General features: G+C 37.1%; 3 protein-coding genes across 3 annotated transcripts; 2 read left to right on the plus strand and 1 right to left on the minus strand.

The window, feature by feature from the left end:
- Nucleotides 1–42,969: 42,969 nt before the first annotated feature.
- LOC127946012 (ganglioside-induced differentiation-associated protein 1-like) lies at nt 42,970–49,213 on the minus strand. Its single transcript, XM_052542295.1, has 6 exons — nt 48,835–49,213; nt 48,220–48,412; nt 46,806–46,979; nt 45,740–45,834; nt 45,416–45,530; nt 42,970–43,778 (listed from the first exon to the last, which is right to left on the minus strand). Exons 1-6 carry the CDS (start codon nt 49,039–49,041, stop codon nt 43,426–43,428), a joined length of 1,137 nt encoding a protein of 378 aa, XP_052398255.1. The 5' UTR covers nt 49,042–49,213; the 3' UTR covers nt 42,970–43,425.
- A 1,650-nt stretch (nt 49,214–50,863) lies between these two features.
- On the plus strand, nt 50,864–97,818 carry LOC127946493 (junctophilin-1-like). Its single transcript, XM_052543116.1, has 6 exons — nt 50,864–51,565; nt 53,069–53,831; nt 79,393–79,511; nt 92,865–93,559; nt 93,658–93,754; nt 95,354–97,818. The coding sequence occupies exons 1-5, from the start codon at nt 51,187–51,189 to the stop codon at nt 93,736–93,738; spliced, it is 2,037 nt and encodes a 678-aa protein (XP_052399076.1). The 5' UTR covers nt 50,864–51,186; the 3' UTR covers nt 93,739–93,754; nt 95,354–97,818.
- Nucleotides 97,819–108,044: 10,226 nt separating this feature from the next.
- Nucleotides 108,045–118,990, plus strand: LOC127946264 (zinc finger homeobox protein 4). The gene is made up of 5 exons (XM_052542727.1): nt 108,045–108,249; nt 110,779–110,937; nt 111,119–111,179; nt 111,978–116,008; nt 116,469–118,990. Exons 1-5 carry the CDS (start codon nt 108,244–108,246, stop codon nt 116,841–116,843), a joined length of 4,632 nt encoding a protein of 1,543 aa, XP_052398687.1. The 5' UTR covers nt 108,045–108,243; the 3' UTR covers nt 116,844–118,990.
- Nucleotides 118,991–121,742: the final 2,752 nt, after the last annotated feature.

Raw genomic sequence — 121,742 nt, forward strand, 5'->3', positions numbered from 1 at the left:
TATTTCTGTAAAGTAATGTATGTTGCTTCTTGTACATTTCACAGCAAAGTGAGTTCAAAGTGAAATGCCCAGTGAGTGGTGCTAAAAGCATGCTCAATTTTATTCTAAACATATGAATGTGAATCATGCAACTTTTTTATGTTGCTTGTAGAACATGGCAATTTGGAAATTAAATGTCCAGTGATTTGAGATGAAAGACTAAAATCCCCAATATACTTAAGGCAAAGTAATTTTTTGGTTTGCTGGTCTTTTTTGTTAGTAGTGGTATAATGTTGCTGATAGTGGTGTTTGAATACATACATAAATATGCAATTTTTTCTAAATAACAAAATAAATACACAACAAAAATTACAGCGGCGGGAAAACAGCAGTTAAGAAAGCATCTAATCATTGCCATGTGTTCATGTTTGCACCAGCTCTGCAATTCTGCACTCTAGTCCAGTCAAGCCACATTTATTTAGACAGCATTATATAGAACAGATTGCTTTAAAGTAAGCAGCTTTAGAGTATTAAACATGAAACAGTGTTAGTGCCACTTAGTGTCAACTTCAGTTTCTCTAAAACAGCTCTTCAGTGTGTACAGTGTGTATGCTTTTACTTGCAGATATCTGACCTTGATTAACTGAACAGAAGAAATGAACCAGAGAAGATTTCTACATCAAATAAGGTGGAACCACAGGGACAAACCTACCTATTACATAATCACCATGAACCAGTGGAAGTTTGAAGGTGTTTACCATCCAGAGTGGACTTTTCTGGAAAGTTTGCTTTAGTAAGATGTTTCGAACTCCCAAAACAAACTCCAAATGAACTTCATTTTGGCCTGATTTTGTTCAGTTGATGTCACACTAGTTCGTTGTTCGATTTCTCTTGAAGCATATCCGTGCTTAAGGTGTATGTCAACTATAGCAGCAAAACTCTGCTCATAGCTGCTGAAGAAGCTAGAACTCTTTGAGGTGTGTTTGTAGCAAGTGGGTTTAATATGTATTTTTTCCACAGACTAGTGTTCATTCCATGGAGATTTATTCCTCTACTGTATTTTTCATCATGCAACTTCTGCAAAAACTGTCAGGTGAACAAACTGTACAGGAATATTATCAGGTTGTTTTAAAGTTCCTGGTTTGGCTTGTACCTGAAGATCAGTTTGGATCTGGTGACCAGTGTCTGCCTAGGAATGTACCTTCATAAAAGTTTATAGTTTTGGCATTTGGTGCAGATGATTCCGTTTGAAATTGATCGTACCAGTTCAGTTTTCAGTAGGCTTTCAGAAACATTCTTCTGAGTAATGACAATTTTTTATTTATTTTTTTTTTTTATTAAATTAAATTAAATGTTGAATGTCCTGAATTATTATTTTGATTGTTAACAATTAATCATTTTCTGTTTGTTTTAATTGACCATATATCCTGTAGATTTCATATAGACAGCATATTTAAATACAATCCACCAAATAATGAAAATATTTCATAGTCACTGTGTTGTGTCAAAAACCAACACAACATTGCCTAGCATTGCAGACGTATGCTTCATTCTATTTCTGATATAAGCTACTCTAAGAGTATGTTCTACTTTTGACTACAGGACAAATGGATGAGTGAAGACTTAAGGCCAGTTCACATGATAACAATAAAGTTTAAATAATGCATCTAAACCAACAACATGTTTATTAGATCCTGTACCCACTAAATTACTGAAAGAGTTGTTACCTGTAGCCTAAGAACCGCTTCTCAATATTATTAACGTTTAAGCTGTCGGTTACTAAGCCTCTTATTGGGAAACCACAACTAGATCCTAGTGAACTGACAAATTATAGGCCTATTTCAAATCTTCCATTTATGTCTAACATTTTTGAAAATGTTGTGTCTGCTCAACTGTGCTCCTTCCTGCAAAAAAACGGATCTGTATGAAGAATTTCAGTCAGGTTTCTCAGGCCCCACCATAGCACAGAAACTGCATTTGTTAAAATTACAAATTACTTGCTTCTTGCGTCAGATCAAGGCTGCATCTCATTGCTAGTTTTATTTTATCTTAGTGCTGAGTTCGACACCATAGATCATGACATACTCATAGATCGATTACAAAACTATACAGGTATTCAAGGGCAGGCTCCAAGATGGTTTAGATCCTACATCTCCGAACACTACCATTTTGTTTATTTAAATGGGGAGTTCATCTCATTTATTACCAGTAAAACATGGAGTGCCCCAAGGATCCGTCCTAGGTCCCCTTCTATTTTCAATATACATGTTGCCCCTTGGTAATATTATTAGAAAATACAGGATTGGTTTCCACTGTTATGCTGATGATACTCAGCTGTATATCTCAACGAGACCAGATGAAACTTGTAAATGATCTTAGCTAACAGAGTGTGTTAAAAATGTCAAATATTGGATGACCAATAATTTTCTCCAATTAAATTCGGATAAGACAGAGATATTAATTATTGGACCAAAAAACAGTACACAGAATCTAGTAGACTACAGTTTGTAACTAGACGGATGTACTGATACTTCCTCTACAGTCAAAAATCTGGGTGTTATATTAGACAGCATCTTGTCTTTTGAAAACCATATTTCCTGTGTTACAAAAACTGCATTCTTACATCTTAGAAACATTGCCAAGCTATGAAACATGTTACATGTTTCTAATGCAGAAAAGCTAGTTCATGCATTCATGACCTCTAGACTGGACTATTGTAATGCACTTCTAGGTGGTTGTCCTGCACCTTCAATAAACAAGTTAAAGGTAGTCCAAAATGCAGCAGCTAGAGTCCTTACCAGGTCAAGAAAATATGATCATATTACCCCAATTTTACAGTCTCTGCACTGGCTACCTATTAAGTTCCGTATCAGTTACAAATTATCATTACTTACCTATAAGGCCCTAAATGGTTTAGCTCCTGTGTGCCTAACTAGTCTTCTACCATGTTACAATCCATCATGCTCCCTAAGGTCACAAAACGCTGGACTTTTGGTAGTTCCTAGGATAGCAAAGTCCACTAAAGGAGGTAGAGCTTTTTCTCATTTGGCTCCCAAACTCTGGAATAGCCTTTCTGACAATATTCGGGGTTCAGACACACTCGCTCTGTTTAAATCTAGATTAAAAAACACATCTCTTTCACCAAGCATTTGAATAATACATCTCATAATTTGTGACTGCAAATGCATCTGATCAAATGCGTATTCTTATTCTTTAGCTTGGGTTAAACTAATTCATTTTACTTTGTTGGAACAGCAGCTACGCTAATGATGTCTCTGTTTGTTTCTCTGTTTTGCCACGGTAACTAGGATTTACACAAACTGTGTAAAGATATGATGCTGACCCCTCAGAGGACCTCAGATGATGCTAACCCTGAAACAACATACAGAACTAACAAATATTGCTACAAGTGTGATTGCATCATATAATGATTGCTGTTAATAATGTTCTTCGTCTGGTCTGATTTTTCTGAAAAATCCTGTCATATGCACATAAACTGGCAGTCACCACTTATAAGCTACTACTAAATATTGTACAATTAAATTTTCTGTAAAGTTGCTTTGTAATGATTTGTATCATAAAAAAGCGCTATACAAATGAACTTGAATTGAATTGAATTCAGCAATGTAGCAGCACATTAGTTTAGACTGGAGATAACAAACTGTACAACTTACAACATGCTTTAGCCTCTCGCAGTCATTTTAACCTTTGTCCCAGGCCATGAGACACTTCCTGCCCAAACGCTCAAGCTCAGCCTCTGCCTCGAGTCATCCCAGGACTGCGTCGACTCAGCATCAGAGCAAGCCTGCCCTTTCTACCTCCCAGGCAGCACCCCCTAAGGAGCAGCGCCAGCCCCGCTAAGCGTGCTACCCTCCCGAGACGCCAGGACCCCCGGCCAAGGATTGTGCTGGACCCAACACCTCCAAAGTGTTCCTGACCCCTTGGGAAGAAAGAGGAAGGAGCAAAGTCATGCCACGGCCTGACCACCCCAAAAGCTCTCTCGCCTAGTTCCCCCGTCACCCCGTTCAGTTCCGGGTGATGGGGACCAAGTGTTTGTTCTGCGACCTGGGTTCACTGTTGTTGTGCCGACGCAAAACGCCATTGTTTTGCCTTTAAGCCTCCCCAGGGACGTGCTACACACCATTGCTCAGGCAAAAGCCCCATCTACGAGACGCCTCTACACCCAGAAGTGGTCAGTCTTCGTTGACTGGTGCTCAGCATGAAACAAAGAACCTGTTGAGTGTGATGTATCTCCGATACTGTAATTTCTCCAGGAGAGTCTGGACAAGGGCCTCACCTCTTCCATACTCAAGGTATACATAGCATTCCAGAATTATATGCTCCTATCGCTAGCCAATCAGTGGGTTGAAACAGCCTCATTGTGCATTTCCCCCCATTTCCTCTCACTGTTCCCCCTTGGGACCTTTCCACAGTCCTCAAAGCACTCAAAGGCCTCCCTTTGAGCTGCTTTGGTCAGCTGACCTTCGGCCCTTATTGTTCAAAACCACTCTGCTACTTGCACTAGCATTGGCAGCAGCTGTCGCTCATTACTCTCTCCCTATATATTGGCTTGTCTCACGTCTTGTGAGAACGTTGTTTCATGTCTGGTAACTGTTCTATGCTTCTGTGTTTTTCTGCGTTGGATGTCCGTGTCTTCCCCCAGAACCTCATCCACTCTTCATACCTCCACAAGCATCACCACTTACCTTCGGCTCGATTCCCCCCAGTTCCTGTGCCATCCTCTCCTGCTGCCAACTCACCATCACCATCCGGATTACTCACCGTCTCCCCACCATCTTGGATTGTCGTCTTCCCATCATTGTGTTGTACTTGTGTTTGTTTTATTTTCTTTAAATTGTTGAACTCGCACTTGTTTCCAGCTCCTCCTTCACCCAGTCGTCACAATATCGTTCTATGTTACTTCTCTATAGGCCTTGATTGCCCCATAGGAGTAAGGCCTCTTCGTGGGCCTGGTCTAGTGGTGTCTCTATAAAAAACATCTGTGAGGCAGCCGGCTGGTCCTCGCCATCCACTTTTGTCAGATTTTATAACCTGGACATTCCAACCTTACTCGGGTCCTCTCTGTATAATATGACGGCCTCTGTAGAACTCTGTCATCATGCCACTTCTAGGGCGCTAGCTCCCTCTTAGCAAGTGTAACATAAAGGGTTTGACAGGTCCGGCCTCTCACACTTGTCCCCTGCACCCCAAATGTGTCCAAGATAAGTCTAGTCGTTCCCTGTCGTTGCTCGGTGTGGTTCAATTCATTTCCCATACACAGTATGAGTGAAGTATCGAAAAGGAACATACTCTGTAATGAACGTAACCACAGTTCCCTGAGATACAGAATGAGTACTGCATTCTATACTGTGCCACAAGGCTGTGGCTTCAGTGTTGTCACTTCAGTCGAATGACCTGAAATCCTATGGCAAAATGCCCGCTTATATAGCCATACACCCTGCCCATTTTGGCGGACTTTGGCATGCTGCCATAGGCTTGCACAGCTACGCCATGCAGTCATTGGTTCAAAATGTTTTCCAGTTTGAACCAATGGCCATGCAGTTTCACTGAACTATTGAAAAAGGCTTCAGCATTGAGGGAAAAGGAGCTTTTCCCCCATACACAGTACTCGTTCCGTATTTCATGGAACCAATTTTATGTTCGTAACCGAGTACATTTTCAACAGACTTCTAACAGCTCCTCGCATTGTCAAAAAGAGTTTGCTACAACTAATAGTTTCAATAAAGAATATAGAAAATGTTCTCAATGCATCTTCCAAGGTAACAAGACAGAGCCAAAGAAACTGTACACTACAGGTCATAATGATAAATTGTGCTCAGTCCTTCAAAAGGAGGTTGATGTAAGCACTTAAAGTATGTAATTAAAAATGAATGTCCAGTGTTACACTGTGTCCCCTTAATTGACCATTTTGGCTTTTTCTATTTAGAGGCTTTTTAAGGCATGTTGGAAGCACTGATTATGATTGAAAATCCATCATAATTTCTGCACTTTGGTTTGGCTCATTCAACAAAAATCAATTCATATTTAACGGTTTCCATGTCTTTATATCTGTCACCCATCACTATGCCACATGACCTCATTGTCTCCAAAAACAGAGTATCACACTCCCAGTTTTCATGCTCGGCCCTCTAGCCTGCTGCATGTACTGTATGTGCTCAGCAGGTCTTGATTTAGAAAAAGCTTTCTGCGAGGGCGTATCAGCTTTTATCAAATGTCAGATAGGGTGGTTTGCTTTGAAGTCTTTCTCAAATTTCAAACAAATCATGCAGTAAGCCGTGTCTTGTTTAATGAGACAATGAAAACTTGGCTAGAAACTTAGCTAGCTCACCCAGAGATGACCATGAGAATGTTGTTTTAGACTAGTTTGGGGTTTATTCCCATCACTGTATACCAGACGTTGACCTCACATGATGCTGAAAAAAAAATGCATGAGTAAGCTTATTCTTTAAGAGTAAACAAGATTGTGTGTCTGTTTGTGCCTTCTATGCTCTAGTAAATCACATCTCTCTTTATCTTAAAGCTGAATTAAAAAAGTCATGCATGTTTTTTTTTTGTTTTTTTTTTAACACTGTTTATTACAATTGAACTATCGGTAAGCCCCTCCCCTCGAATGCAGACTAGCCAATGGGAGTTGAGTATCAGTTGCACGGGGAGCAGAACTCAGACAACCGTTTCAGAGTCATTGAGACACATTAGATGATCCGAAGCTTGAACTGTTTTAAAGTGGTTTATGCTTCAAAAATGGAAAAACAATATGTCTGTATAGTAACAGTAACACTTATAGTAACACTTATAGTAACACTTATTCCAGGTATCCTGAGAGGATGGGCAATGGAATTTATTTAATTCTAAATTTCTTATAAAAAATATCCATACGCATTCACCCCTTATCCCAATGAAGACAAAAAAAAAAAATTTCTGGTTGTAATACTGTCATTAAGTTAAAATTATCATCTGTTCAAGCAGAACATTAATGTCATCTTGTGCTTTAGAAAGTTATCTCTGGCCAAATCTAGCTAATGTTGAAGTTGGTGAGTCCAAACTGTTGTCGTGTCTTGTACAGTGTACGGCAAAAACACATAAACGAAGGTCTACATTTCACTGTCTCTTCATATCAAACTGGTTAAATGTCAATTAATATAATCGTACCCTGTGATACATGAAGTGTCGATCCAGGATGTTCTCATCAGCGATCATCGCAACCGTAACATGAGACTTCTCCCACTTGCATTGTGATCTGTAAAACCTTGCTTCTAAATTAATACCTACAATATTTATTTTAAAATCTTTTATATCCCTCCATGGCATATTTAAGTCCCACTTAAATGGTTGTCCTTCTGTGTCCAAAATGTATCAAAAAGATATAGGGACAAGGTTTTCACACTAACAGCTGTCATTGTAAAGCCCCTTTCACACTGTGATCCCTGGAAAATACACGAATACTGTATCCCGGCAATTGGTCGATAGATTTTGCCCCATTCACACTGCCAGTGATTGCCCAGAATATGTGCATGAGTTTACACACAATCCGTAAAGATCCCATAAAGACACGTGGCATCAGGATGTTACGTGTAATGTATGAGTCGAAAACGCTAGGCACGTTAACTTTCACTGAAGCTGGTGAACGATCTCAGCATCAGCATGGAAACTGAGGAACTAACTGATCTCTGCTTCATTACAGTTTGCACATATTTTTTTTTCATGCAAAAGTTGAAACCTTCAAAACACCTGGTGGAAGACCTGTGCGATAACGTGCGTCTACGACAAATCCTTTATGGCATTAGTTCTGGCTTTTTTTCTCACAGCGCTCGTTCCAGGACTGAATGCGGCAATGTGACTAGGTCCCCGACCTGGGATCAATCCTGAGATATGCTTGCGTTCACACAGAAGGTGACCCGGCAATGATCCGACAATTTTCCGGGTCCAATGCGCAGTGTGAAACGGGCTTAAGACAGTTAGCATCTCCACTTGTTTGTCTGAGTTCGCAACAGTACCCAAGGGGGGCAGGGATTACCCATAGGTCAATTCTTATGTAGAAGAATTACTCTTTGTTGTTTTTGGATTCATTTATTATTTTATTTTCTAGTGTGCAGTTTAATCAACACTGTGTTGAGCAGACCAAATAAACGTAGCTACTCTAAAGAATAATTGGTTAGACATTGTGCTCTAGGGATCCACTTTTCTAGTATTTGGACTCAAGCAGACACACAAATATGCATCACCTCAGTCTTTGTTTTGACTGTGGTTCTACCATTGGTCAGTTTTACCCACCATTTTTCCTTTTGCTTTCATTCCCATAGCAAGCCACTTTTTTGCAACATAGACATAAGCTTGTTTCCTGGAAATAAATTGGCTAGAAAATGTAAATAACTTTAAGCTCTCTTTCTGAATTTACACAAGGTGCGTCCAGCGGTTACAGTCCCAGATACGTTTGACTTCCAACACCCTGAAGAGTAAAACCATGACATCATGTTTTACCGCATCTGCATGGTGTTTGGGTCTCGCCAAAGCACTTAACCAGAAGATTCATTTTTCCTTACATTCGACTGAAAATCAATAGTGCGTCACTGTACTGAAAATCCTGCCAGCAAGCTTTCAGTGGTTTGCTGGGCTCATCTTTTCATCTCTTCACTTCATGTGATTTTCCACAAACAGAAGACATATGGTCACTGGTGCAAACCTCACATTGAATTTCTTCAGCAGTTTTCATTTATCAGCATTCATCTGACAATCATAATTCTGTCATATTACAGACAATTATTTCAGATAATGCCAGATGAGCTGGTTATATGTAATATTGATGATAAATAAACAAGTATTGAAAATTTTTTTTTAGTACAATTAAAACTCCACGAAAACGATTTTACCTCATATTTGTGTGTTTTTTGTATGCATATTGAAGTATTGTGCTATTAGCTTAGCAACATGCTGGTATCAGACTCTGTTAAAATCAATTGCAGATCATTCAAAGTCAGTCACTAATGAGGATACGTGACTTAAAATGCAGCTTTAAAAGGAAACTAGCTTTAGGAACAGAATTTCTGTAAGCATAATGCACACAGTTATTGCTTGTTTCAGTTTCATTATGTAAAAAAAGCATTGCCTCACTGTTAAGAACAAATGTAGAGGCACATCAAAGGGCATTTCCTGTGCAGTGTATTTCAATAGAATACCAACACCGGTCAGTCTTTAACCTAATGCATAAAATTGCATTTACACACATGTAAATGATGAGCACATGGAAGTTTGTTCTGTTTATGGCATTAAAAGAGCCACACAGATGGGAAATAAAAAATTACCTGTATTACAGTGTATGATGTAGCTGTCCATCACTGTACATCACTATAACACTTTGCATAATGATCTCCGCCTACCGTCTTGGGAGAAACAAAACTGGGACCTTGCCCACCCCCGACACAGATGCTCTGGTTGGTGTGATAGCATCATATCGAGGAGACAGTGTGTTTTTAATTGTAAAGGCAAGTTTGTTTTATTTTTCACTGCCAAAGAATGAAGATCAGAAGAACCAATGGCTAAAATAATTTTTACCACAATACCAGAGCAGTACAACAAATCCCTTTTGTTGTGTTCACAACATTTCACTGATGGATGCTTTTCTAATCTCGGTGAGTTCAAGGCGGATTTTCAAAACGTTTGGCCATAAAAGATGGTTCATTACCAGCTTTATTTGGACCAACAGGCATCTCCGAATCACAACCAGAAGTATGATTATGTGTTTGTTTTCTCCCGAGCATCTTATCAATTTGTGTGCTGTCTGCAGCCTGTCTGCGCTGATCGTCATTTACAAACACGTAATTAAAATGAAGTGTAACTCCGTGAATACTCAACGAAGAGACATGAGAGAGATATCTATAGAAAGCTTGACATGTCTACTTTAAAACTAAACTACTTTAAAACTAAACTGCTGCTAACAGATATTGTGTGATAAAGTAATTCATATGAAAACAACGCGATGTCCGTTTTTCATGTCTCCCTTCATTATATCTAATGTGATCACTCCCCCGTGCTGAATGCGCTATTCAGATTCAAACTGAAGCGCGTGGCTTGAATACACCCACACAGAAGAAAAAGCAGCGAGACTGTTCAAGTTTTTATTTTACTATTTGCTTCGCGGTGAGAGGAATAAGACATAATTCACCCCAAAAAGATGCTAACGCGTTGTTTTCCGTGAAGTTGTGTGCAGAACAACCAATCAAAACTATGTCAGTTGACCAATCAGAACACAGTATGCTACCGAAAGGTGGGGTTTAAGGAAACTGAATCTTTTGAACAGTTTCGAGTGAACCGTTTGGGGATCTCTGAGAATCCAGGTAATTTAAAAATTATATTTTGACAAAATGACAATGTTTTTTAACCTTGGATGGATTTAAACCTATTGTACAGGACTTATAAACAGTGATAGGAAGCTTAGAATTTTCATCTTACTGGCTCTTAAAGTGCATTGGAAATGCACTAAAAGTTGCTTGCACTTGTTTAAATGTTGCTAAATAGCTAATGCAGTCATATTTCTAGTCTTATAGCTGTTTTGAATACAGTGAAGAGGAACTGAGAAAAATGGTAACTACTCTGACCAGTTATCATTAAATAAATAGGTCTCTGAAGTTGGTGGTCAGGACCATATCTGAAACTTTGAAATATGACTCTGCCGAAAAATATTTTAGTATTTGGTACTATAGATCTATAACTCAACTGCTTTTTTACTACTAGTGTTACATGTTGGGTTTTAAATGTTGATGACACACTTTAGATGTCTCTGTTAGGTCACCTTTTACTCCTTGACCTTGAGGTATCCCTTTGTTCTGTTAGAATGACAAACCTTTAGCTGACCTATGACCCTGAACATCAGACACTACCATAGTGAATCCAGATGGAACCACACTAAAAGAAATACACAGAAAGTCACAGTTAATGTCTTGTTTTGCCATAAACCAGTATGTTATAATGAGGATGTTGTAGAATTTTTTTTTTTTTTTTTTTTTTGAGAAACAAAATTCACAATACTACATATGCATTAAGGACTCTAACCAGCGAGGTACCTGAGAGAAAACCTACATAACAGTGCTTTAAATGCACTGGAGAAACCATTTCCCTCAATGACATTAACATAAACAGAACAGTCTGGGGAGAAATCTCTGTGAACTCGTTCCCATCGTCAAATAAACTTCAGTAACTGTAGTAACTTGGACTCAGAGCCAGGAAAAGCAGACCCCAAAGCTACAAACATGGTAAAAAATAGTAGTAAAGCAAAATATTTCATCAGCTAACAAAAGATAAGAGAACGTCGTCATAGTTTGGGAAACCTCATCTGTGACTGAACACTTTCTGGCCTATGATTGTATTTATGAGGGTTCACATTGTGATGACAGAGTATAATGATGAACAAAACCATTTCTTAAAACCTTTACTCATTAAATAAACAAACTCAAAAAAGGACGTAAGTCACAAAGACTTTCCCGTGAAAGAAATCAGAATACACGAACAGCAATTATTGCATCAGCACCTACGTAATAGATACAGTGGGAGAGCTAAAAGGATTTGGTTAATTCACCATACAGAGCCTTAATTCACTTACACATATTCTTAAACAGGTCATTTAGAGATCAATAAATAAATGACATACATCCGAAGTGGAACGGAGTCCTTGAAACACTACATTTGCAGATGTATTTTCTTTTACCCATAATGAACAGATTCAACAACTGAAAGTGTGTTCGGGTGGTCATGTGATCTCAACATAGCAGACACCATACATTTGTAAACATATTTGTCAAAAGAACAGCTCTTTCGTAAAACTGTTCTTTAAAGCAGTTTTAAGTGAAAAGAAATAATTAGTGCACCTGTAAGTTGTTTAAAAAGACATACTACTTCATGTGGTATTGGCACCTTTGATATTTGTCTTTGCCATTGTTTTGCAGATATATTTTTCCAGGTTGTGAGCCACACAAATAAATGTAACATTAAAATACCATTTTAGTGGGATGTTTAGTTGAATTTGCAATATATCAGATATACCAATGATCACACTATATAAAGGATCAGAAAGGAAAGAAAATATCTTTAATATCTCAAATATTTCTACTGGACAGAAATGAGTTTACTTTTAGATTGAATGGAGATTTTAGCTTGAGTCTCCTGCTTCTCAAACTTGTCTCCTGAGACAAAAACTTTAACACTCTCACATTTGTCTTCTTTAAAGATTTAGAAAAGATCTCAAGAACATCACAGACTGTGCTTAAATTTTTCTCCTAAACTAATGATTTAATTTTAGAAAAGACCTCATCATCATCCCATAACTTTTTTCTGTGTTATGATAAAGGCATCAGGTACATTTCCAACAACAAAGAAGACAAATATGAGACCCCCGAAATCTTAAGCTTAAGAGAAACCTGAGCACAATGTGTGATGTTATTGAGATCTCTTCAAAACATTTGAAAATACAAGTGTGAGACATCCAGTGTCTTTAGCTAAGGAGAAAAATCTTAGCACAGTGTGTGACAATGATGTCCCTTCTAAAACTTTAAAGGAGACAAGTGTGAGAGTTTTTGTCTCAGGAGACACGTTTGAGAAGCAGGAGACTCAAGCAAAGATCTCCTTTCGATTTTCCTTTCGTAAGGGCTAGCAGACCTGCAACCTGGACCTGCAACACCTGCACCTCAGACAGCAGGAGTTTGAGTTCGCTAAAGGTACTTTCCTGCCCCTGTTCCCTTCTCACCTGTCCAGTAATTTCCTGTCTCTGCTCCTACTGTCTTTACCATTTAAAAAAAAACGTAATCAAAGAAAAAAAGAAAGATTGACCGCATTTCTATAACAGGGTCTTGAAAGAGATTATAACAAGACAATAAAGAGATCTCCCATGTTTCTCACAGTTCATTCTCACCTTGTATTCCTTTCTCTCAGATATTTCACGTCTCAGTTGTGTCTACTTATTTCTCCTAAGAAATGTTAGGACCACTTTCCACCACATTCTCAGTTTTGACTCCTTTTTTTTTCTCCAAATATTTCTCAAGTCTCATTTGTGTCCTTTTCCTACGGAATTTTAGTGTTTTTGACACTAAAATGAGCGATATGTGAGAATCTCACCTAAGTCTCTTGTGTAACGACAGATAAAAGAGGAGGAAGCAATTGCAGGCAATCAGATGTTGTTTATTGATAAAGAGTGTCCAGAGTGTTGGCAATGGCAAGGAAGGTCTACGGTGGCGTGAGAAGAGCGGGATGGTGAAGTCAGCGGTGCAGGTGAAGGTGGTCAATGGTTGGAACCAGGAACAGACCGGAACACTGACACGCGGACGACAACACGAATCCAAACCAGCACACAAACACGGAGGACGGTAATCCAGCTAGTGCATGGAGACATAAGAGAGGATCTGACAACAGAGAGAGAGCGAGGTGAGTATAAGTAGCAGAGGTATGATGACGATCAGCTGGAGCGAGACAATCAACACCCAGGTGATGACAATCAACTAAACGAGCACATGGAGACAACGTAAGTACAAAAACAATAACAAACATGACACGGAGGAAACACTGGATTTCCTACCGTGACATCTTGAGCTTAGGAAAAGCAAACACTGAGCAAGTCTTTTTTCCTATGGTATATCTTATTGAAAATGGCACATGACGTTGGCATAAAGTTTTGGAAAAGCTCTAATCCGTTGCATAGTTTTTGAAGAATTTCCTTTTTAAAATAACTGCTTAGATCATTTCAATTCACAATGGTGGTGTGACGGATTTTCAGGCTGCTCTTGCTGTTGATAACTTGCCATTTTGAAAAGACTGCTGTTAGGTGTTTTCTTTCATTTAGAATTTATTTTTCTTTTTTGCATGGAGGAGGACAATACATTCAATTCTCACAGTTTAAAAAAAAAACTCTCCACTTATTATTGTGGGGGGAAAAAAGACAATAAAGTGGAAGTGGAGTTGTCGGAGACCGGGGCAGAGCCCGAAGAGCAGAAAGCCAGGGTGGAGCAGTTGGAACTGGTGCCCTTCCTGGGCTTAACTGGGGAACAGGGGCCCTACCTGGGTTTAACATGGGGAACAGGAGCCCTTCCTGGGCCTAACATGGGGAACAGGAGCCCTTCCTGGGCCTGACATGGGGAACATGAGCCCTTCCTGGGCTTGACATGGGGAACATGAGCCCTTCCTGGGCCTAACATGGGGAACATGTGCTCTTCCTGGGCTTAACATGAGAACAAGAGCCTTTCCTGGGCTTAACATGGGGAACAGGAGCCCACCGTGGCAGAGTAGGTGGAGCTGGAACCCACTCCTGGGCCTGACATGGGGAACATGAGCCCTTCCTGGGCCTAACATGGGGGACATGAGCTATTCCTGGGCTTAACATGGGAAACAGGAGGCCTTCCTGGGCCTAACACGGGGAACAGGAGCCCTTCCTGGGCTTAACATGGGGAACAGGAGCTCTTCCTGAGCTTAACATGGGAAACAGGAGCCCATCCTGGGCCTAACACGGGGAACAGGAGCCCTTCCTGGGCAGAGCAGGTGGAGCTGGAACCTATTCCTGGGCCTGACATGGGAAACAGGAGCCCTTCCGGGGCCTAACATGGGGAACAGGAGCCCTTCCTGGGCTTAAAATGGGGAACAGGAGCTCTTCCTGGGCTTAACATGGGAAACAGGATTCCTTCCTGGGCCTAACACGGGGAACAGGAGCCTGTCCTGGGCTTAACATGGGGAACAGGAGCTCTTCCTGGGCTTAACATGGGAAACAGGAGCCCTTCCTGGGCCTAACACGGGGAACAGGAGCCCTTTCTGGGCTTAACATGGGGAACAGGAGCTCACCGGGGCAGAGCAAGTGGAGCTGGAACCCACCAGGGGGAGAGCTGGAGCCCACCAGGGCGGAGCAGGTGAAGCTGGAACCCACAAGGCAGGGCAGGCAGAGCTGGAGCCCACCAGGGTGGAGCAGGCGAAGCAGGCAGAGCTGGAGCCCACCAGGGCAGAGCAAGGAGCCCCCACAGCTGAGCAGATGGGATAGAAGCCAACCAGGGCAAAGCAGGTGGAGCTGGAGCCAAGCAGGGCAGAGCAGGTGGAGTTGGAGCCCACCAGGGCGGAGCAGAGAACAACCACAGCCAAGCAGACGAGACAGAAGCCCACCAGGGTGAAGCAGAGGACCACAACAGCTGAGCAGATGAGACAGAAGCCCACCAGGGCAGAGCAGAGGACCACCACAGCCGAGCAGACAAGACAGAAGCCCACCAGGGTGAAGCAGAGGACCACAACAGCTGAGCAGATGAGACAGAAGCCCACCAGGGTGAAGCAGAGGACAACAACAGCCGAGCAGACGAGACAGAAGTCTACCAGGGCAGAGCAGAGGAACACCACAACCGATCAGATGAGACAGAAGCTCACCAGGGTGAAGCAGAGGACCACAACAGCTGAGCAGACAAGACAGAAGCCCACCACGGTGAAGCAGAGGACCACAACAGCCAAACAGATGAGACAGAAGCCTACCAGGGAGGAGCGAGGACCACCACAGCGGAGTCGATGGCACAGGAGAGCCGGTCTGGTTAGGTGGGACTGGAACAGATAACACAAACAGATTAATGGTGGCCTCTGTGGCCATGAAAAGGCAGGTAGAAAGTTCACAAATGGCCTCCATAGCCATGACAGGGCAGGCAGAGAGTTCACTGATGGCCTCCATAGCCATGACAGGACAGAACAAGAGTTCATAGGCAGCATTCATGGCCATGACGGGACAGGCGGGGAGTTCATGGATGGCCTCTGCAGCTTTAACAGGACAGGCAAATAATTGTTGGATGGCCTCCGTGGCCATGACAGAATAGGACAAGAGTTCATGGATGGATATTACTGACACCTCAGAAGGTTCCACAACAGTAACAGTCTCCTTGACAGAAACACAACAGGTGGAGAGAACATTGCTGGGTGCAAGAGACATGATGTGACAAGGCTCTGGAAGTTCAGCTGAGACGGGACGAGGCTCTGGATGATCTTTTGTGGTATGGTGAAGCTCTGGAAGATCTGTTGAGATGTGATGAAGTTATGGAAGATCGGTAGTGATTTGACTGGGCTCATAAAGATCAATGGAGACTTGACTTTGTTCACGAAGATCAACGGTGACTTGACTTTGTTCACGTAGATCAACTGTGGCTTGACTTGACTCATGAAGTTTAACTGTGGCTTTACTTGACTCGTGAAGTTTAACTGTGGTTTTACTTGACTCATGGGTGTTAATGGTGATTTGACCTGACTCTGGACAGTCAGCGGTGACTTGACCTGACTCTGGACGGTCAGCGGTGACCTGACCTGACTCTGGAAGGTCAACGGGGACCTAACCTGACTCCGGAAGATCAACGGGGACCTGACTTGACTCTGGAAGATCAACTATGGCTGCCTTTTCGTGCTTGTGCAGTGGCACTGGGCTGGCGGCCATCCTGTGCAGAGGTGCTGGGCTAGCGGCCATCTTGTGCAGTGGCGCTGGACTGGTGGCCATCTTGTGCAGTGGCGCTGGACTGGCGGCCATCACAGGACGAGGCTCAGGAGTGGTGGATACTGCAAAAGTGCCGTGTTCCTCCACCACAACAGTCACGGTATATGCAGAGCTGGTCAGCTGAAGTGTCAGATCAATGTAAAACTGCAGAGTCCAGTGAGGATCATGCAAAGGCATGAGTGAGCCGAGCGGCTCAGATAGGCCACCATGAAAAAATATCATCAGGCATATCTCGTCCATGATAGACAAATGGACAAACTCAACAATGTCCCTCACATAGTCCTCAATGGGCCAAATTCCTTGACAAAGACACATAATTTGGTGTGTCTACTAGGTTCATGACTGACCTGGATGTACTCTTTAAGGCTGCTGGATTCTGGTGTGTCAAAGTCTTCTGTGAAGATGATTCAGAGATGTTCGGATCCATGTGCAGTACTTTATTAACAAAATGGTCAAAGAGGCAATGATCAGATATCAGCGTCAGGTATGCAGGGGACATCCAAAATCAGAGACAGTTCCAGGCAAAAGTCGGGGCAGGTGGCAGAGAATCAAAGTCGGTATGCACAATCCAAAGTCAAACACAGAAGGAACAAACACTAGGAAACTAGGAACTAAACAAGACTTTGCAATGTGAGTGTGGATGAGTGCAACCTTTATAGTGTCACTGATAGGAAACAGGTCAGGTTCAATAATTAGTTCCTAGGCAGGGGTTTATGGGAAATGAAGTCCAGGATGTACTATGTCGTATGAAAGTCTGAGTGGTGAATAAAGGGATGTGCAGTGACCGGATCATGACAGTATGTATATGGTGCCATATACCACTGTTTTTTGTGTTAATTAAAATGAATACTATTAAATCAATTTTGGTTACATTTTATTTTAAGGTGTCCTTGTTACAGTGTAATTATACATTTAAGTACTGAATAATATTACAGTAATTACTATATGGTAAGGGTTAGGATTAGGGTTTGGTTTAGGATTACTTGCTTGTAGTTATGCATAGTTAATTGTTAATAAAATAGTAAGTCACCTTAAAATAAAGTGTTACCTATTTTTTTAATTGAAATAAATCTGAAATGAAATATAATACATTAAAAGAAAACAAATTAAAAATTAAAGTAAGCTGAAGTACTAAATTTACTACAACTATAATAAATAAAAATGAATAAAAAGACAGTAAACTAAAGTACTCAAACAAACTAAAAATAAAATGAAAACTAAAACTATAAAAATGAACGTTAATTTCACATTTTTGTACATAATTGTGTAAGATTAGTACTTGAGATAGCACTTAAATAATTTAAGAATACACTTTTATATAAGCTATACTGGACAATGCCTAGGGCTGTCACTTTTGTGAAAAAAGCATTTTTTTTTTGTGAAAAAGACGTTTCCTTTTTCCACGTCAAATAACAGATGAATGTAAAGAGAGCGCTGGAAACACAAAAGTCAGCAATATTTCTTATTTATTGACATTAGAGCTGTAATCGGGCCTTAAAAGTTAGGCCCGAGCCCGACAAGTACATTTTGATTGACAGCTTTTTAAAAGCCAGAACCCGTTTACAGTCCGACATTCAAATATGCGCGTGCACACACAGCTCTTTTGTCAAGAATGAGTCATCTATACATGTTTTAACATAATTTATTCATAACTAACATAGACTAGGCCACTTGGAAGTTGGAAAAAAGAAACAAAATAAGTCTTCTGTGACATCGTAACGTCTCAGCACTCTAAATAGGAATAGGCTTATTTAGCCTATAAACCTTAGACCGTAGACCAACGCACCAATAAAACGAGTATTTTTTAACAAATTAAATTAAGATACATTTTGAATTAAGATGGGTATTTGGCAATAACGAAATTAAGATAAAGGCTCCGCGGAATTTGCTTCGCCACTAGCAGCTGACATTTAATGAAAGAATAATGCCAACGCGTAAATACTCTGTCCACATTATGCATTTAAGACTCAATGAATATATAGTTATCATTTGAAAAATCTTAACTCACAAAGATTAGGCGAAGCTTACATGTTTTTGTGGAGGAAAATGATTGAATCCACTGTAGATGTTTTCAGCGTGTTCCTGCGCTCACTGATGGTGCGTCATTATTCACTCATTATTCTCATTATAAACAGGTCAAAACTTTTCCAAACCTCAGACTTTGCTTTAGTTGCTGGTGCAACCAAAACATGTTCACCAGAGGCAAGCCTCCGTTACACCTACTCAGCATACATTTTCTTATCTTTCTCGCGCTAATCGAAACACATCACATGACCGCTTGTTTACCTCACAAACAGTAGCGCAAGCCCGAGCCAGGCCTGAGCCCGCGTAAGATGATATAAATAAAGCCCGAACCTGACCAAACCCAAGATCTTCAGCTCTAATTGGCATGAAGTTTCATGCAGAAACTTCATGCCAATATTTTGGCCTCACCAAAGCTCAAAATTCAAGAGGTTTGTAGCATGGATGACTTTAAACCATATTAATGGAGTTCCCCTGTTAAAATAATTTTAAATACCTTATTTATAGACCTTTTATATTGCCATTCAAACTTATTTCAGGTATTTAAGTATAAGCTTATGATATTTAGATTTTTATCATCATGAGAAGCATAAAGTTAGTCACTCAAACTGGCAGTGTACCATAAACCAGGATTATAAAAACCTATGGTAATGCCCCTCGACTTTAACTCTGATATAAATGAAGAAGAATGTGCTTCTACAGCTGTAGTGGCGTTTAACATTAGCTATATTTCCTGACAAGTCTTTATTTTTACTGGCACCTCCTGATGGAGACTTGTGCTTGTTTGATGATCTGCTCAGCAAGACTGCTATACTTCTAACAGCAATGGATATCATATGTAAAAGAGATTATCCAATAAAGATTACTTACCTTTTCCCACAATTAACAACTGAAATTGAATAGTATGGGAGGATTTATATATACCCTGGTCGTTTCATATTTCTTAATAATGGATACTTCCAACATGTGGCTTGCAATTTTATTGTGCATTGAGCACTCATCCATTAGTCTACTTCCACTGACAGAAGCAGAGAAAGAATGTAGGGCTCATCTGCAGTATAGAAAGGTCAGACTTTAGCTATGATAACATACCAATATGGTGTCCTCTTCAAGCCAATTTCAAAATAAGTCAACTACGTATGTCTACTGTACAAATGCTTATGTAACATGTTGTGCATACTTCCAAAACAATTTGTTTCCCATCTTGCCAAGTGAAACTATTACCCTTTCTAGAACGTAACTCAGAGACCATACTTTTTTTTTCTCACAGTCTTGTTATTGCAAGGCTATGCCGTTATTGCATGTCTAGTCATGTGATTTTTAGGAAGTGAGTGTCAATGAATTGACCCTTGTAATCAAGAGGCAGACAGGGAAACACTCATGTTACCCGTCCATATGTTGAGGAATACTGTGGGTGATAGTGACGTAAAACACTGAAAGAACGTTCTATTAACCTCCAAAAAAAAAAAAAAACATTCCATTCATTCAAGGCCACTTTCATGTCCAGTTTGACATGAGTGACCAACAGCTGTGGGGTGAATGACAAAGATTATTTGAAAAACATTCATTATGAATGTATACATGAGGTTATTTATTGACATTGCTTGTCTCCTGCATGGGCATCTTCTTGTCGTTATGGTAAAGTCATTGATAAAAGGATGTTTTCTCCAATACGTACCCATGAGGCTTGTTCTCACCCCACGGGGAGCCCCTCCACCTACAGATGATGAGAAAACCAGCTGTGGCCCCAAAAGGGTAGCTAAACCTGCATTAACATAACGACTGTAGACTTTAGCAGTCTTAATGTGTTTCAGGTAAATTATTAAATGGACAGAAACATAAAAATACCCCAGAAAATGAACTGAATAAAGAATGTAAAATATATTTCTTTATATTTCAGTTTTACAGTTTGTATCTTCCATGTAAATTAAATGCACTCAAGTTTGGGGGGTTTATTTTGTAAAATGCTTTTGAAAAAAGTATCTTATACTCACCAAGGGGGCATTTAATTGATCAAAAATAGAAAGCAGTAATATTGTGCAATTTGCCAAACATTTGCCAAAAAAAATACAAAAAACAATGGTACTGATTGACATCAATCCCAAAATGCAACAGATCTGTTATTCTTGGGAAGCCGGTGGCACAGTGACACAAGCTGTCACAAAGACTTAGGCTCTAAAATGAAGCATAAAATTTTGGTTTCATTCAAGCAGTTACACAAATACACATCCTCCCAGTTCAGATTATTGCTCTCTGAAGACGTTTACACGTTTCCAAAGCTCAATTAAAATGTTTGATTGTAATAAATTAGGTCAACACACCCACTGGAGATATTTGGGGAGTTTTTCTCACAAATGCAAGTAGGTCCTAATGATAAATGGACTGATGTTGTTTGATTTATGAGCTATCCTAAGTAAGAGCCAAACTAAATGGTCATCCAGGGCTTATTATTCAGGTGTACCCTCTCCTTAAAGCCTACAAACATCTCTGTTATCTGGATAACTTCAGGGCACCAAAAGCTTAAATACAGTTAAACAGTAATTGTGATCTGAATGTAGTAATATTTTTTTATGTGGAACATAAAAGAAGATATTTTGAAAAAAACTTCTTCCTAATATCGTATATAACCTACATAATAACTCTACATAAGATTTTGTCAGAAATGGGGCAGCTTTTTCATTGTGTCCTATTTTGAGGATATTAACCTAATTAATAAATGTCACAGTTGGTTTTGGTTGGTGTTCATGTTTTTTACTTAGTATCCATGCTCTTAGTCTAGTTTCCTGGTTTGTCATGTGTTTCCTGTTTCCTCATGTGTTCCTGCCATGTGCTACTCTTGTCCATGTGTCTTGTTCTCAGTGGTTGTTTTGATCATGCGGTTCTCTGTGCTGTTTTCTCATTGGTTCCTTTGTTGTATGTGTCAAGTTTTCATTGGTTGGAATATGTCAAGTGAACCCATTGTTTGATAGACAGACAGACAGACAGACAGAAAGATATCCATTATGTTTCATTGTCCATTGTTTAGCTTTGTTCATGTTCAAGTACTTGTTTAGTTAAGTCAAGCCAAGCCAAGCCTTGTCTTTGTTTATTATGCACTTGGTGCACTTGGGTGCTCATTCAACTAGCCTCCAATGGACGTTCAAACAATAAGCTTAATTTCTTTTGTTTGGATGGAACAGTACAATCCTTATAATGCCCTACAGTTATCCATTAATCTTTCCAACCCAACAGGAGCAGTAGCATGTTATTTGCTGTGGACTTTAAATACTTTTGAACTGTTCTGTTGGGGAAGAGTTTATTTTATTTTCCATTATCAAGCCATTTTGCTTGTTATGATTAATGAGATCACCAATGGAATGTCTGGATATTGTATCTTTGTCATCTAAAAAAAAGGTGATTAACAAGTCTCAATAGACAAATCTATGTGTCACATTTTTAATAGGCCAAAAGCAAATGTACTGGACAGGGGATTATAGTTAAGGTCTTGTCTTTGGATGCTTCTTTTGTTGATAAAGGCAGGGGCATTTTTAGACCACAGTAACCGTGTGGGGGGAGGGGGGGTGGTGGTTGGGGTGGCAGACAGGGGACACTTGTGCTTTTAGGGGGCACAATTTAAAAATTCATCTTAAACTACTTAATATCCTATTATTCATTCAGTAATTTTTGTCATTTTTAAGTCATGTATCGCTGCAAACTGGAAGTAATCTTTAACAATTTCAACTGAAATGAATGTTTCATCATGTTTCATTTATTTGACAAAATGTCCCTAATGGAAAAAAAATACAATAAAACCATCACAGAAGATTTGAATGGTTTCCACAACAAAAACTATTAAAAACATTATAAACAATAAACTTTTAACCATTAAAACCATTAAAAAAAATTCTGTGTTTTGGTACATATTCCATTATGATTTATTGGTTTTAACAAGCCACCTATGGAAGGCAACCTATTAACAGTAGAGATGAACAGGGTCCAATACAGTTTCCAGTAAAACCAATACAAGTCCCATAGAGGAGCAATTCCAATAGGGTCCTCACACTACAGAGCTCGGGCCCTAATTATAAACAATAAAACCATTAAAAAAATCTAATGGTTTGTATTGTTTTATTTAGCAGGGGTATAATATATTATTTTAAAAATTCCCCAAATATATCATGAAATATCTCGATTCTCAAATATGTGCAGGTAAATGCATTTTGCACCTTTGTAGTTCTCTAGTAAAGTAGCCTTATAGTGTTATAGTGTTTACTTAACACAACTGACTTTGTATTTAATGTGAATTTAATAAAAACACTGTAAGTTACTAATTAGCATAACACTTTTATTGTACAAAAAGAGAGCAAAGAAACTTTACTGTATCTTACATTTGTACATCTTCAATTTGCGTATTTCTGATTAGATAAATAGCCAGATAATTCAGTCAGCCAAAGCGTGTGGAAACAGCATGTTTCAGCGATGTCTCATATGAATGCCTCTGATTGGTCCTTGCATTCATAAACTCAACACTGTATGATATTGGTTATAATGTGCAATGCTTTAAAAACCTGAGTGTGTGTGTGTCTGGCTCTGCGCCAGCCAGCGAGCGCAGATTTGAATTTAGCAGCTTGTGATGTTTTCCCTTTTCTTATGTAGCCTATAGTTTACTGGACAAACTGTGCATTTAACACACACACACACACACACACACAAACTAATCCCCCCCACCAGAACCGCCCCTGAATAAAGGCTTTCTCAATTAGTCATGATAAACATTATGAACAAATAATTTTGCTAGTATTCCATGATAGGAGTTTAGGCTGAATTCCCAACTTCAGTTATTGTAATTTCAATAAATGTAGAATCCCTTCACAAGTGGAGAGAATGAGGCTATTCACATTTTTGGCTTTGGCTGCAAGGTCTTGAGCCAGACGCATGGCAATATGGCTGTGGTCCATCTTTTGTTTATTGGGCTTGGGAACTGTAAACACTAAAACCTTAAAGCTGTAAATAAACAAGAGGGTATTGAGTTCATGTATTTTCCCACTGTGAATTAAATTAACATAGTAATATTTTCCTTTCAAGAGTCAAAAAGCCCTTGGCATGAGAGTGGCAATTTGAGTGAAAGAGAAATTTTTTTCACTATGGGGAAAAAAGAGCTGATAGATTTGTTAATTCTATACCCAATGTTCTTTGTGAACTGATTTCCTGGAAGATATGGTATCCTATTCTAAGAGTTCAGTAACTAGATGTCCTTTAAAAGTGCACCCCCTGCGCTTTCTGTAGCTTTTTGTTTGAAACATTGAATTTTCAATCAGCAGACAGTGTTATGGCAGTGTTATGGGTGCACTGGATAGATACATTGAGATTTATACAAAACAGTGAATAGTTTGAGTTGTATAGATAATGAGCCATTTTATGCAACATTTGACACCATATTCAAATTGAGGAACTTCATAGCTTTGGTGCTGCTCTATTGCACACCATTACACACCAATCTGATTGATTTAAAAGTGAAATTTAGTCAACATTAAAATGGCTGAGATGCAATCAAATTAATGAAGGTGTGCTTTACTCAGTGCAATGTAAGATCTAGTTAAACATTTCATATTTAACAACTGTTTATGTCTGATGCTAATATCCAGTGATGCAGGTTACTTCAGTGTTTTGTCAGAATTCACCATTTTGTTGTTTAATGACAAGCAAATCTTCATGGCTTCTTATGGAACTATTTTCATTGGTCAACTTTGAAATGTTATTTAATGATTGATTTTAACTTCTTGTTTATAGAACTGCATTGAACAGAAGAATAAGGATGTGAAAACTTAAAACATCCCACTGTTAACATATCCCATACCCAATGAGGCACATTCCATGGTCAATATCTCTCTGGATTGGCTGATGATGTGTATTATGGTGCAGAATGTACTGTTTCTATGGTATATGGTGACAGTTTATATAAGCTGTCAGAGCACATACACACAATGTGCCTGGAAGAATGCATGACCACAGTATCTCACTGAGTCTGCAATTCATCCTGTCTGAATCCTTTGTGTCTTGTCATTTTATTTGCACAGGAATCCCTCAGTTCCATACCACTCCATGCCAGATGGGAGAGTGGAGACAGTATTTGTTGTGAAATATGGTTTTTCAAGAGATTGCAGCTGGAAGAGTTGAAATATAAGAGAAATGACGAGGGCACTTTAGAGTGCAAAATAAATTAGGAAAAACACTCAACTCAACCATACTAACATAAATTAAGAGAGGACTGCAGCGTATCCAAGATGTTCTGGTAAGAGGTCACCACTGTGGACATTTCTTTCTTGAGAAACCAATCTGAAGCATGTGGCTTATCTAATTTCTGAACCAAAGACAACAAACAACTGCATTCAGAGCCAGTAATATAACATAAAACTGGGTTTTCATGACCACAGTGACTGTTCACACCGACTCTGCCCAGGAGTTTATTCTCATTACGCAAACACTCGATCCAGCGGGCTGGGAGCTATCAATGGTTACGTCAGACTTTTTCTCACCTGCATTATCTAATGAACTCCAGGACACTACATACTGTACACCCAAATCAAACATCTATTAAACACCTTTGAATATTTCCCATTTTCTGCAGTGACCCATAAAGCTGATACGTCTGGCGTGATTTTGAGATAGAAAAACACTTTTTATCTCAGACTACATCCTGTCAGTGTGATTTAAATGCAAGTTTACAGCTGAGATGTCTGCAGGGTTTTATCATCGTGATGTTTACAAAGGGTTTCTTCTGCTTTTTGTGATTAAGCCAAGTTCCCTTTCATAGGTTCCCTCAATGCTGCGTATGATGCTACGGGAAACAACACCTGTATGTCTATTGTCTGAAAGCTCTATTATCATCCTGCCAATTTATTGGCCAAAAGCGCTAGGTAATACATCACATACATTTATAAGTGTGTGCTCTCACCAATTTCTTCAGATTATTCTTCCTTCAGGAAGCATTAGCTTAGAGATTTTTCTGTTAGGCCTTTGGAAAGCATTTTCTTATCTTGCACCTATCTTGTACCATCTTCAGCTCCATTGTGGAAGTCATGGACTTTGCTGCTTTCTAAACCATGTAGGGTCAAGTCCATGTTAGTCAGGAAATCCTACAGTGCATGGTCTGAGGACATGCTTTGTAAGGCTCTGTCCAGCTGCAGAGCAGCTTTTTGGCCCTGACAAATTACCTAGCGATGTGGCAACATCTTCCAGGATTGTGACAATGGGTGCTTCTGGTCCCCAAAAAGGATGGTGGTTTGAATCAAATTTTTGAGAGATTTGTGCAGAGGCTTTCATACTCTAATGTTGAAAAAAAAAAATTTTGGCGGAGTGGCAATAGATCTGTTTACATTGAGCAAGAGCGCTCATTTCCCTCTTTGGTTTTCCCTGTCTCCCTTGTCACCTCGATGACTGGATGCACTGATTTAGGAGTGGCCCAAGACCAGTCTGTATACTTTCACACAGGTTTGGCCTCTCCCGGCGGTTTTGCTCAGGGTGCGGGTGGATAGGGTAAGATTTCTGCTGCTCGTGGCCCCATTTTGGCCCTCTCAGGTATGGTTTTTGGGCGTCATCAATATGTTTGAGGGACCCCCATGGGAGATTCCCCTTAGACCCGACCCCATGCCTTAAGTGGAAACTTTTTGTTTCTCTGTGCAGTCTACTTTGTTTGCACCCAGTATACTGTGCAGTGGGTTCAGTGCTGGAATTCCTACAAAGTAATTTCTCTGTGGAGATGGCACCAACTTCTGAAAACAGCAGCGTACTTGAGAGCATCAGTCAGCTCGCCTTGGCTACTGCAATTTTCCGCACTGTATATTTGTCACGCTGTCAGTCTCTGTTTTCCTGGGTGTCCACTAATGAGCTCACTTCTCCTTAGGCACTTCACCATAGGCACTATAATTCTTCTAGTCTGGTCCTGTCTTCACAGTAATTGCACTCCAGTTAATCGCACCAGGTGCAGGCAATCTATTGTCATTAGTCTCCTTATAAATACCTGTCTTTCCCTGTTGTTTGTATGGAGTCCTTACCCTTTGTGTTAACTATGTTCTCGTCTCTCGAGATTAACCTTGCCTTCTCGTCCTCCGAGTTCCCGTTCCGTTCCTTCCGGTTTCCTCTTTTGCTTTGTTTGTCTCCTTGGACTGTTTATTTTGGATTACCCTCTTTTGTTAATAAAATTTACCTGCAATTGGATCTCTCCCTCTCCTTGTGTTTCTCTGGTGCACGAACATCACAATATTTACAATAAAATGAAATAGGATATGGAATACCACTGCCTCCTTTTGTTTTCATTTAAACGTAATAATAGCTGCAGGAATGTACTTAGTTCAGAGAAATTACAGCTATTACAGTGAAATGGAATATTATATCAATTTGCCTTTTTTATTTTCATTTTAACATATAGATAAATTGAATACAGACCAAAGATTACCTGTTAGATTTACCCCAAACTAATTATATTTTATGTTTAACCACTAAAGAGACATCAATGCCAGTGGCACATATCAGAAGGTCTAACCGAGTAGAGAGTGCTCTTGGTAGATACATGATCACTGAGCTCCCGCTGATCACGTGGAGCTGACCGTCTCCGAAATCGGCGAGAAACATTTTTAAATAGGTGCTGTCTTTATAACCATGTAGTGGTTATAAACCACTACATTCTCACCTGAATACTTTTAAAATTACATTTCATGACACAGTAACAGTAATATTTTAAAATTATCTGAATAAATGATGGTTGAAATCACAAAGCTGCGTGAACTCAACCAACCAACATGTTTAGCGCCCAAGTCACGCCCCCGAAAGATCCGGAACTTTGAAAAAGTACTACCTCACCAGCAGGGGCATTTTTTTTTACCTGGAACTTTATTTAGTTCCTGGTTCCTGCAGTGGAAACACACAGAGTACCAGGCCAAAGTCCCTAGTTCCTGGGTAAAGTCCCTGCGGTGGAAACACGGCTAAATAGGTTTCTGACTCTCAAGAGTTTCTTATTAGTGGCCTTGTCTTCTCTTAAGAGGATAGGGGATCAGCAGACACTCTCCTTCAGTCTTTCTTGCATGGACTTTGCTCCTGACCTGGTTAAGGTTTTGTTACAACCTAGGATGGGATATATTCCTAAAGTTTCTTTGGCCCCATTTCACTCTCAGGAGGTGCTGTTGGAGGATTTTTCCACTCCTAGCCTGCAAAGAATGACGGTCTGTAAGTGGCCCAGAACTGGATTAAAGACTCGGCCCACACATGGGCCATAACCAGCCTGAATCTCAGCCAGTTAATCAGCCTTAGCTGGCCCTGATCTGGGCCAAAACAGGTTTTATTATTGGTGCCAATTCTCAGCCCCAAATCTGAGCCTTATATAGTCCAGACTAAATTTCTCAATATGTAGTATAATTCCACCTATGCACTGATGACACAATTATATCTTCTTTTTAAATATAGCTATATATATAGCTTGTTTACATGAAGTGAAAATTTTGCTTACACATTACTTTCTAGCCTTAAATGAAAATAAAACCGATGTTATGCTGTTTGGTCCAAGTGATTCCTATGATTTTGGTTATTTGGACCTTGGCGACTTAAGCTCTCCATGTGTGAAAAATATAGGTGTGCTGTTTGATTCAGGTCTCAAGTTTGATAAACAAATTAATTCTGTTGTCAAGTCCTGCTTTTATCATTCACGACGTCTCGCAAAAGTCAAACCTGTTATTTCTTTAAAGAATTTTGAAAAAGGTCTCCATGCATTTATTACTTCATGCCTCGATTACTGCAGTTCATTTTATTATGGTGCAAATCAATCATCTATTGGGCGTCTTCAAATTTACAAAATGCTGCAGCAAGGCTGCTGACTAGCAGTCGAAAATTTTATTGTTTCTCTCCCATTTTAACTTCTTTGCATTGGCTACCAGTGAAACTGAGAATAGATTTAAAAATTCTAGTTTTTGTTTTTAAATCTTTACAAGGCCTAGCACCAAAGTATCTTTCTGAAATTTTACATTATCACAATCCTTCTAGGTCACTTATCAGGCAGCCTTGGACTGCTCTCTATGTGTAGGTCGAGGTTAAAACATTGTGGAGATCGAGCTTTTGTGACTGTAGACCCCAAACGAATCATTCGGGGAAGTCGTGGCCTAATGGTTAGAGGGTTGGACTCCCAATCGAAGGGTTGTGAGTTCTAGTCTCGGGCCGGACGGAATTGTGGGTGGGGGGAGTGCATGAACAGCTCTCTCTCCACCTTCAATACCACGACTTAGGTGCCCTTGAGCAAGGCATTAAACCCCCAACTGCTCCCCGGGCGCCGCAGCATAAATGGCTGCCCACTGCTCCGGGTGTGTGCTCACAGTGTGTGTGTGTGTGTTCACTGCTCTGTGTGTGTGCATTTCGGATGGGTTAAATGCAGAGCACAAATTCTGAGTATGGGTCACCATACTTGGCTGAATGTCACTTCACATTTTTTTCACAAACTCAGGAATACCCTATAGCACTAATACATGGCTAATAATCTAGTAATATGCATGCTAATAAACAACAAATAGCTGTTACCTATTCTAAAGCGATACCATATTTTTTATTTTACTTCTTTATCTGTACAGCATTTTGGACAACCCTGGGTTGTTTTTAAATGTGCTTCATAAATAATGAATGAATGAACATTTCTGATGACAGCTGAAGGCTGTAATACTAAGGGCCCTATATTAACGATCTAAACGCAAAGTTTAAAGCGCACGGCGCAGGTGCACTCAGTGCGTGTTTGGTGTAACAGAATATGTTGACATGCTTTAATGTAAAAACACATTATTTTTCAAATAGTGTACATTATTGTAGGTCCTCTGTGCTCGCCTCTCTCAAACGCATCGTTTTCTATGAAGTAAAACACACACGCACACACACGCACACACACACACACACACACATCCCATAGTGGGGACATCCCATAGGTGTAATGGTTTTTATACTGTACAAACCATATATAATTTATGGCCCTACACCTAAACCTAACCCTCACAGGAAAATTTATGCATTTTTATTTTCTCAAAAAAAAAAAATCATTCAGTATGATTTATAAGCGTTTGATATATGGGACATGGGTTATGTCCTCATAAGTCACCCTCTCCTTGTAATACCGGTGTCATACCCATGTCATTATACAATGTTGAGTCCTGATATGTCACAAAAACAAGAGCACACACACACACACACACACACATGTGACGATTGGGTTTTGGGAAAAACACAAGGAGAGGGTAGATCCAAATGCAGGTAGTCTTTAATAACAAAAAGGCTAATTCAAAACAAAACAGTACTAGGAAGACAAACAAAACAAAAGCGGGAACCGGATGAAACGGGAAACTCGGAGGAATGAGAAGGTAAGGGGAAGTCTCGGGAGACGAGAACATTCGTACACATAGGATAAGGACTCCATACAGACAACAGAGAAGGACAGCTATATATAGGGAGACTCATGATAAAGGATTGTCAGCACCTGTGCGATTTAATTGGAGTGCAATTACTGTGAAGACAGGACCAGACTAGTGGAATTAAAGTGCCTGTGGTGAAGTGCCTAAGGAGAAGTGAGCTCACTAGGGAACACCCAGGAAAACAGAGACTGACAGCGTGACAACACAAAGCTCTGCATTGGAACATTCAATAGCAAATACTTAATCTTATAACAAAACATCAGGTAGCTAATTCAGAAGTGCCAGATTGTCATAGCAAAGCAAATTCTTTATTTTAATTTTATTGACAAAAACATGCTATTCCAAATTATGCCCAATGTCCTAAAAATGTGCCACCTAAATGCTGTGAAAACACACAGTGCTTAACAATGTATTAGACCACCTGTCATAATAGAAAAAACACAAGGATTTTAGTAATAAATAAAAAAATTAAATCTAAAAATTTTATTGTCATATATTGGGCAAATAACAAATTGAAACAACTAAATAGTGTTTATTCACATAATATAAAAAATGGCATCCTTTGCCTTTGATAACAGCTTGCATGCATGCTGAAATTGTTTATGTACTTTTTGACTAATTGGGTATCTGAATAAAAAAAATAACAACAATAGTGCTTGACAGTTTTTTCTGCCTCTCTTTCATAGAGAACAGCAATAATTATATTATAGCATTAGAAATAGCCTACTACTGTAACTAATGAACTTACACATATTGAAGGACTAACCAATACAGAAGACTAAAAAATGATTTTGGTAATTGACCAACATTTGGCCAACATAGAATACTGTTAGTTAAGAGCAGCAGTGGCACAAATCTTACAAAACTGGTTATAAACCTTACGAAAATGTGTTATAATAAATTTCTTAATCACTGTAGGCAATATAGTTTAAATCTATAAATCAAACATTTAATTAATAAAGATAATTAAGATGAATAACATCACAGTAATGCTCGTTATGTGCACTTTGATCACAGTAAGTCTCCTCTGACTGTCATTTCTTATCCTGTAAAAGCGTCTGACATTTATATTCAGACTATTACAAGCTGCTGTCCCTTCAGTTTCTAGTGCTCTCATAAATGACTTGCACCGCATGTTGACTTTTAAACGTAAATTTAATTTAATGTAATTTCAGTACAATGAATGTTTTTGCGCTGAATAGTGTCTCCCTCTCTACTGTACTGTGTACTGTGTATCTGCTTGAAGCTTAAAATAAAGGTTTCTCATGTTTTGGGCAGCCTGGATCATTTTCTTTACCTGCAGGAGCTTCTTCTGTTTCCTCCATTATGTTTAGATGCATTATTAGATGCTTTATTCAGTGCTGTAATTTGATGTGACTGGCTGAAATTGTATGTATACTGTGGGAAGACCCGACTAATCAATAATTAGAATCATGGTTGATGATTTTCATTATCGGTAATAATCGATTTTATTATTAGTTGTTGCAGCCCTAAAATAATGCTAAATTTCTACATATGATGAAGAAATAAACTCACTTGGATGGCCTGAGGGTGAGTACATTTTCAGTAAATTTTCATTTTGGGGTGAACCATTCCTTTAACTTTATTTGAAATCACATCACTGTTTATGTAAAACTCTTAATTAATCATATAGTATATGTCTTTTAAAGGTCTTAATGTAGCATTAGTAATGCTAACACACTATTGCCATAATATTTATTCTGTAAAATGTTTTGATAGATATAAATAAACAGTAAAGAAAAGAAGTAAACACTACTCGTATACAGTAGAACTTCAAAAATGTAATTCTTCTGAAAAGTAAAGTAGTGCCATGATTGTTTTCATGCTGTATTATTAAGTGCACTATGTAGATTGTGCTTGATTTTTATTCATAGCTTGATTTTTATTCATAGCTTATTCATATTCATATTCACACAAAATATTCTCGTAATTCTCTTTGGTAAGAAAGCACTTGCCAAAAACATACAGTAAATGTAAAGGTAAATGACACAGACACTGTTGAGAGTGTGAAGGACAGTGGAAGTTGCTGAAACAGTCAAGTTTACATTGAGTAGACTTAAATTCGAATTAAATTAACTGAAAAATGAAATTAAACACTGAAAAATAGCTTGGCTTTGAGTTCACCAATGCAATGGTTTCAGCCCTTGCTAAGGCAATAGATATCCTCAGTGAATACTTTATGTCAATAAAACTTACTGCCATCTCATTTAATAGATGTATATTACAATGAATTATTTGTAATGCTTGTTCCCCAAAGGGATATACCAAACTGTTAAAAGCTGAAGTGGTAGGACATGAAGATGGTCCCACCCCAAATGCACACCGCTGTCTGAACCAATGTCACTGTCTTGATCAGGATCCTCAAAAAATGACTGATAGTGCCATATTTATGAACAACCTCACTAGCAAAAGAAAAATAAAATTAATCATGATTAATTGCACTCTTTTTGTGCACATTTATCTTGAAATTTAAGCATGCATCATTTCTCCATCATTGGTTTGCAATATATGCACACAGCTTTACATCATTCAGAATCAAAGTGCCATCTGATTTTATTTTAATAGAAATTTCCATCTACCATGGTTTAAAAATTTTATGTACTGTAAATGATGCCATTTTGTATGTTTGTGTAATTTGTCATAAATTATCTTGACACTTTAAGGATTTTGAATAAGTAGCACATTTTAATGCGTTTGACAGCCATTTATATATATATATATATATATATATATATATATATATATATATATATATATATATATATTCAATTGATTCAAACAAACTGTGTTTAAATGCAATCATGTATATCACGGTTAGCTCTTATTTATAAATTAAATATTTGATGGATCACTGACACTGTTTTCCCATGCCTATTTACATGACTGTGTTTGATGTGAAGCAGGCCCCCTCATGATCATTAGCGTTATTAGTGGCCCATGAAAGCCAGTGGTCTCCTGCCAAATTCAGCAGTAATCCAAGCACACAAGCACAGGTTGGCCAAGAAACCATGGCTACTGTTATATTTGGCTGTGGCCCGATCAAACTGTATTTGTCTTTTCAGACAAAAGCTCCTCAAACAGGACCAAAATCTGCAATTAACCAAAAAAATTCAGCTGGCCTTATTACCAGGTAGTGTTTACTAATTAAAATGTGTTTCTTGAAAAGCTCTGGCAGGAGGGTCACGTTTCTAAGAATACATCCAGTGGACTGCATTCATCCAAACACACAAATTTTGTGTGTATGTTTGAGAATGTTGAGTATGAATATTAAACACATTGAATGATTTCTATTCATAAATGTATTTGTTTATTTTTGTGGATGTAGGCGATTATTTTATTTATTTATGTATATATGTATATATCTATTTTTTTTTTGGGGGGGGGGGGGGTCAGAATTATTCATATATATATATATATATATATATATATATATATATATATATATATATATATATATATATATATATATATATATATATATATATAGGTTTATATGTGTAAAGCTAATAAAAAATTATTGAGGGACCTACAGGAAATATGCATAAACATCCATTCTAAGAATTTACCTTTAACATTAACTTTAATATACATTAATATAATCCCACTTCTCAAATAACACACATTTTGTACAAAATAATAATAATAATAATAATAATAATAAAGCACTTACACAAGCTGCACATTTCTCCTCCAAAACCCTCCAGAATGAATTCAATTGTAAATGCACTGTAACCAAATTTTTTTAGTTTGATTTTACATAGAGAGGAACATGTCAATTTAGACAATTTCCAAACGATTATAGGGTTTTCAGGAATCCAAAATGCTTATGTTTAAAAACCAGCAGAACGTTACCATGTTTACCACACCGCAGACACATGAGTGGCTTGTTTTAACACTAGCCTGTGTTTGAGCTTGGCTGTCATAATGCAAACACCACAGGGTCTGGCTGAATTCTACCTAGCACTGCAGCTCAACTCTTTGAGTCCCATGTTTTTAATGCTATGATTTACAGCAATGTATACTTCCCCATCTTTTGAGGCTGGACACAAGGTTATGTTCAGATGTGTATCTGTATATGAGAATGGGGATTGTGGGAACACATCTTATAAACTCTGCTTTCGTATTTGAAATTACCCTTGACCCCCAGACTTTTGTACCAGGATACACCATACTGTTATATTATCTCATGTGCAGTCCATTGACACTGAGCTTTGAATAAAAAGTCAATCCTTGTGAGAGGAATGTCATTTTACAATTCGGTCCAGCTTTGTCACGGCTCACTGCTGTATCTCTACAAACCATGAGCCCTCTGTATTACCTTCACATTCAGGACATTACATTTATGCATGTGATGGAGAGCATTATTAAAAAGGAATAATATTACACTCACAGACAGTATAAGCAGATTTTCTAAGCCAAAATTGGTTTCACAGTTCATATATTTTACCTCAAATATTTTTCCCTTTATGCATGATTTGGGTGAGAAAATCAACACTTGCAGTCTGACATGGAAACATTGGCTCAACTAGTGGCATAAGTTAAGGGTGGCACTATCTATTTGAAAGACCAGCGTTCAATAAACTGTTTGAAAACAGTCATTACTTTTGCAGTTCCGTTTGGTGCCAGTAGTGGGCCAGAAATGACCAGTATTATTATTTGCTAAAACTAAAACTATAAAACTGGTTTTCAATCATTGAAATAAAGCTGAAATCAAAAGAAAGCATAAATATTAGAATGAAACTAGATGGATGAAACTTTTTAAACTGCAATAAAAATTTGAAAGTAACAACTATACAAATAAAATTAGATGGAGGACTAAAATTACTGAAATAAAAAATAAAGCTAAATATACAAAGCACATAGCACATAACAAAATTACTAAAACTTATAATTATCAAAGAATGATAACTATAAAGATAGTTATAACGATAACTATATTCACGTCCACAGCATGGCACAGTAACGTTCTGTAAGTGCGTGCACAGTTTTGTCATCTGCTGCTTTTTTTAAAGTCGGGTAGATTTTGATTGACTTTATTGAATATCATCAATGTTTTTTTCCATTCATCATTTTCCATTCATTCCAAAAATATTGTTCCTTTGTTTAGTTTATAACAATAATAGTATATAATTATATAATAATATATATAGATAATACTATAATAACACTTTTGTGTGTATTACAATCATGAAACCTGCTTTTTAGAGGTCCTGCCCCAAATGGTTAACATTATGTGAACTCTGTCTCAGATTGAAGGTCTGGAATTCATGACAGCTTTCAACCGACATATCGAACAACCAATCACAATTCGTTTTGTTCATCGTCATGTTTCGAGGCGTGGAAATGTCACCTCAATAACAGACCGGTGTGTAAAATTCTCTGACATATTTTAAAGAATCTATGCCGTGTATTATTTAAATATTTCTCATGCTTTTGAAAATCCAACATTTAGTTGATCCTAGTCTCGCGTAGCGGTCTGGAATTCGTGACAGCTTTCACTGGCCAAGGCCCGCCCATGAGGCCGTTTGACTGACATGTCCAACAACCAATCACAGTCCGTTTCGTTCATCATCACGTTTCAAGGCGTGAAAATTTAGCCACAACAACAGACCAGTGTGTAAAACTCTTAGACATATTTTTTTTAACATGAAATGAGTTTGACTTTGACATGAGAGTGCAGAAAACATCTTATCTACAGTATATGATTTAAACTTTAAAGTCAATGCTTGTGCATTATTTTTAAAAGCCTTAATTATTGCATAGATTGGATGTTGAGTTCGCATTTGCATGTTTAAGTATCTACTCGGGCCTGAGATGGCTTGAGCCACTATAGATTAAAAGCTGTTAGACACTGATGGTCTTGGCATATTTGTGCAGCAAACACATCAGTATTCACAGGCTGGTGAGAGGAGACACAGACACCCAACTGGAGCATGAGACCAGAAGCACTGGCTTGGCTCAAAGCAGACTCACAATACACAAATATGAGAGCATTTAAAAAAAACAATGTCCATCCTAACAGACAAAAACTGGTGTATCATATGAGAGACTATATTTACACAATACAGTATTATGGTATTACACAATACAGTATTATAACTTACAAAGCCCTTGTAGTTCCTTCACAAACCCTTAGGGTCATTTTCTTGCCGCTGTTTAGTCACATGACTACATTTATGGCTCATGTGATTGGTTCAAAAACACTTTAAAAAAAAAGTGTCCATAAGATTTCTAGTAGGCCTACATTATATGTGGTTATACTCTCATTTATATGGGAAAATATGTTTTATATGTTAATGGTTTCATTTATATATATATATATATATATATATATATATATATATATATATATATATATATATATATATATATATATATCTCGACATTTAAAATATGTAGTATTTCATTATTTGTGACAGTTTGGACCAAAGCTGTCCAATTCCCAGCTGTGGTTATATTAAGAATTTTGCCTCACGTCAACAAGAAAGGACAAAAGCCTGAACAATGATATGTGGTCCCAAATATTGGCTTTATATAACCTTTCATTTTCATTATTAAAAAGAACTGGTATTTCAAAACAATGAGGTAGGATCATACAATCCAAACTGAAGCCATGCTTTTTTTGCAGTGGAGGCAACAAGTTCATTTCTGCACATTCAGAAAAGTAATTAAGGGTGTAAAATGAGTTGGTATGCTTCACTTGGCTCAGACATTCTCAGTGTGTAGGCTTTACAGTGCAGAGAGCCAGCAGCGATGCCTTGGCTCTCCGGGTATTGCTTGTATTCATGCAGTGCTTGTTTAAACATTTGAGGAGCACATGAACAGATGGATGACTGGTTTCATCAGGAAGTTACGATGTTCAAACTTGCAGGGGGGCCATTCTAACACTCGTGTCAACAGCCCAGGATCCAAGCAGACCAATCAGTCAATATCATAAAACAGACCCTGAAAGACATTTCGGGAAGGCAGGCTGTTTTCTGAGAATGGCTTTTGATGGGCCAACACATTTGAGAGAAATGGTCTTTCTCCTTGAGGATGAGGAGAATGTGTAATGACACCAAACATGACTGCAAAATATGTAAAACCATGATTATTTAATATATCGAAATATCATGTATAAATCAGTTGAGAAATTGTAAACATGTGGATAAACAGAGAAAAAGAATCACCAGTTTGATCATCAAAAAAAATCCATTAATATATAAAAAAAAACAAATTGCAACATTCAATTTAACAATAACATTGATAATTAAATTATTAATTGTACAATTACTACCCCCCCCCCCATTATATATTGGCTTTATATAAATTTGATGGAAGAGGGCGGTGCTAAACCGTCAATCATTTTCCCAGATTTTACTGTTATTATTAAACAACATGACAATCCAATACATTCAAATACAATAAAGTGCAATTAAAATATAATTATATAATTATTATATAATCACATATTAAAATATAAAAATACAATTCAATTAAACAATTATATAATCACATAGTTAACATTTTAAATACAATGAAAAATATTATTATATAATCGCATATAAAAATGTAAAAATACAATTAAAAATATTATTATAAGTATAATTTCATTTTAAACTATTTAATTGAATATTGCATTTTTAATTTATCTGTTTTTATTAATTGTATTAATTGATTTGTTTTTCTTTGATTTCTCAGCCCGATTTACTGATTTATCAAATTAGGTATTGTGTGGCTCTTAAGGCCATCATAACACACTGCAATATCAGGAGGCTTTAGTTATTAGTGCACATTAATGATGCTGCACCCATGGCACTGGCAGAAAGAATTACAAAAAAAGAGAAGCCAAGTGTTGACAAGGTCACTCTTATGACCTCAGTGTGATACTAATCACCTTTTGGTCTTGGTACATTTGCAAAAGCACTTGGGCAGAAAGTCAGTGCAGTGGTTTGGCCAAAAAGTCCGATTTCACACTAACCATATGAAAGCCGTGACTTAAACACCTGACATCATATTCTGAGAATAGAAGTGGAGAAGGGTGCTGAACGGTGAGTCTATGATTAGAGCATCAAGCATATATTCATGTGCCAGTAACAGACAACAGCCAGAGCCACATGAAGCAATATTTCTAAGGATCTTGCGAAGCACTCAGGAGTGTATATCACACGTGTCCATGGAAACTGGATTTTCTGCCCACCTCTAGAGTCTGTCTTTCTCTTGCACGACACAGAAAAAGCACCTTGGAAGTTTCCATCCACCCCACCCATTCGGAGAACGGGATTGCTGGCACTCCACGTTGAGCTGTGTGGGACGATATTTATCTTATACCCCAGGCCAAAATCCTCCCTTTCTCCTCCTCAGTTCTCTTTCGTCTTATTACAGTCTGTCTGATCAGAGTTTTTCCTTTTTGAGGGCAGGGCACGCTTTTGCTCCTCCTTTAAGATAAGCAGGAGAGATGTTTCAGACATGTCCTGGGCAGTCTATGGAATCAATGTGGCCAAATATGAACCATATTCAGAGATATTTATGAAGCCATTGCAGTCTTGATTACAAGTTTATGAGTCTGGAGTGAATAGAAACCACACACATGGTCAGTTCCATGAAAATGATGCCACTTTCAACCTGGTTTACCCGTATAAATTCAACAGTGCTCTAGTATTATGCTTACTTAAAAGCAACTGTTGTGTGAGCAACACAATAGTTCATACAAATTATATTCAAACAAGTCAAGTGTGTTGTGACACTAAAGAAGTGGTGTTGGATTTCAATGTTGCGATGAAACCAGTCTTGGAATATACACTCAGAATGGGAAATGGTTCAAACAAGCACACCACGTCAGCAAAAGTGGCATGCACAAAGCCTGGAGCTTATAAAATACTTGCTAAGACATTTTGTGTATTCATAGACGAGATTCTGCTTTTCCAGATTCATTTGTTTTATGACAACCTAATGGGCCTCGGTGTAAATGTGAACTCTATGAAGTGTGAATCATCCCGATATATCTTACATTTGGCCAGAACACATTAATATGATGACATCTGTGATATTTATAAGACAGAACCACACCCGACACAAAATGATTTTAATACCTGAAGAACTGCACTCGAAAGTCATGTTTTAAAGGGGTCATATGATGTTGCTAAAAAGAACAATATTTTGTGTATTTGGTGTAATGCAATGTGTTTATTCAGTTTAAGGTTAAAAAACATTATTTTCCACATACTGTACATTATTGTTGCTCTTCTATACCCCGCCTTTCTGAAACAAGTTGTTTTTTACAAAGCTCATTGTTCTGAAAAGCGAGGTGTGCTCTGATTGGCCGGCTATCCAGTGCGTTGTGATTGGCTGAATACCTCAAGCGTGTGATGGAAATGTTACGACCTTACCATACTGTGATGCAGTGTCTCCATGCGACGAGACAAAACCAATAAAACCCATTACAAATAAGGCATTTGTTGCGTCCACTGGGGACATTATTACTGATTATAATGACTTATACTGTCTTTTTACATGTTGCGTGATACACAGTTTTATAGTTTTAAAAGGAAACATAAAACCATGTCTGAATTTGTGATTGGAGAAACGACAAAAAAAAAAACTACTCTACACTGTTCAAAACTTGAGTTTGAATCATCAGTGGCAAATTATTTAAGTAAACATACTTACAGACTGAGTCAGAGGCGCCAGACTGTCCCTGTAAAGTTGCAGTTGCCCCACTTTATAGAAACAGCCTTTGTGCACAGATGGCATTGTAGTCTACTCTCCCAGGTTCAGGAAACAGTGCTACGAAAAAAGCGCTGCACACATCTGAATATTTGGGTTGAACTGTTCTGGAACACTGTTGTAAATACAACATAATCACTGATTTCTAGTTGTGTCCTTTTTTGAAAGGCAAAAGTAGTTTTGCTTTCAAACGAAACGCACAGTGTCTCCAAGACATGGCTGTCGGCGGCAGCAACAATTCTACAATGAGAATAAAAGTTATGCTTCTTTCTTTGTGTAAACATTTGGGCGGCGTTATGCGAATCTTCCCACACAGTGACGTAGAGATGTGGTGGCGTGTATAAATGAGCCGTTTTAGGAGGGCATGGAAGAGTCTTAAATTTCATTAAGAACATCTCTTTGGGTTTGAGATTTTAGTCTTTGCAACTTTAGGGATCTTATCTATGCACGGACAGCTTGTAACACTCCAAAGAGAAAGGAAAACTTGAAATTGCATCATATGACCCCTTTAAATTTTGGAAGACGATGAAAACTTTCATTCACTACATTCAGTAACTGAAAGACACCTGCTGAGATTTAAACAGCTGTAGCAAGATGTCGAGTCCAATCAGATGAGGAATAGCCTTGGTTTACAGTAATATATTCCTTCAGCTTTATCTCAGCCCACTAAGAGGTCACCTTTAACTTCTTATTCTTAAGTTACAGAGCAATACTGCCCCCTCATGGTGATTGTGGTTCTACACAAAATTCTAATTATGCCAATGGAGAGTCCCCACAAGGATAGCACGGGTTTTTTTTTTTTATGGGGGTTGGGGGGTTGGGAGGGTTGGGTTGGGTTGGGTTGAGATTGTAAAAATGTGTGATGGGTAAGTTTAGGTGTAAGGCGATAGATAATACAGTTGGTATGGTATAAAAACCATTACCCCTATAGCTAAGGGGGGGGTCCCAAAAAGGATAGTGAACCAGACTCTGTGGGCATGTTTTTATCAGGACACAACTCTGTATAATGACATTGGTATGACACAGGTATTACAAGGAGAGGGTGACTCATGAGGACACCCTGTATGTACCTACTTAACCATATTTCGGGGACAAATTTGTTCCCAAAAGTGAGCTAAACCTGAACAAATCTCCAAAAACCTCACTTACAGTTTTTAAACTGTAAAAATGCAGAAAGTTTTCTGTAAGGGGTAGGTTTAGGTGTAGGGTTGGTGTAAGGCAATAGCACAAACAGGTTGTACAAAATAAAAACCATTACGCCTATGGAATGTCACTTTTAGATAACTTAGTCACAGCTTGATATATAAAACAAGTTATTTAAAGTATATAAGTTGATTTAGTTTGTATTCTAATGTTCCTATAGGCCACTATAGGATAAAAAAAAAATTATGTAAAAAAAAAAAAGAGAAGTATAAAAATTGAATTAAACTAACTAAATAATAGTCTTAGACACAAATTTCTATTACTATTTCATAAAATCTATCTTAACAAACAAAAAATATAGAAATACCAAAATAATCTTTCATGATTCTGTTGAAACAATCTGATACAATACAGTTCAACATCAGTTCAAACTAATTTACTTCAACAATATGAATCTTCTGGACTGCATCATACTTCACTGTTTTGGGAAGATTATTAGCATTGCTGAGATATTTAGTTGAGAGCATCGGTGAAATTGAAACATCACAGCATATCACATGAAATAGGGGCTATTTCTTCCACAGAAAGTCTGCCTGAAAAATATAAAATACAGTCTTTAGTATATAATAAAAACAACAAGCCAGTGACCATATTGCTGTTCCCTACCAGCAGAGAGCACTTACAGCAAAAACCTTGACCGAAATATCATTCACACAGGATTCGTTTTTAGGATATGTGTATTTAAATTTATTGGCATTCCAAATGTTATCTGTAGTCTGGTCTTGTCAGGCAGAATAAGCAAAATATTGAAAAAACTGTTAAGGTTGGTGTGTGCTGCACACTGCTGACAAAGTAATTGATCCTACACAAAATGTACGTACAGTAGCCAATGTATGCAGGAAATATGTTATATCAGTTATTATAGTAAATATTACAAAACAATAAGCCTATGTTAGTATATTACACTATATTGTATTGAAATTCAAAGTTTACCGTGCAGGGTTTTGGAAATAAGCTTCATGCCCTTAGTGTATGTAGTTAGTATTATTTCTCTAAATGCATCTCTTTGTGGTTATGAAGATATGAGCAAAAATGTCAAAGTACTTATTATAGCACCATCTATTGTCCGATCGGGGTGTGCGTCTGCAACTGAGTAGAAGGGGAGATTTGGGACCATCCTGTCAAATTTTATGTTTTTAGTACCTACTGTACGATTTTGGCCAGGCAGACACATTTAGGGCAGAAAAAGAAAAAGAAAATCAGTACAAATAAAATAGGGTTTCAACACCTTTAATGCTTGGACCACTAATAAGCAGAGGAATTCCCAGCATTAAACAAATAACCATTTACACGCTAAGGACATTTGCATTCTTTCAAAGTCTGCATCCGAGAAACCTGTGACTTTTGCTGTCCATTTAATGCACAGAAGCAGGGAAGCTTTGGCACAACACTTTGGGTGGGATGTCTAGCAAAAGACTAAGAGTGCACTCTACACATTGTACAAGTTGACCACATGAAAAATGTAGACAAGGTTGCCAATTCACCCTCAAAAAAACACTTGGTATCAGGATCAGAGGTGGACAGTAACAACATTTTTCATGTCATTACTGTACCTAAGTGTAATTTTCAAGTATCTACATTTTATCTGAGTATTTTCATTTCAAGAAACTTTTACTTCACCACATTGTATTGTATTTTTTACTCCACTACATTTCTTAAAATCATGATGTTCCTTGTTATTTTGAACTGTGGAAATTATCTTCCGCTCTGAGACACGATACCGGTGTCCAATTCATAAACAAGACAGGCTGCGTTTCTCAAAAGCTCTGTAAGCTAAGCTGGTCCTTGAGACCATTAGTGGCAGTGGATCTATGATCTACTTGGGCTCATTGTGCTTTTGGGAAATCAACATCAGTCTAGGTTTTAAGTAAAAATGAAACATGACTTAAATCAAATTTGGCCTGATGGCTTCATAGACACAAATCTTTTGACAGTATGATAATCTCTACTAAGTTGTTTGTAAAATAATTTTTCCTTCCTATATTGCATGTGAACTGACTTATTAAAGTGGAATAACCTCAAGTAGGTTTTCCATTTACCCAAGAAGACCTGGCAATCTTTTTAACAAACCTGTCTGAGATTGATACCAGTTATCTAAAAGATATGAAAACACACACAACTATACTGTTATTACTTGCATTTATACAGTATTTATTACTGATGATTATACAGTAGTATTTTACATCCTTTGACTTATGCAGAATGATGCAGAACAGACAAATTCTCATCCTACATAAACACTTGTGTTTATGAACTTACGTTGGATTATACAAAATTGATGTAATGAAATCATAGAGTTTTGTTTCTGTAATTGATTTTACTGCAATTGTGATCAGCCATTAACACAGACATTTTAGCACAAGACAGACTGGCCATAAAGGACCTAGAGCATGAACTGAAGACATTTAAGTTGGTTTAATGACCTTATCAATGAAAAGATGCACTGTCGGTTTCTCAAACTGCTTTGCTTCTTATTATGAAAAAAAAGTGCTTCTTGTGCAACAATCATAAAACTGTTACAGTGTATATGAGCCAAATGTGATAATAAACATACCTTATGTTGAGACAGTCCTAACAGCTGTCTCAAGACACGAGAAGTCTCCTTTTAAAATAACTGAAAGCCAGGTAAGTGGCGCCCCCTATCAAGCCAATCAATAAAGAGGCACCAACAAAGGTTGGAGCCTTTTTCTTTGCCACCCTGAATGCGGTGGGCAGCACAGCAGATATTAGGATGTTATTGACATGTCCAAGCACTCTGCGGAAAGTCGGCCGGTTCAGGACACGCTCATAATACGTCTCCAGGTTGACCCGGGTCCCATTTCCCCAGTACCGACGGGACAAACCCAAGAACTTGAGGCGGTGAAGAGTGACAGCGAGAGAGACATCAGCAATGCTAAAGAAGTCGCCACAGAGCCAAGCCTGCTGACTGCCCTCTTCTGGAAAGACGATAAGATTCCAAAATGTTATTTTGAATAAAACCTGTTATGTTCCAACATCAAACACATTTTACTTGAAAACACTTGAAAACACTTGTACAATGCACAATAAAAAATAAAATTTAGATAAATGCTTAAATTCCAAAGCTAGTTTTAAGGTTCTCTCAAATATTGTTTTATTAATTGAACTAAGTGGCACTACTTTTTTTCGGCAATTTCAATTTGTTCGATCGTTAAATACGATATGCCTCATTCAGCCAATACGTGCGTCAACACAACTAATGATTTCTTGCTCAGTAAATTTTCATTTAGTAACACTAAATTAATTAATTTTTTGATAGTGGTTAAGGACATCCAGGATATACTTTTTAATAGTTGAACATACTGTAAGCTTCAATGGTGACTATAGACCAACGGTACTTCTGCGTCATCGAAGGGTAACGCCCCTTTTTGGGGGAAAACAAACGGATTCCTGATACAGAACTCGCTCCAGGGACCTTTTGTTTTTCATTGTTTCTGATGTGTACAGGCCTGACAGACACAATTACAAACAGATATTGTATAATATTTATATTGTTTAGTCATAGCCTGCGAATATTTCAAACTTAAAATCAGTTAACAGCCAAGGTAGCATGCCTAATGAGAGCTAACGTTAATCACGTAGCTACTAGCAGCTTCGTATTTCTAACTACAACAAAACTGTCAATAGCTTAAATCAAGTGAAATATGATCCAAGTATACCACCGACTCCTCTTGACATGGCCTCATCGTCTAGTTAATCATACTGTGAGTATGTTAATTACAAAAATAGGCTACTTGGTGATTCCACGAGATAATGGTAACGTTAGATGTCCATATTTGGCCACTGCGTGGGGTTATTAATCCAGTTTTCGACCATTTCAAAGGGAAACCTCTGTAAACACCGTATCCAGTAGCTTCTTTAAATACCTCTCACGGTCCTCGGCCGGCAAAGAGAGTGTGTATGTTTCTGCCATTTTTGCTATCAAGAAATTAGAGTGAGTTCTGTATCAGGGGAATCCGTTTGTTTTCCCCCAAAAAGGGGCGTTAACCTTCGATGACGCAAAAGTAGCGTTGGTCTATCAGCAAATGTAAAAAGATGAACTCTTTACATATACACTACACTAGTTATTTAGGCAAGTTCTGTTGGTCTGTCATGGCTGTTTATGTAGTTTCTAGAAAGTTGTCTTAGTATTTAGGTTTTGTAAATTGTAAAAAATGTAGTTGCTTTAAATATATTACACACTATACACACACACACACACACACACACACACACACAATATATATATATATATATATATATATATATATATATATATATATATATATATATATATATATATATATATATATATATATATATATATATATATATATATATATACACTGCATTTACTGTTTAACAAAAAAATTGTGATGGTCCTCACTGCAGAACACAAGATCCAGGGGGCATGGATGGTTCCAGATCCAACTCCTTCCACCTTAAATATACCTAAACCTACCCATCTTAACCCACCTGATCCCAACACCCACCCATCTCCACCCCTAGATGTGGATCCAACCACATCCTCTGGACCTTTGTTCAGCAGTAAGGGGCTACTGAAAAATTCTCCCACCTGGTGTCTCCTCAATCCTCCTCTGCAGCTCGGTCTCAACCTGATCTAGAACATTCTCCAGTTCATCCAGGAGTTTCTTCAGGTATTTCATGTTATAATGGTCAAACAATTTACTCTAGAGAGATTCAAACAAATAATGTTTTGTGAAATTTAGCAATCACTTTCTTGATAAACAAGCCTGTAACTTCTGTACTTCTAAATGAAGTGTGCACATATTCAGTAAGATCAACTGTGGCCTTACGTAATGTGCTACAAAGAGCAGATGCCCAGAAAGGGTAATCATACAAATAGCTGGAACTGAACACTGCATGAATGTTTACTTACTTTTAGACGCCTCTGTTTTGCAATATAAGCATCTTTAAGATCAGGATTCTCCGCTGCTAGTTTCTTAAGCTCAGATTCCGTGTTTAAAATCTGTGCTTTAAGACAGAAATAAGACGCTGTTAATAAAGGAATAGTTCACCCAAAATTATTATTCTGATAATTTAATCACCCTTAGGCCAGGGGTGTCCAATTCTGCTCTAGGAGGGCCACTGTCCTGCAGAGCTTAGCCCTCCAGGACTGAGTTTAGACAACCCTGTCTTTAGGCCACACAAGAATAGTTTGTTTCTTCTTCAGAACAGATTTGGAGAAATTTAGCACTGCATCACTTGCACACCAATGGATCCTCTGCAGTGAATGGGTGCCGTCTAAACAGTTGATAAAAACATCACAATAATCCACAAGACTCCAATCCATCAATTAGCCTCTTATGTGGTGAAAAGCTGCATATTTTTTATCCATAATTATATCCACAATACATCAAGACATTTTAATACGTGAATCCTCTTATCCATTATATTTCTTTCTTCAATGAAAAAAGCCTTCCCTTTTGAATTGGAAGAGAAATATACAAAAATCAATCACAGTTTACAAGCATAAACAGTCCAAAACAGTTGTAAACAAATATGTCTGTAGATTTTGAGAGGACTAAAGGAGACGTTTTCACTGGAGGAAGTGATATTATGGATTATGGACTGGCATTTAGGCCAGAAGCAATATTTTAGAGTCAAAATGCCTTCATGATTTGTTTCTCTTAAACATGCTGCTTTTTTTTACTTCACAAGATGTTAAATGATGGACTGGAGTCATGTGGATTACTTGTGGGTTTTTATCAGCTGTTTGGACTTTCATTGTGACGGCACCCATTCACTGCAAAGGATCCATTAGTGAGCAAGTGATGTAATGCTTATTTGCTTCAAATCTGTTCTAATGAAGAAAAAAACATCTTAGATGGCTTCAGGGTGAGTACATTTTAAATTTTGTTTCGAGTTAACTATTCCTTTAATTCATAGTATTCACAAAAAATGTAAGGTTCATTTTAAGTTATTTTGCTCGGTCCCCTTCTTACTGCGAATGTGGGTGGTGGCATAAGCTGGGATGTGGGAGTCTACGGTGATCTCTGGGTGGAGGATGCAGCCATGAGTGTATGCATCCATCTGCAGTGAGTCCAGCAGTTCTCTGTAATGCTGAACTCGATGATAATACGTGCTTCCCTCTTCTGGGATCAGCTTTGGGGTATGCTCTGATTCAAAGAAGGGCACAAAGCACATATACAATATGCTTTAGAACCCAAAAAAGGAAGCTGCTATCTACATGAGCTGCTCTCCAGGGCAAATATCTTATTTTGACTCACCCTTCAGTGCCTCTCATGCTATCCAAATTTCTGCACAGGCATGGAGAACGTAAAATGGTACATGCAAACACAAATGCAACAAAATGAAAAGAAGATAACATATGCACTGAAGACAGCAAAAAAATAAAAAAAGTAAAAAATAAAACGCATAAGCCTGCAGTATCAAACAATTACAGCTTTTAACACATTGGAAATCAGCTGAAATCTAATACAGACATCATGAAAATGGACTGTTGTAAATGCATTTGTTAAATGTGTATTCAGGTGCAGGAGTTAATTTATTTAGTCATGCATTTATTGAACCGTCTGATGCATAATTGTTTAATATTTTTGATAGAAGCCTCTTATACCCTCAATGCTGCATTTATTAGACCAAAAATACAGAAAAAAAAAAAAAAATATATCATGTTATTTAAGAGAACTGTTTCTTATTTTAATGTATTTTAAAATGTAATTTACTTATGTGACTGTAAAATTAGATTTTTAGCAGCCAATTCTTATTATTATCAGTTTTTGCTGCTTAATTTAATCGATTTGATGCATCCTTGCTAAATGAAACTATTATTGCAGCAAATGAGCATATTAAAATAATTTCTAAAAGATCACGTCACATAGAAGAATGGAGTAATGACTGTTGAAAATTCTGACATCAGAGGAATAAATTTTATTTTATTTTACATTATAATAATATTTTATAATATTACTGTTTACTGCATTATGATCAAATAAATACAGCCTTGGTGAGAGATTTTCACAAACATTACAAAAATCTTAATTATTTCAAACTTTTGACAGGTAGTCTAGACTCTAGAGATACTTGGTAAGCCATGTTGAACTAACTATATAAATAAACACAATGACATATACAGTTAAAGGGAAACTCATATATTATTATTATTATTATTATTATTATTATTATTATTATTATTATTATTGTACGTGACATCACACTGTGAAAGATTAAAAGGATTTGAAAGAAATGTGGTGAATGCCATGCTTTAGAGGGTTCATCAACATTATATGCCCTTCAGTACTCTTGTATTTATAGCATTTTACACTGCAGTTCATGCATTCTGTAGTGTAAATACTATTTTACACATAACATTAACCCCAAATCCTTAATGTTTACCATCACAGAAGTTCTGCTCCAAATAGTCCATGATTTGTGTGGGATCACAGATGACATTGTCATTGTGAACCAGCACAGGAACCTCTCCAGTGGGGTTCAGGCGCATAAACCAGGGCTCATTGTGTTCACTCAGAGGCAGACTCACATCATTCTCGTCACACTGAAGACCTTTCTCAGCTATTGCCAGTCTCACCTATGACAGAAACACAACGTTCATTTGTTTGGGTGTTTCTTTAGAACATTATACCAAAGAAAGACTGAGACAGCTATTTTGCACTCGTACTCTCATGTCGTTTAAGAAAACAACAGCAGGCCATGCTATGTTTTACAATTTTATTATACCGTTGTAATTAAGGCATCTGTGTTATGATTAAAGAAATTCAACACAGCCTGCACGCTTGCATAATTACGCATCATTAATAATGCATAATTTATGAATTATTAACATGCATGCTGTCAATCAGCAATTGTTTCATTGAGACTCCCATATGAAAAGGAATAATCAAAATATCGTACATGTAAATATCACAATCAAAACAACAGATCAGATGCTGCATCCACCCTGATGCTCTTGGCCTGCCTACACCAGAAATGTTGAATTATGGGATCTCTTACCTTCTGGGAGCTGAATGACTGAGTCCAGTGATACAGAATCAGTTTAGACTCTTTGTTTTTTGTTCTCTCGACAACCTCACCGCTGTCCTGTGACAGTGCATCCTTCTTAATAAGGATTTCCTTCTCATCCTGAGATTCACCGATGTTTTGCTCCGCCATTTTATCAGTCAGTGGCTGTCTCTCAAATCTAGTCACCTTCGACGACATGTCAGTGTATGTTACGCGCGTGTAGCATTCTTGCGCATCAAATGCCCTTGCAGTGTTTATTGAAATGACGGACGCGTGCCCGTGGATATCACTGCTACTTGAAACTGGTAGTTACACACGTATATGATTTCCACAAATGCTGTCTAGGTAGTCAGCGTACTAGGTTTTGATACACAGCCAGGGTGTTGTACAGCGCAGCCTCCAGTGGTGGTACCAAGGACACACATCCACATTCATAATCACGAAATGTAATATAAATACAAATTAAATATGTATGTTTATATTTTTTTTTCTATTTCAATAAAGCAAAAATCTAATTATTATTTTTTTATAATAGGCTGATATAAAAACAACAGTTTTGTTAATATTAGAAATCAGGAGCGCACTTATTAAATGAGCCAACAGATGTCTCTGTAGTCTTTCTTCTCTATCAAATTACATTAAGCCGTTGATTACAAACTGGTGTAAACTGGTGTAATAAAATTGTTTTTTTTTTTTTCTGTTGAAAATTTCGATTATTTCAAAATACCTTTTTTGCCTCATTTCATAAATGCTATAGTAATTTATTAACTATCACTACATGTTAAATGCACGTAGCCTAAATAAAAATGTTGATTTCGCAGACACGTGGTTTGATTATATTGTAAAGGCCAATAGAATGAATCCTTCAAAATCACAGAGATGTTACATAACTAAGGGATGGCAGCAAACATATCAACTAAATTTTTGAAAGTAAGCATAGACAGACATCTCTCAAAAAACAACAACAACAACAACAAAAACTAATTCAGTGTTGATTAACAAAACGGGCATATGTTTTTCAAAAACGTAATATCTATATTTTATTATGTTATGGTCTTAAAGCCCCCTGTTGTCCAATAAAATATTCAAAGCTGTTAATATATTTACCCAAAATTAGTTTTGATTAGAAACATTTATTTAAGGGGACAAATTAAAATGAGAACAACATTAAATTAACAAACACAATGTCATGTTGTACCTTATAGCAGTTTGTAGCGTTTTAATTAAACGTTAGTTTGTTGTCATTTATTATAAAGAAATCTAAATTATCTGTCAGACCCCTTAGAAGTATTCTGAGTCCCCCCAGTGTCCCATGGAGTCTCGCTGTAGAAGAACATAGCCTGATGTCACTAGTTTTAAAATTGAATGGCAGGCAAATCGTCGGAGAGTTGGGTTGTTTCAACAATCCATGCAGTATACTTTTATCACATCTGCATCCTTTTCAAACAACCTGCCAAAGCCTTCAATGCCACAAGAACAAGAGGTTTTAACACAGCGACATCATTAACAACATAGCTGCCAATAAATTATTATTATTATTATTAATAATAATAATAATAATAATCTAATAAATTAAATTAAAAAAAAAACGTTTTCAGCAGTTTTTGTTTTAAGCTTGTTCTGAAAGTTTTGTGTAAAACACAAACACGCATTTCTATCAAACAGCCATGTTTCCTTTTAATGAGTTTCAGATCCTTCCAGAATAATCAAATATAAAAACAATGATCAAACAAATGTGAAATTGTTCTTTGACTAGTCCACCAAATTCCCAACTATCCTATATAAAATTAAGTTTAAGTCTTTCCAAAACATGTTGAGCTGGGTAAATCTTAGTATTTTGTAGGACACTTCTTTTAATTTGGTTATTAATACACAATTTGTTTTGCATTTTCCATGCTTTATTTTTCAAAAAAGACAACCAAAATCCTTCTGTAAAGGAAGAGAGAATTCGAGTAACCTGTGAACTTGCGCCCTCTGTGAGGGTGAAGAAGGCGGGGCTGTGGCGATGACGCGCGACGGTTGTCAGCGTCGTTCTGTGCCGCGCCGCGGTCTGCTTGTGTCTGCTCTGCGCAGCGCAGCGCCTGCGAGCGGAGGGAGTCGGTGAAACGTAGCGGCGGTTCCAGCGGGTGCGACTTCGGTAATGATGCACTAAACCTGCCTGCTCATTCATACTCTCACAACCCAAGCAGAAATACCAAACAACAACATCTCCATTGCGATTAATTCTTCCCGGTTTAACCGTTGCGGCTGAACTCGGCTTAGAAAAGAAGGTTTAATGAAAGAGAAAGACAAGAAGAAGCGCACGGCAACGTTACGACTGTTTATATTTTCATCCCATTCTGAATGACGGGCGGACGGTTCGACTTCGACGATGGAGGCACTTTCTGTGGCGGATGGGAGGACGGGAAAGCCCACGGACACGGCATCTGCACGGGACCCAAGGGTCAAGGCGAGTACGCCGGGTCCTGGTCGCACGGTTTTGAGATAGTCGGGGTCTACACCTGGCCCAGCGGGAATACGTACCAGGGCTACTGGTCGCAGGGCAAACGCCACGGGCTGGGTGTTGAGACCAAGGGAAAATGGGTTTATCGTGGGGAGTGGAGTCACGGGTTCAAGGGTCGCTATGGAGTTCGACAGAGCACCAATACACCTGCTAGATACGACGGGACGTGGAGCAATGGACTACAGGACGGCTATGGAGTCGAAACCTATGGGGATGGTGGTGAGTGCCACTGTAAATGTCATTTGTATGTTTAGGGATGAGAATCGTAAGCAGTTTGACTCCTGTTGTCGATTCCTTAAATGTCCCATTAGTTATTATTTTATTGTTTTTGATGAAGAAATGTTTGAAATAAGAAATTATGTGATTTAGCCTACCAAATGATTATTATTACAGCCTGGTTTAACAAATCAGGAATAGGCTACATTTTATTCTGTGTTTACAAAACTGTTAGTCCTAATACTAACCATATATTGTAATTGCAAGCCTAAACATACCAAAATATGGTAACGTGTTTGGTATTCATGAATTAATTCATACATACACCAAAACTCATATCTTTGACTACAACGCTTCATATGAACAACCAGTCAGTTACGACGCTGATTTAAGCCTTAAGTACAACAACACTGTAACAGCTGTTGCTTCGTTTCGATTCGGACATGACGAAAGTAATGATTTGCGGTTCAGCGAGTCAGATTAAATTCAGTAACCGCTCCGACTGGTTCACAATCGTTTTTGATCCACTAATAAGAACCGACTCATTCGAATCATTCCTTCGGGAGTCGGACACAATTTGAAAGCACTGGATGTTTTTGATTCGCTAAAAAGAATCGGATCAAACGTGTCATTAGTCTGAACATTTGTATAAATACATCTCTGAGAACTTTCTGGACCTCTGTGACATAAACTATTCGCATGGGTTTTATTTTTATTTTCTCAAAACATTGACAACAAAAAATACTATAATAGGAAATGTGTATATATAGGTAGTTTATGGATATGTTTATTATATATTCTTTAAAAAAAGAACCTGATCATGAGAGTCATTCACTCAAGAACTGTACACACACTGGCCTCACTGCATGTTTTTGGTTCACTTATGAGAACCAGCTCATGAGAATCACTTGTTCTGGAATCAGACTGCACTGAACAATGTATGTGTAAAGTTCTTCCCACTGAATAATAGAATGCAATTCCATAAGAATTCAATTTTGAGAATCTTTAACATAATAGAATGTCATAAAAAAAAGGCCACAGGTCAGTGCCATTGGGTGTAAATAAATCCCAATCTTTTCAAAGTACACTGAAGAATTGCTGTTGGCATGAGAATGAATATTTGTATTTGAATATTTTTGTATTTTTTTGTACATAAATACACAATATATAATAATTTACGCATTATATATTTTGTCCAAGGTTGTTAATTAAAAGTTTACCACAGTTTAATCTATGCCTTATGGCATTGCAATGTGACATCCAACATTTACCTTATAGTTTACATTTTGGAGCCTACATTAGTTTCCAGATTAGTTTCAGGGTCTGTGTCATTTGTGTCAGTGGTTTTAGATTAAGCTGATTCCGATGAACATTGTGAACCTAAAACACATTTGTTATGCATCACTGAAGGGGCGAGAGAATTTAATTATCCAATGTTCATCAGTTTCACACCGTTGTTTGCTTACTTGATTTACATGAGTTTAATGTTCCTTTCTGTTTCATAAGGCACGTATCAAGGCCAGTGGATGGGGGGCATGAGGCATGGCTATGGTGTGCGTCAGAGCGTGCCTTATGGAATGGCCACCATCATCCGTTCTCCGCTTCGCACCTCCCTGGCCTCCCTAAGAAGTGTGCAAAGCAATGGCGCTGTTCTGCAGGATGCGGTACCCGACACACCAGTTGGAAGCCGTGGTGGTTTCGTGCTGAATTTTCACAGCGACACCGAAGTCGTCACCGGGAAGAAGAAGGGCCTGTTCCGCCGCGGGTCCCTCTTCGGCAGTCTCCGCCAGCTACGTAAATCTGACTCCAAAACGTCCATCTCTAGCAAACGGAGCACGGCACGTAGCGACGCCACCATGAGCCGCATCAGCTCCAGCGACGCCAACTCCACCATCAGCTATGGAGACGGAGAGGTGCCTGATGAGTACACCCCCATGGAGGACCATGTGGACGCCACCACCACGGAGTCCTATATGGGCGAGTGGAAGAATGACAAACGCAATGGGTTTGGAGTCAGTGAGCGATCCAATGGGCTGAAGTACGAAGGGGAATGGATGAACAACAAGAGGCATGGATACGGATGCACAATATTCCCAGATGGAACCAAAGAGGAGGGGAAGTATAAAAATAATGTGTTGGTGCGCGGGATAAGGAAGCAGCTTATTCCTCTTAAAAACCATAAAACGAAAGAAAAAGTGGACAGGGCTGTGGAGGGGGCTCGGAGGGCATCAGCAATCGCCAGGACTAAAGTGGAAATAGCAGTGTCAAGGTAGGGCACCTTCTTTGCTGAAGATACTTTTAGAAAGCCAAAAATTTAAATTTTTAAATTCTGATGTGGTTCCAAACTCATTTGATTTTCTTGTTCAGTGGAACATGTACATACCAAGTCTTCTGAAGCCATACAATGGTATTGTGTGACAAAGCCAATTTCAAATAACTGTAATGCAGTGTTTGCCTAAAACAAAATTTCTTTAAAAAAAACGTATGTTAATTAAATAAAACTTGTACAGTATATACACACACTCACACATAAATATGCAGTAAAAAAAAAAATGTGCCTTTGCGGCTGACTTAAATAAAATAAAAATAAATAAAAGCTAATCGTAAATAATGAAGAAAAAAAAATCACTTAAGTACATAACAAAATGACTAAAACTTAAACTAAAAAAACAAAAATAAAAGCTATTTCGAAATATTATTTAATACAACATAAATCATATTAAATTAACACTGCTCCACTGTTGCTTTTATATCTCAGTTGCTCTTCCATATTGAGATATATATATATATATATATATATATATATATATATATATATATATATATATATATATATATATATATATATATATATATATATATATATATTCAATACAGAAAGATTTTTGGTCACATTTTGGTCTGCTATCATTTGTTTTTAAAAGACTAAGACATAATGCAGTCATGACTGCTTTCATGATACTTTAATAGTGTGTTTTTGTCCATTTTGGAGTCTAACAGCATGGATCATATGGCCAGTTCATTCTTCTCCTTTTGTAATCCATGTTAAAAAAAAAAGTCAAATGTGTGTTGGAACGAAATGAAGGTGAGTAAATGATGACAGACATTACAAGAATATATGACTCACAACTGTAGAATCATCACAATTTAGTAATATCAGTCATGAGAGGTTGACTTGAAACTGCTGCGATCAAGTGCACCAGCCACATCAAGGCTTCTGTAACATTCCAGAGATTGTTACTGCTTGTGCTGTTAAGCTGTGATGTCTGCATGATTCAGTATGGCAAATGGGGGATTTATTTAGATGTCATTTATTAACCATATGTCATATTTTAAGTTGTCTTCCTCAAATAGAGTTTCAAAAGGTTGTGCAAGCAACTTTTTGAGGATTGGTGTCTATTATTTGTCCATAGCTCAGATGCACAAGGAGCAGTCATGGGGTCATGCATCTCATGTACTGTACACTATTTTGATGTTTGTTCCCGTGCCAAGAGCCATACTTGACAGACACTTTAATGGATGTGTTCTGTAAACCATTTATTCAAGGCACACAAATTCATAACATCCTTAACGGGTCTTGGGAAACTCATATGCTCATGTTCCTTCCGTTGACCAACCAAACAAATACTTTGCCCAACGTCTTAAATCTTCTTCAGTCTTCAATAGACCAAATCATGTGTGAATATAAACACACACACACTGTATGAATATAACCAGTGGACTGGAGATGTTACTTGCAGAAACTTTCAATTAGTGATTCAATGAAGGATTTTAATATAGTGAAAGCTGTTCCTACTCTTATGTTGAACCCACTGGATGAGCAAGACCAAGTTCACTTATTATTGGGCTTGCAACTTCTTAATGGGCTTTAATTAGACTTTTTGAAAACATATTTTTCAATTACATAGTAGAATTAAAAGTATAGGTTTTGCTTAGAAGCAACACTGAATAAAATGTGAAGACTTGTCATACATTTGATTGTATCTTGAATGTTAGTGTATTTTGTCTTAATGCACCCGCAGATTTTTTTTTTTCAACTTGTTTTTTACTGGTTTATGTTTTTAAAAATGGGGGTAAATCTTGCAAGCCAATATAGTATGCGATTTTGCTTATTAAGTAAATTAATTAAATGTTTGAGATATTCTAAATATTTGAAAAATACTGCAGTATTGCAGAGTATGTCCAGCTCAGGTGATCAGATACAGTGAAATGAATGAGTTTTCATGTATAATATTAAAGTTTAGGAACCATAAGATCAAAAAAAAAAAAAAAAAAAAACTTTTATTGAATAAGGACACCTAAATTGATCAAAATTGAATATAATTCCATTTCAAATAAATGCAGAAATATTCTATATAAAACAAATAAATCCTGAAAAGAAAATATATAATGTTTTTTGCAGAAATGTTACTATTTTCGACTTTGGTAATATTAAGAAATGTTTCTTGATCACCAAATCAGCATATTAGAATGATTTCTGAAGGATCATGTGACACTGAAGACTAGAGTAATGATGCTGAAAATTCAGCTTTGCATCACAGGAATAAATTACGTTTTAATATATTTAAATAGAAAATGAGTGTTTTTAATTGTAATAATATTTCATTTCACAATATTACTATTTTTACTAGCCTATTTCAAATAAATGCAACGTTGGTGAGCAATGCATAAGATACTTCTTTTCCAATAACATTAAAAATCCACCACAAATTTTTGAATGGTTCTGCAAATAATTTCTACATTTTCAGTCCGAATGGAAGACAACACAGAAACTAGGTGATCAGTATAAAGTAACAGAGCATGGATTCTTAGTTCCTGTGTCTCTCAAACTTGGGACTGAACCTGTTTGTGACCTTTAACCCTACCAGGCCCCGATTGATATATTATTTTATGGGTTAAAGACCACCAATAGAAGTGACTGATTGTTGGTATGTGTATATGTGCACGTCTGCCTCATATGTCTGATGACCCTGATGTTCTGACCTCATGTTAGTGATCAGCAAATCAATAAATAAATAACATGACACAGAATATAGGCTGCACTTTTCTGCTAGTGTTCAAAGGGGTCATACAGGTTATACAGTTGGTTTGAGTGACTCTTTCAGGCTATTTACAGTTTCTTTCTTTATTTTAACATGGAGTAAGCCACATACCACATGCTGGGCACCATTAGCCGAGTATCTGGCATTTGTCCCTCTCAGGAGTGGTCTGTCTTCTGTGGTTACCTCTCCGTCAGCGAGCAGTGGGTCAGGGTTACAAGACTTACACTCCAGGGTCATTACCAGTGCTATGAAATTAAAGTAAAGCCATTCTACTATGCATTACTTGCATTTCGTTACAGCTGAGTAAGAGTATTAGCTGGCTAGCAGTGCTTTAAAAGATTGATATGGTAATACTCCTCACTATCTTCACCCCACCCTAGAGTATATTCCCTTCAAAGGGCCGTAAATATAATCCCACAGGTCGGGGGCAGGGGCAGGACTTCTGCTGCGGTCAACAGAATCTGCTGTTTTAGGAGGTAGTGTGAAAGGTTAACTAGCGTACTTGGCCTCACTGTGAAAGGAAACATGACAGATTCAGTGTCAGGACAACTACAGAATATAGCAAGTTCACTTCAGGTGTTAGCAAAGAAAATCAATGACAAGAGTGAGCTTTAACTTAGTTTAGACCTACTATTTGATCTATCTGCAAATTTATCAGAGGCTAATGGTAATGCTAGCAGATTGTATTGCTGTTATGACCAGGTCACAATTTACCCCAAAGTCAAAGGGGGAAAAAAGTTATATTTGCATATATATATATATATATATATATATATATATATATATATATATACACATTAATAAAATTCAGCCTGTTTTGGGAGAGTAAATTGAGAAATTCCGCCACTAATAAACATTTTAGTTTATTATATCTTCATTACTGTAATTTTTACAGCAAGAATATATATTTCTTAAGCTATATTATTTATTTTTATTAGCTTCATATTCATATTATATTTATTTCATATTACATATTATAAAGTAGTTCAACATATGCTAGGGCTGGGCGATATAGCTAACGATATGATCGTGCGCATCTAATCAGTAAAGCTGCTTCCGTGATTACCGCTAAATCGCCAACACCTGCTTATAATTGGAGTGGCATTTAATAGACAGAGCCGTAGATCGCTGACAGGCTACACAATATCGCGTTAATTATCCCAAATGAATCGCCTTCAATAATGCACACGATATTTCATACATTGTCAGCGATCTACGGCTCTGTCTATTAAATGCTGCTCCATTTAAAAGCAGATGATGGCGGTTTAGTGGTAATCATGGAACCAGATTTTCTGACTAGATGTGCATGATCATATTGTTAGATATATCGCCCAGCCCTACATATGACACATGATGAATAAATACTTTAACATTTTCATTTAGGAGAATTAGGGCAGACATTCTTGAAAATGAAGTTGTTTTGTTTTTGTTTGTTTTTTAATCATAAAGATTCTAAAAACTGTTTCGTTTTCTTTAAGAATAAAAACATTTAGTTTTTTGTTTTCGGTTTTGAAATAAAATATGAACCCTAGCAATGATTTGAAAAATGTAAGGGTCTTAAGGCATTAATATTTATTAACTCTCAAAAACGTTGGGTGGCACGAACATATTAATTCATATAAATTTCTAAATGTGGCAGAATTATGTACAAGCCCTTGCTTCCTGATTTATAATGACAGCTTTGCCTCTGGTTATGCTAGTGATTTTGAATGAGAGAATGAGTGAGGTAAAAAAAAAAGAAATTCCATTTTTCCTCCCACCTTTTCTCACCCTCTTCACCCTCGGCTCCATTTGATATTAGTCATTAACCATAAAAAGGAGGGAGTAGAGGAGCGTTTAATTGTTCAGTCAACCTACAGCACTGTGCTCTCTCTCTCTCTCACGCTCACTGGTGTGTCAGCAGCACAGAACTCAAGCTGACTAAATAAGGCAAGGATGGAGTCAACTTATCAGCTCTGGACAGAAATACATAAGCCAGTAGCAGTTGATATAGTAGCCCATCACTGCCTGGATGTCATCTGCCCTATGTGCCAATAGACTTCACGAATGTTTATCGTCAGACGCAACAATGACTTAATCTGCATTTGTCTGTTACCCACATGCAAGCACACAGATATAAACACAGTGACACACACACACTTTGAGCCAGTTATTTCGCCAAGAAAAACAAAAAATGATATGAAATGAATGAAAAATAATAATTAAATAGAAAAATAATAGGTTTGGGTGATATTTCTTATAGGGATGCACCGGTTGACCGGCCATAAATCGGAAATTTTTGGTCTTCTTTAGGCCGATATTTCAGGAAGTGCGGCCGCGTGCACAGACTACATTGTAATCGTTCGCTATGTCATTTGTGTGGAAGTATTTCGAAATCTGTGCGCAGGACACGGGCAGCCGTCCAGCACTGAAAATGCAAAGCTACATGTCTGAGGCACAGATAGCAGCAGGAAGCGATCAGCCGTTGGTGTACTGGCGCACAAATAAGAGTCCCTTTTCTGCGCACACTAAAGCTGCGCGAGCTTGTTACCGGTCCGAGCCCTGAACACGAGTAGACCGTGAAGAGAGGTTCAGATCAACTCTCACGTGTTGGATGAAAAATGAAACGGACTAAACTTTTTTTTTTTTTTTTTTTGTAAAGTGGAACTTGCATACACGTTTGAAAAGCCAGAAGTAAACGACAGTTGATTATTTTTATTTTACCTTAAAATTACATCGACTTAATTTGATTTAAAAATCACCTGCTGTAGCACACTGAGAAAAAGTGTTTCATTCAGCCAATTAAAAAAATTTGAGTAATGATTCACATCTATATTTTTTTTACTTGCAGGCCTCCAAACAAAAAAATAGAGTAAGGAGCCATTGGCTCCTATAAGAAAAAAACTTTTTTTTTTTTTTTTTTTTTTTTTTAGGTGCCACAGAATAAACATGTTTTATGTGTTTTATTTAAATTATTTATTTTACATTTTAACTTTTTAATCATACTGACATGTTTATGTCTCATCTTTTCTTGACTTTATCAGCATTTTTATCCTTCTTGTAGATGACCTGGGAATGAAGGTTCACTTAAAGTGGGAGCTAAATGTTTTTTCCAACTTGAAACATACAGTCATGCGTTGTTTATTACACAAAATCTGTACCAATATCATGGACCATAAGCAACACTTGGCCCCTGAGTATAGTTTGGGGTCCTCCTCAATGCATCCTGTAAATGTTGTCATACTCTCTTAAAAATAAAGGTGCTTCATGATACCATAGAACCTTTTTTTCCTGTCTAAATGGTTTCATAAAGAACCTTTTACATTTGAAGACAATAACAGATTATGAAAAGGTCAGAAAGAGATTGTTCTTCAAAGAGCCTTTGACTGAATGGTTCTTTGTGGAACCAAAATTGTTCTGTGAAGAACCTTTTAAGCTCCTTTATTTTTAAGAGTGCATGTCTTTCACACTTTCAGTCTGTTTTTCTTAATTAGTAAAATTAAATTTTATAGGAGGAGTTGAATCATGTAGACAACAGGTTAAGTAAAATTATTAAAATTCAATAGCTCATAAATATAGCAAAATGCTCCTCTTTATAGTTATTTTTCTAGCTGACTGATGATGGACACCGAAAGGGAACTGAGGTTAATATTACGTTGCAATGTTTACAAGCTTTACACGTTTTCTGCAGTTTGTAAGTGTTGTACTGTAGAATCTCTTATAAAAAAGCCTGCCTTTTGATGTTAATTCATGTTCATTATGTACTCTAGTAGTAAAGAGCAAGGTATGATAGGTTCACGTGCTGCTTGAACTGAGGCACTACTCGCGATCGCGCCTGCCGCATTAGGGACCGTTCACAGGTCAAGTCTTTTGCGCGGTCATGTTCGTTATTTCAAATGTAGGCACGCGGTATGCGTGCGTGCTCATAATGGAAGCGACGCGCACGTTTTTTTCCAGCCGCGTCCGCACCGCATCGAGTTAAAAACATCTCAACTTTTCAGAATCCCGCAAGCGTACCGCAGGTCACGTGACAAGAACCATTTGGAATAATTTTAAAGCTGATACTTTGTAAGTTAAAAAGTAACAAAGCACAAAGCTTTTTGCGATTACTGGACGGCAAGTGCACGTCAAATAATGAAGTTCATGCATTAACAGAACACAGCATGGACTAAGATCTTGTTAAGAAGAAGCCTTATGATTATAAACGAGAACTGTTAACGATATTGCCAATATCCACACAGATGACAGCTTTACCTGTTGTAGTTTGTTCAAGTTATGAAAACACTGTTTTTCTGCACTTTCTCTTCAAGTCTCCATCATTTCTCTCTCTTGCGCGTTTATCAGGTGTGTGTCAGCGCTGCTGCGCGGCAGATGAGGACTGTTTAAAACTCTTTTTCCCACTAAAACGTCAATGCGCATACTCTCAATGCGCGAATATAACAAAAGATGTGAATGCAAAACAATCAGTAAAAAAGGCATTACATGCATTTTTTTTAACAGATAACATGTAAATACATATGCCTAGTCGCCAGTGGCGACCTCAGCAAAAACTTCACTCGCATTTTAATATTTATGGTCGCAAATGCGACCGTTTTAGACGCAGTTTGGAGCCCTGACTTGAGAGAATAGTTATTTATTTTTCATTGGCTCAAGTGAAAAAATATAGATGTGACTCATTACCCTAATTTTTTTATTATTATTTGCTTTAATTATTTTACAAAAGCACAACATTTTGTTGTTTTTCCGAGTACATGAATAAACGTAGAATCTTTACAGATACAAAAGATGCATTACTCTTATCTGTATGACCAAAAATGACTTTAAGAGCAAATGATTGCACCGTAGCCTCCATCTGTCCTGCAGTAGCCCAACATGCTGTTCAGCTTCCACACTCCGCACGTGAACAGCGCACTTTTTTATAGGCTAACACATGCGGAAATGCACGTTATTCAAAACAAAACAACGGTCACTAATTAGAAATACAAAATGAGTAGGGGTGCTCCGATCACGATCGGCCGATCATTAATGCGCATCTTGTCAGTAAAGCCGGTTATTTAATCAGTGCTTAATTCCATCAGGTGCGTGATTTCACATAGAGCAGCTGTTACTACACAGAGCCGTTGTTAACTGAGAAGATGCGCCAATAAACGCTGAAAATGAAGTGGATTTGCGCATCTTCTCTATTAACAACGGCTCTGTGTAGTAACAGCTGCTCTATGTGAAATCACGCACCTGATGGAATTAACCGCTGATTAGAGAACCGGCTTTACTGACGAGATGCCCACAACGATCGGCCGATCGTGATCGGAGCACCCCTAAAAATGAGGATTTGTAAAGAAAAATATCAGGGGATTTCGATATAAGCCAAGAGGATACTGTTTTTTTTTTCCTAAATTAAGGAAACTTTGCTTCCTTTGCTCCTGTTATCAAACGCTGGTTTTCATGAGGCTCACTGGCACATGCGCAGCGATGACATCATACATCATCAGCCCTTAGCTGCTTCCGTGTACAACAGTGAGCGCAAGCTACATTAAAGTGATTATTATGTTTTGAATATGTATATTTTTCTTACAAAAGTGCATCGATTCGCTTTGTTAACCCCCCAGAGCTGTGTGAGACAATTATTTATTTATTTATTTTTTTTTTTTATGGAGGGCCGCTTTTTATTTAACTTCTTTTGGACTGATGCATGCAACACCATTTGAGTGGCATTAAACAGCTTGAAAGATTAAAGACAATTTTTAATATAACTCAGATTGGATTTGTCTGAAAAAAGAAAGTAATATACACCTAGGATGACTTCAGGAATGTATGGGCTATTTTCTTTTTGGGGTGAAATAACCCTTTAAAGAGCCAGTAAGCACACATACTGATAAGACGCGCGGGAAAAAACAGACACATAACTTCATAATCATACCTCGCGTTGTGATTCGGAGATGCTCGTTGGTCTAAATAAAGTTGGTAATGAACCCTCTTTTATGGCCAAACACTTTGAAAATCCCGCTGTACTCACCGAGATTAAAAAAGCAGTCATCAGTGAAATGTTGTGAATACAACAAAAGGGATTTGTTGTACTGCTCTGTTATTGTGGTAAAAAAACTCTCAGATCAGAGTTCCGTTTCTCCCAAGACGGTAGGCGGAGATTATTATGCAAAGTGTTCCTAGTGACGTACATAGAGATGGGCAAAAGATTTGAAATCTATAATGACTCGTTTCAGTGATTCAGAATCGACTCCTTACTTTAGAAGCCAATAACTTCATAAATTGTGTACTTTTTGATTTAATTACTTTGCACATTGTTTACACTGATGTAGAGCTACATCATACACTGTAATACAGGTAATTTTTGATTTCCCATCTGTGTGGCTCTTTAATATCAGTTATCACATACATGACTGTGCAAATGTTTATGGACGGTAAGATTTTCTTGTGTTTTTAAAAGATGTCTCTCATGCTCACCTATGCTGCAGTTATTTGATCAAAAATACAGTAAAAACAATAATATTGTAAAATATCTGCTTTAATATATTTTAAAAATGTATTTTTTTCGTATAATACAAAGCTAAATTTTCAGCATTATTACGCCAGTCTTCAGTGTCAAGAGATTCTTCAGAAATCACCCTAATATTTTGATTTGCTTAACAAGATACATTTCTTTTTATCATCAATTTTGAAAACAGCTGGACTAGTATTTTTTTGTGGAAACCATGATATATTATTTTCAGGATTCTTTGATGAATAAAAGGTTCAAAAGAACAGCATTTTTATGAAATAGAAACATTTTGTTACATTATAAAAATATTTTCTGTGACCTTTGATCAAGTTAATGTTTCCTAATCAAAAATATTTATTGAAAAAGTCATAAGGATCCCAAGATATTGAACTGTAGTTTTACTTAACAAAAATAATCTAGATGTGTATTATAAATATATATATATATATATATATATATATATATATATATATATATATATATATATTAGGGCTGTCAAAAATAGCGCGTTAACGGCGTTAATTAGTTGTTTGTCGTTAATTACGTCAAATTTTTTAACGCATGCGCAGTGTGACAAATTATTCAGGTTAAGAAAGTCTCGTCGATCTCTGAATTCTCAAGATATTAACAAACAGCGGCGAGCGCCGCGATGAAAACACCGAAGAAGCTTAAGGTTTTACCCCATTTACTCTCAAACACATTCATGCCAAGCTCGATAAACAGAGACGACTTTGGTAGTTGATACGCTGGAGCTTCTTCTTTCTGTTATAGCAGTGATCCTCATCTGGCTCGCGAGTTTCCTGCAGAGTTTAGCGCAGACTCCAATTAAACACACCTGCCTGTGATTTACTAATGATCCTAAAGACACTGATTAGCAAACTCATGCGTGTTTGATTAGGGTTAGAGCTAAACTTCGCAGGAAAGTGGATCTCGCGAGCCAGATTTGAGGATCACTGTGTTATAGCGTCCTGTGCATGCGCAAAACGCCTACATGCAATGCAGCGAAAATTACAGCTGTTTGGGAAAGCATATGCATTTTTACTTGGTTTTACTGGCACTTGAAGCCTTCAGAACGTGAAAATATCGATCCTAAAGTATTGTGGCAGAGCAAATGAACACCTCCCAAAAACAAGAGTGCCCAGAGTGCTGCTTATGTGATTGTGGCGCATGTTTTTGTTTCTGAGTTCATTCTTTCGAGTTTCTCTATCCATAATTTCATAGATATGTGGCTATATTTAACCACTGGTTCACCTAAAACTCTTACACTATCTGTAGTTAAATGGCATGGTTTGATATAGTGCTCAGGTAAATTTGATCTAAGTAAATGTTAAACTTTTGAAATTCAGAAAAAAAGAACCACATGATGAAACAATACATGAAAATTATGTATCTGTGTCCTGTTATTTATCTTTTGGTATGCATTTCAGAAAAAAAATGGTTAGGATTCAGGTGTAGTTGCAAATAGTGATTAATCATGATTAATCCACCGAAAATTCTGATTAATTTGATTAAAAATTTTAATCATTTGACAGCCCTAATATATATATATATATATATATATATATATATATATATATATATATATATATATATATATTAGTGCTGTCAAAATTAGCGCGTTAACGCATTCGATTAATTTGAAATATTTAACGCGTTAAAAAAAAATAACGCAATTAACGCGGTTGCAGTTTTTTTATTTCCAGTTGTGGCCTATGTGTGTTCAACGTGCAAAGAAATATGGATAAGACCAAGGAAGGACTTTTAGACGGAAAGTTTCAGTATAAAACTCTGCCGGATTACTCTTCAGTCTGCCACAAGAAACAGCAACATTAAAATCATGAACTCAAATGTCATTGTTTAAAAAAAAAACAAAAAAACAATGACTGTAACAGTGCGTAAATCAGACCTTTCTGTAACGCTAACGTTAATAAGCTTAAACGAAAATAACAAAATAATTGTGTAGCGGAGTATTTTTTGTACACAGTGCCGCGAACTGTCAATCACTCCTGTACGCGTGCATCACTGTCCTCCTCAGCTGCAGCAACTTGCGCTCTCTCTCTTCATCCAGCTTTAAAACAAAAAGGGGACAAAAATATCATATTGTTTTTGTGCATAGGCTATAGATTAATTAGATAAATGAATATCTAAATTTGTGCCTTGCCGTCTACGGTATTTTTTTAGAACTTAGAAAAAAGATGCTGCAGCCAATGAACAGCCAGCGGGGGCTGCAGGACGACTCAACCTCCGCAGACAGTTTTTAATGTTTATCAGACAATAAATACTCAAGATTTTGCTTTAGTATAACTCACAACGAGTTTCACACACCTTCTCCGGCCACGTTGAGTTGTTGACACTTAACAGTGGGAAAAGCGACACATGCGCTATTCACTTGTATAACTTAAGGGTGAATGGGTAATGTAGTTTCTGCTCTGGGTGGGATGAATTAGGAAGCTTGCATTGTGAAGGGCGCTCTGAAAATCGGCAGTGCAGGTAAAAGATTAAAACCTCTATTAAAACAGATGTCCAAATGAGCATACCGGTACGCTACAAGCACGTTCTGGGCGCGCGGAGAGGTGGCGGTAAGCTCAAGAGCTATATTTGGAAGTGGCGGTACTGAGTACCGGTGCGGTACCGGCCCACTTAAAGCACTGGCAATGACTATACTTTGGAATTTTTTTGCAGTCCACTTAGAATTCAACATGGAAATCATTTTTGTTTTTTATTGGCATTGATTGTTTTGAAATTCAAATGGTACTTACATGCCTGTGTTTTTATTTCTGTAATAAATATGGCTTTCAAGCCAACAGTTAATTTGGAGGATATTGATGGTTTATTGCAGGTATGTTGTTTACATGAGAAAATCTGTGTTACAAGTTAAACAAAAATTCCAATAAACAATCATATTTTGAATTTAAATAGTTTCTTTGTCTTGAGTTTACATTAATTATTTACATTTTACATTTACATATCCAAAAAGTTTCAGTCTTTTAATTGCGATTAATCGCGATTAATCGCGATTAATTTTAAAAAATTGTGCGATTAATTAGTTAATTTTTTTTTAATCGATTGACAGCACTAATATATATATATATATATATATATTATACATAATATATATATTATGTATCGGACGCCGATATTTATTGGCCAATTTTTCCTCAACTCACAACCATCGGCATATCGGCTATACCAGGAAAAAGGCCAATATAACAAACCTATGGTTGATTAATTAACTGTGTGAAGGCATTGAGCTGTATAATATCTGTTCCATATTTGTAGCACTGCTGTCTGCAGATCAAACAACAAAAGATTGCACACTGTTATTGACTAAGTAACTTTTGTAACTTTCTTAAAGGTACAATTTGTAAGATATTTGCAGTTAAATATCAAAAAACCACTAGGCTAGTGTTATATATTTTGTCCAGCTGATTACTAACAATATCTCTAATGTTTTCAACTACTTGTAAATTATGAGAAAATTCCTAGTTGGCAGTGCAGTCGCCTGTCAATGATGTTAGTTACCCTTTGTTACCGCCTTTACTGACATAGAAACCAAATGACAAAAATGTCGTGGACAAATGCAGAAGTAGTGTCTAGCGTTATCTACTACTACTTGCACATTTTATGGTGGATTGTGTTACTTATTTATGGAACATAATTACTGTTTACAGTCTGTCGCTGGTTCTGTCGATAAGGACAGCTCCCGTAAACATAAGCATACAGGTCAACCAAACAAACCAAGAAGAGTTTGGGACAAGAGGAGAGAAAGAGCGAGGATTAATAAAATGTATGCTATTATAACGATCAACAAGATAAGTATTATGGGGCATACACGCCAAACGCGGGGGCATCGTGTCTCTAGACCCGCGCGAGGACGCGTCTGATCCATAGTCTGATCGCGTCTTTGCATTGAATTTGTTTGTAATCTACTTGCGCAATTGTTGAACTCGCGTTTTAAAATTATGACATAAAACACAAAATTTATTAAACTGTACCTCATCCATTAAATCCATGATTTATCTTTTCGTCTGATCTGTCAGCGGTTGGGTAGAAGACAACAAATCCCATCATTCCAAGCTCCTTCTTAGTAGGGATGCACCGATCATGATTTTTCATGGCTGGTTCCGATACCGATTTTTTACAAACAAACTGGCCGATTCCGATTTCATTTTTTTTTTTTTTTTTTTTTTTGTCTTTAAGCAACAAACAAGAAAGAAGGAAAGTGTGCATAAACAAGATGTTTATTTGGTATTTAATAGGCCAAACTGGCTTTTAGCTATTGAAAACAATAACTGCAACAGTCTGAAATTAACAGCTACATTACAGACATCAGCATTTAGCTTTTGTTTTTGAATTGGGTTGAAACTAAAGAGAACTGGCCTTAAATTTAAAGATTAACTGTAACCATGTTAAATTAAAGGCAATAATTGCATAGTTCTACAATCCAAACAACACACAATTCAATAAGATGTTTCTTGATCAGCATTCAGTATTTTAGTTTTTAAATTTGGTTTTAAATAAAAAAAGGTCTTTACCAGTGTCTTTATTTACAGACTAAATAAAAGTATGCTATATAAATAGATTATTCCCAAATGGTAAAATCAAATAATGTTGGTGTGAATAAAACAAAGATGCAAAGTGTTTTCATTCATCCAAAAATAAAAAAATTAGGGTAATGATTCACATCTATATTTTTTTCACTTGAGCCAATGAAAAATAAATAACTATTCTCTCAAGTAAAAAAATGTAGATGTGGATCATTACCCTAATTTTTTTTTAATAGGCTGAATGAAACACTTTTTCTCAGTGTGCAACAGCAGGTGATTTTTAAATCAAATTAAGTCGATGTAATTTTAAGGTAAAATAAAAATAATCAACTGTCGTTTACTTCTGGCTTTTCAAACGTGAAACGTCAAAAATATTTTCGTCAAAGTTTAGTCCGTTTCGTTTCTCATCCAACACGTGAAAAGTTGATCTGAACATCTCTTCATGGTCTACTCGTGTTCAGGGCTCGGGCCGGTAACAGTAAGCTCGCGCAGCTTTAGTGCGCACAGAAAAGGGACTCTTATTTGTGCGTCAGTACACCAGCGGCTGATCGCTTCCTGCTGCTATCTGTGCCTCAGACATGTAGCTCTGCATTTCCAGTACTGTTTGGCTGCCCGTGTCCTGAGGTCCTGCGCACAGATTTCGAAATACTTCCACACAAATGACATAGCGAACGATTACAATGTAGTCTGTGCACGTGGCCGAACTTCCGGAAAAATCGGCCTAAATAAGACCAAAAACCCGATTTATGGCCGACAACCGGTGCATCACTACTTCTTAGCATCATTAAACCACGCAATTTTTATTGTTTTGGTAGTGCGCCCCCTCTCGTGGCAGGTCCTACAACCTGTACCTTTAAGTGTAGTAAACCTTATCTGAATGATGACCAAAACTTTACTAATGTTTTAAGTTTATTGCGTAATTTTTTTACTCCAAAAACACTTTACTTAAAATAAACACAGCACGAGACTTGCACATTAAGCTCTCTCTCTCGATTGGATTATCATCAACATTCAGTGAATTACACAAAACACCTATTACTAACTAGTAAACAACAGTAAAAAAAACCTCTGTGTGTTTTGGGGGGTGCTTAATAAACTGACAAACTTTAAATCTGAAGAACTGCATGCTTTCATTATCCATATAGCTCTGTAGACTAGAGTCCATATCTCATACATACTTATACTTAAAATATTCAAAAATAAAATAATAATCAAATGTATACAAAAACAAATTAGAAGATTAATCATAATAAAGTCTCTCACAATAAAGGATTAATATGCATTTAATTTATACAGTGAAGTGTTATTTTACATTAGTTTACTTCATTTCTGTACCTGAAAACTGTTAAACCTAACTAAAAAGCAGTTTATTTAATATGTATCTTTATTCTGTTGTATTCATGCAAACCTGCTGAATGTTAAATGGATCCAATCCATGTTCATTAGAAATTATTTGATGATGCAGCAACAAAAAACTACTAGTATAAAATGAATTTTTAAATTTTAATTTTTACTTTGCTGATTTAAAACATGGTCAAAATACTATCTGTTATAATGCCGAAATTTTAAATAAGAGAGGAAGTGACAAATATCGGTATCGGAATGGGCCAATAAGTGTTAGAATCGATATCGGTATTGCACCCCCAAAAAATCAATTCGGTGCATCCCTAATATATAAATATATATATTGGTCAATCTTTCCAAACAAGTCTAAGAAATAAACAAGACTCAAAGTTGCATGAGCCAATGTTCCAACAATTGAATATAATGTGGACTTAGAGCATTAATGTTAGGGTGTGCTTTTGGAGAAAGCACACAACCATCTCTGAAAGTTGTTTTACAGTGTGTGAAAAATCCACTTACAGGAAAAGACAAACACTGATTGGTTCAAGAAGCTGTTCATTACCTGAGCTACCCAATCCCTCTCAAAATGCTGTGAAGGGATTACTTCATGTTGACAGGATATGAGTGAAGAGCCTTTCCACATCCAGCTCAACGCAGGCCCACGTGAGAGCCACCGTACCCTCCAGCACAGCGCGACCACTAAAATTAAATATGCTGATGCTGTACTCCAGACAAGTCTTCTGACTAGAGCTTAATATGAGCAACACATAAAAAGAATGATAGACGCAGCCATCGTATTTTTAATCAATGTGTTCTGGAATGAGGACACATAAATTAAAGCTGTGGTGAAAATGGAAAGCATGCTCAATCCCATCTCAGTTTCACTCAAAATGCTGCCATAATTAGTTTGTACAGTCGCAAAGTCCATTACAGGAAAAGTAGAATGACAGTTCTAATTTAATTTAAAAATGGAAGTGAAATGTGATTATTAAAGCACTTGCATAATTTATGTTAATATCTAATGATCCACAGCTGTAGTGATTGGTATTAGCAATTGCGTTTAAAGCCAAGATGAGTTCATCACTGTCGAGAACAACATTTGTCATTTGGCCTAACCCTTCCCTTTCAAACCATCACATGGTATTAACAACTGAAAGATTTCAGTGTACAGTAAATATTAAGAACTGACCAACCCCATGTCAAAGACCTTTGTTTTTGTTAGTATCCATGAGCCTCACAATCTCTGGCTGTTCACTAATCACAATGCATCTCTCTGTAATTCCCAGTGCTATATCTCTGGCCTTTGCTCAGTGCCACCACCATATCCTAAGCTTATTATTTAAATCAGAAGATTTTAAATCTTTCGTTCTCATCAAAGAGCTTATGGAACTCTATATGATCCAGTATGGATATAAGAATTGTTATAGTGCCATACTGCAAAAAATCAGTATCTTACTCCGTGCAAGGCAGTAAAACTATTTAAATGTCCTCAAAATGAGCTGTGTTTTTTTTTCTCTTCTTTAAAAAAAAAATAGAAATGAAAAAAAAAGTATGTTTATAGTGTACAATGTAATTTATTCCTGTGATCAGTACTTTGTTCTGCTGGAGCTGTCCGTTTTGGCCAAATGGATTTGTTTCCATGTGAATAAAAACAGTGAAGTGGGAGACGTGCCCACTTCACCTGCTTCTTTCGACCGCATGCTCGTGAATGGAAGGAGAGGAAGCAGAGGGCAGAAAACAGTTTTGCCCTAATTAAAATTGCAGCTGGAGCTCAATGCAGTCTGTTGCCAGGTGATGTGACCTTTCCTCTAACAGGGTGCCGCAAACGCTGTACAAGAGACATCTAGTGATTGTGGTTTTTCATGATTGTGTGTGTGTTTAAGCTCCCAAAGCTTTCGCTTGAATTCACAATGTGTAATATATCCCACCCTGCTGGAAGAAGCATGTTTGTATTCTCCAGTATTTGATCCTGTATGCGTGCCATAGCCGTAAAGTCCTTATTCCGCTTGGTTTGTAAAGCTCTTGTTATTTGTTAACACAGGGCCAGATGATGTGTAGAAGCACCTGCCTGAGTGCTGTAGGGTTGCCATGGCGATTGCATCCAGTCATCCTGTCAGCCATGCACTGCTTTTTTCTACAGTAGAAGTGTTACTGTGAGGGAGGCAGATGGTTCGCTTCTACTTCCTGTTTATTTATTTATCTCATTAATTTAATAAAGAGCGAGAATTAGATGGCTATGTGACCATTATGTAATGATCACAAGATTAAAAACGGGATGCAGATCTCACTGAACGGATGCAGAGATTTCAAGATCTTGCTAAAACATGGCAGATATATAAAGGGTTCGCTAAGGGATGAACACTTGGACTTCTTTGATAATCACTGATACATTCTCAACCTTAAAGATGCCATGAAATTAAAATACATTTAAAAAATCCAGTGGAGCGCTGCAGTGATGGGATGGCATATATATATATTTTAAGCCAAAAAAAAAAAAAAAAAAAAGCATCACCCTGCTTCCCTTAACAGAAACCCAATGGGACTTTGGTTTTTGGATTATTGTAAACTCTTTGACAAATAAAGGTTTATGAGTCTTATACATTTTGTTCATCAGGACAATCTTCACAAATTAACAAATACAGTCGCCGGAAGTTAAAAGATAAATGTAGGCATTAACAAATGACATCATGGTCACATGACTTCATCTGCACGACCATTGAGCCTCAGAAAACTCTTTGAGTCTTTATTTAAAAATAAATTAAATAAAAGATTTAATCTCGGCATGATGAAGTTTAATGTCCCTGAAAATCTCTGTAGTCTCATTGAGTCATTTAGCAACTGTCTTTTTCAAGACAAGTAAAAAAAACTTTTTAAAAAGCACTCCATGTACATTTTACTATACCTTGAGGCCATAGGAGAGAATTTGTGAATGGCGGTGAAGCAACTCAACTGATGTTTTTGGTTACATAACAATGACAAACGAAGTATGACCAGATTACATTTATACTAAATAGAAGGACCTTTTTAACAGTCACAAGTAAGTACTTATTTAAAAGAAGTAGGTACTCACAGAGTATGATTTTTGAAAATGGAAAATTATATTCAAAATAGAATACTTGCTGCACAATATAAACTGCATAATGAATAAGTGATTAATGTCTTGATGCAAATATCTTAAAGGGATACTCCACCTCAAAATGAAAATGTTGTCATTAATCACTTACCCCCATGTTGTTCCAAACCAATAAAAGCTTTGTTCATATTCGAACACAATTTAAGATGTTTTGGAGGCTTGAGATTGTCCCATAGACTGCCAAGTAAGTTAAACTGTCAAAGTCCAGCATCATCAGAATAGTCCATCTGCCATCAGTGGTTCAACTGTAATGTTATTAAGTGACAAGAATACTTTTTGTACACAAAGAAAACAAAAATAACGACTTTATTCATCAATTCCTCTCCTCTGTCTTCCCCCACATCACCACAGCTTCATAACATTACCGTTGATCCACTGATGGCAGATGGACTATTCTGACGATGTCTTTCATACTTTTCTGGACTTTGACAGCGTAACTTACTTGGCAGTCTATGGGACAGTCTCAAGCCTTCCAGTTTTCATCCAAAATATCTTAAATTGTTTTTCCGAAGACGAACAAAGCTTTTACGGGTTTGGAACGACATGAGGGTAAGTGACTTATGACAAAATGTTTATTTTGGGGTGGAGTATCCCTTTAACATGTGGCAGCCCGAGTAAGTGAATCAAGATGAACAAAAGATATTCATTTTGCCGTTGACATTACTTCCAGTTCGTCACATGTAAATGGAAGATCAAGTCAAGCACATTGCATGATACAATACACTATTCCACCCAGTCAGCTCTTTTTTGGCAAATATAAAAGCTCATCTGTGTTATTCTGTTCATAAAGGAAATGTGTGTACTGTGCAAAGTATACATACCATCTACTGCAGATGTAGCAAGAGCACAGACTGGTGTTATGCTTTTTCAAAGACAGCTCATGCATTATGGTTATGATGAAGCTAAAGACTATTAACTATCCATCAAGTGACTTTAAGGGCTTTTTAAGAAGATCAAATAATGCTCACTTTAGTGGATGTATTTGTGAAGTGATGTGCCGAAATGCCTCTGGACGACTCGGGAAAGCAGTCTATAGGCACAAAAGCAATACTTTTTATAGTGTAGTTTCTTTGATTTTGGCATTTGTGAATATTTTGTTCTGGGCATTATTTTCAAAGAAAACTACATGTTCTAAAGATTCTACAGATGTCAGAAAAACTATAAGCTACTTCCACTTTCTCATATTAACAAGTAGAATATCAGCTGAGGTTTGCTTTGAGTAAAATCTCAAGTAATATTCGTCTTATGTGGCCTTTTTGGGCTTTGATGTCACATTAATACTCAGACAAGCACAAGTATCCAGGATGATTGTGAGCAGGTGATATCTGGAATACTTGAAATTGTCAATGACCGCCACTCTAAGTATGTCAAAAAGAGATTAAAAACCTAATCCAGGCAGAAATGCCCATGCACTGGGTATTTTCTGTTTAATCAAAGCTGATTTTGACTATTCTCACTGCCAAGCTTCTGTCTGTGTTTTAGTAATGGATGCTGAAGTTCAGTGTTCCCTCTAAGCTGCGCACTTCTTACATCGCAACTCAGAAGAAGAATATGCGGCGCACAGGACAGACGCAAAAAAAAACAAGTTGGGAAAGCCATTTGATTGAATTCTAGTAAATGCGAAATAATTGCAGTGGTTGGGCAAACCGATATAGACTGGTGTCATAGAAAGAGAATGATGTGCGTCAAATGAAGTGTTATTAGAAATCGAATACTTCAATGGCTGCAGATCAAATAGCTTAACACGAGAGCAAATGCAATGATGTGAAATAAAACGTCATCATGTTTGAAAGAAGAATGGTTTGATTAAGTGGTGGAAATAGTGGATGATTGGCGCAGAATGGTTACAAGACATTTACAGTCACACAAGTGTAGTAGTGTGCAAACTCTACTCTAAACTTGGTAACTATATAAAAATTTTCCTTTTTTTGTTGAAAATATTTAGCAGACAGATCTCAGTTTAAATGCTTCAGTTGTTTTTTTATTCTATTCTATTCTATTCTATTCTAATCTTTTCTATCAGTTTAAATGCTTCAGTTTGTTTCTATATTATATTATATACCTAATAAATAATTTAAAAAAATTTCAATTATTAATATCTGCTTAATTTTTTTGTTTTTGTATTATATTATTTCAAAGAATTTAACTGTTCTGATTTTTTTAATGATTTTTTATTATTATTTATATATATATATATATATATATATAGAATTTATTGCAAAAAGCACCTTAAAAAGTTTTCTCAGGTAAGCTAAAATGTGCATTATTTACATCAAAGGTCAAATCAAATATAAATAGTACATTATAGTTTAAAGTAACACATTTTTTGTGTGTGCAGTACAGGTCTGGTATAATAATTTGTTTTTTTGTTTTTGCTGAAGTGGCTGAAATTAGTTGGAACATTGCTGAAGAGATGTTGCCGCCTTAGACTTTTTGGTATATCTACGCATTAAACAGCTCAGTATCCTGAGTATGAACTTGCCTGCAACTGAAAAGCAGGTTTCTTTTCTTATTTCAGCCGTGTCGGAAACTCTGAAATGTGCAAATTTATTCCGCCCCTGTATCAGAATTTGAGTGACAAGCTGGATGAGATGGAATATGTGATTCACCATTATTTAATTATTTTTTCTTATTTTTGCTCAAACCAAGAATGTTTATCTGCATAAATTATTATTGTAAACCTAGTGTATATTTCTTTGCAAATGTTGAAAGATGGTCTATATTAAAAAACCGTGGAGTGGATCAATGCAGTGATGTCAAGAGTGTGTCGCTTCTTTGGTTGTGCCAACTATCTGCTTTTTTCAAGTATAAAGCACAGCTTCATGTTTATATTGCTCGGTGCCGATGCCTTTATCACATCCTTAAAGTCTTCTCTCATTTTATACTAGAGAAATATTAGGGTCTGTTTTTGTGCTGTTTGAATATCCTCACATTTTGTTAGCTGACCTAGAATCAGTAAGATAACAGAATACCACAGCATTATCATCTTCGTGATTACAATGGCTGGCTGTATTTTTGTCATCATTGTTTTATGTACGTTGCTGCGCTTATGTTCAACATACCATTTTGTTCCTCAACTCATTTGCAGATCAACACAGCTTGGATAAATGATTATGCTTTGTTGTTAATTTTAGCAAGCCATTAATTATGTCAGCGTAATTCCACATTCCGTCATTATACATTGCATGCATATAAAAGCATAGTTATAATTGTGTACAATTTAAAGCATGCTAAACGATACCTTTAAACTGACTGATTATTTGAAGTGACTTGAAGAGGATGAATAAATATTTCAATGATTTTTATATTTGGGAACTATCCCTTTTAGGTACTGTTTATCCAATGCTCCATCAGCCCTTTTCATAGACTAAAGCATTTGTTATTCAAAGTGATGTAACCAAAACCTCCTCTTTATTAGCTATTCAAATGCACAATACTACTCGAGTCTTTGTTATGATTCATCTCTGAGACCCAGAGTTTGATTTATGTCTGTGTACTACGGAAAAATCTTAGAGGGCAGATTTTGGCTCGTTTAACAAAATGCAAATATCTCCCGTATAACTGAAGAAATGTGGGAAGGAGAAGGTCACTAAGAGAGAGAGGGAGAGAGAGAGAGGCGGGCACATATTCCACAAATAGCTCCGGGTTCAAATGGACCTTTTGCTGTGATCTGGAGGCAGCCTGTGCTACCAGAATCCTTATCTTGAGCATTATATGAAAACTTTCAAAACTGATCCCAGATAAGCCATGTTAGCTCTTCTCGATGTGGGCCAATGGCCTGAAGGGGGACCAGCCGATCCCACAGGCACGTAGACGCTCATTTGTCTCGGCCCTGGCCTGAAAGGAGGTCACAGAGAGGGGGTGAAATTCAAGTGCACCATCAAAATTAGAGGGGTGCAGAGATGCATACCGGGGTTTTAAATACCCAGAGATCTTGAACTAGGTACACACAGAAACTAATGCATTTTCATGAGGTGGAGTAGATATAGAGAGAGATTTTTAGTTGTTAGTCTCTCATTCATATTTTATAATGCTTCATATGTTATTGTATACACATTATAAACCATTGAGACAACAGAAAATCTGGGATTTAAATTAGCAAATAATACAATTAATATGATATAAATGGTAATATAAAAAATATTTGATAAAAGTAATATAAAAATAATAAACCTAAGTTTTAGGTTTTTATAAAAGGTAAAACAAAGAAGCATTAAGATTCTTAAATGTATACCAAATACTGAAACATGCAAAAAAAAAATTTCAGTTAATTTATGCTGATGTGGAAAAAAATGGAAGTTCTTCAATAAATGTGAAATAGAAGCAGTTTTAGTAGTAGTGTGAGACTTTTGGACTCCATTATAAACTACATTCAAACGTTAAGTTTGGTCATTGATGCTGCATTTATTTGATTCATTTATTTATTTTAAAACAAACAAAATACAGTAAAAATATACGGTAATACTGTGAAATATTTAACTGTGATTGTGATAAAAACTACAGCAAAAACAATAATATCGTGATATATTATCACAATTTAAATTAACTGTCTTCTATTTAAATACATTTTAAAATCAAATTTATTTCTGAAAAAAAGTGAAAGTGACATCACATGACCAAATATGGTGTCCAGTACTTGGAATTTGTGCTCTGAATTCATCCCATCCAAGTGCACACACAGAGCAGTGAGTAGTGAACACTCACACACACACACACACACACACACACACCATGAACACAGTGGGCAGCCATTTTGGTGGGGCTCGCAGGGGGGGCAGTTGGGGGTTTGGTGCCTTGCTCAAGGGTTTCAGTCGTGGTATTGAAGGTGAAAGAGTGTGCACCCCCCACCCCCCTCACCCCCACCTACAATCCCTGCTGGTAAAGAATCTGAATCTTCAGCATCTTTATTCTAGTCTGATGAGTAATAATGTCCTTCAGAAATCATTCTAATTTGCTGATTTGCTGCTCAGGAAACAGTTCTTATTATCAGTGTTGGAAAGAGTTGTTCCGTTTTTATATTTTTGTGGAAACCTTGGATCATTTATTTTTTCAGAATTCTTCAAAATTCCACAGAACAGTATTTCTTTGAAACTGAAATCTTGCTACCTTATAAATATCTTTATTGTCACTTTTGATCAATTTAAACATTATTGCTGAAAGATATTATTAATTCCTTTTAAATTAAAAAACTTAATCCATACTTTTGTAAATATACAGTATTTCAGGCACCATTAAAATGTTATTGTTAAGAGTAAAAAAAAAAAAGTTTCATGGCTCTGTTTATTGAGACTTATAGTGGGCTGTAAGGTGATACCAGGGACTGGCCTTCACAACCCCACAGTCTGTCTTGTACCCCAAATAGATGTGTCTAGAACTCACACTTCATCACTTCCTTTGCACGCTTTTGCATGAGGATTCTACATTGATTGTGATTATGTGACTATCAGAAATTGAGGCCCGTATGCGTCAGAATCTGAAGCTGGGCAGAAAGTACTTCTTTGTCCCTTAATGATGAGCTATTTTAAAACTGGCAGCCAGACTGTCCCAAAGCATCTGGCCTCTTGCATTTTAAATATGGTTAATGATTAAAACAGATGTCCACTTTGTCTAAGAAGGGTTTAACGAAGCCGTAAACATCTCGATCCATCATAGTCACAGGAAGGAACTGATTGATACTTTATAAGGAACTAAAAGCTTTCATTTCTATGCAAAGCACTTTAAGATTCCTTTCAGACATCACATTCTTCTGGTGCATCTTGATTTGACTCGTATTTAGAGGTAGCTGAAGCACCAAGCTTGGACTAATCTGAGTGTTTATCTTGTGCTTTTGATGCTAGGTTGCGTAATGGTTATAGTAATAACACTTAACTGACAGGAAAAATCCCTGACGCCTAATGCATACAGACTCAATCTGGCTGTTCCGTGAGAAGATGAAAACAGTGTGTGTTGCAGCGCGTCAGGGCTTTTGAAGGGATTTGAGAAGCAGGTCACCACCTCGATTTCTGTCCACAAGCTTGTGTTTCAGAATGATGCAGGCTTCATTAAAGCCACCCAGAGGCCAAGCTTATCATGATCCCAACACACCATAAACCTTCCTCTTTTTTTTTTTTTTTTTTTTTTTTTTTTTGTGATGTAAACTAGCACATAAAAAGTATATAAAAAGTATTATATTATATTATATTATAATATAAAGGTCATTTTTATTGAAATATTTAAATATATATTATAAAAATAATAAAATATGGTAAATATTGTGAGCAAATTATATTTTACTAGTTTAACGTAATAAAATTTTAGTATTTTAAATTAGTTTTTTTTTGTTTTTTTTTCACCAGTGATAAAAATAATAAAGCAGAGGCAGGGATACATAACCCCCAACCCCCCCACCACCCCATGCACCCACCCAACAAATTGCACTCTGGTTGTAAATATTAGTATTTTATATTATTTATATTTAAAAATATATATTTTAATAAAAACAATGTGGGTTTTTGTAAATAAAATTGATAAAATATTTCAATTAAAATTAAAATAAAGTACTGATAAATATTATTTATATATATATATATATATATATATATATATATATATATATATATATATATATATATATATATAGATATAGATAGATAAATATAACATTTATCTATATATAACATTAAAATGCAGATCTTACATTCTTTCTGAAATTAGATTCCGAAAGCCCCATTTTGCAAGCTTATGTTTTCTTAAAAGCAGCAGGAATGGGAAGTGACATTATATCTGTACATAATATGTATAATAAATTTTTCCAAAATAGCAATATATTTTTCTTTATTTATTTTTGAATACAGGTCTTAGTTTTCTCGCCATGCATGTTTTCTGCTGAGTAACAGGGATGTGCCCTCTGACCGGATTAAATGCTCTGTCCCCATCCATTTGTAAAAGCAGGATTTGGATTTGACAAAAACAGGGGATCAGCACACCCTATAGTACGATTTAGGCATCTCCTCCACCCTCCATATACACACATGCATCAAGCACACATGTGCACATACATACAGATCCCCTCTCCTCTCCTCCTCCATATACACAGCTAAAGGCAGACCACATCAATACATACGTTAATGCATCCTCATTTCAATAACTCAAGCACAAGCATTCAATGAAGCATTTAACAAAGAATTTCATGACCTTTATTAGAATGTATTTACATTATTTATATTTCAGAATTTAAAATATATACATAGCACAAGCGCTTTCACAGCAAAATGATCATGTTTGATATAACTTTCCCTGTCGTGTGTGTACAGGACGTCCCACGCAAGGACTAAGAGTGAAGCAGCAGACCAGGCCGCACTTGCAGCATGTCAAGAATCAGACTTAGCCAGAGCTGTGGCTCATGAACTATCTCCAAACTTCCATCAGCCAGGTAAGTTATAGAAGAAATAGATAGTTTTCCTTTCCCACACACAACACACACACACCCATGATGAAAGCCACCAGATTATAACCACACACCCTCATTTACATTCCTGGCAACAAGTGCCTTCTCTCCAAAAACCTAGCTCAGTGGAGTTTTGCTGAAGGTACAGGACAGAAAGACATGAATGATTTTCCCCTGGTAAATAAAGTTGATTTAGGTTTTTTCCAGGCTGTCTCTCACCCTTTGTTGATCAGGCTGTTTTGCTGCTTTACCTTAAGGTTTTCTGACCTCTGTCATTATTGTTTGACCTCTGCATGTCAGCATAATTTTTCACTTTCATTTTTGAAAATTATATGTGAAAAGTGAAAGTTGTGACATTTGCCAAGTATGGTAGCCCATACTCGGAATTGGTGCTCTGCATTTAACCCATCCAAGTGCACACACACAGAAGTGAGAAGTGAACACACCATTCAAACACACCCGGAGCAGTGGGCAGCTATAGATCCAGCGCCCGGGGAGCAACTGGGGGTTCAGCGCCTTGCTCAAGGGCACTTCAGCCATGGGTGTTGAGGGTGGAAGAGAGCACTGTTCATTCACTCCCTCCCACCTACAACTCCTGCCAGCACCGAGACTCGAACCTGTGACCTTCTGGTAACTAGTCCGGCTCTCTTACCATTAGGCCACAGCTGTCCCCCATATGTAAATATTACTAGAAGTTTTTTTAGTGTACTCATGGTCGTGAGAGTGTTGTAATGTAAAAAATAAATAAATCATATATATATATATATATATATATATATATATATATATATATATATATATATATATATATATATATATATATATATATATATATTAGTGCTGTCAAAATTAGCGCGTTAATGCATTTGATTAATTTGAAATATTTAACGCGTTAAAAAAAATAACGCAATTAACGCGGTTGCAGTTTTTTTTATTTCCAGTTGTGGCCTATGTGTGTTCAACGTGCAAAGAAATATGGATAAGACCAAGGAAGGACTTTTAGACGCAAAGTTTCAGTATAAAACTCTGCCGGATTACTCTTCAGTCTTCCACAAGAAACATTACTCTTCATTTAGTCTGCCACAAGAAACAGCAACATTAAAATAATGAACTCAAATGTCATTGTTTAAAAAAAACAAAAAAACAATGACTGTAACAGTGCGTAAATCAGACCTTTCTGTAACGCTAACGTTAATAAGCTTAAACGAAAATAACGAAATAATTGTGTAGCGGAGTATTTTTTGTACACAGTGCCGCGAACTGTCAATCACTCCTGTACGCGTGCATCACTGTCCTCCTCAGCTGCAGCAACTTGCGCTCTCTATCTTCATCAAGCTTTAAAACAAAAAGGGGACAAAAAGATGATATTGTCTTTGTGCATAGGCTATAGATTAATTAGATAAATGAATATCTAAATTTGTGCCTTGCCGTCTATGGTATTTTTTTAGAACTTAGAAAAAAGATGCTGCAGCCAATGAACAGCCAGCCGGGGCTGCAGGACGACTCAACCTCCGCAGACAGTTTTTAATGTTTATCAGACAATAAATACTCAAGATTTTGCTTTAGTATAACTCACAACGAGTTTCACACACCTTCTCCGGCCACGTTGAGTTGTTGACACTTAACAGTGGGAAAAGCGACACATGCGCTATTCACTTGTATAACTTAAGGGTGAATGGGTAATGTAGTTTCTGCTCTGGGTGGGATGAATTAGGAAGCTTGCATTGTGAAGGGCGCTCTGAAAATCGGCAGTGCAGGTAAAAGATTAAAACCTCTATTAAAACAGATGTCCAAATGAGCGTACCGGTACGCTACAAGCACGTTCTGGGCGCACGGAGAGGTGGCGGTACGCTCAAGAGCTATATTTGGAAGTGGCGGTACTGAGTACCTGTGCGTACCGGCCCACTTAAAGCACTGGCAATGACTATACTTTGGAATTTTTTTGCAGTCCACTTAGAATTCAACATGGAAATCATTTTTGTTTTTTATTGGTATTGATTGTTTTGAAATTCAAATGGTACTTACATGACTGTGTTTTTATTTCTGTAATAAATATGGCTTTCAAGCCAACATTTAATTTGGAGGATATTGATGGTTTATTGCAGGTATTTTGTTTACATGAGAAAATCTGTGTTACAAGTTAAACAAAAATTCCAATAAACAATCATATTTTGAATTTAAATAGTTTCTTTGTCTTGAGTTTACATTAATTATTTACATTTTACATTTACATATCCAAAAAGTTTCAGTCTTTTAATTGCGATTAATCGCGATTAATTAAAAAAAATTGTGCGATTAATTAGTTAATTTTTTTTAATCGATTGACAGCACTAATATATATATATATTATTTTCGTACAAACCTTGTGGATTTTTGTAATGTAAATACATAAAATATTACATAAAATATTGAAATTAAAATTTAAAACACTAGCACTCTTACTCTAATTCTATTCTTTTAAAAAATGGCCCCTTTTAGACATGCTCTCTATTAATTTACTGTTTGTTTAATTTGCACTAGCTTCTGTAATCTTTTTGTATTCTGTCTGTTTTCTTTTTATTTATTATACAATAAGCTAAAGAAAAAAAAAGGTCTCTACTAGTTTGCTCTATTTTCTTTCTATTCTATCTGTTGTCTTTTTATTTATTATATAATTAAAACAACGACAACAAAAAGCCTTGTTACGTGTACTGCGTTAAGCTAACTGACACTTGTTACAGCACTTGCATATCATTGCTCTCTTGTTGATTTTGATTGCTTTCATTGTAGAGCTGAAGATCTTTGCCCGAACCCGACGGGACCCGTCGGGACCCGACGGGTTCGGTCGGGTTCAGGCTTAATTTCTATCATTTTACGCGGGCTCGGGCTTGCGCTCCGGTTTGCGAGGTAAATGAGCGGTCATGTGATGTGTTTCGATTAGTGCGAGAAAGATGCGAAAATGAATGCTGAGCAGGTTTAACGGAGGCTTGCCTCTGGTGATTAGGCTACGTTTTGGTTGCACCAGTAACTAAAGCAAACTCTGAGGTGTGGAAAAGTTTTCACCATGCTTATAATGAGAATAACGAGTGAATAATGACGCACCATCAGTGAGCGCAGGAACGCGCAGAAGACATCTACAGTGGATTCAGTCACTTTCCTCCACAAAAACATGTAGACCTAGCCTAATCTCTGTGAGTAAGGTTTTTTCAAATGATAAATATTCATTGAGTCTTAAATGCATAATGTTGACAGAGTATTTACCCTAATGTTGGCATTATTCTTTAATTAAATATCATCTGCTAGTGCGAAGCAAATCCGGCGGAGCCTTTATCTTAATTTCGCCAAATACCCATCTTAATTTAAAATTTATCTTAATTAAAATTTGTTTAAATGACTCGTTTTTATTGGTGCGTTGGTCTATGTATAGGTTAAATGAGCCTATGTCTAGAATGCTGAGATGTTACGATGTCACAGAGGACTTATTTTATTTCTTTATTCCAACTTTCTAAGTGGTCTAGTCTATGTTATTTATGAGTAAATTATGTTAAAATATGAATAAATGACTCATTGTTGACAAAAGGCAAAAGAGCTGTGTGCATGCGCACATTTGAATAATGTCGGGCTGTAAACGGGTTCGGGCTTTTAAAAAGCTGTCAATCAAAATGCAATTGTCAGGCTCGGGCTGAAACCTTGTCGGGCTCGGGTCCTGTCGGGCCTAACTTTTAAGGCCCGATTACAGCTCTATTTCATTGTCCTCATTTGTAAGTCACTTTGGATAGAAGCGTCTGCTCAATGACTAAATGTAAATGTAAAAATAAAATAAATATAATTGTTATACTATGTATCCAATGATTCCTCTAAGCTATGCGCATGCGTGGCCATGCACTCCTTACTTTGAGTCAAAACTAATAAAATGCCGTGCACAGAACATACAAAAAAAAAAATTAGCTGGGAAAGCCATTTAATTTGAATTCTGGTAAATGCAAAATAATTGATTTGTTCAGGCAAAACATTGCAGGGCCCTATTTTAATGATTTAAGTGCATGGCCTAAAGCGCACAGTGCAAGTGCACTTAAGGTATGTCCGAATCCACTTTCGCTAGTTTAAGGACAGGAGAAATGGTTGGCTTGTCCGGCACGTAGTCTAAACGGGTTGTCCCTGTGAAAACTGAATTCTATTAAATTCTAGTGGTTGACCGATATATCACCAATGCCGATAAGTTTGTCTGCTTGGCCGATGTGTTTGAGGCAGGACTTTTATTTTGACGGCACTGAGAAAGGCTGCGCCTGAGCACACAGTGCTCACAGTCTCTCTCTTGTTGTTCGCTGTCATCAACAGTTGATCAAATAGAACGGTTTAACAAAGGAATTAATGTAAACAAAAGGTATTATAACAATTGCTTTTATATTATTAGTAATACAAAGGCAAACATTATAATACTTTATCGTTTGCTGTCACCATTGAGCAAATATATGGATTTATGTCATTTAATCAAATCTTTGAATGACTAATGAACATTTAATATCACAAACTAATCGAATCCAGCTGTGAGATCTTGTGAAGTGTGCATTTTTATGCAGCATGATCACGTGTTCTCTGTGCTACGGTCGGTGAGTGTTATTTGAATGCTTCAAACTTTAAAGTCATTTCAAATTATTCTGCGCTTTATGCATTTGACCACTGTCATATTCATGTCATTTTCTTTGTGTGCTGTATGTAAAATTACTGTAACCCTGGCTTCATTTGAAAAATATAATTCCCAATGCACACAAACTTCTCAGAATACTGAGTGCTCTGTTGATTACAGTGTTCACTTCCTTTTGAATTATTAGTATTAAATATATATTTATTTGTGAAAAATACTTTGTCATCTGAAGTATAAGTATGTTTATTTTTAAATATTATTTTACAAATATTTTTTTTTATCCGTTGTAAAATTATTTCAGATTTCTTAAATATAAATTAAAATGTAAATAAAAAATTACATCGGCTATCGGCCCCCCTGCTTTCCAAGATGTCAACATTAGCATCAGCTGTCAAAAAAATCATATCTGTCAACCACTATTCACTATTCTATTCAGTTCAAATCTATTTGAATCGATTCGATTCTATCAGTTTAAATGCTTCAGTTTGTTTTTATATTATATTATATAAATAACTGAACTGTTCTGTAATTTTTTTAAACATGATTTTTTTGAGAATTTATTGGTAGCATAACACTGTAAAAATGTTTTCTCAGGTTACCTACAATGTGCATAATTTAGTTACGTCAAGGGTCTAATCAAATATAAATAGCAAATTCAGGTTAAAAGTTACACTTTTTTTGTGTGCACCCAGTACAGGTCTGATATAAAGAATCATGTTTTGCTCAAGTGACCAAAAGCAAGAAATTTTTTTTTTTTTGCTCAGCAAGAAAATAAAAATAGAATATTGTATGTATCTATTTAAAATATTTATCTATATATAACATTTAATTATTTATATTTATTTTTAAGGGAAACAACAGTTTTGCAAGCTTAATTTTCTTAAATGCGGTGGGACTTGGAAGTGATGGTAAATATCAGAAGATCTCTACATGATACATTTAAAAAAAAACAATTATTACATTTATGCATTTGTCAGACAGTTTTATCTAAAGGAACCTCCATTTTGTTTGTTCATGTTTTAAGCTACAGGAATGTGTTTTCCTCAAAACTAACCCTTTAGACTTTGCACATGCAGATTCACATATAGTTTTAATGATGATGTTATAGCAGATTAGTAAAAAATGTTTATGTTTATAATAATTTTTATCATTAATTGTGCACAATGAGCATATTACACTCCACAAAATTACTTTCTTACTCATTTTTTTTTATTTGTTTTACACTAATATTTAAACATTTTTAAATCAAGATACATTTACTTGGGAAGTAACAGAACTTAAGTCTGGTTTTCTAAACAAATGACCAAAATTAAGTGAGTTTATAATAATACAATATATGTAAGTGGGTTAAGAAAAATTTTACGTTTGAGGCTTAATGTCATTTCATTTAAATTTATTTCTCAGAAAACAACATTATATATATTTTTAGGTAATTTTGCTTTTCAATGTATCGTGATTTTAAGAATCTTTCAATATTTTACTAAAAAACAAGACAAAAATACTTATTTTATGCAGTGTACATTGACCGTCCTTTTTAAAACAAATGAAGTTTATTGCTCAAAATTACAAAGCAGTAGTATTAGTAGTCTTTTCCTCTGTGATTGTTCCAGTTCCCTTTGGAAATACTGACAGCAGCCAAAGAATGTCGTCCATATCAAACCGAGAATGTTCTCTGGATGAGGAATTTTAGGCTTGTTGAGTGTGTTGTGCGTATGGCACATTGCTCTCAGTAAGCAGATTCAGATAAGAAGTGGGCATGTCAAGTTACAGCTCTATTGTGCTGCTCACCTCTCATGGAAAAGGTTCCAGAAACACTTCTCAGTTTTCAGAAGCAAACCCCACCCAAACTACACTCTAAACTCCTGCCAGCTGAGCACAGGGAGGTCAAGGGAGAAAGGTCGAACTCACAAGGGGCTTGGTACATAACCTTCAAAAGATCTATAACTGGAAATCACTTTCAAAAGGAGACGCTCATGTTGGACAGGATATAACTGTGCAAATGAATCATGTCTTATAGATACTTGTGAAATCTTAGTAAGAGCTGCTAGGGAGATAAAATCTTAAATAAACGAAGCTGTTACGGGAGAACTGTTGATCTGATTTTCTTAGAACTCACTTTTTTCCTACCATTTGTTTTTACTCTCTTAGTGACCTGATTTACCCTTTTGTCTAAACTCCATTATTTTTGAAATCTAATGCCATATTGTTTATTCCGGCTTGTTCAGTGATGAAGCAAAACTGGTTTTGTAAGAATTTGTAATGTAAGACTGTGCCTATTTAAGACAAACTGCACTGAAAATACAAAGAGAACACTTACATAACTGTTACGTTTGGGGTTCTTATGCTCATCAGTTCTGCATTTATAATGAAAAATACAGTCAAACAGTAATATTGTAAAAATTTAGTTACAATTTAATTTTCTATTTTTCTATATTTTAAAATGTAATTTATAGTGCCTGACCAATATGGTTTTTGGGGGGGCAGATACTGATACCGATATTAGGGTGTAAAAAAAGGCTGATACCGATATATCGGCCTATATTCTTTGTGTATATTATAGTACAGTACCATTCAAAAGTTTATACAGTATATACATAAACAGAATATATATACATAAACAAATTTTTTGCAATGATCACTCCAGTGTGGTGATCAAACACTTATAATGATGTGACAGAGATATGTAATGTAATTCAACTTCAATTCAATTCCATTCAACTTTATTCCATTGAAGTTTGTTTCATTTTGGAACATTCATTCACGGATTTGTTTTAACAAAAAAATTATTTTACCATAGTAAAATCTAAATTCTGGTATAAAAAAAATGATTATTAATTATACAAATCTGCTATTATGACATTAGTGATGTAATTTACACTATTTACCTTAATTTTCCTGAAAAACAGCTAGAAACAGGTGAATAAAGACTGAAAGTCAATGTTTAATGTTAAGAAATTATTATTTTAAGACATGTAAAGCATTTTTGTTCATTTATATGGGCCATCCCAAGCATTTGTTGTTAAACTCCAAAATCAGTTTATTTTTAATTAATAAAAAATGACATTATTTTATTTGACAAAAAATATATATATATATTAACAAAATATTTTAGTATGCCTTGTATATTTTTTTCATTTGATCAGATAAGTTTTAAGCTGTCATTAGGTCAATTTACAACGTGCCCCTCAGATGTTACAATGTGCTCCACCCACAGGGCTTGTTATCACATATAACTTCCTTTTTTTTGAGGGTAAAAGAAAAACGTATACACTGTAATTATGAAACAAAGTGACATATTTGTACTAGTCAAGTGTAAAATTAGTGTGGATAAAAAATATTCTGAACCCCATGTGGATTTACACAAACTAAGTCAAAATGTATTACTTTGTGCCTCACTCTCCCCTACGGCTGTAAATAAATACAATATAAATTCACATCTTGTTTCCCTGTGAATGTACAGAGTAAATTTTCCCTTGGAACTGGAATCATGGTGCAATTTCATGTGGAGTCCACTTCGCAGGGCACCTACGGTGGAATAAGACAACGCTTGAATGCTGCCGCCTGAATAAGAGACCGCCTTACTGAAGTGAAAGTGTTGACTGGTGTAACTGTCTTGTGAATGCACCAGCGGAGCCCTTAAGGAGCCCTCCCAAACACCACCGTACGAGCGTCGGTAGCCCCCGGGATCACTAGATCAGTCGGCGCCAGACCGTGAATTTAACCGCCTGCAACTCCTGAATCCCAGAGGCTAAAGTTGCGGGGGTGGTCTCATTCGAAAGAGGGCCTCTAGATGTACACTCAATATGCATTAAAGAGGGTTCCTCAAGCTGAAGGGAGTCACCAAAGTTGATGTGGATTCGCCACGCCGTTACGGAGATATGGTTGTTCAAAGTTTCAGTGGTTTTCCATAGACATAGCTTTAAAGCATTTCATCCAGGTCGCCAGTAGCAAGCAAAGGAGCGCATTCTGCTGGACAAACCAAGTAATTACACCATTTCAAGCATTTTATCTGCGTAATATGTTCTGTAAAAAAAATTATAATAATTCATATCGGTGACATGTCGGCATCATATTCACCGATACCGAAATATCGGCGACAGGCTCATATCGGCCGATAATATCTGCAAAACGATATATCGGTCAGGCTCTAGTAATTTGTTCCTGTGATGGAAAAGCTGAATTTTCAGCATCCATTACTCTAGTCTTCAGTGTCACATGATCTTTCAAAAAAATCATCTTAATATCCTGAGTTGGTGCTGAATAAAAAGTTTAAAAGAACAGCATTTATTTGAAATATTTTGTAACATTACAAAATGTCTTTACTGTCAAGTTTGGTAATTATGCCCCAGTGGGCATGATGTGTTATTCAAATAGACAGGTTCATTTTGATAGTAGTCCTTCTGATGGTTCAGATTAATCCAAGGGAGGATATCATTTGTTAATGAGAATATAATTAGTGCCACTAGATTTAATGACTAACACACTTGAGGTCACAATGGACATGTGATTATTTAATATGATACATTTTCAGTACATACCCTGCATACTAAAACTGGCCAGACATTCACATTTCAAGTGTAAGCACTTCTCTGTTTATTTATTTAGGCAAATTTTTTACTGGACTCACATGCAATATGCTGTCCATATGTTTCTATGTTAATTAGAAATTCCTGGTCATATCCTGGTGCCGTTTGTTCATTTGCAATGCCTAGACTTTACAGACATTGTTTAACGAAGGCAATAGCCCTCATATCATGATCTTCTTTCCAAATAGTAACAGCTGCACACAGCGTCTGTTTGAACAAACACTGCAACCAGTTAAGCAACACTTTCAGCATCATGTGACACTGAAGTCTGGAGTAGTGGCTGCTGAAAATTCAGCTTTGCCATCAGAGGAATAAATTACATTTTAAAATGTAATCAAAACAGATGTTTTTGTTTTATATAATGATTTTTTCAAAGCAGGAACAAACCTACTTCAATTTGAAGTGTCGTATGAAAACAAAGTGGCTTTCTGAAATGATCTGGCCTGATCCCCAGCGTTGCCTGGTTCTCCCACTAGCTCTCAAACATCGCGTTCAGAAAAGTAAACACTAGCACTCGTAATTGACATTTCTGGCTTATGGCAGATTAGTGCAGAGGTTAAGTATGCCTTTGTAACACATCAGGAAAAAAACGCTACACTGTCGCCATGGTTGTCTTTAGGCCCTATTTGAAATGGTCCACCCGACGAGGTTTATAGAGTGACGTTAATTGCGCTATATTTGGAGCGAGTGTGTCCTTTTACATGGAGCTAACAGAGGGATAGTTGGAATGGCAGGACAGCGAGCAGGGCTCTAACAGCAGCTGTCCATTCCTTCAGTCAGACATTTTGAGCCCTGACTGCACCTCCTCTCCCCTCCTTCCTTTAAATCACTCAGTCACTACACCTCCTCAATGCAAGGTGCACAGAGAGCAGGTGCTGTCCTGACCTTATGATCCCCAACAATTCATCTCTCCTTTTCTCCGTTTATTTAAGCCATTTCAGTACAACCTTGATGGCTCAGATTTTGACATCTATAATTATAAATAATGTGTAATGTATTCATTTATCTTACAATTGGGACTGTTTGTTTTATGTAAATAAACAAGTACACACACACACACACACACACAACTACACATTCTTAATATGTTATATTTATTTACTTTTGTGTATATACATAAACACATACATACATAGTCACAATTAAGACAATTAAATACACAAATGTATATATTTTTATTATTATAATTAATGAAGGCCAAGAACATTTATTTAGAAGTAAATAAATGATTAATATATGTATTCATTTTAATTTATTGTTTTTTTTTACTAACGCATTTTATTAAAAGTCACAATTACTTAAAATCAAAAAATTTTGAATAATTTTATTATTCTCACAGTTGCAACTGATTCTCGTAACAAACAAACAACACAAACGAAATATAGTATTTTATTTTAATATATATGAATGTAAAGGTTGATTGCACAGACCGAATGTGTATGTTCGTCATGCCTCTGGTTGGCTGTGTTGTAGCGTCTCTGAATTTGATCTGTTGCATGTTCAGACAATGGTACCGCTTCAGTGCCATCCGCCTTCATGTCATGGGAAATTGAGTTGTGTCTCTTAACTGTGGGTGAAAAGATTTCATAATCCTTCTCATGTCATAAGAGAGGCCTTTGGATCTTTGTCAAATGCCTTATGCTGACTGTGAGGTTGTGTAGCCACCACTTATATTTGGAGTTGAATTTCACATGACAACATGACAGTTCTGATTATACATCTTGATGCCTCATCATGTTGTGAGATCTTCTTTTAAGGTAACAAGTATTTTCCAATATTTTGTTATTTAATTACTAAGTAGCACTGGTTTTTGTGTTGTTACACAAAAGCAATAAAAAAAAATTCAATTTTTTTTTCTTTGTCTGTAGTTAAAAATAATTAACTTAATTTTTAAGTTTAGTTTAGTTTTATGCTTTTTAATAATTCATGTTAATGTTCGAGAACTTCATTCAACATATCTTCTCTGAAAACAAGTCTTATTTAATGATGTTTAGATTATTTAGTTTATTATTATTATTGAAAATTTGATTAAGAAAATGATTTTTTCATAGACTCGCGTAGCCAGACTGAAGGTCTGGAATTAATGGCAGCTTTCATTGGCCAAGACCCGCCCATTATGGCCGTTTGACTGACATGTCATACAACCAATCACAGTTAGTTTCGTTCACGTCACGTTTCGAGGTGTGGAAATGTCGTCACAATAACAGACGGTGTGTAAAACTCTCAGACATATTTAAAAAGTTATGTGCCGCGAGCTTTAAATATTTCACAAACTTTTGAAAATCCAGCGTTTAGTTGATCCTGATAAGCAACCTTAGAAAATGAGGCCTTTCCGTCACATCAGCTATCAAATGAATACCTCTCTCGTTATTGGTGCTCTGGTCAAATTTAAGGTCGGTGAGGGTGTAATGCTCCAGAGGACTTAAACAGAGCCACCACATAGGCCTGTCTAGTGGTGCTGGAATATGGCCAGGATTATCCATTATAACCGTCATGGATAATACAAGAACAATATTATCCTTACTAACCTGTGTAGATTTTATATTACATTTCATTACTTCATTACACAGTTTCCTACATTCTGTGCTTGTAATTCATTTGTAGTGATTTGGTGTATGCATTATCATTATGCATATAATGTTGACATAATACAATATTCCCCATTCACAGAAAATGCAGAACCCTATGCTTATGCATTCAGTATATTACTGTTGTGCCATCCCAGGGTAGCAGTCTTCCACTTGAGGATTACAGGGAGATCAAAGCAATCTTAGAGCATTATGTGGACTTTATTTTTAAGTTGCTCCGCAGCTACAAGATTAACAGTTCTTGCCATTGGTTAGAGAAGAACATTCTACACAAAGGCTTGTAACATTAGACATCATATGATCAAAATGACTTTTAAGAACAATTAACTTAGTTAATAGCAGGTCAGATAAGTATGTAAGTGTCTTCTGTAAATGATAGAACAGGCTTGGGTGTTCGGCAGTGAATTATGCCTGAGCCAGCGTGTTCCTTTTAGACCAGTAAATCACAAAAACAATGCCGGGAACTTGTGACAGGAGTTCTGTTCAGACAGAAAGAAACAGAATGAGCATGAGCTCTTATCAAGTTATTATGAGAAATTATCTTCAGAGGATACTTTAAGCCATTTGAACATTAAGAATGTCGTCGCACTGTTTGAAGTCGGTCATCATGAATGCCAGAGATGTCAAGTGAATTAAACTGCAGTTAAATTGTTTGGGCTCAAGCCAGTTGGAGCCGTATGATTTTCCCGGAAAGCTCTATTATGCAGACTCAGCATTGCGTCATTCATGGTTTCGCCATTATACCCTTTACAGAGTTTTGCTTGAGTTAATTGATCTAGATTGGACGGAGAGTTTTCATTGACCGGGCAAACCATGTTTAGAGAATTACAACAGTTTACAAAAAGTGTCTTTTATTTTACAGATTAGACTTGAGAAGGAAACACAAAGTTGCATTTAAGTAACAATATTTCTTTAAGAACCAGAGTGATATTTATTATTTTTTAAATCTTCTACATGTATACATAATTTCACTGAGTAAAATGTTTTTGTGTGTGTGTGTGTGTGTGTGAAATAAAATATGAAATATATAAATATTAAATATATAAACATAAAATAAAATTAATATAGTATAGTAATAAGTATAATTTGATAAATTTTACACAAATAATATAAAAAAAATTTTTAGATATTAATTTTTATATTAATTTATTATATATTTGAATGCATGTATATATTTGTTATATTTACCTTATATTATTTTATATTTACAACATATATAAATTGTGTTTTATAGACGAACAAAAATAATTCTCTTTTAATCTATAGCCCCGATGACCTGCGATTTGGCTACAGTGTATGAAGTTTATTGTACCTTATGAAAGATAAGATACATGTAGATAGATAGATAGATAGATAGATAGATAGATAGATAGATAGATAGATAGATAGATAGATAGATAGATAGATAGATAGATAGATAGATAGATAGATAGATAGATAGATAGATAGATTCTTTGTGTTTGGCAGACCTGTTTTGGGCTACCTTTTGTGGTTTTGTCATTTCTGTGATGTACTCCAACATTTGATCCCTTTCTTACAGGGCTTGACTACATCAAACAGAAGTTCAGCGATTCGGTGGAGGAGATTAAGGAGGAAGCACCTAAAGAGGAGGAGGAGAAGGAAAAGGAGAAGCCTTCTGGCAGCCCATTCTATCGGCGCGGCACGACTCCAAGCCACTCTCCTGTCCAAAGCCCGACCCCATCACCTCCTCTCTCCCCTCATCAGAGCCAGCCACCCAACCCCAGCGCCAGCCGGAAGATCAGCAAAGACAACAGCAGCGTAGCCCGAAAGATAAGCAAGGACAGTAGTACCGTCGCTCGAAAGATAAGCAAAGAAGAGAGAGCCACGATTGTGGCAGAGATCACCAAGGTATCCACCCCTCCTCCTGTACCGGCCATCAAGCTACAGGACGTGCCCCCACCAAAGCCCCCCAAGGCCCCTGAAGCCCAGCCCAAACCTGCCAGCACAGGTAATGGACAGCTACACACTGCTTATCACAGTTACTATGTGAAGCCGATGAGGAAGTTGCCTCCACCAGAGGAAACAGAAGATGAAGAGCCTGAGATGACACAGTCTAGTCTGGCCAGGATGCCTCTACCACCCAAACTGGTCAGGACGTCCACTCCCAAACCAGAGCCCAAGAACAGGAAACAAGAGTCTATCAGACCAAAGAGCTTCGCTGAAACCAAGAAAGCCAGCCTAGATTTGGCCAATGAAACCGTAGCCGAAGAATCTGTAAGTGCTTGGGGGCTTTAAATGTTTCGTTTATACGTTCTGATGTGTGTTTTATGGACTGTTGCTGGAATCGTTACATCATGTGTCTCTTTACCCAGGGTCCTAACTCAATTTTGGTTGCCATGGTGATGCTTTTGAATATTGGATTGGCAATTATTTTTGTCCATTTCCTTACATGAAACACTACCATCTCGGGTAAGCTTACTTATCTTTATACGTTATACTTGAGTTTTCAAAGTTGTAAATGAAAAAAAAAAAAACATTTTGAAGTAGATTTAATTAGAAAATACTATTTCAGTTTTTCGACTTCAAAATTTACTTCCTGTGTAATTGTTTGTGAAATTTACAAGCAGTTTTTGAGTGAAAATCGTTTTTAGTGTACCGTTCAAAGTTTTGAGGTCAGTACAGTTTTTTTTTTTTTTTTTTTGGGAGGGGGGGTTAATTAAATTAAATGATAAATTCGATAAAAGATACATTTATAGCAAAAGATTTCTATCTTAAATAAATGCTGTTCGTTCTTATCAAAGAATCCTGGAAAAAAAATAATGCTTTCCACAAATTATTAAGCAACACAACTGTTTTTAACGTTGATAATAATAAGAAATGTTTCTTGAGCAGCAAATCAGCATATTAGAATGGTTTCTGAAGGATCATGTGACACTGAAGACTGGAGTAATGATGCTGAAAATTCTGCTTTGCATCACAGGAATAAATAACATTTTAAAATATATTAAAATAGAAAACATTTTTGGATCAAATAAATGCAGCCTTAGTGAACATAAGAGACTTCTTTTAGAAACATTTTTAAAATCTTACTGACCTCAAACTTTCGAACAGTAAATATAGTTACAATATGTTAATAGCAACATGAATTATCACTAGAAACATGTTGCATCTCCATAAAATGAAATATTTCTGAGTGAAATAAGTATTCAACCAAGAAAAATGAGAACGGGACTGGAGTCTGATATTATCATGTTGCAGTAAATGACTCACAAAACATATAATTATTGGGTGAAATCATAGTTTTGGGTAGAATTGTTGTGCATTGGCATAAATATACTAAATAATAACTTTTTTTTTTTTGGGAGGGGGGTGTAAGTTGTCAGAGCCTGGTGTCAAAAAGCCTACTATAGACTTTTCAGCAAAAAAAGGGTTGATATAGTTTGCCTACAGCAATAAAATTAAATATGTAAAAGCAAAATAAAAATTTGATCAATTTTACCTGAAATAATCTTACCAAAAAAAACTTAATTCTAAGTTCAACCTTTGAGTTGAAATCTTCCATCATTATATAGTTATTTATTTTAATTTTTTTAGCCAACAGCTATTATGAATATTGGAAAATATATAATAAAAAAATTGTTGTATCAACTTTAAGGCAAGGTAGCCCTTGATGCCTTCAGTGTGACTACAATTTTCATGAAAATAAAGAAAACTCTTTGAATGTGTCCAAACTTTTGGTCTGTACTGTATGTATTTGCATAGCTCGTTTGCACAGATATGATACATCATCCAGTACACTATTGCAGGCCGAGCAAGAAATGAAAGGTGTTATTATTAAATTATGAACTTTGTACTGTATCTTTTTCTCACTATAACTTGACCTTAATTGTCTACTTTCTTCATTCCATAGAATTTTATTTTACAGTGGTTTACAGTTTTGTTTGAAGCCAACATCCAAAACAGCTGCTAGCTACAGCCTCCGTGACAACTAGCCCCTTCTGCATTTTTTATGGATGTACAGTAACTTTTAACGTATATGTACTACTGTATTACGTTTCTTCCTTTTAGTGTTGGATGGCGACCCACACAGTGTCAATGACCTTTCTGAAATCCACATGGCACCAGGCAGTGTCCAGAGGGCAGAGGGAGCTGAAGAATCAACATATGGGAGTTTGAGACCCAGAGCATCATCCTTGAGAATGGCGTGGTCTAATATCATGCGGCTCTGCCAAAAGAGAAGAAAATAGTAATAGAGGGGAAAAATTAAAGTACCGTTGAAATGGAAACCGAAGAAGGGAATGCAGTGTAACGTGACTCTTACCTGCTGACGGAAAGCCTTAATATCAGCCACTCCATAGGTTTCTGGCAGAGACTTAACTAGAAATGTTTGATGATGCACTTTTGCATGATGGGCAAGAGCAGCTGCCTTACTCATTTACCATCTGACGTGTAACTGGGAGATGTGCTCGCAGTGCCAGAGGAATGCGTTCAGGGGGCTTTGCTGCAGCCAGCCTGGCCCGAGGCAGCCGACCGCGCACACCAGTCTTACACCCTTTACCGAACCCACTGCAGTTCTTCTCGGAAGCTCTTGAATCGATGCTCCCCTACTGTTCTCATCACCTTTCATTTTTTGTTTTCATGTACCGTTCTTTCTTTCCTTTACATTTGTTAACTACCGTATTTTGCGGACTATAAGTCACACTTTTTTTCATAGTTTGGCTGGTCCTGCGACTTATAGTCAGGTGCGACTTATTTATAAAAATTAATTTGACATGAACCAAGAGAAATGAACCAAGCGAAAACATTACCGTCTACAGCCACCAGAGGGCGCTCTATGTTGCTCAGTGCTCCTGAGCGCCCTCTCGCGGCTGTAGACGGTAATGTTTTCTCTTGGATCTTGGTTCTAAATAAATGCGATTTATCGTCCACGTGCGACTAATGTTTTTTTCCTCATCATGGCGTATTTTTGGACTGATGCGACTTATACTCAGGTGCGACTTATAGTCCGAAAAATACGGTACATTGAAAATCGTGTTTGAATTTAATGCGAAGCAAAATCACTCCTACTTTTTTGTGAGTGTTTCTAATCCAGACGAGGGAAAATATTCTATTATTTATTGAAAATGTGCAATATGATTTATTTTTACACTTACAGAGTTGAATTGCTCATCAATCAGGGACACTGTAGTTGTGTCCCATTTATTCTAGTATTTAACGGAAGGAAAAAATTTAAAAGAATTGATGCGTTTAGAGTTACAGGGACACGTGGTTTCCCACTTGCTGATCACGTCCACTCAAATAATGGTAAAAGCAATCAAAAAGTCTTATGAAGTGTGTTGTTTATTGGCTGTTTGTCGTGTTTTGTAAATTAAGCCTATGCCATTGTGCATGTGATGTTGTGCAAGAGTTACTGTGCTCCAGATGTCAGGTTTGACATGTGACAGCAGCTAAGATGTTTTGAAAAAAAAAAAAAGGCTTGCTTGCATGTTTGTGACCTTGGATGCTTTCGGTATCAAAAGTCAGGTAGTGCCACAGTCGCGTGGTGCTAGAGGAAGTAGGACATTGCCTTTAAGAGTCTTTAACACTACTTCAGTTTACCTCAAACAACATAGAAATATAAAAAAGCCTCGTAAGAGATGAAGTCTTTGTCTTAAATCTGTAGTATGCAAATTCTGACTGACAGAGTCATTGGGAATTCATTTGAAATGTGCCACTAAAGTGCAGAATTAGTTTTTTGGTACATCCTGAAATGTACCTTTTATTTATTATTCTAATGTGCAGTTTCCCTCTTCAGAAGGTTTATTAATGATATATATATATATATATATATATATAATTCTAGATATTGTTTCTAGTGTTTGGTGAGTGTTAAAGGGCTTGGAAAACTCAGTGTCTCTCCTTTAAACCCTCATTTGCTTTTAGTTTTTGTTTGCATGTGGTCTTTAAATGCATTAACGCCTGTATATTTGATTCAAAACAACTAGTCTGAGGTCAAATATGTTTAAGGCATAAAAATGTACTCTTGAAGGACTTGTTTCATTTGGTTGGATTTCGGTTCTGTGCAACAATGCAGTGCAATGTGTACGGCTCTTTTATATGTTTTCTGGAGAGTTATGAGAACAGGGCAGGACATGGAATTATTTTTCTAAAAACAAATGTTGCACAAACAGAAAAAAAAAACATTTATATTCTATATAAGGTTTATTCTATTTATAAGCATTTTTACAGAGCACAGCCATTACGGTATGAATTCTAAGATATTTTTCTATAGAAATGCACAGTTGTATTTTGTCAGAAGTAGAATAGCTCCTTTATTTCAAGCATTGCATCTCGCACATCATCAGGTTTAAGACTCGAAACCTATATATGATTCAATGTGATTTGAAATGCTGAGGATGCAGGAATCCTTTTTGAACCCTTGAATGCAAAAAAAAAACTCCTCTCTTTCATTTCAAGCCCATAGAGCCCCACGTATTTCTGTCATTTTAAAAGTTATGGTATTTATCTGCATAATAAAATATTATGCCTTGTAAGTCTGATTTCTCCATGATTCTTTACTGATTCTAGGACTAGTTACTGATTCACTGATTCTGAATTGTCCATTCTGTTTTTCCTTTATTTAGTTGGGAAATATTGGACGATACTAATTATTTCCATGTTATGTCAGAAAACCGATAAATGGCTAATATTACATTTCTAATGAATAAAAGAAGACACTCAGACCTACAATGAAATGTTTTAAATGTGTCTTAAATTATTTTGTTTTTAAATGTTAACATTACAAATAGCCAACATAGAGAAAATTAGCATGAACAATTAAATATCCGATATCAACCGATATCCGGTATCGCAAATAAAGCCATTAGCGCTATTTTACTATACATTTATCCATTTTTGTTGGGTTATTCTGCACTAGGCAGTATAGTAATACAGTGCATGTTGCGCTGAACCCTCTGACCGTTTAAAATACTTCCAGCGTTTCACTTTTGCATGACTAAATGTAGACATGCATAGCGTAAGCACTGTGCTCCACACTAAAGAATCAGTTTCACATGTGTAATCTTAAACGTCTTCAGAGGCCAGAGCTCTTCCAGCTTCTAAACCATGAATGTAAAGTGTTGCTGAAATTGGATTAAGACTAGTAAGCAATGAAGGGGTATGGCTAGTTGTGTGTTTTCTTAAAACAGTGTCACTAAGACGTTAACGTAAGCAAAATGATATTTCTGTGTATAGCTTAGCCCCACTGGAATAACTGGTTTCTACTTAGTAGACAATATAAAGGATTATACATAGTAAATCACTCTTGCGCCCTTAGTCGTAAGCACTTTAAGAAAATCAACATCTGAGTGTAGCGTACTTGGTAAATGACTCGCATACTGGTAGTCTAAACAAACCTGGGCTCTGCTTTCCTGACATAAACAGCTGTCATACTTCTATCTAGATTGTTTCTTACAATAAACAGCATTCCACATTCAGCTTGACCACAGTTTACAAATTCAATTAGGCCAAAGAAATGTTGATGTATGGATCTCAGACACAAACATTTCTCCGTTTATTTTGTATCGACCATTGGATGTTTTTAGCGCTAATTAATTCTTAGAAATTTGCCGTAAGACACTGTTAATTAAAACGTGGAATTTTGGTTAAAAAAAATGTGTTTTTGTAGAATAAAAAATTTGATTTATAAGCCATACCTGGAGGAATCATCAGTTTAAGACAAATGAAATATGGCTTAACCTTTAGTTTACTGTTGATACATAAGAAGAAGAGACTTGAGATCTAAAGTCCTTGGGTCACTGGTTTCTTTAGATATGCACACATGTGAAATGTGAAGTGACAGAACTGTTCCAGAACCTTGGATGTTGCTTTAGGCTCAAGAGGAGTGTGATGATGAATCAGACATGACGTGTTGCTTTTCCTTTTAGAGAGAAAACCCATAATTATCTTCCATACTGTACCTAAAACCTACTGACTGAAATAAATGTTGCCAGTAGTTTTCTGTAAGGGGTAGGTTTGGGTGAAGTGTAAGGCAATAGAAAATCCAGTTTGTACAGTATAAAAACCATTACGCCTATGGAGAGTCCCCGTGAACCACAAATGCAAGTGTGTGTGTGTGTGTGACTGACTGACTGAAGTCACAGGCTCTGCCAAAGCCAAACCAAAATAGTGTAAAGCAGCTGCTGTAAGAGGAGTCAAATGTGAGAACTTTCAAAGCAACAGCGCCATGTGGCTTCATTTGATCACCTGTGTAAGTGTTATAGATGACAGGAAGGTCACTGATTGTTTGGACAGAGAGAAAGACGGGTGTTTGTGAGACTGTGAGAACTTGGATTTGAATGGATGCATGTGGGATTGGAAGTAGATAAACAAATTTGAATGCGAAAAATACACCTCTGTCACCCGGTTCCCATCTGAAGGGTCTTCAGAAATAATGGCATTTTAATTGCATCCTTTCAAACCTTGAACAATGGCTTTCTTTCATTACTATAAAAACACAAAACAAAGAAGAGAGATGGACTAGAGCAAAGAGTTATTTTTTCTCAGGGATGTTTATATAAAATAACAGAAACCTGAAAGGCCTGATGTGGGGAAGACGAAAGCTGGAGATACTTGCACTTTAAAGCGGGTTCACAGCGTCATATTTCACCTCTCCTAATATTTCCTCATAAAAGTCTTCACTCCACACTTAAGCTGAAAATAAACAGCTCTTGCATCGCTCCACCACACCAGCTCTTGTTTATTTCAGCCTTGCATGTGAGCGTTCATGACCTTCCCTGTCGTGTTTACCTTGCTAGTTACTTTTTATATATTTACAGTAAATTTTATTTATATATATATTTATATAATTGCATATTAAAATTGTTCATGCACCACATAAAAACACTATTACTGCTTCAAAATAAAATAGTCCTTTTTAAATAATAATAATAAAAAAAAAAAATTCAAGATTTTTTAATATCAAGACACTTTATCCTTGATATGTTCAAATCTGTTTACTTCAGAGATATATCTGAAATATGTATTTATGAATTAGAGTGATATATATATATATATATATAGATAGTTGATATGTCATTATATCATTAGGATAATTTTAGTCATTTGTAATTCTGTTCAATACTGATTACCCAACAGCCTGTTGTTATGACAGATCCGAATGAACTTGTCAATGGTTCTGCGCTAACTGCTGGCACGCTGCACATAACAAACATAGCAGCGCCCTCTGCTGAGCAAACGTTGAATTTTACAACGACACACCAACCAATTTAGGTCAAAGCCAGCATTACTATCAGAATAAAAGCATCTGCAATGTTTAATATTTTTATATAAGGCATGATTCTGTTGGTGAAACAATCTAACACATCAAAATTTATATGCAACTCAACAAATTTAGTGCACAATTAAGTAAAGAGTTGTTACTAATTGCTATCTCGTTGTATGTATATATGAAGAGTTCAGATGCAAAAGCCTCTAAATGCCATCTGAAATTTTCATCTAAAATTTGGATTTTTATCAGGCTCCTATATTTATTTTCAGTTATTTCACTTTAATAGTCTGGCAAACATTGCCATTAAAGTAAAATTACTCAACCTAAGCATAGGAGCTTGATAAAAATCCAAATTTTAGATGAAAATTTCAGATGGCATTATATATACAGTGTGTGTATATATATATATATATATTTTTTTTTTATTTGATTTTTTTAGCCATTTATATATATAAATAAATAAATGTATGCATTTAGCAGACACTTTTATCCTAACATTTTTTACCTAACAAGATAAGATATATGATTAACTGACCCAAACTGACATGATATATACCTATATACTATATATTTTGAAATTGCTTCTTTTTCTGTATTAATCTTTACCTCAACTAAACACAGTATAGCCTATTTATTAATCATAATACACTATAAAATATGTTACCAGTGCTTATTTTTAAGGATGAATCCAAACTTAAACTACAATTTAAAAACTACAAATTCTATGTTACACTAGAGATTCCTCATAAAATATGTGCATTAAGAAACTTTGCATAGTGTTAAGGTCGATATCTTCTAAGATATTCCTCTCACAACTTATACCAGTGGAGACAGACAACAACAACAAAACTATATGATCAAGTGATGTGAAAAGAGGTTTGTGTAACATAATTTTTCTGTAATTCTAAAGGGATTATTAATAAGTAATAAATGTTAATATATGTTTTAGTCAGGGTGTATTAAGCAGCAGATATCAACCCTTCTTAGCCATGGTTATGTTTAAATAAAACTAAAACCATCGTTATTTGAAATAAAATAAATGTTAGCAGAAATAAAATAAAATAATGTTTTTTTTTTTATTATTGTATTTAGTTTAACTTGGTAAAACTAAAACGGGAATAAAAATAAATAAAATGTACATAGACATATATTAAACCTTAGCCAAAAATGACAAAAACACAAAAAAATAAAAATTATGAAAGCTGAAAACATACATATAAAAACTAAATCAAACTATTAATAAAAACTATAAGAATCTTGGTTATACTATAGTAACGCTGGTCTTAGCAAAATCAAGTGGCACCAAATGAACTTCTGCAGAGCTGGATTCATGTCACCTCGATTTCTCCCACACAATATTCGAGATCAGCCTTGTCCAGATCCAGCCGCACTCTGTCTTGAACTCGGCAAAACAGACCAGATTGAGATCATTTAGCCACTTTGTGTCGTCTGCTGAGCAGATCTCTATGTCCTCATCTTCTGTGACTTTGTCAATTTGTTCTCTTTGTGAGGAATTCGATTCACTCCCTTCAGCAGCCTGTTCCCTGACAGTCCTGATTGAATCGGAGGGAAACTGGTTATCTCTCTGTTTTCTGTACAAGGGTTTCAGTGTCACTGTCAGGTGCAGCTCCTAAAACTGCAGGGCGTTTCAACTCCCACAATCCCTCTCTGCAGAAATCATCCATGCAGAAATCTTTTACTGTGAGGATGAAATCTGGTCTCGGAGCTGCCGCTGACCAATGCATTTAGCTGTACACAGATAAAAATATATCCTTAATATAAAAAAAAAATAACATAACGTAGTTAATACTGTTGCTTGTTACTCCAGGATTCTGTATAATAATAAGTATAAGTATAATATGTGTGTGCATGTAAAGCATAAATGATTCATTTTGATAATGAGAAGATCTGAACACGTCCAATATCTTGTAGTTTCCCCCTAATTTCTGCACCATATCACATCACTGCATCGAATTTCAACCTTTAAAGTCATTTTGTTCTATAAAAAATAAAAATCAGTGCAAGAAAGTTGAATATTGGCATGTTGCCTGTTAATTAAAGACTGTAGTAATGGACAATCCGTGATGTAAAGTACCAAATCAAATCAGGTCTGTGTCTCAAAACCAAGTGAGCTGTCTAGTAAGTTTTTCCGTGTTCTTGAATGACTAAAGATGATGTCTAGGTAGGCAGCTCATTATGTTTTATATAACACAGCCATTAGTAACAAACTGTTACAAGGTTGCCCGGAACCTTGTAACAGGTTAATAAATTGTTAGCACAGACAGTGGTAATTATATTGCCTACTACTGCTGGGGTTAAAATCCAGTTTAGACAGTAATTCCGACACAATGAAAACAGACTATCAAACAGAAACAAGTAGACCTAATGATCAATCAGTATAATGAGGACAGACGCATAGACAGTAAAAGAAATCAGACAGACGCGGAATCGGGGTCCTGTGCAGTTTTTCCGTTCAGGCATATTTACGGACCGCCTAATATCTGCGCGTCATTAAGCGCACAGCATAAGCGCATAACCCACATGGGACAGAATGATTATAAGCGGACCGTTCCTGCGATTCGGTAACGTTTCAGTTCCTCAGACTTTTTAAACTGGTGCTTCACCAAAAGGAAGTGTTAAAAGCGTTTTGTAAAAACGTAAATAATTAATAACAAAAGGTGCAGTGTCTATAATTTTGGTAATAATGTAGCCATTTATTTGTGTTTCCTCCTTGAGGAAAATATTTTTTTCTGGAGAAAAAAAAGCGAAAATGTATAAAAAAATAAATAAATAAATAAAAAAGATTATAAAGTTAATGTCCCTCAGACTGAACTCAACCCCATCACACTAACCATTCTACCTACGCCCATAATCATTTAGACTCCACCTTGAAATGACATTATTAAGGTCTCTTTAATAGTGGGGCAGAAAATGGTAAGCAAATTTTTTTAATGGAAAATTATTATCTTTCAACTTTTTCTTTTAGCCTACTTATTGTATTGCTGTCATGCATGGTCTATACAAACACACACACACACACACACACACACACACCGGGTTGAGTTATTTACTACATTTCTTAATAATTTTAATAATAAAATAGATCATAGTCATAGTTTCAGTAAATATACTTACCAAAATAATGACAACTCATATTTTAGTTTTAAATAGAATAGAAATAGAACAATATATCCAAAATTAAACTTTTTCTACACCGTCACACTGTCACATAAAAAAATGGAGAGGGGGGGGGGGGGGGCAATTAAGAATAAAAGCATCTCTTGCTGATAATCTGACATGTAAATGGTTCATGATATGAGAAACCAAATTTCCATTGATGATGTCTTTGTATGCTTAACACATTCGCAAGTTCCATAACTTAAAATGTCCCCATCGTCATCAAAAATAGCATTATGTAATAACCCTCAGAAAACGGCTCGCTTGGATCCGAGGTGTAGGGTGACGTCATGGGGGAGCAGGAGTTTGCATGACCTCCTCGAGCACAAGACAACTCCGCCTAAATTTCCATCCTCGCATCATTACGCCCACAGGTGTCCAGTAGACCTGCAGCCATTGGGTCTGACTGATGAAGTTGCTGTTTACAATAAGACTGTGATGCCACGCAGACGATGTGCCGCTCCTGGCTGTGGACAAACAACATGTTTGAATACGCTGCCGAAGGATCCAGACGTCAGGGAACAATGGATTCAGTTTATTTTTAGTGCATTTCACCGTTGACTCTTTTTAGAACAAATCACAGTATGATGCTGGCTTTGCCCAGAATACTTTTGCTCAAAGATCAGGCTGTTCTGAACCCAACAACGACGCCCCAAACTGCAAGTAACGTGGTTATTTAATGTAAAAACTATTTTTAAAACGGTAATGCATAAGCAATGATCTGCAAGAGCTGGCGCTCTCTGGCAGTGGCAGGTCGCAGCGCCACTTCCGGTGTCATCTGCCAAAGTTATTGGCAGCTGCTACTAAGTTAGTCGTTAACGGCAGCTGTCAGAGTCTTTCTCGCTGTTTTTGCGGTTTGTTCTCAGTGGTGCCTGGAGACATGATCGTTTGCCACGTTTCTCCTATAAACTACAGGATTTTTTTTTTTTAATAAAATATTTGATGATGCATATTATTTACCAGCAAGCAGATGTGAGCAGAATATGAACCAAAAAAGTTAAACGGCATAAGAATTTTCCCATAATTAACTTTTTTAAATCATCTCCAGGTAATACATAAAGTATATGTTAGGATTCTGGACTGTTCTGTGTCTAATTTTGCCCGTTTCTGTTCCTGTTTGTCCTTATTTAGTTGTGTTCCTGTCCTAGTTTATTTAATTAGTCATTCTGTACACCTGTGTTTCTCCAATTACGCCTTGCATTTAAGTTCGAGTCTGTGCTGTCTGTCTTTGTCCGAGATTGTTTGTCAACTCTGGTGTTACCTGGCTATTATCGTCCCTTGTGTATTTCCTTGGATGTTGGATTAAAAAGACTATTGTGTCCATTTATGCTTTGTCTCCTCGTTCATTCCCAGAGTGAGCATCAGAGCTGAGGCAATCGAATGCACCCTCAAGTGTTCACTCCTCCAGAGCTCTATCCTGTTCCGATGTTCAGCCTAGAGAGGGCTCCTGATCCGGAGTGTAGCCCCGACTGCATGGAGGCTAACAAATACCCGTCCTCCTGCCTCCACCTCTGTCATCTGGCAGCCCCTTTGCTTGCCCTCAGCCCACCATCTATGCGGTGTGAGCTCCGTGGGACTGCCATCGTCCAGCTTCGCCGTGGCTGGAGTCTCCCTGGACTCTGCCTCAGCCCGTTGACTCTTTGGCTCCTAGCTCCCTCCTCTCTGCCGTGGCCCAGCAGTACACAAGTTCGGCAGGCTCCCCTATTCCTCTGGCCCTCCTTGGTCTCGCATCGACCATCCTGCGTCCCAGGACTCCACTCCTCTGACTTTGGCTCGTCTCTCCGCCAGGATCCTTCATCAGATTCCTCCTCGGTCCTTGGTCGCTCCGTCTCCACCGTGGCCTCCCGGATCCACATTTTCGTGTCAGTCACCAGTGCCATCAGTTTCGCCTAGAGTCTCCAGATCCTCCCCGTCACCCTGGCTCATCAGTTCTCCATCTGCGCCTCGGGCACCTGCTTCGCTGTTGGTCGGCACCCTGGAGTCGTCGGCCATTCCTCCTCCATGGTTCCTCCCTCGGTCGGCTTGTAAGGGGGAAGTCGTGGCCTAATGGTTAGAGGGTTGGACTCCCAATCGAAGGGTTGTGAGTTCTAGTCTCGGGCCGGACGGAATTGTGGGTGGGGGTAGTGCATGAACAGCTCTCTCTCCACCTTCAATACCACGACTTAGGTGCCCTTGAGCAAGGCATCAAACCCCCAACTGCTCCCCGGGTGTGTGCTCACAGTGTGTGTGTGTGTGTGTGTTCACTGCTCTGTGTGTGTGCATTTCGGATGGGTTGAATGCAGAGCACAAATTCTGAGTATGGGTCACCATACTTGGCTGAATGTCACTTCACTTTCACTGTATGCTGACATTATGACTGTGGCCTGGGTCCTGATGGGCTCTTCCTGCTCCAAGCCCCTCCTGTCTCCTCCCTGGCTCCTCCCTCCACTGTCTCCTCCCTGGACTCTGTCTGCCGGCACCCTACTGGGTGTCCATCCTCCCCCGGAGCCGCCTCCATAGTTCCCACCCATTTCCCCTTCCTAGGTTGTTCTGGACCGTTCTGTGTGGTGTTTTGCCTCTGTTCCTGTTTGTCCTATATAGATATAGTTAATTAGTCATTCTGTACACCAGTGTTCCTCAAATTATCCCTTGCATTTAAGTTTGAGTCTGTGGGATGCCATGGAAGTGGCAGGATTTGCACTTGGTCTCTCTCTGATGTTAGCTAAAAGTGGGTGGTTACACTGACCTCTTAAAGGGAAAACACATGAAAACTGACTGTTTAAGTCAAAGGATGAGAAACAGGGTGAAAAAAAGGTCATAATCACTAAATTTTGAATGTTTTTCATCCAAAAACTTTAGTATTATTATAATTACACCTCAGTGAACGTAATAATAAAAAAAAGAGCGAGAGAAACATCATGTTACGGGTTTGAGAATAAAGTCTAAATCTGGACAAAAATTATAATAAAAGGACTTTAACCTGTTAAATGTCACCCCGTGCCATATACGGGACGCCTACATTGACTTTACTATATTACAATCAAATCTAATCTAATCTTGACAAACTATATATCGTTGGAAAGGTCTAAGACTCCCAAATATATATTTTACCAATATTTTTTGTTAAAAATTATGTAGGAAAAGTAACGGATTAATTTATGACAAGAGTGCACCCTCAGAAGTCTACATTACAAAAGGAGCTTTGACCTTTGTTTAAAAAAAAGACTTCCTCGTTGCCTTTTTCTCTATCACATTTTAGAAGTCATCAGAAGCTATATATCACTTGAAAACACAAAATCTCAAAATTCATCCTTCAAAACCCATTTTAAAATCAGACATTGCATTACCATGTAAATGGCACATCAAAATCATGTTACAAAATGTTTTCAGTCATGAATTATAAAAATTTATGTTTGTATCATGCACATTCATGTCTATCTTCAAAAACGTGAGTGACAGTTAACAGGTTAAATGACTGAAAAATATGATTTAGAAAATTAATTTGTAGTTGAAAAAATAAAATCCAAGTTGAAATGTTTTACTTACAGACAAATATTATATTTCTATCAAGATTATGGAACTATATTTTAAAATATGATGAGTGACATGACATTCAGCCAAGTATGGTGACCCATACTCAGAATTCGTGGTCTGCATTTAACCCATCCAAAGCAGAGCAGTGGGCAGCCATTTATGCTGCGGCACCCGGGGAGCAGTTGGGGGTTCAATGCCTTGCTCAAGGGCACTTCAGTCATGGTATTACCAGCCTGAGATTTGAACCCACAACCCTAGGGTTAGGAGTCAAACTCTCTAACCACTAGGCCACTACTTCCCCAAATAATAATGCTACTTTAGCCATTTTTGTTTTGTAATATTTACACAGCAATATAAAATAAAAATTAACATGTTCAACAGCACTATGTTCATCGGTTACCAACTGCCAAAAATATACATATGGTTTAATTGCATACATAATACATATGGAAGCATAGATAGATAGATAGATAGATAGATAAAACATTACACATTACAGAACATTAAGAAATTACTTTTTAAAATTTAATTATACAGAGTATATTTTCAAGTCATAGCATAATAGTCATACACTAAAAGGATTTATTTCTGTATTAATGTGGCTAAATATCAAAGTTTTTTAATTTTCATTGCTGGTCAGTTTGATCAGCATTGCATTATAATTTTAATTGAATAGCTTAGAATGATTTAATTTGGCTGTTAGGTGTCATAAAAATTAACATAATATTGTTCAAACATTGTTCCAACATGCATTTATGTGTGTTGAATCGTTTTATAAACTGTAAGTGGAAGAGGAGCGTTCTTGGAGAGAGTGAGCAGTCAGCTTTTGGGGGGGAGCTGTCGTGTGTTTACTAGAGGAGAGCAATGCTAGAGTGAGCGAGAGAGAGAGAGAGAGAGAGAGAGAGAGGGAGGGAGGACGGACGGACGAAGGGAGGGAGTGAGTGAGTGAAAACTTTTCAGTTTTAAAGAGCGAGAGGACGCGTGCGCTGGAGTCCCAACCATGCAGGTAAAAGCCTTAGCTAATTGCTTCAGTGTTGATTAAACGGTGTTGACGCCGATTTGATCAAGAAGTTGCGATCGAGGGGGTGATGCGAATCTCATCGCGTCCGGGCGCGACAAATAATTTGATGCATGTCATTTCTCTGCGAAAATGTAGTTGCAATTCGAGTGTTAAAATCCCTAACTTTTCTGCCTCGGTCTCATTTTCGCCCCGCCACCCCCTTTCGCTGCTCGTTGTGTTGCACGTCGCTCTTTTCGAGCAGCAATGCGCTTCATCCATCGTTAATTACTGCGTTCTGCAATAATTTAAGCACTTATAACGTTCAATAACTACATTATACACTGAATGGCGAACTTAGACCGCCAAGTGCAAGATATTGGGTTAGATAAATGGTGAAGGGGGGAAGGCAAACGGGTTGTTTTTTAACACATCTGTACGAAGCAGCCCAAATTCATTAATTAAATAGCTTAGTCGATGTAGGCCGCAATTTCCGCTGTGGAGCGGTCGGCGGGCGGGGGATGTCTCAATGCCCGACCAACAGGCCACAATCAGGGGGGCGAGGAACTAATCAAGCCCGAGGTTTTACATCTGATAGACGAAAGCCTATTTACACAATTCAATTAGTGCATTAAAGCGGTCTAGTGCTGCAGCATCTCGAGCGTTGCGATTGTTTTTGCTTTTAAATGATTTTCGCAGTTCTAATTCTGCGTCTTTGAGAAGTTTGTGGGCGATTTGAGGCTTGATACGCGATACATAATTAGTTCACTAATTTGTTGAGTGTGTTGTTAGCTGTGTTAGCCATGTGAAGTGCCACGAATGTTTATGAGAAAACGGTTTCTTTTGTTTTAATATCACCCTTCAAATAAGAAATCACTAAAATCAGTCGCTTTGCAGCGATTAAAGTTGGGAAAAGGGGTAATTAGGGCAGCAGACAACAGTGCGATGCACTTTAATGGGGTATTTGTTATGATTCCACTGGAGTGAGTGTGTGTGTGTGTGTGTGTTAGCGAGGCAGGCTAAAGCTCTCCGTTTCCAATTGATTCAACAGCACACGGGTCTTGCTAATTAGGCTGTTGGTTAATTAACGAAATCATCAAGAGTTATGGCGGCCATATGAGCTCGCTGTCGAACGGTGGTGTCCCGCGGCGTATGGGTTCGTCAGTTTTTGACTTTTAGGATAAGTTAATAGTACTCGTGTTGAGGATTCAGGGCATGTTTTCATTCTAGCAGGGAAGCTAATTGGCGTGGCATTGTAGCACTGTTGGCATGTGATGTCTGTGACAGTGGCATATAAAAACGGAGCTGCAAACTGTAATTTAAAAGATTTTGCATGCGTATACTGAACGAAGTCGTTTAGATGTCAATGAAAATGTTTATATATCTGTTCTGGACGTGTGTTATTTATTTGGGTTATTGTTTTAAAGAGACATTACTGTCATTAACATCCCAGGGGATTTGTATCCATTATCTGATATTTGAAGGCCACGTCACTTTATTCAAAAGGGGCAACATGTTGACAAATCCACACCATGATTTCACTCGCATCAGCATGTTATAAGACCAGTCAAGGTCAACATTTAGGCCTCTTCTGACGTTAAATAGCCTAGTTATTGCAGAACAGACAAATGCCTGCATATTTTGGGGTGTTATCAGATCTGATTAACATGGGATGCCTTCTATAAAGCAATATACATTCAAATGCATGAATTATAAACAAGGTATTGGTGGTGTGGATTTATGTTGTGGCTAGCAAAAAGAACATAACTGCATCTGTGAATCAGATTTGATGTCTTGCGTAAATACTGTTATAAGTGCGTAGCACAAACTGTATGGCCTATATAAATGACAATAAGTCACAATGTCAGACATTATTGTGAAGGGACTCAGATGAAAGGGGTAGTTTGGCCTAATGTTATCATGTAAAGGTTTTTTATTATTATTATTTTTTTAGTTATGATTTGTAAGTGTCAGCTTTCATCAAAGCCAATTAATCTAACTGAGACAGTTATTGCACTTTTTACAGTATAAGTTTTGATTTAACCTTATTTGATCTGAACAACTATTTTAAGGGTGATTGTACATTAGACACATGCTCTCATGTCGTTCCAACTTGTGACTTTCTTCTGTGAAAAATAAAGAAGATAAATATGGCTTAGTGGGGTCCAATTTTGTTTGTTTGTCAAAATATATTATTTGGTATTCTGCAAAGATAGTCATACAGGTTAGGAATGACAAGAGGGTGAGCAAATGATAAACTTATTAAATAGGTTATAATAAGGTGAACTAGGCTATTAAGATTATAGCTTAGTAGAGTGGTGCATTCATTTAATGTATTTACTTTCAGTTCACTGACATGTTAAAAAAAATGACCAATTTCAATACACAGTATGTAGCATGATCAAACAAAAATACTATTAAATAATTGAACATTTGTTTCTTGTGAATTCTGAAAATGAATGGGTAATTAAACATTTGTCCAGATATGATAAAGTACTATTACATATAATAATACCATTTTGGTTTATTATTTTTCAGGAGGAGCCAGGAGAAACTCTGGAAGGTGCCAGTAACCTGGGGTCAATGTGGTTATGCCCTCTGTGTCAGGAAAGTCAACCAGACCGTGAGAATCTCTCCCACCACCTCACTGACAAACACAGTGTCCTCCCTGCTTGCCTGGAGAAGTTACTGGATATTGTGAGTATATTTACAAAGAGCACTTAAAAAGATAGTTTAGTAATATTGTAATGTAAGTTTTCATGCTGCAAGCTCTGTGGATATTTTCAAAAGTGATGACATGGTTGTATGTTGTCAGGGAAACTATAACTGTTACACAAGTGTTTTTGTAAGTAAATAATTGGTTTCCTCTTTTCATAAGGCTGCTCCTAAGCACCCTTCCATTGCTGAAGATGAAGAATCCAAAGTGCAAATTGATGCAGGTGAGTTTGGAGGATCTGTAAAGTTATTCTCAAGTGTTTGTGTTTGTGCCACATTGGTTCAACACTATCCCAGCACTGAGATCCTGGGTTCCAGTGTTATTGATACCAGGCTTAGGTTATGCACCACTGGACACACAATTGGCTGTGTTGGTGACCACCTCACTTCAGTAGTTTCCATGGCAATGAAGCACCTGTAGGTTGTAGCCTACTGAGTATTCAGTTTTAGTGCTGACTCCTGGACATGATGATTGAAAAGGAGAAAAAAATGCTCATTTAAAAGTTTCTGGTTTTAAATCATGAAAACCTCATGTCCAAAATGTTTGATGTTGGATGGGGCTTTCAAGCTTTATAAGGTCAGGGATGGACCAGCGACCCCTGTTATGTAATGTATAACCTGAGTGTTGCATTTTAAGCATCCTCTATAATGCGTACAGTTTCATAGTAATTTATCTATGTTGTGATATTGCAAAGGCAATAATCCCTTTTGATTTATGGATTCATATATATTATAATCTATTTTTTTAGTATGTATTTGTTAACTTTAGCTTTGATTAAATGTACCCTAATATATTTAGCATTTTTGATATTTAACTTTTTTTTTTTTTTTTTCAACAAAACTCAGATAAAAAGATTAGTGGAACATTTGTGAAATTGCTGATCAGGAGAAGTGCATTACTCAGGTCCAAGACCTGTTTTATATATTCTGCATATAATTAGCCAATTGTTAAGTGTTACGAAACATATTTTGGACTTTTTTTTAAAGGCTTACTAATATTGAATTTTCATTTAATTCATCAGATGACACATCTCAGCTGAAACATTTAGAGAACACAAAATCCCTCTCAATGGCTTCCCAAAATGAGAGTGAATCTACAGATACAGGTGGCAAGGGTGGTTCTTCTCAGGAAAAAGAGCTGGACGAAGAGATGGAGGGAGGGAGAAATGAAGAAAGTGAAGCGGGGGTCCTGGAGTCAGATCAGGACAGTGCGGACCAATCTATAAAAACATCAGAGGCTTCTGTCAGCAATGGCAGATCTGTCTGTAAAAACAATGTTGCCTCTGAAGGTGATAACCGTCCGTTCAAGTGTAATGCGTGTTTGGAGTCATTTCCCACTAGAACGGCTTTGAGTGTTCATTATAATTCAACCACCCATATTCAGAGAATGAGAACGGGGTCACTAAAAGAGAGTGACTCAACCCCTTTCCTGTCTCGACCTTTCGTCTCCAACAAACCATATCAGTGTGCCGTCTGTCGTGTCTCCTACAATCATGCCATCACCCTAGAAAGTCATTTAAAATCTGTGTTGCACCAGAGTCGCAGCAGGAGTGCTGGGAATGCCACTCCTAGTTCCACAGCAAATACAGGAACTGGATCCATGGTTACAAACTTGGCTGCGACCACTGTAGGAAGCACCACACAGTTAGTTAATACCACCACCAGCAATTGTGTCACCCAAGCAAACCTGACTGCATCTGCAGTAACGACCAAAGACGGAGAGCAGGTGCAGCCTCAGCTAGCTCCTTCATTACTTTCTTCTCCGGTGGCTTCTGCACAAGCCATGTCTGCTATTCTCACTCTCCTGACTTCCAGCTCAAATTCTCTCCCACACTCCATTCTTCCTTCTCTCTACACAACCGGGACATCTGCAACATCAGGAACAGCTACCCCGCAGCTTATACCCCAGCATCAAATGCTCATGCCCCTGGTTTTGAATGGAGTCCAAACCCAAATCCAGGGCCAGAATCCAGAGTCTCCAAACCAGCTTTTGCAGCAGGCAGTGCCAGTTCTTGGTCTCAGTTCTGCACAACAGGCTCTCTTGGCCCAAAGACTCAGTGGCTTGCAAAGTCAGTGGGCTGCATTTGGCCTGCCAACCACTACTCAAATGAGCTTAGAGGAGACCATCAAGACACCGGACAAAGGTGTAGATATGAGAGTATGCAATGAGATGAAAGTTGAGCCTTTCGATCAGCAAATGTCAGTAAAATCTGAAGAGGACTGGGAAATCAATGGGGTAAAAAAAGAGATATGTATTAAGGGTGAGAATACACAGGAGCAATGTGAGAAAATTGTAGGTGATGGTACAACATCTGATGAAAAAGATCAAGAAGAAAGTGAAATGGAAGTCGAGGGGACTGGGGAAACGATGTGTGAGGAGGAAGATGGAAACTCCAAAGTAACTAAATCCTCAGCAGCCCCAGTCATTCAGGGTGATAGTCCGTTGTCATGTGTTTTGGATCTCGGCCATACACATACCGTTAACAGCTCTGCTGCTGCTACATGTACCTTTCGTAACACTAATTTTGCCTTAAGATCTTCAGGTCATAGAAGTGCAAAAGATCAACCCCTCTTGTCTTCTGGTCGACCTGTACTCACTGAGTTCCAGTCTCAGGTTCTGTGGGCCTTTTTAGAGTCACGAGATGATGCTGAAGCATCTAGTCCTCAGCGGGAGGACTGCGAAGCCCTTGGCAGGGAGGTAGGGCTAAGTGGAGAAGAGGTACGCAAGTGGTTCTTAGGTGCTTGGCAATCCAAATCTAGAGAGAGATTAGGCAGTTTCCATGATGAAAGAGACAGAAGTATGGAGGAAGAAGAAGGAAATTTAATGATAGATGAGGGTGAAGATGGATACAGTCCACCAGCAACAGGTCATGCCATTGACCTATCCAGTAGTGCAGAAAGACACAGAATTGGTAAGGGAAGCCCAAGAGAATTGCTGTTGACCTCTGACTCTGAAAATGAAGAGTTCTACACATCTGTTATCGTTACTGATGAAGAAAGCCAAAGCAGCTCTATGAGGGAGGAGTCCGGTAGCCCAATCAAGCAGTCTTCAGTGGTTGAGCCAACAGCTGAAAGGCCGGGTGGTGGTGGAAAGGTTCTTCGCTCTACCACAGTCTTCCTCTCGGATGCAGAGGATGAATATGATGATGAACCAAGTATAAAGAGGAAAAAAAGAAAGAGTGAGATTGATAGGGAAGAGGTGGAGATCAAGCGGGAGAAGCAAGATGTAGATCTTGATCTTCAGCTGGAGGCACAAGCAGACCCTCCTACTCCTCTTTCAGTTGCAGTTGATCATCAGGGTGTTCCAGCTGGAATCTTGCAGTCACTGCCCCTTTCCCTGTCTCTGACTCAACTTTCCACCCAATTATACAGTCCATATTTACTCTCGCTTCCTTCATCAGTTATTGGGGTTGGTGTTTCTGAAGGTGATCAGGGTAAAATAGCCTTTTCAAACACTCAAGCAGTTACTCGAAGCCTTGCAGCGCTTTCGGACCCCCTTAATTCACACTCAGCCACCTCTCTTACACACTCCTTTTTATCAAATGGTAATAATTGTGAGTCTGCTTTGGATCTAAGCATGGGGAAAAACCACAGCTCTACATTTTCAACATCATCATCTGGCTCCACAGCTAACAAGCCCTCTATACAGAAAAGTAATTTGCTTGATGGTCTGGGATTGAGACCAGCGACTGTTGGTGTTCCTACAGATGGAAGTCTTATTGTTGTTCAGGTGAAGCCAGATTCTGCCATTGCTATCCCATCTTCCAAAAACAGTACTTTAACTAATCGCAATAATTTGGCTAAGACTAGCACTGTGTACATGAGGGCAGCAGAAAAACTTAGCTCATCGCTCATGGAAAGGGAAAAAGAAAAGGAACGAGAAAAAGAACGGGAGCACAAGAGGCCAAAAGTCAGACGGTTCAGGGACATGAGACGATCTAGGACCATCATCCATGCTGACCAGCTTGATATTCTCTATGGATGTTATTTCAAAGATCCAAACCCAGGAAAGCATGAATTTGAACAAATATCTGAGTGGGTGAACCTTCCAAAGAAAGTGGTTCAGATCTGGTTCCAGAATATGAGGGCTAGAGAGCGAAAGGGAGAGGTCCGTTTTATCAGTGATGGCACTTTGGCAGCTGTTGGGAAACCACTCATTAAGTTCACCTGGCCACTCTCAAAGCCCATATTCTCAACCCCACCTAAAACTAACCCAAGTCCCTCTACCGGCTGGGCCTCTGCAAATCCCCAAACTGGAAATGTTCTTCCAAAGACGGATAAGGTGAAAGAGGTCAAGGAGCCCCTGAAAACTCCCACTCAAGGTCCAAGTAGACCAAATCAGACGCCCTCTTTCACCGTTGTGTCCACCAGTCCTTCATTAGTTCACAAGACCAAAGCAGAAGTAACTCCCATTACAATGGTCAAAATCGCTCCTAAAACAGTGGCCACACCAGTTGCAGTCCCTCTGCTTGTCAGTGGGATTACTACATCTCGATCTGTTCCGAAAAAGAAGGTTGAAGAGGCACAAGCCGAGTCGGACCATACTGATGAAGAGGACGGTGATTACCAAGGAGGGGTCGAGTCTGGGACCACCAGCCATATGGTGCAAAAATTGTCCACTACACCAATTAACAAGACTTCTGCCTTAGCATCTCCGAAACACAATGGGCTCAAATATTGGTCTCAGAAAAGTCCATTTAAGATCAACACCCTGTCAAGAGAACAGTTAGGCCTGAGCTCACAGCGACCTACGCCCACTACCACCACCACCCCTACCACGCCATCCCCTGTGACAGTTACAGTATCATCTGGTCATAGCCAAAAAGAAACAAGTTACATGCAGCAGAACTCCACCCCAAGACGGCCTCGAACTCATCTGAACTGTCTTCAGCTGTCCATCCTGCAGTCGTGCTATGAGACGTGTGCTCATCCTAATGCACTGGAGTGTGAGGCGGTGGGGACAGAGCTTGGGCTTCCACTTAAGGTTGTGCAAATCTGGTTCCAAAATACACGTGCCAAGGAGAAACGCTGGAGGCTTCAGCAAGAGAAAATGGTGAGGACATTTTATTTAATACTGCAAAACAGCTTTTTTAATTCCAAATTGTAGTATTTTGCTATGATGTCATTGGCCTTAGTGGTCTTCAGAGGTCTTCTAATGTCATAGCAAAACAAGATATGTGCCAGATGCAGTAGCAAGATAAGATAAAGTGGCGCTAATAAAGAGTCATCTTTAATTAAAATTCTATTACTCCATTTGACATGGTGGAAAATGATTGAGACCAAGAGTTTATTTATTTATTTATTTTTATTTTTTTTACATGAATTAAGTAAAAAAAGATGGTAAGAATAGAAGTTCATCAGGTAAATAAATGACCAAATTTTGATTTCCCTGGGGAACCTTTAAGACAGCATTCTTTTTAGTTTTATTGATATTGCTTAACATTTTTTTTTACTTTTTAATTGAATGAAATGACACTAACATGGTCTTTTTTTTTTTTTACATCTTCACACAGTCTCCTAATCCCAGTGACTCTTCTAAAAAGGTAGAGTTCAGCTCGGGTAGCTACCTACAATATAATGCTCTCCGAGCCAACCGTCCCATCCTGCCCAAACCTGTACAACTGACATTTGTGGAACCAACTCCATCATATATCATCGGCCAGACAACAAACCGCGAGACTATGAGAGGCAAGTGTGAGGCCTGCGGGGTTGAATTCGAATCCAGGGCTGCAGCACGTGACCATGTCTTCTCAGCTCGACATCTTGCCACACTGAGAACCACTAACTTTGGTCAGCAAGCATCATTGGTCAGCAATGGATCTGGTACGGGGTCTACTGGCATTGCCAGCCAGTCTTCTACCCCATCACCAGCTAGCAGCTCCAGCTAAACAATGAATTGGAGCTGGTTTTGTCTGCAGACCCACTAGACTTGTTTGGCTTTCAATAGACAGATGGGTGCTGGTCTTTTAAGCTAATGTTCTTTTGAGGTTCTAAAATTGGAGCAGGCCCAGTTGACTCTGGCCATCTTCGCTCTCTCTCCTTGGATATCAGTGAGACATTATTAACATTATTATATAGAGTCTTTGCTTACAGGACTCTTTTTAATGACATATTGCCACAGCATCATTTTACTATTAATAATCTACTGAAATGGTAATCATGGACATGCTAATGCTAATGTGATTATGGTCCATCTTTCACAATTTCATCTCGTTTTAAACTCCTATTATGTTGGGTAATATTCTGCTCACATTTACACAAAACACTTTGTTTGCTTGGGAGACTCTATGGTAATGAAGCACCCAAAAACTCAACCAAAGTGCTCTGGGTTGTCAATTATGTTTGTGGTACTGCTTTTGCTTGAGCCAGGGTGGTGTTTAGCCTGTTTTAAAACCTATATAGAAGAGTCGTTTCTAAGCTGATTTATCTCAAATCGTCTTGTTAAGTTTTCCTTTTGGCTCAGTTGAAAGAAACTTCTTGACTATGCTAACAGTAGATGGTAATGAAATGACAAATAAGACCGAGAATATGTGTTGTCTAGAATTTGGGAGATTGTTCTGAACCCAGATGCAATGAAATGAGGACGTTGTTACAATACGATAGCTATTTTTGAGCAACCATCTTGACAATCCTGTAGTCATCAGCAGAACTGTCATTGAAAGTTGTCAGATGGTCTTCATATAGCACTTTGACCCTTTTAAAATCTCAAACATGTTTTTTTTTTTTTTTTTTTAAGGTTTTCGTGTTCCGCAAAATAAACATAATTTTGTTGTATGGTGAAATCTTAGTGTATGTCAAACTATTATGAAGTATTAATCAGTTTTTAATGTTTTTTTTTTTCAAAGGGTTTGCATTGCACATAGTTAAACACAGACAAAAAATAAAATTAAAATAAAAATGGATCAGCCGCTGTGCACGAAGCCAAAGTCAAGTCTGTACTTACACAATTTTATATGGATTTGTGGAACATTGAAATTATATACCTTATACCCTCTGATAAACCATTTCATTTGGTTTGAATTTTTAGGGAGTAACCCCAGCTTGTCAATGTAAATCAAACCTAAAAGTCTTTTATTTTTGGTAAAAGCAAAAGCATTTTAAAATTATGGGAGAGAGTTGTCATCTTTTTTTTTCTTGTTCTTTCATTAAGCAATTTGTGTTGTAGAATCAAGTATTTTTTTTTTCTAAAACTTACCAGGAGAGAAGACCGGGTGCTTTAGTGGACCTGAAAACTACTCATCAGGGCAGTAGGAGGTGTGATTTGAAGGACATGAAATACTAAAGACAATTTTCCTTTTTGGTTTATTTTGTATATTATTATTGATACTATTAATACTTTAACAAAATGCAAAACTAAAAAAGATTTTTTTAATGAACTATATTAAGAAAATGATATTCCAAAGTTATTCTTCTTGCTTTGTCTCATTAAAGAAACCAAAAAGCAATCGTGATTGGAAGAGTTCGGAATGCAAACCGCAAATGGAGCTCCCATGCCTTGACACTTTTAACTAGTCCAGGGTTTAAACATGAGCTACAGATAAATGCATTTCAGACAACTCGGCTTGGAACACTTGAAGCTCATTGAAAAGTTTTGTTTTCACTATATCCCAGCAAACACAAGTTAGTGTCAAGTTGTAGCTCTTATGAAAAGAACATGGACTGGTTTGTAGTGCAGTGCTACAGGACGTGGGATCACGCGGGGTTGCACTGTTCAGAGTATATCGGGAGAATATGGAGAAATGCTTTTATATTATCTTTTCACTTTTTTCATTGACACTTGATTATCACTTGTTATAACTGTACTACTTACTACTTTTCAGTACTGTCATCACTTTTGATTGTTATTGATTCTTAACGGTTTTAATGGCATCTCAGACTTTGGGGTGTGACTGATATGAATATTGAACGATAATGGTGGCAGTCTTATGAAAAATTTGAATATTGATTAAGCTTGTTTTCCCCTCACTTGTACCTTCATTTTGTGTTGGTTCTCCTTTTTTCTTATGCAGAAAACAAATAAATTGAAGTTCATGTATTGCTGTTTCTCTTCATTGTTTAAGTTACCATTATAATTTATGTTGATATATTCAAATTGTATGTTTAAGTTGTATTTTGGAAGCACTAATTCATATAACTATTATGGACCATATTGTCAGGGAAGTTAACAGAGAAATTAGTACGAAATTTTAACCATATTTTGTCACTATGGGCTTCAAATGTTGCTTGATGTGGTAGACAAAATAAAAACTACTGAAAATGTAGGCCTGAAAAGTTGGAGATATTATTATTCATGTCACATAGTGGGTAAGACAAATATGCACAATTCTAATGGCCTCGGGTTAAGATATACTGAAGATTTAAGAATTCCACTGTGGATCGCATTGTTGCCAGATCAGTCCAAAATAAGTCACTCTTGCATAAATCATAAATCAACAAGATTATATATATATATATATATATATATATATATATATATATATATATATATATATATTCATTACCATGTATATATATATATATATATATATATATATATATATATATATACAGTATTGTTCAAAATAATAGCAGTACAATGTGACTAACCAGAATAATCAAGGTTTTTCGTATATTTTTTTATTGCTACGTGGCAAACAAGTTACCAGTAGGTTCAGTAGATTCTCAGAAAACAAATGAGACCCAGCATTCATGATATGCACGCTCTTAAGGCTGTGCAATTGGGCAATTAGTTGAATTAGTTGAAAGAGGTGTGTTCAAAAAAATAGCAGTGTGGCATTCAATCACTGAGGTCATCAATTTTGTGAAGAAACAGGTGTGAATCAGGTGGCCCCTATTTAAGGATGAAGCCAACACTTGTTGAACATGCATTTGAAAGCTGAGGAAAATGGGTCGTTCAAGACATTGTTCAGAAGAACAGCGTACTTTGATTAAAAAGTTGATTAGAGAGGGGAAAACCTATAAAGAGGTGCAAAAAATGATAGGCTGTTCAGCTAAAATGATCTCCAATGCCTTCAAATGGAGAGCAAAACCAGAGAGACGTGGAAGAAAATGGAAGACAACCATCAAAATGGATAGAAGAATAACCAGAATGGCAAAGGCTCAGCCAATGATCACCTCCAGGATGATCAAAGACAGTCTGGAGTTACCTGTAAGTACTGTGACAGTTAGAAGACGTCTGTGTGAAGCTAATCTATTTTCAAGAATCCCCTGCAAAGTCCCTCTGTTAAAATAAAGGCATGTGCAGAAGAGGTTACAATTTGCCAAAGAACACATCAACTGGCCTAAAGAGAAATGGAGGAACATTTTGTGGACTGATGAGAGTAAAATTGTTCTTTTTGGGTCCAAGGGCCACAGGCAGTTTGTGAGACGACCCCCAAACTCTGAATTCAAGCCACAGTGAAGACAGTGAAGACAGTGAAGCATGGAGGTGCAAGCATCATGATATGGGCATGTTTCTCCTACTATGGTGTTGGGCCTATTTATCGCATACCAGGGATCATGGATCAGTTTGCATATGTTAAAATACTTGAAGAGGTCATGTTGCCCTATGCTGAAGAGGACATGCCCTTGAAATGGTTGTTTCAACAAGACAATGACCCAAAACACACTAGTAAACGGGCAAAGTCTTGGTTCCAAACCAACAAAATTAATGTTATGGAGTGGCCAGCCCAATCTCCAGACCTTAATCCAATTGAGAACTTGTGGGGTGATATCAAAAATGCTGTTTCTGAAGCAAAACCAAGAAATGTGAATGAATTGTGGAATGTTGTTAAAGAATCATGGAGTGGAATAACAGCTGAGAGGTGCCACAAGTTGGTTGACTCCATGCCACACAGATGTCAAGCAGTTTTAAAAAACTGTGGTCATACAACTAAATATTAGTTTAGTGATTCACAGGATTGCTAAATCCCAGAAAAAAAAAATGTTTGTACAAAATAGTTTTGAGTTTGTACAGTCAAAGGTAGACACTGCTATTTTTTGAACACACCCCTTTCAACTAATTGCCCAATTGCACAGCCTTAAGAGCGTGCATATCATGAATGCTGGGTCTTGTTTGTTTTCTGACAATCTACTGAACCTACTGGTAACTTGTTTGCCACGTAGCAATAAAAAATATACTAAAAACCTTGATTATTCTGGTTAGTCACATTGTACTGCTATTATTTTGAACAATACTGTATATATATATATATATATATATATGAAAATATTTTTTTTGCATTGTATTGGGCATCAAAATTAATGATTAAATGTGTCTTTTGTGTGCACACATGGGGAATGTAAAAGGGAGAAACGTAAGAAATTGTACATAAGTAGCAACTCAGTATGAGATGCTTAATTTCTGGCAATATTGTTGGCTTGACTGCACAGACACTTTTGGAAGAAAGCCGAAATGGATGATGACATCAGTGAATCATCAATGAACTGACCTTAACTGAAAAACTGACTGTTTGTTATTGTCCTCTTGCATTATTGACCAACTATTTTCTTGTGTGACAGTGTAAAGCTGCTTTGACAATCTATATTGTATAAAGTGCTATATGAATAAAGGTGACTTGACTGGACTTGACAGTAGGTGGGGATATTTATCAACAGACGAAAACAAACATCCTGAGAAGGAAGAAGAGAAAATAAATAGATAAATAAAGCACAGTGTATACAGTCAAATTCTTGATATTTGACAACTGAACTGCTTTAAATGGTTGGTCGTACTTTATTATGCTATTTAGGCCAAGTACTATGAAGCTTAAATATGGCCCTGTATTCTGGAAGTAAGTTTAAATGTG

The sequence above is a fragment of the Carassius gibelio genome, chromosome A24, assembly GCF_023724105.1.
Source record: "Carassius gibelio isolate Cgi1373 ecotype wild population from Czech Republic chromosome A24, carGib1.2-hapl.c, whole genome shotgun sequence".
Taxonomy (NCBI): Eukaryota; Metazoa; Chordata; class Actinopteri; order Cypriniformes; family Cyprinidae; genus Carassius; species Carassius gibelio.

Coding starts and splice junctions, on each gene's coding strand:
- LOC127946012 (XM_052542295.1), bottom strand. CDS start 49,041: ATGTCGTCGAAGGTGACTAGATTTGAGAGACAGCCACTGACTGATAAA. Junction 46,980..48,219: donor GGAGCAGAACTTCTGTGATG/GTAAACATTAAG, acceptor TCTTTGAATCAG/AGCATACCCCAAAGCTGATC. Junction 45,835..46,805: donor TGCCACCACCCACATTCGCA/GTAAGAAGGGGA, acceptor TCTGTCTTAAAG/CACAGATTTTAAACACGGAA.
- LOC127946493 (XM_052543116.1), top strand. CDS start 51,187: ATGACGGGCGGACGGTTCGACTTCGACGATGGAGGCACTTTCTGTGGC. Junction 51,566..53,068: donor CGAAACCTATGGGGATGGTG/GTGAGTGCCACT, acceptor CTGTTTCATAAG/GCACGTATCAAGGCCAGTGG. Junction 53,832..79,392: donor GTGGAAATAGCAGTGTCAAG/GTAGGGCACCTT, acceptor GTGTGTGTACAG/GACGTCCCACGCAAGGACTA.
- LOC127946264 (XM_052542727.1), top strand. Junction 110,938..111,118: donor TGGAGAAGTTACTGGATATT/GTGAGTATATTT, acceptor TCTTTTCATAAG/GCTGCTCCTAAGCACCCTTC. Junction 111,180..111,977: donor CAAAGTGCAAATTGATGCAG/GTGAGTTTGGAG, acceptor TTAATTCATCAG/ATGACACATCTCAGCTGAAA.